The sequence below is a fragment of the Salvia hispanica genome, chromosome 1 (genome assembly GCF_029641045.1).
Source record: "Salvia hispanica isolate PSC_SH4W2 chromosome 1, Shi_PSC_v1, whole genome shotgun sequence".
Classification (NCBI taxonomy): domain Eukaryota; kingdom Viridiplantae; phylum Streptophyta; class Magnoliopsida; order Lamiales; family Lamiaceae; genus Salvia; species Salvia hispanica.
The window spans coordinates 31,968,877-32,092,888 of NC_142692.1; the positions used below are offsets into that span (position 1 = coordinate 31,968,877).

A 124,012-nucleotide genomic window follows, 5' to 3' on the forward strand; every position below is an offset into this window, starting at 1 on the left:
TTCAAAATCAAAATAGTAGTTGTAGTGTAGTAGTATGGAGTACTCCTATATTTTTGTCTATGCTGAACGATATTTGTGTAGAATTGGACATATTATTAGTTTTGATTTGAACCGTAAAGATGACATAATAATCATAATATGATAATATTTGTATTCCACATGCGTCATGCCGACATAACTTCGGACTCTGCCAAAAAAGGAAAAGAATCATAATTTTGAAAATTCCTGGTTTTCAACAAATTGAATTTACGTGGTAGATAAAAAAAATACCGTTTCGCTTTTATAATTTTTTAAATAAAAAATACTTCTTCCTCCGTCCCAATTAAATTGATATATAACTTTTGGACATGTAAATTAAGAAATTGTTGAAAAGTATGAGAGATGAATAAAGTAGGAAAGATAAAAATAGAAAGTAAAGTAGACAGTGGAATAAAATAAGAGCGTCTCCAGTGGCGCCCCTCCCACTAGGACTTCCCACAAAACTGTCTGCTATGTCATCACTAGCCCCTCCCATTCCACTGCCACATCACTAGCCCTTCCCACTGCACTAGGACTTCCCACTAGTACTTCTCGCAATTATTCAATTTACGGAATTAAAATGTCGACACGGAATACGGGAAAATTCAAAAACTTCATTAAAAAAATTACACAATTAAAAAAAAATTACATAATTTAAAGAAAATTACATAATTTAAAAAAAAATTACATAATTTAAAAATAAAATTACATAGTACCCTCGGCTCTCACTCCTCCTCGTCCTCGTCCCCGTTGCCCGTGCCACTGCCGCCTCCGACGTGCCCGCCCCCCATCTCGACGCTATAATCATCAATGGGTGGCATTCCTAAATCGCGCCGACATTGATCGACCACATCCTTGCACAGCCTCTTGAACACAGGATCGTGGGTGTTATACCACTTACTCGTGCTCTGCATCAGGGTCTTCGTTAGCTGCGCACGGGCGAGACGGTCGTTCCCTGGGCCTTCTGGGGCCTCCGATTCGACCTCGTAGGACTCGCTGCCGCTGCCGCTTCCCCTCACCATCCGCTGCGCAGCCTTTGCCCCATGGGCGACGACGACGGTGGGAGTCTGTTCGTGGTAGCGGGGCCACTTCCTCGGCTTCGGGGAGCTCGTGCGAACCAGCACTCTCACCTGAAGAGTTGATCTTCGTCCGCTTCCAGTCCGTCGACACCCACAACAAACTTTTGCGAGTCCTTGACCACGAGAAAGGCCTCCCATTGGTCAAACTCTTTGAACTTCAATTCTTTGTCGGGGTACTGGGCCAAGGCTCGTCTTCGTACATCATCTTCAGACATGTCGCTGGTTGCCATGTGCATGTTGTTGTGGTAGAGGGCGGCAAAACGACTGAGCTTAAGCCTCAACCGAAGCCACTGTTTCCGGCATTGCTCGGAAGTACGAGCCTTCGCCCCAGACGGTTTGCAGACGCGGTAGGCCTCACTAATGCGATACCACAATCGGTCAACATACTGGTTCGGCCCGACATAGGGATCCTCTACTACCCCGACCCAGGCCTTCGCAAGCGCGTCATTTTCCCACACCGTCCAGATCGTCCTGCTCTCCTCCGCCTCATCCTCACCCTCCTCCTCTGCTGTAGCCCCCGTGTTCGAGGAAGAGCTCGGCACTTTGCCCTTGCCCCTACCCCCGCCCCTACCTCCGCCCCTGGTCTTTCCCTTGCCTTTGCTCCTGCTCCTTGCAGCAGGCTCCGCCTCATCGGGAGTCTCACGGATCGGCGATAGCCCCAACTCCGCTCCCAGCTCCTCAAAAGAGAAAGTCTCGATGCCGACGTACTGAGTCTCCGGAACAGTACTAGGGGAATCGTCGGCCAACAAATTATATATGGGCGATAGACAGATTCCCTAGGCGTCCTCGGGCTCCTGTGCTGCATCGACCCACCCACCGCCATATTTGGCGGCGTACCGCCCATCCCCACTGCCCCGGGTATCATCCCACCCACCTCCGCCATATTTGACGGCATACCGCCCATCCCCGCTGCCCCTGGCATCATCCCACCGACGCCCGCCATATTTGACGGCGTACCGCCCATCCCCGCTGCCCCGGTCATCATCCCACTCATCTGACTCATCAACTAGAACATATTGTAGAACATTTGGGGATTCATCCCCCCCATCTGGGGATTCATCCCCGCCATCTGGGGAGTCATCCCCGCAAATTGGGGATTCATCCCCGCATAGTTTCCTTCTGTTCCGGTGGGAACTGGGGGTGTGTTTCCGCCGCTCGTGGTGGGGGAATTTCTATTGTACTCCATTGTAGTAGAAATGAAATTTGTAGATTAGAAAGAGAAACTTGTGAACACAAGTGGTGTGAATGAAATGAAGTTGGGGGACTTATAAAAAAATTAAAATTAAAATCTCGGACGTCCGACCGGGACGGCCGACCTTCGCCACTGTGGCGGACGTCCGGTCGGACGTGCGCGCGAGGGGCGAGCCCATGGGAGGGGCACTCGAGACGGGCGTGGGCGGACGTCCCACCCACTACGGCGGACGTCCGATCGGACGTCGGCGAGGAGCGACCGGGACGTCCGCCAGTGGTGGAGGCTAGGGGATAGGCATATCGGCTAGCCTATCCCCGATCGGCGAGCTCTAGCCGATTCAAGGGCGCTAGCCGATCCGCTAGCCGCCATTGTAGGCTCGAAATCGGCTAGCCGACCGGCTAGAATTTTTTAAAAAAAATTTAAATGAAATTATTGCATTTTTAATTTAAATGAAATTATTAGAGCACCTTAGGATGTACTTTTTTTTAATTTAAATGAAATTATTGCATTTTCCTGTATGTGTGTCGTAAATTTAATTCTGTATTTTGCGCGATCGTAATTTATTTGTTTTTTATAATCTTTTTTATTGTGGCTAGGCTATTGCTAGTTCAATTTCTTGTCCTGATGATGTGACGGGAGGGGTTTCTAGTCCTAGATGATGTGGCAGGAGGAGTTTTTGGCTAGTCTATTGCTAGCGGATGGTTGGGCAATTGCCATTGGAGATGCTCTAAGAGTGATTGGATATCTTATTTTTTGTTAAAAAAGGAAATGACTCAACTTAATTGAGACAGAGGGAGTAGTAGTCATCGTCACTCTTCTAAACTTCCATTTTTCTCATCTCTCTCTTTCACTCACCCAAATTACATACGGTCCAGGGGTGGTAATTCGAATATCGGGTATTGGGTTTACCCGTACCCAACCCGATACCCGCCGGGTATTGAATACCCAATATCCAATTTTATGGGATTGGGTATGGGATTGGATATTGAAATTTAAAATAAATCAGGTATTGGGTAACTCGAACGGGTATTGGGTATTACCCGAATATCCAATTTATTATTTAAAGAATTTTTAAAATTAGGTTTAGCCATTTTGGGCTTCAAGAGTTGAGCTAATTTATTTGCTAATTACTAGTACAACTTACTAGGTTAACTTTCTCTAAACTATAAATAAGTCAATCTCTCTTACTCTAGGTCACGGCTTCTCCAAACTCTCACCTCGCATTCATTCTTTGGAATAATTATTTTGACTTTTGAAGTATATTATTGGTTGCTTCTACAGTTTAATAAAATGTGTAACTTTTAATTATTTTACTTACATATTGCATAACCAATCCCCATAAATATAATCGTATACTTTAAAATAAAAGTAGCGCATTTTTTTTTTGTAGTTTTATACCACTAAAAAATAAATGCAACAATAAAAATATTAATCAAATTAAATATTTCTATATTTATACTAATATATAAAATTTAAATTTTTTATTACTCCCTCCGTCCCCGATTAAGAGTCACACTTGCATTTCTGCACTCGTTTTGTAAAAATGATAATAAATAGTTAAAGTGGAAAAATGATAAAGTAAGAGAGATAATAATGTAGTGAAGAGTCTTCTTTACATTATTCTCTCTCTTAATTTATCATTTTTCCACTTTAACTATTTATTATTATTTTTATAAAACGAGTGCAGAAATGCAAGTGTGACTCTTAATCGGGGACAGAGGGAGTAGTTATTAACACATGTAAAGAGTCGGGTATTTGGTTACCCGATACGTCGGGTATGGATACCCGGGGCGGGTATTGGAGTACCCGAAAATATATCGGGTCGGGTTTTTGATAGATATTTAGATGATTTTCGGGTTTGGATACCCAATTTTTTCGGGTCGGGTATCCACGGATACCCGTATTCCCACCCCCTACGTGCGGATGATTTTTTTCATTTAAAGAAAAATAAGCAAAATCCAAATTTACTTTAAAATATTTTTGAAGGAAAATTTAGAAATTTTGAAGTTTATAAATTTAACTCTTAAATTAAATATCGTTATGCCTTGGATTTATTGTTTCCAAGTTTAGATATGAGTACTCCTCCGTCGCACAATAGAATTCCACATTTGACTTGACACGTGTTTGAAGAAATATAAAGGAAAGTGGATTGAAAAAGTTAGTTAAACATGAGTCTCACTTTTATATACTCTCTCCGTTCCGCCGTAATTGAGGCGTTTCTGTTCAGCACGGAAATTAAGAAAAAGATGTTTATTGTATTAAATGGAGGCGGGAAAAGTAAGAGAGAGAGAAAAAAGTAGAGATAATAAAATAAAAAAGTGAACAAAGTAGAAAGAATAAAGTAGGAGTGAATGTGGTAGGAAAGAAAAAGTAAGGTAATTATTATTATATGGGAAAATGACTCAATTATGAAAGAGCTTCTCAAAATGAAAAAAAAAAAAACTCTTGATAGTGGAACGAATGAAGTATTAATTTTACAATGAAATATTAGTGAAATAGTTTAGTAGATTGTAAAGCCTACTTATTCTTTATAGTAAAAATGAAAGAAAACTCTTGTTGTGAGATAGACTTAAATGATAAAAGTAGATTCTTGTTCCGGGACACGAATTTGCATAGGCAAGTAGGTATTCGGCCTTTTTAAATTTAATTGTAAATGGGCTTTTATATGTAACTATTATTGGGCCTATATAATTAACAATTGGGCTCTTGATTTAAAGAGTTAATTAATGGAACTTCTTGAATACCACTCCTTCTGTTTCATATTAATAGAGTCATTTAGTAAAAGTCAATACATTTTTTCCACACACACTTTACTCTCTCTTCATCCATCTACATTTTTCATTTTTCACTTTATTCTCATTTTACTTAACTCACCAAACACAATTTTTCTTAATCTCCATCCCGAAAAGAAACGCCTCCATTACTATGAAACGGATGGAGTACTAGATTTGTTGGTTGCAATGGGGGCTCAAATGCATGAATAAATTGTATTATGCCCATCTCCTTCGACGAAATTGAGAATGACAAGAAGATTTTGTAGTTGGTTGCACACGTCATAACAGGTAGGCTTTGATGCAACTTAGAAGTTAGAAGCTAGAGTTGGAGGTGATAAATATGGAAGGGCTTGTAGTTGTAACTTGTAACCGTAGGTGACTACGAGAGTAGGGCAGGGGGCTCTCTGGTCGGGCTCAGGCGATTTGTTTTGGCGTTGCTCGGGCCTTGCTGAGGGTAAGCGACAAGCAAGAAGGCCTTCTGACTAGGGACTCGAGAGGAAAGCTAGAAAGTGCCCTCAATTCTCCAAGCGTTGAGGTCACAAATGTATCTTTGCTGGATATCATGTTTCCACTCTAATTTTGCACCAAATGTACATGCTTATTTTGAGCTTGATGCAATTGGAAACTTAATATTAAAAGTTAAAACACTAGTACTGCTATATTTATATATTCACCACACACTTTACTAAAATTATTCATTTTATCATTCACATTTTTTTAATTATATAATTGAAATAAAATAAAATTACTTGCAAATTTTAACCTGGGTTTTGTGACTTCTTGTAGGCCTACTTATTCGGCCAGTTCCGGTTCTAACCGAATCGGTTGACTGGTTAACCGGTTATAAATTTTCATAAATCCTCGAACCGGAACCGGCCTGTTAAGAATCGGTGGATTCCGGTTCCGAACCGGAACCAATGTGTAATTTTAATCCGAATTTATTTATAATTTAAATAGTTCAATACTAAAAAAAAAATTAATCCAACAGCTAGAAATATAACAAATAATGCCTAAAAATTCAAATAAATACACAAAAAATACAAACCAACAATATAATAATATTCATATATCGATAAGAGTGATGTCAAGTGTAATAGGTTGGACTAGTTTATGTTAGGAATTTTTTTATAAAAAAATAGGAGTTCTAAACTTTAGCAATTTTTTTTAAATATAAGTTTTGATATTGAATTCCATTTTACATTTTTTTTGGCTAAACTAATATTCAATGGAATTTCCAATATTAATTGATCTTATTGTGACTTTTTGGTTTATAACGGAACAGTTGATAAATTGTTCACAAACAAGTTAAAATCGTAAATTTGTTATAAAATTAAATTTCTATCATATGAAATGATATTGTATTTGTATAAAAGATAAATATATAGTTATGTCAGAAAATTGATGGTAGGAAGAGCCTGTTATTTTACTTTAATTAAACATCCTAAAGCCTAAACCCTAAAAATCACACAATGTTTCAAATTATTTTACTTTAATTAAAAATTAATTCAATTAAATTAGATTTATCAGTATATTAAATTATAAAAATAAATTAAAATTGAATTATAATCCGGTTGCGGTTAGGAACCGGTCGATTTCGATTCTAACCGGAACCGGTTTTATTTAAAAAGTTGGAACCAGAACCGATTTTTCCGGTTCCGGTTCCTCAATTAACCGGCCGATTTCGGTTAACTGAGAACCGGAGAACCGTTTAAGGCTTTAAGAGCATCCTCATCCGTGCTCTTAGCTAAGAGCACGGAGGTGGGCCCGGACCCACTTTTATTCCTTGTCCTTAGCTAAGAGCACAACACCCACATCCGTGCTCTTAGTTAAGGACAAGCTCAAGGGTCCCACCATTCTATTATTCAATTTAAATACTCCAATTATTAAAAACATTTCTACATTATAAAAATACATTATAAAATAAAAATTACATAATTAAAATCCTAAAAAATACAAATTACATAATTAAAATACTAAAAATAAAAATACATAATTAAAATAAAAAATACATAATTAAAATCCTACAAATTAAAAATTACAAACGTGGAAGACTATTCCTCTAACCCCAATTGCCTCTTGAGACCCCAGATCAATTGCTCATGTGTTGCAAGTTGTTCCGGAGTCATGTGAGACGTATCGGTCATATGAAGTTGACTCAAGATGGCCCACAACGAGTTGGTCGGGGGTGGAGGAGGCACAAAGGGAGCGGGGGCGGCGGCGGATGGAGTCGGGGCGCGGCGGCGGGTGGTCGTCGCCTTCTTCCTTCCGACCGGCCGGCGGGAACCGCTCGGGCCAGCGTCGGGGCTACCCAAGTTAGTTCCGGCAAGCTGGGTAGCCACATCATCGGAGGAGGATAGAGCTACCGACCTCGACCGTTTGCTGGAGGAGCTGGAGGAGGATGCTGCTATGCCGCCCCTATACTTCGGATGTTGGCGCCCCTCCTGCCAACAATCGAGGTACTTGAACGGTTTGTACTCCTCCCGTTGGTATGCCGCCAAGGCGGCAGTGATGATGTCGAGCTCGTTCGTGCCGCTCCCCGCCGACCGCTCTTCCTGGAGGTAAATCCCCTGGAACTTCCCGATTGCCTCGTTGCATCTGTAGATGCAATTGCGAACCATACTATCATTGCGATATATGGTTCCCTCCGGCCGGGTTTCATTGTAGAGGCGAGTGATGCGCCACCAATAAGTTTCCCCGGTTTGGTTCGTGCCGACGTCCGGATCTTCGGAGACTGCCAAGTAGGCTTTGAACATCGCCATCATCTCACCCGGAGTGTACGGGGTGCGGGTGCCACGAACAGGAGGAGTAGGACCAGAAGTAGGAGTAGGAGTAGAGCTGTTGCTCCCTCCCGATCCGGGTTCGGGTGCCCACCCGAACCCGGGGGCGTTTAGGTCGTGCAACGGGTAAGGACGGTAGCCACCCGGAGCTTGCTAACCTTGGGTTTGAGGAGGGGCCGTAAATTGGGTTTCCGGACTATATCCGGCCTCGGAGTCGAACCAATCGTGGTTCCAACCGCGATTGCCGGAGGGGTGATCCCCAAAGCCGGACATTGTGTAGTGTGGTGGGAATTTAGATGATAGAGTAGGAGGAAAAAAGATGAGAGAATGTAGATGATGATAGTATAGATAATAGATGAAAATGTGATTTTTTTTGTGTTGGAGTGGGGGTATTTATAGATGAAAATGTGAATTTTGGGGAAAAAAAATTGAAAAATTAATTATAAGTGGGTAGAAAACGGATATATTTTTTTTGGGAAGTGGGAAAATATTTTTTTTTATTTAAAAACATTTTTTAAAATAAATTTCGAATTTTAAAAAAAAAAAAAAAAGAAATTGCCAACGGCTATGCCGTTGGCCAATCAGCAGCTGCCACGTAATTGTGCTCAGCGGCACGGACGTGCTCTTAGCTAAGAGCAGCGCCGTGCCGCTGGCACGGACAAGCTCCATCGGCGGACGAACGGCTTGGTGCTCAGCGGCACGGACGGACGAGCGGTGCGTTGAGCACCGCTGCGGATGCTGTAAGCACCTCCAACTTCTTGTCCAACTATACACAAAGCCGCTAAAACTTTTAAATATGGCAGCGATTTGGTTTGCCGAGGAAAATTTTTGTATTTTATTTTATTTTAAATCTAATGCTTACCATAAAAATTAGTTTTATTTAGTAGTAGTATTATTGTATTTATTTAAAGAAAATAGAAAAATAAGCTTGGTATCTTCACAGAATCACAGTTAGTTCTAATTAAAATAAATAAAGATATCGACATTTGTAATTATAAATGGCTTTATATTAAAACAAAAATAATAATAATAGATTATTTTAAAAATAATGACGAATAAGCCCATATCTTTTACAAATTTCAGTTTGAGCCAAATGTACAAAACTACTCTTCTTCTTCGAATGGTGTACATTTTGGGTTTGCTTTGGTTGCTCCGCATCCGCTGCTACAAACCAACACCAGCCTTGATGCTGATTTGTGCATTTCCAAACTCGAATTATGACGTAGTAGATGAAGTGCAAATATGAATTTATTGGTCAATCCTAGTCTAAGCTATGCGCCGACGCCATTGAATCAAAACCCCTGTAAAACCACCCGCAAAATCCATTCTTGTCATCTCATCTCATCCCGAAGAAGGTATTTTCTTTGAATTCCACTTTCTTTTAGGCTTGTCTAAGGTTTTTGTACTAATTTATGCTTGAATATAGTTGTGATTTGTATGACTTGCACAATGAGGTGGTGCCGTACGCAGAGGCGTGGTCTTGGCAGAAGGCCATTGTGAGGGAGAGAAGTGCACTGAGTCACAGAAATGAAGATTTCTCAGACAGTTTGATTGTCTTACAACACCACCCTGTTTACACCATGGGCACCGGCAGCTGTGAGAATTACTTGAATTTTGATGTCAACAATGCTCCTTTTGATTTGTACCGCACCGAAAGAGGTGGTGAAGTTACATATCATGGCCCTGGTCAGGTATCACTCTTCCTCATTTTTCACTATGTTTACTTTGTTAGTTGTTCATATTTTTGCTACCAATGGAGAATTGGTCAAAATTTGAGGAATTTCTTATTCCTCTGCCTATCTCAGTTCTAGTTATTCGAATAATGGATCTTCGAATGTAGACTTGTGGTGACTTTGGCATAATAGGCTTGGCAGAAGTTTGGAATCATACTAAATTTTGTCAGGAATTCACTTAGGAAGCCTATGAAGAGATAAATGTGTTCCATTGTAGATATGATATGGTGAGTGATGGTTCTTTGCTCTGACCAATATGATCATTTTCTATGTAGCTAGTCATGTATCCTATCATCAATCTCCGGTATTACAAGATGGATCTCCATTGGTACCTGAGATCACTTGAAGAGGTGGTTATTCGGGCTCTTTCTTCGACATTTGCTATTAAAGCTTCAAGAGTGCAGGGCTTAACTGGCGTTTGGGTTGGTATGTATTGTGATTTCAGTATCTCAGTTTCATTGTTTTTGCTGGTCTATAAGGCGAGGTCATTTGCGTGGAAACACATAAGATTGATGTTTGCGTCCTTTCAAGTTACTATATAGTTTAAAGACATACAAGGCTCCATTTTAGATAGGATTCTCTGCGCTATTGGATAGTGCGGGATGGAATTCATGGAGTCCTTAGAACTTGAATGTGTGAGTTATTGACTTGTTGTGATTGTCTTTGCGGATTCATCTGTAATAATAGTGGGGGCGATATAGATAATACTAAAGAATTTGCTTCAGAGAGCATAAGAAAATCCTGATTTGGTTAATAGCAAAACCCATTCAAATGCACACTAAACAAAAAAAAAGATATGTGATTAGTTGATGTGATCTTTTAAAACAAGTAGAGAAAAAGGAAAATCATAAGCAGCACAGCAGAACTAAGGATCTTTATTCTTGCAGCTTCTTGAGTATTGTATGATAGAAATTCTGGTGTATTGGTTGTATAAATTTTTTATGTCAAATGACTTCTCATACTTATTTTGCTGTCAAGTCCTGGAAATCATCTAGAGATGCTTCGTTATCACAAACAAAAACTGAAAATTAAAGTAGAAAGTTCAAGGATGCAATTCATTTGTGTTTGGCAATCTTTACTTGCATCTAATATTCAAAGAAATTAGCATGGTATATGAAAGATTGGAAGATGTCTTCTCATTTCAGATTGCTGCTTCATATATTCATTCACCATTCATAATTTTGCTGCTATATCAAAGCTTTTATATAAATTATGAAAATTTTGAAATTATTGATAGGTGTTTTGACCTTTCTTTCTCTCCCTCAGTTTGGGTTATCATTCTTGAACTGAAATTAATGTCCATATGCATCTTTATTTCTTTCTTGTCCTCTTTTTGCTGCACATGCAATGATTTCCTACATGAGTTTTGGCCTGAACAATATAAAATCTTTACATCTTCAACTATTAGGTGATGCTAAATTAGCTGCCATTGGTATCAAAGTATCAAAATGGATAGCATACCATGGCTTGGCACTAAATGTAACCACAGACTTACAACCCTTTGATCAGATAATCCCATGTGGGATTAGGGATCGTCAAGTTGGAAGCATCAAGGGGCTTCTAAATGAAAATGGGCGCCCAGTCGAAGATTATGATCTCAATGATGATCAAGATTTGATGGACACTACTTGTAGGTCAATTGTTAGGGAATTCTGTGATGTTTTTCAAATCGACTTGTGCCAAAAAACTTCACAAAGACCGGCTACTGGGAATCTGTTGGCCTAACATCTTGAAAAGCCAATCGTTACAAATGATTTAGAAAAGATACAGCATTCTGTGCACTTTTGATTGTATTGTGTGCTTCATTAACATAATACAGTGAAGAAGAAAGAGTTTTTGAGCAGATTGTCTTAATAACCATAAAGTTTAGTCTAATCCATGAATCTTTAAAACATTTTTGGAATGTATGAAAGGAGGTTATGTTTCATTTTTTCTTCGATTTCAAATAATTATTTAGTGATGACGTAGTGTAATTAAGTTGATGAGTTCACATAATCACATCATCTAAAAGGAGGTATCCCCGCTTAAAAATCTCATTTTGTCATTTTGTTCGTCCTCTAACATAAGTTTATTTTACTTTTACTATTGATGTAGAAAATCCATTCTCATTTTATATAAATCTTGCATATAAAATTGGACCACATTCTACTAAAAGAGGGAGTAGAAATTTCTTAGCTAATCTGTATTTCAATGCTGCAAAATTCATAATCTCGATCTCATACGCAGAACACTACATTCTCTAAAGCAAGGAAAACGAAATACTGTATCGACATTAAGGGGATGAAAATAGATCTATCACTATATACATCAGTAGTTCTCTGCAACTGGCCTCGATGGAAATAGGCGAAGTAGAAATGTCAGGAACGACCAGAGACAGACGACCCCAATAACTCGAAAAGTGACTATCATCGAAATCAAAGCCCCAGTTCTTTCCATAACTGCAGGGGTTGCAGATGCCTCCCTCATCCCGTATACTAACCTCTCAATGAAACTCGTAGCCCTGGTCAACTGATATATCCTATAGACCTGAGGACAATGCAAATACTTTAAGCAATGACTCCATTTGAATCAAGATAAATGAAAATTCAATGCAAGCATTTTGTACCTCGAAGATAATGGGTATAAGAGGCCAACTGGATGAGCCATTCCTCTCAAGACGTTTCTCAAAGATATATTGAACTAAACAACCAGCTAATAAAGGAGCGACTGAGACTAATGCGGAAATACCAATCACTGGCCAGGTAACATAAACAGCTAGAAGCGGGGCAAATACTTTGAAGCCCATAGTAAAGTAGGTTGATGCCAGATATCCTTTAAGTCCTGTGATGAGGGACCATCTCTTTGAGCTAAACTCAAGATATGGCTTCTGTACACGTTCAGTTACAAGCAGAAAGATAGCAAGTCCAGCATAAAAGATTATCTCAGTTGAGAAGGAAGAGATTATTTCTGCGACAAACATCGAAGTTAAAAATTGTTAATGTTTTGTGATCTGAAAATGTGTCTTTCCTGCAATAAGAAAAAGAAAATCCCTGACCCTCTGACACTCATAATAAATGTATTTAAATGTTTGTGATAAATTGATGTTTTTTGATCATACGTGAGAGGAAAATGCAGACAATGAATTTATTCTAGTAAGAGCAAAATCAGAAGAACTTTCTTTCATTATGCCATTCAATCACCTGTTTGCTGAAGTTCACTTTATAAATAGGCTAAGATCACTTTTTATTAAAACAAATTCAGGTATTCTGAATCCCGGCATTTAAGCATGGTGAACCTAAATCTGCTAAGTAGCTTTACATTCCGCCTTTTTCATAGCAAACATCATAGCGGTTATACATCATACAGAATTACAGATAACAAAAATCGAGCAAATCGCCCCTAATCATGTCCAGTTCATTGAAAATAAAAGAGAGAACAATAAAATCTCACTGAAGTATCTGAACTTCAACTTGCAGGAGAACTTATCCACACTGAGTTGCACCAAGTACCATTTCCAGTAAGGCAAATATATTCAGATAAAGGATAGTAAAAACAAGTCTCAGATGGAGCGTTCCTTTCATACTCGAATATTATGACTTGGCTCACAAATTACGAATGAAGATTAATGACACTACCAGATACATTAGTTCGTCACTCAACATCTGAGATAAGCAACTTCAGACACAGTTATATTTTCAGAAAAATAAGATGACTGCATTGTAGTCTCAAGCACAATATACAAGTTAGAACCAATCCAAAAGGCAATCAAACATCACTAAGCATACTCTGCTAAAAGAATTTGCAAAATACCTGCAAAAATCTCATTCCTGAAAGCTTCCTCGACAGCGGCAGCAACAAAGAACTGGGGAACAATCAACGCCGCAATCAAAGCAGCCGGGGCCAAAGCCCACAGTAAGGAGCCAGTCCCTTCCTTAAACGGTGCCGATACCAATTTGCCCTCTTCCACCGACTGATGGCTCAACCCACCAAAAGAAACAGAGCCCGACTTCCCATGAAATCCTTCCGACCCCTTTCTTACAAAAACCCGAAAATCTAACTTCCTTGGAGAAATCAAATTAGCAGCACGTATGAAGCCCTCGCTTCTTAAAGATGAAACCACAGCTGAAATGCGGGAAAATGAGTCGGCTACGCACAATTTATTTTTAAAATAGGAACAAAATTAGGGAAACTTACATTTGAGCTGAATATGAAGGGGCCTCGGAATTATCAACCCAGATTGATTTCTGTGATGCTTGTTGACCTAGGAATAGATATATTTCTTAATTTATGGAAATTATCGTAAGGAAATGAGAGATTGAAGACAGTACACTTACAGCTTGAAATCGGCGGGGCGAAATTTGGATTGAGGGAGGACAGGTTTGAAGGAAAACAGAGGCAGATTGAAGCTTCATCTTTCCGTTGTTTGATATATTACGATTTCGGTGGGAATTTTGAAGGGTGGGGTTTTAGCAGAGATGAATTATCAAACAGGGCTCGATAACTTTATCGAACCCAGCTCAATAATGATGATGCATGGTTGGTTCAAGCCAACATTTGAGTGCCACTAACATATGATCGACCCTTTAGTCAAACCTTCATTTGAGCGATGAACACATTGATCAAAGAGCACATTTTTCGAGCATTTATTTCTAGATTCCTTTTATGAGATTTTAACAAGATTGAGCTTGATTTTGAACACGATTTTTACACTGAAACATCGTTGCATTCGAATTCAAATGTTAGTTTCGCTTCCAAAATTCGACCTCCCACACTATCAATTTTAGCCAAAATTAGATTGTAATTTGTAATAACGTTCTAAACAAAATTTATAAATTGGTGGTATGTTTAGAACCAAAAAATATTTTCATTAATAATATAACTATTTATTTAATAGTACTAGTGTTTAAGTTAGTGAATAGGTCAAAACTCATTTTGATTGTCAAATTTAAAGGCATCATCACTTTTTAAGACAAAAATGAACCAATTCGTTTTGTTTTAATACTTAAAACTTCTCCATCAAATATAATGTTCTTTGACATAAATCATAAAATGATCATACATTTAAGATTAAAAAAAAATAATAGACCTCTTTCTATTTTGCCGTCAAAATCAATCTCACGTGGTTTCGAGAAACCAGTTGATAACAAATCATAGATGGCAAGCTGTTAAAAATCTGCAATATTCTCATCTAACAAAGAATCCTTCAAAGAATTTCACAACAATCTAAGTGTACCTCTCAGTTTATGTACAAAAATATACACACATCCCACGCAGCACGGACTTACGACTCCAGACCTCTTCCTAGACCACGTCGAATAATGCTGAGCTCGCCTTACAAGCTAGTGCGGTTAAATGAGAAACAGGGGTTCGTATACATACATACATTATAGGTTGTTCATGATGGACGCAAGGTAACTGAACCAGGAGCTTTCGTTAATACCCCACCATCGGACATGTAGAAACAGTTATAGTTGATACGAGTAACTAGAGCCGCCAAATGAGGGAACTGCCCCACGTTGAGCTTCACGGAGAGAATCTGAAATTCCAAATAGATAATTAAGACAGGCAAACCATATCTGTCGTGTAAAACTAATGTCCTAATACTCGTGTTTTGTACGTGATATATTCTCGGTCACATGAAGAATGCTAGAAGTTACTGGTTCTCTTTCATTATAGTTAGTTGGTCATTCATAATTGACATTACTGATACACCTCCAAGTGCTTTGAACCAACTACTGGGAAACCAAGAAAAGATGAAGAGAAGCCAAAGAGATAACTTGGGAGATGTTTCCGCAACAAACGTGAAAAACAGAGCAATAAGAAAACAAAGATTGTGTCAGTGAGAAATTCACGGACTATATTTTATTGAACTCTTTTTTTAGACGTTTGCAAGATGAAAAATCTTAACACTCCCAGCTGACATACTCCAGATTAAGAAGTCAAGTTTTGAGTTAATTTCAGTTTAGTCTTGCCAAACTTAGGGGCTTGGAAACAGATAGAAACGACAGAAGTTGACTGTTGACATTGCTAATATTAAAATGGTGTGATTTAATTGCATAAGCAGTTAAAGGTCGTGAATTGTTTAGCGATGAACCCTACACCAAACAAACTCATGGGGTCTAAGGTTCTATAACTTTTGGAAGGAAGCTGGATTCAGCAAAAGTGGTGGAAATATAAGAAAGTAGAAATAATCCGAATAAAACTTCAGGAAAAAAAAGTTTATGACCGAGGAATATACCCTGAGAAGGAAGGCCATGCAGTCATCAAACTGTTTCTCTATTCTCTCCACTTCCTTCTCACATCTTGCTTTTACGGCAGACACTGCTCCACTGCTGTTTATAGTTTGCTGTACAGAATAGAAGTCCAGCGCTAGCCCAAGAATACTGTTTATACGGCTAGCAATCAAACCCCACTGTGGGTAAACAGGGATTCTCATCAGATGCTTACAATTTTAATGTTGGTTCTATAAAGGTTTGCATCAATAACTGCTAATACTGAAACAGAAAACGGCAAGGACAAACCAGCTTGTCTGGAACCACGAAACATTGTCTTTGAATCGACAACAAGTAGGCCTCATGTACTTCAATCACTTCATCAAGAGTTCCAGCTGCTGCCACACCCTCACAAAGTTCTCGCCATGCATTATGATATACCTGTTCATCATATCCAGGTTACAGTCTAAAAGGAGCATCTCTACAAACACTTCTTATTCACAGTAGCTATCTTTCACAAAAGTTATCAGTTCATGGTCTAAATGAAATTTATTATACATGACAGATTGTTCATAAAAACATCTCGGCACCTAGTTATTTTCAATTAAGAACAATAATAAATTAAATTGAAGTTTTTATGTTTGAGAAGTTAGGAGCCACATTACTCTGTCCATAACATATTGATGAAAGGCATCTACAAAATGAAGCAGTTTGTGCTCTAGCAACCAGTGGCGCTTGTGTTTCCTTCTTGCAGTGCTTCTTTCCTGAAAGACACAAAGTTAAAATATTAATATTCAAAATACCGTCATTAGAGGACAAAAAATGTGCAACATAGCATAGACCAATTTCATTTGCTGGAAGTCTTAAAAATGAACGTCCAGCCACTTTAGACAAAATAAAGGTTGCAAATTAGCAAGCCGTACCTTCCACATCCACTTCCGAGCCTTGTCAAGCACAAATTTTGCACGTTTAACTTTCAATAAGAAATTCATAACCTGCAGAAAATACAGTGATGATATCGCCAATTATTAGTTTATCACAAACAAGAGTTATTCCTATGAACACGTCGGAATAGTACCTGATTGTACTTTTTCATTGCTTCCAGGTTCGCTATTAATTCAAGTGGCCAAGAGACCTATTGTTTTTTATACAAAAGATGTTTCAGTTCAAATTGTAGCTGCACCACTAAATTAAAGCTGAATGAGATATAAACATGTTTGAAGGCACATACCTTATATGTGAACTTTAGAGATTCGAGGACATCCATGCCAAAGCTCAGTCCTCCGCCTTTGCGAGGCGTGGAGACAGAATTAGATGGGTTGCTTTGTTCGTCTTCACCAAGATTTCTCCCTACTGATACGACTAACGAATCAGGTGTACTCAGTAGTACATTATCAGAAGAATTCCTAATTGACTCCTGAAATAAAGTAAAATCTGGTATTAAAACACTTCTAGCTGATATTCAGAAACAAATGAAGGAAATACTACTCATAGGACTTCCAGAGCAGAAGTTAATAAAATGCCACTCATGCTTCAATAAATTATACTCATGAGCTTTTCAGTACTTCTAAACAAATAGAGTACCCCAATTTTGTCCCTGCACTATGTAGTGATCTTTTCATTTCTGAAATTAACTTGAGCCTGCAAATGCCATGGTTCGCATAACACAGATTTATTTTCCAAAGAAATTGCTGGTTTTAGTTCTCAAAAACACTATATGGGGCGTAATCTAAGAGAGAACCATATTATTTATTTGAGAAACATAGCGAGCAATATGGAATGTCATCAGCTATTGAAACCAAAGGTAGAGTAACAAGCCCAATAAAAAAAATTTGTTCTAGAACAATATCAGCAGCAAACAAAAGATTGACTTTTAAAACGTTAAAACCTACTTTAACATTAAAAGATAAGAAAACATAACTCTATACAAAAGTAAAACTCGATGAGGAATCACATAGAGAAAACCCTCATGGAAAGACAATCTACAAAATCACCAGTACAGAGGAACGAACAACTCTCAGGATGGATGTTATTATTCTGCAATCTGTCATTAACCAAACCACTGCATTTCTCTGGATGCTATTATTCTGCAATCTAGGAGAAGCATAGAGAGAAATGCAGTAGTTTGGTTAATGGACCATGCTCTCAGAAAACAACACTAGCCAAGTCTAGCTCGTTAAAGTCTCCTCGAGATGAAAATAACCATCACAAAAGGAGACTCAAGTCACTCGACAATCCAAAAGGGAAAACAAAATTGCCTAACAGGAGCCATGAAATCTGAAAATCAGTCAGCTGAATATTGTATACTCCAAAGTAGACTTAACTACGTCATGGAGAGTAGTAGGTTATGAGCATAACTATCCATTTGATTATCACAGGTCATCTTATTTTAATTTCCAGAATACTACAGTTTTGAGTTCAGAAACTAACCTGCAATATTGTGTTCAACTCAAAATCATCATCCAAGGACTCTCCTTTGTCTAGCTTATTGAAGATTACAGACAAGAAGTGTTGCAACAGATCACCTGTAAATTGCAAGATCCAGCCCAATCAATAATACGTAAATAATAGTTGATGTGTGAATATCTGGAACAGTAAGACATTGTTACCTGATCCTAATAAATATATGGCACGTAGAAAACCCAACTCATCTAGCAATCTCCAGTCATTCAGTAACTTTGACAACATAGTCCTCCCAATATAATCAGCCTGCATATGGAATCTAAAAGCTGTAGTATCATGCATCGTTGGCATTATAATTGTAAAGTAGGTAATCACTGTCATGAACCTGTTTCTTTATATAGGAGATAAGACATTCTTGAATAATAACCACAGGGAGAGGAGTTGTTTTATGTTCAGTGTTATTGATCCAGGTAAGGGTTCTTGATGGAAGAGTACAATTGTTCTGAAAAGGTAAAACCTCTGATATCTGAAGGTCCTCCTGTGAGATAAAAGAAAGCGTGTTAGACAAAATTAAAATTAGCTAATCTTACTTCAATAAAGCAAATACAGGATACAATACCTGGAAAAATGGAAGCACAGTGGGAAAAGGAAGCAAAACTTCCAGTAATTTTGTATCTTCCAGGAATCTCATATCTTGTAACTCACCAAACTGAAAAGTACTATCTATGTTCTTAAATGCCAAAGAGCCTTCACTGTTATTACTGAATATAGCCTGCCTCAGTGACTCATCATTTAGTGGGGGGAGATGAAATGCCTGAGAAATATTCAATGAGCCCCAAGAATCCTTATTTTCATGAAGAATCTCACGAAAAACAGTAATCGCTGGATTTTGCAAACAATATAATTGGGAAAGTGGGTCGGTTTTATTTGAATGACCTTCGAATGCATTCAGATTGTCGAATTTAATTGCACCTGTCCTCGAAGATGATGTCAAGCAAACATTTCTTTTCTGGGCTAAGGTGTCATCCAATAACTTCTGCCAGAATTCTTTTGGCTGCTTTTTTGCTGCTGAGATCTTATCAATAGTATCTGGCTCCTCACTGTTTCCAACAGATCCAACTAAGTGTTTGTCATCTTGCCATAAATGCTTAGCGATGTGATCACCATGACCAACAAGAGCTATTAGTGACAGGCAAAAGACTTCCGACAAAGTCAACCCAGCTATGCTATACACACTTTTAAGATCATCACCAGAAAATGCTGAAAGAGATGTCAAAGGAGCATGACGGATCAGCTGCAATGATTTACCTGCAGAAATTATAGCTTTTGCAATGTCTTTGATGAATAACGGGCAAGCTTGAAAGTCATTACTAGTATCTTCTTTTCCCATGACCGCACTTGACAAAGATACAGAAGCTCTGCCAGTCAGAACTTCTTTCAATTTAGACAAGTGAGGAAAATCTGGAGCTAAATCTGCAAATTTTAATTTCCCTGACGTAGATGATCTAGGCAGATAGCTTTTCTCCCAAAACTCAGCCTCCTCAATAGCAATTTTTTTATTTGCAACAAAAAACATCTGCAGAAAGAACACAGCACCAACATAGGAATTGCATTCATATTAAATTCATAAAGAAGGATGAACAATCAACAATACCCTATCAACAACAAGGCATGCTTCCGAATTAATGTATAACATCGAGTTTAGATCACAAAGAAAAAATAAAGAAACTACAATGAGGTTTCAGGTGCCATAGCAAACGATGAAGGCAAACAATGACATTACTCAAGCGCATAAGCAAGGCATGTTAATATCAGCAATAGATCAAAGGATGTCCAGCAACTTCAATAATGGATCATGGATGTCCAGGTACAGACTTTTAAGGAGCAGATTAAGAAAATGGAAAATCACAGAGAATGCTAGTGATCTTGCAGTCCCTCAGTAAGGTAAAAAGGTGCATGTATTATATATATGAAAAGAGATCATTAAGTAAAAGAAGAATAGGCAATCTGAATTTCTGACTTCAAATGATCAACAATATACACCTGAACAAAAAAATTGAAAAGGATTTACCTCATCGAAAGGATCATCAAGAGTTCCTTGGAAAAGCCAAGAATCAAGGGTCTCAATATATGGCAGCAAACTTCCTACGAATATATAAAGCAGCATCCGGTATGCATCCTCCTGTAACAAGCATATTTTTTATCAAATCTCAAGAGTTAAGAAGTGTATCTAAGAAGTATGAAATCTCACTAGCAGAGTTAGCTATAACCTCCCCTCCTTGCACAAGAGCAACTTCATTAAGCTTCCCATAAAGATGGTTCAGAATATGCACAGCAATATCTGCCGCAGGGAGAGAGGGATCAAGCTCAAAAAATGATTGAGGGATGGTCCCATGTACTATTTGAAACAAATATTCTGCTCCTGAGCATAGACTGCACCACAGAAACAGTTAGTAACCATAAAAGGAAGCTAAGAAAGGTAGGGAGGCTCTTAAGAAAAGCTCATCATAAAGGCCAGTTAAATTAAGTCAGAAGTTAAGATACAACAGCTTAAACTTGTAAGATGTGCACACTCTAGAACAGAAATGGAAAGGTGTAAGAGCATCTGTTGAATATAAAATGTCTTGAAAAATACAGCTAAGCCTGTTCCGAACAAATAATTCATGTCGGTCGCACTGAAATCGAAAAAGAGAAAGATTTAGTGCTGTTCTTTGATTGGATTTTGACAATATGCATTTTCTTTGTTTCTAAGAATCAAGGCAAATTATAGTTTTTGAATACCCACAATTATGGCCATCCTTATACCAATAATGAGAGATGCACCATCATTCAGTTTCTAAAACATCAACAAAAATATTTCAAGTGAGTAACTGCCATTTGATTGCCAGCACAAGCTTTTCAATTCCATTTCTGATAAGCAATATGACACACAATATTACAGCCCCAAAACCAAGTAATATGCAAACAAACCTTGATAAAGAACTCGACAACCCCAAGATAGACACAGCAGTATTAATACTTGGGTTGTTTATTTTCACCTGTTCCTGTAAAGCAATGCCCCTTATCCTCTGCAAAGAGAAGACTTAGCTGAATCAAATCATGAAAAGCATAGAAAAAATAGGCCACATAAAAATTAATACTCATAAAGAGTTCATATTAATGTGACATACTCTAAGCCAAGTGCTAACAGAGCTAGCAAATGCTCTTAAAGTTGGTGGAGTCAAGCTCTTGGTTATCTCAACTTTGTTCACCACAATATCAACCAATTTTAAGCATGTTCCAGCATATAAAAACTGTTCAAGAATGTGAAACAAACTTGTCTGGGAAAGATGAGTCACATAGATCCCACTTTTGAAGCGAAAAAACAGGCCAGTGTCATCCCAATAAAATAGCGAACCCGATAAACCTTGAAGCATCTGCAACAATCCTCGGACCTAAACCCGGGAAAAAAATTCATATACTTAATAAGAAAAATGTATTAGAAATAAAGTTCTATCCCTATTAACTGAAGCAAGTTACCAAGTCGGATTCATTTGTCCTCAAAGATGCAACTGGAGTTGCAAAATGTATTCCCCCACCAGTGAGGGAATTATGGATTGTATGGATTAGATTTGCTGATACTTCCATCTCTGCGCGAACCGTGCTAATTAATGGTCGTGAAAATCAATGGAAGGAAAACAGAATTTGGTTGGAGCAATTTGTCAAACAGTTGAGCAGCAATGGCTGAAATAATGTTCAGCCACGCACTCTCCTCAGGAGATCTTTCCGTATCATGCTCTTGAGGAGAGCGTGAAGCGCTATAACAGGATTGTAGATTCTAGGGAAGGAATTGTGAATCGTGAATTTTGGAGACACTCAGCCTTCTTTAGTGCTCTCAGTCTCTCTCAGGAGGATGGATCTAGAGTAGTTGGTGGTGTAAGAGGTAATGGTGGGGGGAACGGCAGCAGTTGTGGTGGCCAGCGGTGGGGGATGGGAGCGGCAGCGGTGGCGCGGTGGTGGCAGTGTGATTTAGATTTTGGTACTTGAAATTTTGAAATAAAATAAGCTAAAAAAGGAATAGATTTAAAATTCCCACTCAAATTAAAGAAAAGAATTTATAATTTTAAAGAGTGAACATATTTACATCCGAAAACTTGTAACGACGCAAATTTGTGATCTTTAGAAACATCACTTGTGATCTCAGTAAAGACCAAATGTTGGTCTCTAACATATGCTCGTTTTATCAATTTAATCCTTAACATTTTCTTTTTGATTATTTGGTCCTTCACAAATAAACTCGGACCCGAATCGGTCCTCACATAACAGAACCGTCAAAAAATAGACGGTCAACGTTATTTAATCATGTTTTGACCAAAATTAACCATTTTAATTAATATCTTTAATTATTTCAGAAAAATAAAAATATAATTGTGTAAAACACATAAAAAAAGAACGACGAACACGTCTTCGTTCTCTTCATTCTCATCAACTGATGTTGATGTACAAAGCATCACTTACATAGCGGATAAATCATCTTCAAGATTTCTCTCAACTCCATAATCTTGACTTGAAATCTGCCAATTTCTCTGTTTTTTTCATCCCATTAAGAAACTAGCCTGCTTAGTGATTTCAGCTCCTAAAATGCTACTGTCAAACAATACTTATTAATGATTCGGTTTCCCCTTCAAGAAACTCATTTTTTTGGATGGGTTTTTTATCAAACACTTGGTGTGCAAAGTTTGTTACTTGTTATTGCTTTTGGGTTTAGGATCTAAATGTCAATCCAATTGCAAGCAAACACATCCAATTGAAAACAAATCACTTCAACTCGAAAATACAAAAGAGCATTACAATAAAAATCAAAATTGTTCATCACCAAATCACTTTAACCGGAAAATACAAACAAGTATTACAACAAAATAACCCTAATCCATACATAAAAACACTGTGTAATTTCTTCATGGCCTGATTATTCTCTTCAATTGCTGTCAAAATCAAGTCTAAACGATTAGTTTCGGTCTCACCCGGCGACGGTGAAGAGGTCACGACATCGTCGTCGTCCTCGATTGAGTCGATTGGCTCGCACCACCTAAAAAATTCGCCAATCTTTTCTCTCACAACCAAAGTAGAGCTTCCCTTTACTCGGTTTGTCATTGCTTCTCACGATTCGGAGTGAAGAAAGTTTCTTGCAATTGCAAAACTCATACCGGAATCGGAGGTCGCGACCACCGCTACTCTCGCCGGACCGTCTATTGTACAAAGAACGCTCCATAACTTGTTCACAGTTGCAGCCGTCGCCGGAAGAGAGAAGAACGAAGAAAGGAGAATGAGAATGAAGAGAACGAAGACGTGTTCGTCGTTCTTTATTTATGTGTTTTACACAATTATATTTTTATTTTTCTGAAATAATTAAAGATATTAATTAAAATGGTCAATTTGGGTCAAAACATTATTAAATAACATTGACCTTCTATTTTTTGACGGTTCTGTTAAGTGAGGACCGATTCGGGTCCGAGTTTATTTGTGAAGGACCAAATAATCAAAAAGATAATGTTAAGGACCAAATTGATAAAACGGGCACATGTTAGGGACAACATTTGGCCTTTACTCTCTCTATATTTGTACTTATGCACGTTTTAATATTTTTTTCATTTTTTGGCCTTTTTTTACTTTGTGCCCTCTACCCCTTTGGGGGTGTTTTTATCCGGAAAAATAGTCAAGTTTTAAAAGGTCTAAAATCGAAAAAATGATGTGGATTATGGTCCAATAAAAATGAAATTGTTCCCCTTTTGATTCACCAATTGACTTGCAATTCTCATACATGGAATAGGCAACAATGTTTTTGCAAAGGGGTAGAGGCATGACATGCCCGAAACAGCTGTCGAAGAAATCAACGACTCCAGCATAACTGTCCAATATTCAGCAGGTTGACATAACGATTTTGTTAACAATCGATATTGGTTTTCAACAATAATATACTATCGTTTCATTGTCTAAAATGTGACATCATTTTCGTTGGTGTCTAATAGTGTCGCGTAAATAAGTCATCAAGTTATGTCAACACTTACATATATCAATCGGTCATAAAATCAGATCATATTAATAACTTAGTACTAATTTACTAGTAAAATTGATACACAAAATCGAAGAAAATAAGAAATTTAATTTTCATATTTTGATTTTTCACGCATTAGTCCTCATATTAGATAAAAATAAAATGGGCTTTGTGGATACACATTTCTTGTGTGCTACGGTGCACATACAGAATCCAACTGCCCAAAAAATTGATAAGAACAGTAAAAGTGGGTGAAACTGTCAATCAATGATTTTCTAACCGGACGATAATGCAATTTTGTAAAATACTTCAGCTTTGAGTAAAAAAGATTATCTTTTCCGTAGTCTGTGTAAAATAATCAAAGCCTCACCAATTCCGATAAACCCCACCAGAACTCATGATCTACTGAGTGTTTCTCCTAAAAATTTGCGGATTGATTCTCTAACAAAATTTGTCACATTTCACTTTTTTACTATTTTTAGTTCCACTAACTTATTCTCACTCACATTTTATTACTATAAAACTAGTATTCAAAATATGACTCATATTCCACTAACTTTTTCTATCTACTTTCCATTACATTTCTTAAAATCTGTGTCCGATCAAAATGTGACCAAATTTAAGGGACGATGGAGTATTCAACTCTATTAGTCTTCCTTCGTTCTTACTTCTCCGTTTTTACTCTAATTAGTATACATTTTTATCCTATTCTGTATAATGTTGGCATGGTAGATACTCTTAAGTTTCTATACGTTTCTAAATTTTTCCTCTTGTTGGGATTTTAGCATGTGAAGAGAAACAATTATGCTTAAATAAGGTTTGGAGATAGGTTTTGGGCCACTTTCTTGTTGATTAACTACACCGATTTCATTTATCTCGATAGATTCACAAAATCATGATGAAATGGAAGAGAATTTAGTATTCATGAGATTAGGTTGATGGTAAATCTCACAAGTGATAAATTTTCTTATTGGTTGTCCTTTTAAATTTTGAAGACCATAGTTCGATATTATTGAGTAAATAGATTAAAGAGAAGACATAGGCAAAGCTCAAAATTGAAAAGGGTTGTTTCATAGAATTTTAAATGGTGTTTAAGTCCGTATGACAACCGTGCGGATTTCAAGTCATTTTGACACCGTGCTAATTTCAAGTAAATATGATAGCGTGCGAATTTCAAGTTATTATGACACATAGTACGTTTTTTTGGGAGATTTTGGATATATTTGAGGATTTGTCCAAAAATGTAATAACTTTGGAGTATATTGCTATGAATATTGGAGTATATATTAACTCTACTAGATACACTAGAATTTACCATCTTCACGTGGCATTACCTCTCACTCACATCTCCGTTTTCTCCTCAGAGATTTCCACAAAAATGTTGGAGTGGGATCACTTCGGCGAAGCCTCAAATCTCATACAATTGGTGGGGCTAAACAGGGTGTCATTTTTTTAACCGAAAACTTTGATCCTTCGTAATAGAAATTAGAATTCAAAAGCTATTAATTAATGGCATTTCATGGTGCATAACACTTTTGCAGAAATTATTGTCAACGGATGAAAGTGCAATTTTGTGACAAGTCGTTGCAAATGTCCATATGCTCGAATTCGCTCTGGTCAAAGTATCAAGCACTCACGGCTTGTGCTATCGTCTTATTATTAAGAATGTTGTGTCCGGCCAATGATGAGCATGTTGAATAAACTTTTCTATATAGGTGGCCATGTACATAGCAGGTGTGTACAAAATAGCCTATTCTCAAGGAGCTATCAGCAAATGTAGTATTCATAAACGTATTTAGGAATGTGTTCCTAAAATCTTTCATAATTGTTATCTCATAACACATTTTCTAAGATCTAAAATAAGTCGAAGGCTGATTCGATTTGAAATAGTGGAGTTTTGACATCGGGGACCAAATTTTTAGGAAAGAAACACATAGTTGGATTAAATTTGGATGTGCATTAGCCAATAAATTCGTCAAACCATGTGTTGATATCACGTTGGAGAAGCGATTTTCTCTCTAATCAGCTCCAACAAAATGCTCTCCATGGATAAAAAAAATCCAGAATCTGATAGTCATTGAACCTTAAGTAGTGTTATCAAATAGTGTTTGGAACTTGTCACAATGTAAGATTGTGGCTAGTCCCCCTACTAAACTGCCTGACAATAACACATTCTTAGCATTTCCGATTATGAGCAATAGTAGCTCATCCATCATGGCGTCGTAGATTCTTGCACCCTTAAGTCACGTTATGCATCAGATCTACCTTGTCGACATCAGACTAAAAGGATGAACTGTTCTAGTAAAAAAAATATGGTGTTTCAATTTATTATAACACATATGTCGTTTTTTGGCATGTTTTTAATATATAATTTGAGTATTTATCTAAAAAGTTTAATATCTTTCGTCTCAAGGTAGTTGAAACATTTTTTAAAACAAGATTAAGAAATTGATGGGTTAAATGTTAAAGACGAGAAAGAGAGAATAAAATATGAGTATGAACAAAGTTTTTGTCGGAAAAAGAAATGAATCAATTATCTAAGAAGTGATGAAGTATATTATAAACTATAATAAGCCTGTTTGGTTTCAGGACTTACAAGAAGGAATACAAGAGCTAACTGAATCGAAATTACAAAAGAGGATTCGAAACTAATAAACTGAAAAGGAAATTAGCCGAGTCGAGGAGGCCTCTTTCCGCAAGACGAGATACGCCCCGGTAGTGCTCTTCGGATTGGCGTTTCGTCCCCAAAGATAAAACGGCTACGTCTCTGATGAAGCAGCACCGCTATCAGCAGAGCTCCAGCGAACTGGATGGAGGAGAGGGCAGAGCTTCGACAGAAGAACAATGCAGAGAGAGAGAGAGCTTTATGATGCAGAATGCAGGGGGTCAACGGCCATAATGGCCGTCATTAAAGCTAGCCACGTTGGCTTACCGCGTCATACTGACGAGGTGGCATCCCGCTTGGCTCGCTGACGTGGACACGGTGGTGGTCTAAAAAGAACTAGACCCACTAGACTTGGGCCAAGCCCGCAACTAGGCCCAAGCACCAAGCCCACGACCAGGCCCAAAGAACAGCCCAAAGACCACCCAAAGACCAATTGCCAAGATCCAAGTCCAAGTCCAAGGGCACGGGCACGGACACGGGCACGAGCACGGGCGCGGGCTCGGGCTCGGGCTCGGGCTCGAGGCTCGCGGCGGGGCGGGCGGCGCGCGCGTGTGGGCTCTTACAGCCCATCTTAGTCCACTATAATTATTACATGTAATAATCCTTCTTATTAAATACTAGTTTAATAAGGTTGAAACTTTCAATGTGGGATAATTAACTCTCTTAATTATTCCCTAATCTCCTCTCATAGCTCATTAAGTTTGCAATTTTTGCACAACTTTAAACAATTATTTCTCACTCACCGGGAATCGGATTTGAGAAAATAAATATACCACGGTCATCTACTCCGAACGTAGATCGACGCTATATCATTTAATTTTACAAAATTAAATGTCTCGTTGAAATTATAATTGGTCAAAGTCCATTGACCGGGCATAGATTCCAACAATCCCCCACATGAGTGGAAATAGCCAAATGCAAATGCATGCAGACACAAGCTCAACCCTCGAGAGGTATATAAGCATAAGGATGGGTAGCTTTTAGCTTTGAACCTTCCATAGTCAATGCCATCGGATACACAGGCGGCCTAGTAGCGCGATACTTTGAACTAGTCCCCCACGGTGTGCACCGAGACAATGGTGTTAACACTTAAACACCTCAACCTCATCCGTTCTAACGTTTTGTGTCCTTTGCGGCCTTGGACACCACTTTGGATTCATAAGTGTGTAATTTGAAGCGGCCACACTTCACACTTACATAGATGATTCCTACTCGAGTATCTTGCCCTACTCGGTCTCTTTGAGAACTCAATCTCCTTGAGATCCTTAGAAATCATTAAAAGTCATAGACTTATCCTCACCACAAGGCAAGTTTTCAAACACTCTATTGCTCTCTAGGGAATAGATGTCGATGAGTGTTTCTCACGAACTCTCATAGCTTAGTTTTCCCATTGAACCAAGTTCTTGGGATCTCCAGTCATCATGGTTGGGTTACCACTATGACAATTCTTTAGTTTGTGGATTTCAAACCCATTCCCTCTAGCAACTTATTCATTTGATCACGATTTAACCCTTTGGTTAGCGGATCCGCTAGATTATCTATTGACTTCACATAGTCAATTGTAATCACGCCTGTTGTGATCAAATGTCTCACGGTATTATGTCGTCGTCGAATATGTCGAGACTTGCCGTTATAGAAGCCATTGTTCGCCCTCCCGATAGCGGCTTGGCTATCACAGTGAATCAACACTGGAGGCACTGGCTTACACTAACCTGGAATATCCTCAAGGAAGTTCTTAAGCCATTCGGCTTCTTCCCCAGCTTTATCTAAAGCTATGAATTCTGATTTCATAGTTGAACGGGCTATACATGTCTGTTTCGTGGATTTCCACGAGACAGCACCACCCCCAATAGTAAAGACGTATCCACTTGTTGAAAGTGAGTCCTTATTGTCGGATATCCAATTCGCATCACAGTACCCTTCAAGTACCGGGGGGTATCTCGAAAAGTGTAGCCCATGATTTTGAGTATGTTTTAGATATCTCAAAACCCTTACAAGATCTCTCCAATGCTCTTTGCTCGGATTACTCATGTAGCGACTCAACTTGTTCACGGCACAAGCAATGTCCGGCCGAGTGCAATTAGTTAAGTAAATGACCCGTGCATATTCTTCTTGTGCAACAGGTTCGCCCTTGTTTTTGCTCAAGTGAACATTGAGTTCAATTGGAGTCTTAACCGGCACGCCATCATAGGCATTGAATTTCTTCAGTATCTTCTCAACATAATGAGATTGGGTTAAGATGATTCCATCGGATGTTCTTAGAATTTTCATTCCAAGAATTACATCGGCTAGACCCATGTCTTTCATGTCAAAGTTTCTCTTTAACATGGCTTTTGTCTCATTAATCACTTGAGTGGTACTCCCCATGAATAACATGTCATCAACGTAGAGACACACTATGACGTACCCATTATTAGTGCTCTTAATATAGACACATTTGTCACACTCGTTGATTTTAAACCCATTTGATAACATCACATTATCAAACTTCAAGTGCCATTGCAACGGCGCTTGTTTTAATCCATAGAGGGACTTAACCAGTTTGCATACCTTCTTTTCTTGTCCGGGCACTACAAACCCTTCGGGTTGTTCCATATAGATTTCATCATCTAGTTCACCATTTAGAAACGCAGTCTTAACATCCATTTGATGAATCTCAAGGTTGTGCAATGCAGCAATCGCGAGAAGCACTCGGATAGATGTAATCCTCGTTACAGGTGAATAGGTATCGGAGAAGTCATGTCCTTCCTATTGTTTAAAACCCTTTACTACCAATCGGGCTTTATACTTATCCACTGTTCCATCGGCCTTAAATTTTCTTTTAAGCACCCATTTGCACCCTAAAGGTTTGGCACCTTCGGGCAAATCAACCAACACCCAAGTGTGGTTTAGCAAAATTAAGTCAATTTCGCTTTGAACAGCTTCTCTCCAATGTAACCCGTCTGGGCCATCGAATGCTACTTTTATTGACGTTGGCTCTTCATCCAACATAAAAGCAATGTAGTCAGGACCAAATGTTTTTGGTGTTCTGACCCTACTACCACGTCTTAGTACTGCATCACTTGGATCATGCCTCACTCGCTTGCGCGATTTAGGCTCTTCATCCGCGGATTTAGAACAAGTGGCTTCATCCACTGTTTTAGAACTAGTGGCCTCATCTTCAATTCTTGTCTCGGAATTGATTGGGACTTCTTCTTTGTCCTTGCAAGGAAATGTATTTTCGAGAAATACGGCATTCCTTGACTCGATTGTTGTTCCTACTGTAATAGTCGATATTTCAGACTTGTGAACAACAAATCTATATGCACTTCTGTTAAGTGCATATCCAATGAAGATACAATCGACTGTTTTAGGGCCAATTGTAACTTCTTTGGGCGGGGGAACCATCACCTTGGCCAAACACCCCCACACTTTGAGGTATTTGTAGGATGGTTTCCTACCTTTCCACAATTCATAAGGAGTGATGTCTTTTCCTTTGAGTGGAATTTTGTTTAGGATATAGTTGGCTGTCAAAATAGCATCCCCCCACATGTTCTGGGGTAATCCTGAACTTAGTAGTAACGCATTCATCATCTCTTTTAGAGTTCGATTTTTGCGTTCCGCTACACCATTAGATTGTGGTGAGTATGGAGCAGTTGTTTGATGAATTATACCACTTGCGTTGCATAACTCCTCAAAAGGGGCTACATACTCGCCTCCTCTATCACTTCGAATCGCTTTGATTTTACAACCAAGTTGATTCTCAACTTCGTTCTTATAATTTTTGAACGCTTCGATTGCTTCATTTTTACTTCTTAAAAGATAAATATAGCAATATATTGTGCAATCATCTATAAAAGTGATAAAGTACTTTTTACCACCTCTAGTTTGCACCATCTTTAAATCACATACATCCGTGTGAATTAATTCAAGGGGTTTTGTTTTTCGTTCAACTGAGTGAAACGGTAACTTAGTCATTTTTGCCTCAAGACATATTTCACATTTGTCTTGGGTATCTACTTCAATTGCCTTTAGTAAATCTAAATTTACTAATCTTTTTACGGCTTTTGAATTTACATGTCCCAATCTACAATGCCACAAATTTGAAGACTCGGTCAAATAAGAGGAAGTAGATGCTTTATTATTATTGTTAGCCAAAGGCTTTGGAACAAGGCGCGTAGCCACACTAAGCTTGAAAAGTCCGTCGGTTACATAACCTTTTCCGAGGGACTTCCCAAACTTGTACAAAACAAACCTATCAGACTCGAATACAAGTTTAAACCCCTTATTAACTAGTATTGATCCTGACACTAGGTTCTTGCGGATGTCCGGGACATGTAGCACATCCTTCAAAGTGATCGTGACTCCAGATGTCATCATGAGTATCACATTGCCAATGCCGAGGACCTCGGATGATGCTTGATTCCCCATGTTGATCTTCCTCCCTTCAACAACAGTGTAGAACTTGCTCCTATCGGAGCAAACATGAGCAGTAGCGCCGATGTCGATGTACCAGCCGCCCTTGTTGTCAACAATGTTGACTTCTTCAGTGACCACGGCAACGAGGTCATCTTCATTCCAGTCCTTGAACTCTTTCTCAACGACGTGGGCTGCCGGCTTCTTCTTCTTGCTGCGGCAGTCTTTGGCAAAGTGGCCAATTTTGCCACACTTGTAGCACTCGCCTTCAAATTTCTTTGCAGGCTGCTTGCCCTTCCCTTTGTCTTTCTGATTTGGGCGGGGGCGTTTGTTGGAGGGTCCGCCCCGCTCCAACAAGTTGGCTTTGGCGTCAAGTGGGCTAAAGCCTTTAGCCTTTTGATCGTTCTTGCGCACATCCGCTTCAATGCGCAGCTTCACGATCAAGTCTTCAAGACTCATCTTCTTTCGCTTGTGCTTGAGGTAGTGCTTGAAGTCCTTCCAACTAGGAGGAAGCTTCTCAATGAGTATGCACCGCACAAAGTTGTCGGGCAAATTCATCCCTTCAGCCGCGAGTCCGTGGATGATCATTTGGAACTCTTGAACTTGTTCCATGACCGGTCTAGAGTCGACCATTTTGTAGTCCATGAATTTGGATACTACAACATGTTCCGTACCGGCGGTATTGTCGATACTATATTTTTTCTCTAGGCTTTCCCACATCTCTTTTGATGTGGTTACAAGGGAGTATACATTGTACAAACTATCATCTAATGCACTTAGAATAAAATTTTTACAAAGATAATCTCCTTTGCGCCATGCTTCATAGTCCGCCATGACCTCAACACTTGTCTCTTGATCACTTGGCGCGGGCGGCTCGTTCTCCGTGAGGAAGTTGGCGATGCCCAATGTTGTCAAGTAGAACAACATCTTTTGGTACCACCTCTTGAAGTCAGCTCCTCCAAATTTAGGTGGCTTCTCGGCGGGTGGCATCATTCTAGGTGCCAACGGTGCCGCACTTGGTCCTTGGAATGAACCATTCATGTTGCCCCCGAAGGAGCCAACAACATGGTTGGGCATAGGGCCCCCACCATTCATGTTGGGCATAGAGCTCGTCATGGTCGCATTGGTCCCGAAGGAGCCAATACCCGTGCTGAACCCGAAGGTTCCAACACTCGCATGAGACCCGAAGGCCCCAGCAGTCGCGTGAGACTCGAAGGTCCCAGCATTCGTGTGAGACCCGAAGGCCCCAACCCTTGATCCATTAAAGGATCCGAAGGAACCACTAAATGTGGAACCAACCGACCCACTCGAGGTGGATCCACCAGTGAGCCCCTGGGTAGTAGTATGCACCCAAGGGGTTGTTGATGAAGATGGATAGAGCCCGGGAGTTGGCATCATCGTGGTGGATGCCATGGTGGAGGAAATGATGGCGGCGGTGGTGGCCGAAGTGGTGGAAGCGGCAGAGTTTGATTCAGTCGACATCTCCAGCAAAGGTGATTATAGTTTCGAAAGTTTTAGTTTCAGTTTTAGGTCCAGATCCCTTCAAAAGCAAGTTATATCTCGTCTTGCGATTGTTTGGTTTCAGGACTTACAAGAAGGAATACAAGAGCTAACTGAATCGAAATTACAAAAGAGGATTCGAAACTAATAAACTGAAAAGAATATTAGCCGAGTCGAGGAGGCCTCTTTCCGCAAGACGAGATACGCCCCGGTAGTGCTCTTCGGATTGGCGTTTCGTCCCCAAAGATAAAACGGCTACGTCTCTGATGAAGGAGCACCGCTATCAGCAGAGCTCCGGCGAACTAGATGGAGGAGAGGACAGAGCTTCGACAGAAGAACAATGCAGAGAGAGAGAGAGCTTTATGATGCAGAATGCTTTCTAGTGTTTGATATGTGTAGAATGCATGGAATGGCTAGCCTATTTATAGGCTCGGTCCACTGCCATAATGGCCGTCATTAAAGCTAGACCGTAACGGTCGTCGGTTACGAGCTGTAACGTTCGGGCGTTACAAGCCGTTACGCGCTCAGAGCTAGAGAGGCTGAGTCTAGAAGCTTCTAGATTCGTTCACGACGTGGACTATCACGTGTCAGCCACGTTGGCTTACCGCGTCATACTGACGAGGTGGCATCCCGCTTGGCTCGCTGACGTGGACACGGTGGTGGTCTAAAAAAAGGCCCAAGCACCAAGCCCAAAGAACAGCCCAAAGACCAATTGCCAAGATCCAAGTCCAAGGGCAAGGGCGCGGGCTCGGGCTCGCGGCACGCGGCACGCGGCGGGGCGGGCGGCGCGCTTGCGCGCGCGTGTGGGCTCTTACAGCCCATCTTAGTCCACTATAATTATTACATGTAATAATCCTTCTTATTAAATACTAGTTTAATAAGGTTGAAACTTTCAATGTGGGATAATTAACTCTCTTAATTATTCCTTAATCTCCTCTCATAGCTCATTAAGTTTGCAATTTTTGCAAAACTTTAAACAATTATTTCTCACTCACCGGGAATCGGATTTGAGAAAATAAATATACCACGGTCATCTACTCCGAACGTAGATCGACGCTATATCATTTAATTTTACAAAATTAAATGTCTCGTTGAAATTATAATTGGTCAAAGTCCATTGACCGGGCATAGATTCCAACAAAGCCTTAGTTATTGTTTTTCAGTAAAAATATTCCAAATTTTTTTACTTGTTAACAACCGTTCATTTTTGGTAGTATACCTACGATAATTTCTTTATTTAGCTATGATATTGTAATCCATTAGCTGAAGTTGTATTCGCACGTATACCTATGAGGCTATGAGGAGAAGGGGCCTTCCTTAAATCCAATATACTAACATTTCCAAACACAATAATCATATTTCCCATGAATAATTAACAAAAATGTAACTAATAAACAACCTAAATCAAAGCAAACAATTGTGTAGTTTCAAACCAAAACACCAACGTTTCTTGTAACCAAAAAAAAATAAAACAACGTTCCACCTCAGCCCGTCGGGCAAAAAGTAATGAGATAATCTGCCCCGGCGCACGTGCACGTGCTCGACGCGTCGTCGTACGCGTAGCTATACGCCGTGGGGCACGCCGCCTTGAAAATCCTCGAGTACTGCGTTGGCGAGCACTTATCCGGAGTCGCGTGCTCGCCACTACAGCAGTATTCGGGGGTGTTGAAGGCGGCGCAGGCGCTCTTGCACGCCACCACCCCGCCGCCGGTCTCAACGCGCAGCTCATTCGGGCAGCTCGCGTTGAGGTCGGTCACACACCCGGCGTTCTGGCAGTCGCCGGTCCCGCCCGACGGCCGGACGCCGAGCCCCACGTTGTAGCCGTCGACGAGGCTCACGTCGTAGAAGTCCTTGGCGGCCGCATCGCCACCGAGGGTGAACTCCACCAGGCTGGCCGGCGGCGCGCCGCCGCCGATGCACTTGATCCCGACGCCGCAGTCTCCGGTGGCGCATTGGCCGTTTCCGGCGGCGTTGAAGTTGCATCCGGTTCTTGCCCACACGCGGCCCGACCAGCCCGGCGGCGCCGGAAGCTGGATTGTGCCTCCCGGTGGCAAGGCGAAGCCGCCGCCTCCGAGTACGGCGGCGCCGTTGCCGGAGAGAGTTCCCGGCCAGATTGTGTAGCTACAGCTATTTTGGAGAGTGAAAATCGCCCCCGAAGAAATTGATAATTTTCCTGCAAATAAAGATTGTTCAGATTAATTAAAGTAACAATACAAAAAATACCGAGCACATAAATTGCTAGTATATGTAGGCTTGTCCATAAGTTTCCGAGCACATGGGGGTCCTCAATCACAATTTTTTGACTTTTCCTATTGATTTTCTTCGTGCTCGTTATATGCTGAGGACTTTATGTGCTCGTTTGAATAAAAAACGACATACCCCATCTAAATCCATGGTTAGAGTTTGAAGTATAACCAATTCAATTAGAGAAAAATTAGCATTAGAAATCAATCTTGAAATAACTGGAAGAAATAAATTTACCTATGATTAAGAGAGAAAAAAGCTTGAGTTTGAGAATAACTGCCATGGTTGTGGAGCAAAAACTGAAGGAGAAACTGGAATAATTATAATTGGACGTGTTTGAGATTAATGGCATTGCCACTATTTATAATCGAGGCGTGGGATAGCAATTTGTGTACCTACCAAAATTAATGATTTTTTTAAAAAAAATCCTTCTTGATATTTTGTTCACAAATAAAGGTTTTAAAGGTAATCACAATTAATGCAATCCAAAGATTGTTTGTTGAGGGATTCTATACCGTGGGGAAATGATCCGATTGAAGATTTTTAAAATTTCTATATTTAATGGATTATATATTTGACTAATATAGAGTTACCATAATTCAAGAATAATGAAAGTACTGCAATTTTTATTTCCTAATTTTTCTTAGTAATAAGTAGTACACCATATGGTAAGGGGCACTCATGCCCCAATGCAAATATATCATTATTTTAAATCAAGTAATGCACTCTTGTATACTTTAATACTAATATTGAATATGGGTATTGTTTGTCTTATATTAACATATATTTTGTCTCATGAAACAGTTATTGAAGTAGAGAATATGGCAATAGGTTTACATTAACTAGATCTATATACATAATATTACAAAATATTATCCGTCGTTAAAATAAAAAATAGAATTAACCATAAAAAGGTCCGGATAGTAGATAAATCATAAATTTCACAGTAATAAATTTTAAGAACTGTTTACGTAATACTAAATACTCTATTAATACTTAAATGCAAAAAAATATAATTTATAACAATAATACATAAATAGATAGATATAATATCGCATTGCATGATTATATATATAATAACAGATGTACATACAATTTTGTAAAATAAGGCTAATTTTGTTGATATATTAATGATAAGACAACAATATATTCCGATTTTTTTAAAAAAATGGATACATTGATTAATAAATATAAGAGAGAAATGATAAAATCAAATTTAAAAATTGAGAGAAGAGAGAGGAATCATAGACAAAATAAGATGATAGAGAAATACATAATGTAAGTGTATCAAATTAACCCATAACAAAAAAAAAGTCAAGGGAAAAAAGTCCAAAAATAGTAAAGACTTTCTCAAATATAATTATGTCTTTGTTTATTATAACCTATAATGACATTTAATTTTTTGAGATGTAAAAAATATGCAAACAAAATTATTCAGAGATATTTTTATGGTTATCCTAAAAACTCTCTCTGTTTTCATTTAGTTCACTTCAGGTTCAGGTTGCAAATCATTTTCACATAATAGATTAACCCCTTAAATCTTTGTATTCATAATTATATCTATTTATTTTTTATTCAAAGATCTAGATTACATCAAAGCCTCCTGAATTTCTTAACAAATTTAGATCACGCAAAGATTTCAAACATTTTTGCAATTACTATGACAAAAAAATGTGTTTTCTGGCTGAGTAGGTTACTATCAATCTTCATGTGTTGCAACATGTTTCTTTCATTGTTTAGATCAAGAGTAATGTCTCATATAATATCGTCCATCATTATAAAGTTAATATTTTTGATACAAATGCATTACAGGAAAATGTTTGCGAAAAAATCATCAAGTTTGGTCAATTCCGTAATTAAAAAAAATGATCCATTATATTCTTAATTTAATATTTTTCTTAATTGTCTCATAATCTCACATTTTGAGAGAAATATAATATATATGATGTGGCAAACAAAATATACTATGTGGATAAAATATCCACCTATTTAAATACGTTGTTCAATACATTTAGTTAGTCATGTCTTTATTTTTTAGACACGTACGCCATCATGCCAATAAATTCAGATATATGCTAAAAAAGTTTGTCTTAACTGTCAAAGTTATAAAATAATACTCCTAATTAACTATTCACAATCATCCAGCGCAAAAGTTTTTGGAGAAATTGCGTTCATTTGGAAGCAGAGAGATGCCACCTTTAGTGAATTAAACGATGTCGTTGTACATATATAAAACAACTTTGTTTGGATGAAACATAACAAAGTCAAATATATATAGGCGATCAGATTTTTTATATTTTGCGAACATATTCAAACCATGTTGTAAAATGGAATACTTTTTCAAAATTACTGATTGCGGACAAAGAATCTATATAGCACCAAAGCTGCAACAAAATAAGGTTTGGACAAAGAAACTACAATATATAGCACCAAAGCTACAACAAAATAAGGTTGAGGTATTTATGCTATCTCTCCCTCCTCTAGTTCTTCCTCCATTAAATATTCTCCTTCCTCGATTTCCATTTGTTTGGATAATAGTATCCGATCAAAATCAAGAAACTCATCAGAGTTGGCATCTGCAGTATCCAGATTTGGGTATACATCAATAAAACCAGACTCAAAATCAATATCCAGATCAGAAATTTCAGCCAACTCCTCAATGCAGGAACGGCTGCCGCCTTTTTTATCTTCAGTCGTGATGGTGTATGTATCACGGCGAGAATCTGGATCGGCTGAACCCACTGCTTTGACAGCTCGTGGGCTGTGAACCAACTGGCTTGGTAGAGACTCAGTTCCCTTTATCTTATGACTCAACAAATCCGAGACAAGTGGATCTGGAGAGCCCCCATCTTCGATTTCTTCCTCCTTAAAAGTTACGCCTTTAGGACTTGGGTAATCACGTTGAGCAGGCTCCACTTTGCTCCGATTGGCAACTTGTATTACATCAAAATCATAGCTGTGTGAGGGTAGAAAGACATGGATAACCGGATATTCCAGAATGACTATATTGGCTAACTGCTCGCGGATTGGAGCGTTTATGTCTAGTTGGCAAAAAGGTGATTTTGGTCCCTGCATGTTAGATAAGAAAAATTAGAGGAACGATTGTGAGGAAATAAACGCACAAGTAACCACGAACATAAATACGTAAACTTTTTACCCAGATCGATACAATGTGTATCTACGTCTGGGGCAATGTCAAGCCAAGATTGCACTATAATTTTTAGATACGACTTACTATGAGAAACAGTTATATATAGGCAAAAACAGTGAACTCCAATCCTAGTAACAACATGAATCGGATTAACCCTAAAAACATATGTACGGAAGTCCACAAACGTGTGATCGTGAACTGATTCACTTCCTTTCCGATTTCATACTCAACAGTGATCACACCAAATCAAGAATGGCTAGCTATCTCTACACCATAAAATTTACTTAATATGTAAAGCCAAAATTAAGTCAGCTAGTGTTCAAGTATTTATAGAACCTCTGTGCCATGTCGGAGCATGTGGTATTGAAGGTAAATCTAAAATCTAGAATATTTCACAAGTCAACAATCCAAATGTAGAATAAGCACTAAGAAAAAGGTGCAAGAGAAACCTTTGGGTACTTGCGGATGAAAAATTTAAGAGAATCTATGCTCTCATCGCAGAATTGTTTCAACTGGTGGTTCCAAGGACCAGGCTTTAAGTGGTTCTCAATCACGGAAAAGAAAGTGGAATTTTCGTGTATTCTGAAAGCAAACAAATTTCATGTAAGGATTACAAATTAAAACATAACATGTAACTGTGAAAGGGTGTATCAGAGTAAATGAAACAATGTTGAAAAAAAGGAAATTCTCCTTGTAAATGATCCACCCAGACTTCTCACCCATGATCAAGGAGCACAACATCAGTGGAATGAAACCGCCATTCGACAGTCCAAGATATGGATTTTTTCCTGAAACAAATGTTAACAAATTAAGTAATCCATAATTCTTAATTACAAAAGGCAAAGAAGAAAACTTGGAAATCTTGAACAAGCACGAAAATAATCTCATCTCATGAGGTTGCAAATTCACCTATGGTTGTAGAAAGTCTTGTTCTTCACTCTCCTTGACATTCCACTGGAAAGAAAAAGTAATTTTATCCTACGACTTGCAGCAGCACCCCGAAGATGTTTGAGGGGGTGGGGAAGCCTAAAATGAGAACTCCCACACACCGCAACTCTGGTCCTCTGAGCACAATCAGCAATTCGCTTCACATCCTCAAGCATTTTATAATCTATCAAATAGGCAAAATAATTACAAACAAAGTCCCCTACCAATGCTGCTAAAAAGGATAAGATTCCAGCAAGAAAATTGTTACCCCCAAGGCATGAAAAAATCGCAAAATTATATAAAGACTTTTCCAAAATGATCACAAGAGTGGTCATAAATTGATGCATAAACAGTTGAGAGAGATAATGACTTCGCGAAGTGATTATTGAATACCTGAAACAAGCTGGTTATCATCGAATTGGGAAATCGGGACAAAATTAGTAAGTGGTCGTTTCCCAGTGCAGGCAGTACGCTGCTTGTGGGAATTGACACAAGAGAGGCTACATGTGCGGAGTGAGCATCCTGGACACTTGTACTTTGATGCATTAATGTTGCACTCATTACATAAATTAGGGTTCGGTTTGTTGTCTGAAGATGTCACTTGTTCTTGTTTCTCCTCCATTAAAAATCTGCTGCCGCAGGCAATCACATAAAAGACTTATGTAACAAAGCATATACGTGTAACACATCTTACAAGAAATTACACGAATATGAAATATCTTTAAATACTACACCTTCTTTTAAGAGCCTCTTGGGGATCAAAAAATCAATTGTTTTTAAACCTCAAAAAGCCATCTCATTTGGGTATAAGTATCTGCAACAACCGGCAATATGGTTATATGCAGAATGAAATATGAAGATACTTAGGCATTAGTACATGTCAAATTCCAAATACAGAAGATTGGGTCTAAACAAGCACGAAATAGATAGTATACCTTGACACTTTACACCTAGAGGTGAACTAAATAAGTAAGAGATGACAATTTATTCAGATTCAGATGTTTCGATTTTTCATACCGAATCAAGCCGAACAGTTCCTAGCTCAATTTACTGGGCTCGACACAAAATTGTAAAACTCCATTTTTTTTCAATTGAATAAGTTGAAAAACCTATTGTGAGTTCAGTTCGAGCTTGGGGATTGTCAAAAGCTTAAATGATGTTTGTGTCTAATTATGATTATAGAATCAGAAGTGCGGAAAACATAAGGACAAGTACCATTTTAACAATTCCATATCCACTGAGACATATGATGAGATTATGAATTTAGGCCAAAAACTCAAAATTAAACACAGCTTCAGCCCTAATTTTAGTAATGTGAATCCCCAAGATTGTGAATATGAAGGTAAACCATGGAAATATACGAAACTAGTATACTTTTTTGAAGGTACAGTAATCATAATCCAAGTGCTGATCACAACTCACCATTAACGGCAGCTAAAGGTATGTATCACGGCGGGGAGCGGGGCGGCGGTGGCGGGATATCAGAGAAGAAGGGTTTGTGTGTTCTTTCAATTTGAGATTTTGGGTTAGGTTATTGTGAAAGCTTTTAGATAATTTTGGATTGGGATTAATGATCGAATATATACTACTCCTTTATTAAGTTTATACATTTATTTTAAATTTATAAATGTATTAACAATTTTTCGCTAATTTTATCATTCTGTTCCAATTTTTGTTTTATTTTTCATTCTACAAAAATCTTTTCATTTTATAATAAATTATTTTGAAAAATATAATATTAATATTTATTATACGTATTTTTTCGAATAAAGAATAATAAACGTCATCGTATCATTCTTTTCTTAATAATTATTTTTATAAAAATAAATATTGATGATATTTCTTGTACAATTTGTTTTTGGAAAAAAATTAAGGCAAAACACATCCTTAGGTCCTTATACTTTAATCAAAATGTTTATTAGGTCCTTGTACAATTTTTTCATTTTAATAGGTCCTTATACTTTTCATAATATTTTTTATCAGATCCTCGTACAATTTTTCGTTTTAGTAGGTCCTTATACTTTTATCATAACTTTCATTAGGTCCTTGTACAATCTTTTGTTTTAGACACTTTTTTTACATTTATCTTGGATAATAATCTAAATTTAATTAAACTTAATGAACTTTTTAATATTCCTTTATTTAACTTAGCATAGTCTATAAATATAATATCATCTTGTTATCCAATAATCTCAATAAGTTGTAGAGAATAATAAAATGATTAACCGTGATGATTGAAGATTATAATCGAAGTTTTTTTTTAGAATAACTATCCGAATTTTCAATTGATTATTTATATTTATATTGAAAGATATATTTCCCTTAATATTTATAATCATAAGATAAGTTAAATAATAAAATTAAAAGGTTCATTAAATTTAATTAAATATAAATTATTATCTAAAATAAAATTAAAGGTATATCTTAAAATAAAAAAATTGTATAAGGACCTAATAAAAGTTATAATCAAAGTTTAAGGACCTACTAAAATGAAAAAATTGTACGATGATGTGATGAAATTTATGAGAAAGGTATAAGAACTTATTAAAACGAAAAAATTGTATGAGGACCTAATGAACATTTTGATTAAAGTATAAGGATCTAAGAATGTGTTTTGCCAAAAATTAAAGGTCATCATCAAATGTCACCTTATCTGATCTCGCCACTAGTATATTATGCCTCGAGGAATGATATGTTAATGTTACATATGTGAGCAATACTCTCGTTTCACGCATATTCAACATTGTTCGTTTTGATTTATATATAATTTAATTCTAATATATTAAAAAATATTATTAAAATTTCTAATTTCACAAAATTCATATAAATCAAACCTCGATTTGTCACGCACACATAAGGTGTACGATAGATTGCCTAAAACAGACCCTATACAATAAAAGTCCAAAACAAATCCCCTTTATCTTATAAAGTTTTACCAATTATAAGCAATATTTGTGGAAATTGGCAAAAAAATTGCAATTTACATCATTATATTTTCTACTTTTTTGAAAGACTTGATGGAGTAATTTGTTAAAACTTAAACACAACTTTTGAGTCCCAATTCATGTATCTCGGGTTAATTTATTGGGAAAGGATAGTCAAATTTACATGAAAACAATTAGTAATCAAATTATTAGCACTCTCCAACAAAAGCAATAAAGATAGAACTAATCACTAAAAAAAATCCAAAAATGAAAAAGAAAGGAATTATGTCTTTTCCACCAATAATTGAGCTTGTGAAGAAACTACAAATAAAAGGTTATTTGTATATATAATTACACGAATTTTTTTTATCATAGTAGAATACTTTATTTAGAGAAAAAAACTAATCTAAAAAATAACATTTGAAGAGTAAAATTTATATGGAGAAGTACTAAAAAATTAAAGTTTCTAGAAAAAATACGAGGCAAATAATCCTTGAATAAATAGAAGAACTTTCTCAAAAGTAGACTTGCTTTCAAGAGAGCTTTCTTAGATTCTCTCTCTCAATAATATATCCTCGCTCTCTCTCTCTCCTCTTCTGATAAGCCCTGAAATCTGAAACCCTTGATTTTCCTTTCAGGTTTTTCATCAAACAGGTATATTTTTCCCGATTATCTTTAATTGTTCCGTACACATCTGCGATTATCACGGTTGTGTGGATTTATCGTCCCCCATTTAGCGTATAGGTTTGGTTTGGTTTTCTCTCAGATCGTTATGTTTTACCCGTGATTTTAATTGTTCTTCGACCTTCAATTGCTGGAGTATTTTGTCTTAATCTATCTTTACTTTTAATCGGTTCGCTGTATCCAATTGGCTTTCCTGCTGCTGAATTCCGTAGACGAATGGCGATGATATAACTTGATTTTGGACTGGGTCGATTTTGAGCTATTGTTATGCTAGGGTTGTAGTTCATTTTGCTTGTGTAGGCTGTTGTTTCTATTTCTGGTGGCGCTTTGGAATGAATTTGAGTGTTTACATGATTATCAGCTAAGCTGTACGAGAGGAATTTTTTGTTGACTGATGCGGAATTCAATATTGGAGTTGTGTTTTTGGTTATTACTTGCTCTAACTAAGAAACTTATATGTTTCATTTCTAGGCCTATTTGGATTACTTCAGTTCATTTGGGTGTATATGTGGTCTGTAAAGGAAACTTTCATCTTGAGCAATGATGCATTCTTGAATCAAATGTTTAGTTGCAGGATCTCAATATCAATGTTTTGCTGGATCAATATTTATTATTAATGTACTCTAGAACTTGGAATCCTAATTTCTTAAGTTGCTTCCTTGGAGAATATTCTTAACATGTAGTTGTAAATCAAAGCATTGAAATTGTAACATGGTTTTCTAACTCTTGGGTTTCATACACGAATATGCATTTATTATGTTTATTGAGATTCTTCTACCATGTGGAGAAGTTCTAACTTCTAAGGGATCAATTGCTAGAAAAGAGTTGTGATTGCATGGATAATATAGAAGCTTGACGAGTCTCATAATCTTTTACAAAAGCACATTCTTTGTCTCTCTGTTCATCAATACTACATAGCGCTCATAGTCTAGATTTTGGAATATGTTTTGCATTTTCCACTTTGCAGAAAATGAAATTGCCAAGGAAATTATCTGATGTAATGCTTCTTTCAAGAGTTTATGATTTGTGAAGAATTTTTTGGACCAACTGTTCTCTGTCGATATGACTTCTTTATAAATTTATCTTGTTTTTAGTAGCAACAATTGGTCTTGGTGAAAGTGAAACTAAACCTGTAGTGTTCCTTTTGTTGTTTAACTTTGATATTCGACGGACATTAAAATCTGACTTTGTAGTTTGTACTGTACTTTTACTGGCATCATCATTCACTTTTATTCGCGTTTAATACTTCACTTTGATCGTCTTGCATCTTAACCATTGATCAGTTGACGAAAGTCATATTTCCTATCCTTGTAATCTCGTGAAGATACAGTGTCTTAGTCTACTTGACTATTTGCTGTTATCATTCCATCTCTTTTGCAGATAAACCTGTTGAAATCTGAACTCAAGCGCCAACATTTTATACTTCCCTGAATGAGCTTTTAGTATTTATAATTAGTTGATGTTTGAGTTTGTATTCAAAGTGCTTGAGCATAAACAACTGCCTGATCTGTATCATTTGAAATATGCAGTATATTTCTGCTAGAAGATTGCTATTATGTATCTTATGAAGTCTCTATGCTTAGCTTCTTTACATAGTATGTTTTCGCATTATTTTTCAGGCACCATGATTAGGTTGTTCAAAGTAAAAGAAAAACAGAGAGAGCTTGCAGAAAGTGCTAATGGGAAGCCTCCAGTGAAGAAACAAAGTGCTGGAGAACTTCGTCTTCAAAAAGGTTTGTTAATGTTTAGATTTTCTTTCTTATCAACATCTTAACAAATGCCTGTCACTGTTCTTTCCTTTTCTTTCTGTCTCTATCATTTTGAAGTTCTTTTTTTTGGCTGGACTTATGTGCAAATGATTTTAGGAAGATGGTGCAAAGCGGGAAATATTTTGATATGTGTGGACAGATTTCACATTTGGATAGTTTTATGTTAAAGAGTTATATTATGAACCACATCGATTATCTGAAGAGAGAATTACAGCAGTAGGAAGAAGCCAATACCTGATGCTCAATGAGATGGACTACATCACATGGAAGTTTGCATGACACTTTTTATGTAGCATACTTTTGGGAATATTTAGATTTTCCACTTGCTGATATTTTTCCAAGAACTAATACTTGATGTATATCCCCTGACTAGGTTAAAGATCTGATCTTTCTCTTCTTAAGAAACTTGCAGCATGTAAATTTCCTTTGGATATCTCATCTTTAGATAACTTTTTCCTTCGGTGGCTATGACGTACAGGTCTTGCACTCTTCTGCAGATCAATACGTGCTAGACCTTCATTAGTATAGCTAATAATATCTGTTTCAGTATATCAAGGGAGTAATTGGATCCCCTTCATCAAAGGAGTAACTGGACCCCCTTTCTTTCGGCTAGCCACTATTTGGAGCTTACTTTTTAAATACAAATCTTACTTACACTGATATGATATCACTATTTCAGAAAGGGCATTCTCTGGTTCCTTAAAGTATTCACTTTGGTTTTTAATTCCTTTATGAGTCTTGACTCCTTTTCACACTCTATGTAGATATCAGTGAACTGAATCTGCCAAAAACCTGTACCATTTCATTCCCTAATGGCAAGGACGAACTGATGACTTTTGAAGTTACCATTCGTCCTGATGAAGGATATTATCTGTAAGTAGTTATGTCTAAGGCTTTTAGTTAATTTCTAAGCTTTTATGGTAGTTTTCTTTTTCGTCTAAATCTGTAACATTTATTAATACTAGTGCCCTGTGTTCAGGAATGGAACATTTGTTTTCTCATTTCAAATTTCACCCATCTATCCTCACGAGGCACCAAAGGTGAAATGCAAGACAAAGGTAATTAATCTTAGTTGTGTGGGGTCTCGTATTTTCTAGATAATGTTATATCCAGAAATTGTGTTAATGTTTTAATTTGATTTTCACTGTGCAGGTCTACCATCCAAATATTGACTTAGATGGAAATGTCTGTCTAAACATTCTTCGCGAAGACTGGAAACCTGTTCTGAACATAAACACCATCATTTACGGGTTGTATCACCTTTTCACGGTATAGAAATATCAATTCTTATCAAACACTGATACTGTTGCAGCTTTGTGTTCTCTAATGAGATGTACATGCAGGAACCTAACCACGAGGATCCACTCAATCATGACGCTGCTGCTGTGCTGAGAGACAACCCAAAAATGTTTGAGTCTAATGCTAGGAGAGCAATGGCTGGTGGCTACGTTGGCCAAACATTCTTCCCGCGCTGCATATAGTATGTGAAGTTTCCAGAAGCTGCCAGACTTGGAAGCTAGTTCAAATCTGCCACTAAATTGATGTATCTAAGAAGCAGAAAAGATGTTTGTATGCGATCATAACTTTATCCTTTATGTTGGCTATTCATTATGCACTATATGAAAGTTCAAGACCTTTGTTTGGAAGAGTGATGGATTTGATTTCTGTTTCAGTTTGTTGGTTAATTTTATGTTAATATGGTAGGGTGTCATTATTGCATTTTATGGTCTCGATTGCTGCAAGATTCAATATGTGTCCAAGTCATCTTGGCATCTGTAATGTTGGCACAAATGTTTTTAGTTCTTAAAAACAAAACTGGCACAAATAATATTAGTTCTTAAAACGGAGCTGGAATAAATATTTTTAGTTGTTAAAACGAAACAGTTTGAGAAGGTCTGTTAGCATCAGAAAAAATAAATTTTTTTGAGGAACCTTTGGAGATGAAATGTTTGGCCTGAGGAAGAGGAACTATTGATTTATCATCCAATCAAGATTCTAGTGCTGATATGGTTTGATGACACTATTTCTTGTCAACCAGAACAATGTTAGTATATTGCATTGTGGGCAACAAAATGACAATATTATGCTAAATTAAATAATTTTATTTTGTTGAATAAAATTTATATAACAAAAGAATGAGATAAAATGAAATAAAACACATGAAATTATTTAATTTAATATAATTTGACGCAATTCCATTGTCTACATTATGTTGTTTTAGTTGAAGTCCGATAGAGTCACGTGAAGTCATCATTTCATGAAATCTGAAAATTTGATTGGTGGTAAAATTAGAAAAAATCAATAGTTGAATTTTTTTTAGGATTTTTAGTAGCTAATATGTCAAACTAAAATTGAGCCAAACTAAAATTTACAAGCAAATACCCACTAATAATAATAAGTGAAGGGTCAGATACAATATGTTTGTGAACACAAAACACTAACACAACACAAATGATAATCATCACATCACAATCACAAATGGTGGATATACCCCAAAAAATTAGTCTGACGCTAAATTTTTTTTACAAACAGGTGAAAAAAAATCAGTGGCAAGATTAGAATGACTAACACACAAGATCAGTGGTGAAGTTTATGCATCCCTACGCTGCTTCATCCTCAGCTGTCAGAACTTTGTCAAAATCATGGCTGCATTGGTTGTATCTGTAGCATGTCACGAGATGATCGTTTACTAGACCAGCAACTTGCATGAACGAGTACACAACTGTTGGCCCGACACAACGGAACCCTCTCTGCATCAGATCCCTGCTCATCAGATCTGATTTTGGTGTCTTACTCGGCACTTGGCGTGCATAACGGAACCCACTCTTTATAGGTTTATGGTTTACGAAGCGCCAGCAGTAGTTGCTGAAGGAGCCGAACTCTTGCTGGATCTACAACAATGAATTGGGAACATGATGGGAAAGAAATGCTCACTTTTACAATAAGCAACCTACATTTTCTTTAAAACAACACGATTCATCTACATTAAAGTAGAGAATGAGATTTTGATCAAATTTGATGATCTACAACAATAAATTGGGACCATAATCGAAAATAAATGCTAACTTTCACAGTATGCAACCTACATTTTCTTTGAATCCAGTTCAACACCTAATTTATGATTCCTCTACATTAAAGTAAAGAAAGAGATTTTATCATAGTACATATTATTTTCAAAAACATGTTTAGTGAATTTATACCAACCTTGAGCATCTGTTTAGCATTGTCAACAATTGCACGAACTTTTGGTTCCGAGAGCAATCTAACAGAGGGCAATCTCTTGTCATCGAGCCTTGCAACTGACGTTGGATCAAAGTCATTAAAAACCTTTCTGAAACACAATCCACAGATTTATCAAGAAGATGTGGGAAATGGTGTAGGAGTTCAAAGCCAAAAGGCACGTCTGATTCAACTGATACCTAAATACTGCTCTTTTGCTAAGAATCAATGGCCAGGAGAGCTCGGCTAATGCTTGCGAATAAACCAGCAGTTCGAGCAGCTTGACATCATCATGGACCGGAACTCCCCATTCCTCGTCATGAAAAGAAGTATAAAGTGGCTCTGCAATATAGGAGACTGATAAGGAAGTTTCTTCAATAAAGCTAGTGCACATGAATGTGTTCTCACTGCTCCAACATTCACCACTCCATTAGACTACAACAAAATCTACTGCTTCTCACATCTAACACAAAGAACTTCTGAAATACCTAAAATTCTCCTAGTTTTAAGCTTCTATTTGATGATATGTTGCGTTTTGCAGATCCACTAGATTCCGCCCTTCAAATTCAATTAAGCATGGCGCAATTAGTGCTCCTTTTTTCTTTTCTAAAGCTATAGCATTATGCAATTTTTTGTCTGCACCTTTTAACCAAATCTCGTCACTTACTTTCATGAAAACAAACACGGTATTATCAAACATAATTGATTAATGTCTATACCTCTGTTTTTAAATTATCAACTAAACGCAGCACTATGGATCACATTTTGCATGAAGTTACATTCTGCATCGACAACAATTGACCTCAACTTCAAATCTTCAATCATCTACTAACTTATAAGTTATGGAGTACTAATAAAAGGCAGAGAAAACAAATGAATAGCATATATCGTAAAATAAACTCGTAAAAAAACGGAAAATTCACCAGAAGTCGGTGTGATCCAATCGCAGCGCTTAACAGGAAGCGGAACCGCAGGGGAGAGCGACAGAGCTCCAACTCCTTCCGCCGCTCTAACGACGCCGTTTCCATTCTCCTTCCGTCTCGAGCTCGTAGTTTTAGCAGATTTCACAATTGAACCAGTACCGGACGACGAAGCCGAGGTAGAAGAGTCGGAGGATCTATCAGCTGAGACGTCGCACCGCATAATAACAGCAGCGGTGGCCGCAGGTTTCGCCGGTGACCGCGCAGCTACTCGCTTAGGCTTTTCCGGTGGCTTCTTCATCATCTCGTTCCTCCGCGTCTGTTCTTCGAGAATCCGAACCCTATTTCCCGTCGGAGCGAGTATACACCGGGTTCCGGCTCCGATCTTCTCCGTAGCAGCAGACATTTTTTCCGGTTTGAGAGTTTGGTGAGGGAAGAGTGAAGTTTAAACTGTGTGGAATTACAAGAGAAGTTGGAGGGCAGAATGGGAAGATAAATATTTCCTGAATTAACGAACTAATTGCATATGTATTTAAGGAACTGTTGGATATGGTGACCGGTGGTAGCCGGTCCACTTTCTTGGTGGGAGATGGCGTTTTAATAGATAAATAAATTCATTAATTCACTAAAATTACGAAAAATGTGTCATTAGCAAAGTTCTCATATTTCATTTGCCTATATTTGAGGAAATTTATTTTAGTTTTTTAGCTTTAAAATAACATTGTTTAGTCATTCATGTTAATCATATTATTGCACGCATACACTATTATTCATTGGCATTACTAAAATTTCATATTATTGCAAGCATACACTACTATTCATTCGCATTACTAAAATTTTATATTTGTGCGCCAACTCAAGATCACATTTGTTGCTAAACAAATTAAAATTGTAAAATTTAACTAAACTTCATAATTTTAATGAATGGTCTATAAAATAAATTATTACTCCGTATAATAATATTCTTTTTGACGACAACATTATTTTTCATTTTATTCAATGACTATTAATTTCAGAGCCTTGTCAAATATCTAGATTGTTTTCATCATGAATGTAATTTTTGCAATAGTTATCAAATTCATAGGCTTACTCGTCGAGTAATCTAGATTGTTATACAATTGGTCAATATTACACTTGCCAAATTATTGAAATTAAATCTACCAAGATCACTCAAGATTAATAATATCAGTAAAGAAATGCCAATAATAGTCATATATGGTACTGTCCCGATATTAAGTATCGGGTCACATATATTTAACCGAACAATATATATGCTTTAATTTATTAAAATTGAACGTCACCGAAAGACAGTGCCAAATTAGGATACCGTTATGTTAGTACAAATATAGTGAAATGAAATTGTATTTCAAACACCAACTATGATAGGTTACAGTTTACACTATCATTCAACTTAATGAAACGTTTCTATAAAAAAAGGAAAGACAAAGATATGAATTTGATTGGAAAAAGAGGAAAAAGGTAGAAAGTGGGCTTTGAATTTAGGCTGGGAGTCATATTCATAATTGGGTAGAAATAAATGTGTTGTTTGGTAGTGAGGATGTTACCGTTAAGATAAGGAGTGGAATTTGGAAGGCGGCCCATTTCAACAGCTCGAAAGTGGCCTTTCAACGGCTCTCATCACCTATTCTCGACGTGTACTGCATCACTTCTTTGTATTCCTGTTACTGTCGTTAATGGAACGAGTTTTATTGTAAGATTATTATTACATAAGAATATATATATTTTTATTTTTATATATATTTTTATATATATATTTCTCTGTTCCATAAGAATATATATATTTTTATTTTTATCTGTTCTATAAAAATACGTGTATTTCATTTTTGAAAAGTTGTCTCAATTTATTACTCTTATGCATCAACTAACACTAACACTACTTTAATTAACTACTTTTCTTTTCTTCTCTCTTACTTTATCAATTTTGTCTTCATTCTCGTGTCATATCAATTGTTTATATTTTTATAGGACAGAAGTAATAAAATTTGTAAGACTTTTTTGGTATCATAGAATTAGATATACAAATTAGAATTTAGAACCTTCAAAACCAAATTTATTAATAATTAATCAGGGATTAGTCAACTATTTTCCTTATTATATAATAAGGAAAATAGTTGACTAATAGTTGACTAATCCCTAATTAGTGTAATTAATATTTGATTTGATATTTTCTATAATTGTTTCCCTTTAATCATGTATTTTATACCTATTAATACAAGTTTCTCCAATCACCAATTCACGGTGATTCTCATATCAATTCTCACATGGTATCAGCCATTCTGATCCTCTAAACCCTATTTCTTCCGCCGTCATACTCTCCTTCTTGATCGGACTCGACCCCTCCGACCGGCTGAACTTGTCTCCTTCAGTCTCTCTCCCCACTCGCCATGGCAGCACAAACTCCAGACCCTCTACCTGTCAGTACTATGATCAATATGACTCCGGTGAAGCTCGATTCCACCACCTATCTTATTTGGCATCGTCAGATGCTGCATATGGCCGAGTGCTTTGATCTCCAAGGCTTTCTCGACGGATATGTCGTCGCTCCTCCATCTTCTCTGACGTTCGATGCTGGCGTCTCTTCTCCTAACCCCGCCTATAACTCATGGCGTATGAAAGATCGTAAGTTGCTTTCTGTTATCTGGACTTCTCTCTCTGCAGAAGCCATGTCTGAGGTCATTGAGTGCTCCTCGTCGCACTCTGCTTGGTCAACATTACAAGCTGTTTTCTCGGATTCCTCTGCCTCTCGCACGCATCAATTGCGTGAGGAACTTCTCTCCCTTCGCCGTGGTGCTCAATCCGTCGAAGAATATGGCCGAAAATTCAAAGGATTGTGCGATCAATTATCGGCGATTAATCGTCCTGTCAATGATTCTGACAAAGGGCATTGGTTCTTGCGTGGATTAGGCAGTCAATACACATCTTTTGCTGACACACGACTCGCTTTTACTCCTATGCCTATGTTTCGCGATCTCCCGCATCAAGCGAAGCAATTCGAGTCCATGCTTCGTGCCATGGATGTCCCACCTACTTCGCCCGCTGCTTTCTCAGCAGAACAGAGTCGGACGAGCAACGAGCAACACCCTAGTGGCGGTCAGAATTCCAGCTCGAGTCAGCGCTTTAGTCGCAGTCGTGGACATTATCATGGCCAAGGTCGTGGAACCTCAAATCCACATCTAAATAATGGAAATTCCAGTCAGACTTCGCAGTCAGGTGGTCGTTCAGGTCGTCGTCCTTACACACCATGCTGCCAAATATGTCGTGGGGATCACTATGCAGACAAGTGTCCCAATTCCTCAATGCTCGTAATGCTACTCCTTCTGCACATTTGGCTGAGGCATTCAAAGCATCTTGTAGTGTGACTCCTCCGGCCTCTGATTGGTATCTTGACTCGAGGGCCTCTGCTCATATGACAAACAATCTGTCCTTGACTCCTGAGCACCTTACTCTGGTAATGGGTCCGTTATTGTTGGTAATGGAAATTCTTTATCTATTTCACATATTGGCTCGAGTAAATTAACCAATGACGTACAATTATTGGATGTGTTTGTTGTGCCCCATATTACGAAAAACTTGTTATCTATCAGTAAATTGACCGCTGACTATCCTGTTGATGTTCTATTCTTTGAAAGCTAGTTTTTCTTTATGGCACTTGCGCCTGGGGCATGTCCCATTTCATGTCATTTCTTTGTTGAATAAATTAGGGCATTAGTCAATTTCTTCATTATTGTCGGATCCTAGTCTTTGTTCGTCAGGCCACTTGGCTAAGAGTAAATGTTTACCTTTTGCTCTCAATGAAAAACATGCTATTGTTGTGCTTGAACTAATTCATTGTGATTTGTGGGGTCTTGCACCCACTGTTACTTCTGATGGTTATAAGTATTATGTTTTTTTTGTTGATGATTTCTCGAGATTTTCTTGGATTTATCCATTACGAGCCAAATCAGACTTTTTTGACATATTACTACATTTCCATAAATTTGTCTGCAATCAGTTTTCTAGGACTGTCAAAGTGTTTCAGAGTGATGGAGGCACTAAATTTGTTAATGCCCGAGTTCGTGAGTTTATGTCTACAAATGGAATTCATCACCGTTTGTCTTGTCCATATACGCCACAACAGAACGGTCGTGCAGAACACAAACATCGACATGTCATTGAGACATGCCTCTCTATGATGTTTCACTCTCATGCTCCTGCATCTTTCTGGTTTGATGCGTTTGCTACAGCTGCATACATTATTAACAGGCTCCCATCATCTGTGCTGCAAAACCAATCGCCATTTGAAGTTCTGTTCGGTTATGCTCCAAATTATGCACTCTTTCGTCCTTTTGGTTGTCGTGTCTTCCCATATTTACGTTATTATGCAGCTGATAAGCTTTCCCCTCAGAGCCGCCCTTGCATATTTTTGGGTTATAGCAGCACGTATAAAGGTTTTCGCTGTTTGGATCCGGTCTCCTATCAGGTTTTCATTACTCAGCATGCTCAATTTGATGAAAATTTATTTCCTTTCTCCAATGAGTCAAGCTCTTCTTCACCTAGTAATCTAGATATAGTGAGTTTCTTGGATGGAGTATCTCTTCTGTCTGCATCAGCTAGTCCAACACCTTCGGTGCCTACTCCATCCACTTTAAGGCCTCCACCTCGGTATCCATCTGCTCTCCTCGATGATGAAGAGTCTGCTGTTCTACATCAACTTGAATTGCCCGCTCATCCTGAGCATGTTGCCGAGTTGCAACCAGATCAACCTGCTCCTCCTGCCACCGAGCCAGCAACCCAAGTTGCACATACTATCCAACATCCCATGGTTACTTGAGCAAGGGCAAGTATCCATAAACGTCGTTATCCAGTTGACTTGTCTTATACAGTTCTCCTCTCCGCTCTTGTTGCTTCTTCGCAACCTAGCGGGATAAAATCAGCTTCTAAGTCCATAGCTTGGTCATCAGCTATGCAAGAAGAACTGGATTCTATTCATACTCATGACACATGGGATCTCGTGCCTCGTCCTCCTAACACCAACATTGTTGGTTCTAAATGAGTTTTCAGAACTAAATTTTGTGCAGATGGGTCTATTGAGCGTTACAAAGCTCGGTTGGTTGCTCAGGGATTTACTCAAATTCTTGGTTCAGATTTTCACCATACTTTCAGTCCGATTGTGAAAGCTGCTACAGTTCGTGTTGTATTGGCTCTTGCTGTTCAGCGTGGATGGCACTTACACCAACTTGATGTGAAGAACGCCTTTCTCAATGGTGTTCTTGACAAACCAGTCTACATAACTCAACCCCCTGGGTTCGTTGATCCTCGGTTTCCAAACCATGTCTGTCGGCTTAAAAAGGCCATATATTGTCTACGTCAAGCCCCTCTTGCTTGGTTTCAGAGATTCAACACTTTTCTTCTTAGTATGGGCTTCTCTCAGAGTCGAGCAAACTCGTCATTATTCTACTTTCATCGGGGGACGTCAACCATCTTTCTTCTTCTTTATGTGGATGATATCATCATCACGGGTAATGATCAATCTTTGCTGCAGAGGTTCATATCTCAGACTCATAAGGAGTTTGCCATTAAAGATCTTGGTCGACTCAACTACTTTCTTGGGCTTGAAGTTTCCTACACTCACGATGGAATTTTTATCGGCCAGGCTAAATATGCTCATGATATTCTCAAGCGTGCTGAGCTATTAGACTCCAAGCATGTTGCTACACCTATGTCTGCAGGGGAGGTTCTTGTTCGTGATGGTTCCCAATTTCGGGATCCCACTCTTTATAGGTCTCTCGTTGGGGCACTTCAGTACTTAACTATCACTCGACCAGATCTCTCATATGCTGTCAATCTTGTCAGCCAGTTTCTACAGTCTCCTACAGATAATCATTTTCAAGCTTTGAAACGCATCCTCCGGTATGTCAAGGGAACAATCCATTTCGGCCTGTCCTTCACTCATCGTACTGACTCTTCCATTATTGGATACTCGGATGCCGACTGGGCTCGTTGCATTGATACTCGGCGCTCTACATATGGATATTCTATTTTTCTTGGGGGTAATCTCGTTTCTTGGAGTGCCAAGAAACAACCAACAGTTCTTGTTCTAGTTGTGAATCTGAATATCGTGCTATGGCCAATACTGCTGCTGAAATAGTTTGGCTCTCAAACCTTCTTCATGAGCTTCAGTCCTCTCCATCCTCTCGGCCTCAGCTCCTCTGCGACAATAAAAGTGCTATCTTTCTTAGCCAAAATTCTGTGGCTCATAAACGAGCTAAGCATATTGACCTGGATTATCATTTTGTTCGGGAACTTGTAGCCTCAGGGAAACTTACTACCCAGTTTGTCCCATCTCATCTTCAGCTTGCTGACATCTTCACCAAGAGTCTTCCCCGGCCAGCTTTTGAGTTTCTTCGGTCCAAGCTGTGCGTGTGCCTTCATCCCACACAACGCTTGAGGGGGGATAATAAGGAAAATAGTTGACTAATCCCTAATTAGTGTAATTAATATTTGATTTGATATTTTCTATAATTGTTTCCCTTTAATCATGTATTTTATACCTATTAATACAAGTTTCTCCAATCACCAATTCACGGTGATTCCCATATCAATTCTCACAATAATTATTCATAATTCTATAATTTGAATTCTATATTAAATTAGATAATTGAACATTTAAATATTTAACATAAAATTGAGCACCTTCGTACTATACACACATACTACAACATACACACACTGCACGCAGTTCATATCTGTGTATCATTTATTCATTTTTACCAGCACGAAAAATTTGGATTGAATTATAATTCAATTCATTTAAATTGAATTTCGTAGCTAATTCCAATTCTGTATAGTGCGTACTAAAAACAGACTTTAAGATAAAGAAAAAGGAAATCATAATTATTAGTGGAGAACCAGAGTTTGATTAGATTAGATGTACTGATCAAAATTAGAAATTAACTACTCTTTCCGTCACACAAAATTAATCGTGTTTTTAAACTCACTCTTTCTTAACTAATCTAAACAAGAGCAAGCACACTACTTATACAAACTAATTAGAGATTAGTTACAATAACATGCTAATCCTAACAAACTCCAACGACAATAAAATGCCAGATATACAATCGGCTGAATCACTTCTTGGAATGGTTTGTACTGCATATTCATCTACATAAAGAAAAACCATTGTTTAGTTCAAAAATACGAGCAGTATATCACACTTTAGTAATAAGAACTCTCAATAAATTCAAACCTTGCCGTTTAGTAACCGATTTTTAAAATTAGAGAACGAACCAAAACTAGAGTAAATTTTTACTATCTTTTTACAATTTTCTCTAAAGATAATGAAGCAAAAATACATGTAGGCCATGTTTGGTTGGCGAGAAAGTAAAGTTGGTAAGGAAAATGATTCCTGAGAAAATGAATCCCGGGAATATGATTCCTAGTAACTTTACTTACATGTGTTTGGACAATATCAGGATTTTAAAATCATATTTAATTTAAACACCAAACTAAAAATATACTTATTATTTTTTTATTTATAAAAAAAAATAATATTGTAAAATTTGTAATAAATTTTTAATTATAAATCATAATAATTATATTATTATATTTATTATTACGATGGATAGTTTAAATATGGATTATCCATCATAATATATGCTAATATAATAATTATTATACTATAATTATACTCTATCCGTCCCACAAAAGATGTCACACTTTCCTTTTTAGTTTGTCTCATAAAAGATGTCACATTTCCATTTTTGGAAAAAGTTCTCTACATGAATATAAAAATAATGTTTTCTCTCTCCCTTTAACACACAAAATAAAATCTCCTAAAATCTCGTGCCGTCCCACAAATGTGACATCTTTTGTGGGACGGAGGGAGTAATATTTACGGATGTTATAATTGAATAAATTTTAAAATTGCACTATGACTTTATTGATTAATTATTAACTTATAAAATATAATAATAATTATTTATTATATTAATTTATATTATATAATTATATTTTAATTGTTAATTATTAATAAATTATTAATTCCTACTATGAATTATTATAAAATACAGTTATAATTATGATTATTTTAATTATAGTTATTTATTATAGTGAAATTAAGTATGATTTATAATTTATTTAAAATATTGTAATTAATAATAATAATAATAATAATAATAATAATAATAGTAATAATAATAATAAAACTATACTATATGCTTAAATATGTAAGAATCCTAAAACTGGGAAAAAGAATACCTAAGAAAAGTTAGGATTCAGAATCCTGGAAAGTTGTACTAACTTTCCTTGTTCTCGGATTCTGATTACTTTCCCAGTTTGATTAAAAACCAAAACAAACAAAGAAATTTAAAATTTAAGAAATCAGATTATTTTTTCAGATAAAATCCTGGCAACCAAACATGGCTCTAATGTAGGCATTGACGGCAGTGGCGGACATATATGGAGGCATGGAGTTTCATTGCAATTTGAGTTTTCACTATATATAATATGTTAATATTTAATTCATTATAGCAGTGTCTAGTTCAGTTGATTTCTGAGTTAGGCTAATATACATGCGACTCTAGGCTCAACTCTCAGCGGTCACAAATACTTCCTCTTCTGTATATTTTTAATTTGTGGATTTTCAATTATACTTTTAAATTTTCCTATACCAGAAGCAATTTTTTTCTAATTGGCAATGTGTTTACATTTATGCATTATATGGTTTTCAGTTCGTACTTTTTAAATTTTCTCATAGTAGTAAGTTTGTATACTTTTTGTTTATTTTCTTCCACATTACTAATTTTAGTATAACTTTTGTTATTTTCTCATTTATGTATTTTTTATAATCTAAGAATAAAAAATCAATAATTTTAATTTAGCCCCACAAAAAAAATATATAGTTATATTAGTAAATTTATTTTAATTTTAAAAAGTTATGTTTTTTATTAAAAAAAATATTTAATTTTTTTTTAGTTATTTTGATGATGACTATGTTGTTGTATGTATCTTCAATTTATATTGCTTAATCTCAAATTATTTATTCATCATTATCAACATTTCTCTCAACTTTATATTGTTCATGTCGGGATTTTTTTCTTCCGACATTGATACTAAAATTAACCGTAGTTTGGACCCCCAGTATAAAATTTCTGCGTCCGCCACTGATTGACGGACACGAGAATTGAAACCCGTAGGGTCGAATTAAAAAAAGATAATAGTAAATATAATATTTAAATAATTATTTTTTTAAAAAATATTTATAATTTAAATAGTTTATTTTCTAACTTAAATATTTGTGTTTGAAGTTATGTTTAAATATTTTAAAACTAATCTTATTAATATTTATCAATAATTTTACAAAAAAATTAAATAAAAATATAATGAAATTATCATTAATAACATAAACATTATAATTATGGCTACTCTTAATTTTAACTCTCATCACTTTTTAGATAAAAAAGTAGACCAATCATTTAGCCCATTTCATACAAAAGTAAGAATTAGAACACGTCTTCTTCTCCAGTTCTTTCCACAGACGGCGACCCCTCCCTCTTCCTCTCCATCTCTCTCATCTATTTTTTTCAATTGTTATTCTCTATTTCTTATATTTCCCGCAAAGGATGAAGAATTGCAGTAGAGAAATGTCTCTTGGCGTCAAGGCGAAGCTCCGTGGGGTCGAAAGTGGAGTTACGCGGGATCTCAGAGGTCCATCAATGAAGTTTCCAGCAGCTCTCGGCAGACGACGGTGGGTCGGTCGACCCTACTCGATCCCACCTGGGTCCGTCATTGCATGTAGGCAAACCAAGTTGGTGGGTCCACTATTAATTTTTGACAAACATAATCATTATATTATTATATTGAAACTAAGTGCACCTAAAATATGAAAACTTTCCTTAATTTTATTGACCGTAATTTTAATGTTGTTAACATATTCACTTATTAATATAAATATTAATATTTTTTTATAGTATATAAAACATTAAAAGAAAATTCTAAAATATCTATACAATATATAAAAGGGAAGTTTTGGGGCATTGGGAAATAAATGTAGTTTTGGGGGTATTTAGGAAAATGCCCTTTTAAGACAGATACTATTATTTAAATATAAATATAAATGTTGAAGAGAACGTGTTTTTGATTTAGAGTTACTTATTTAGTTTCATAATTAGTGGATGAGAGTTGGTTATTTAGAGTTAGTGGATTAGTGGTATAGTTAGTGGCCTATTAACACCAAAAGATGAGTGTAGCGAGTTTCCAGATTCAAAGTAAGAGATGAAATGGTCTGTCTCATCGTAAATTAACTAAATGTGTTCATATATATTTCTTTTTTCTTCAGTTCAATCACTTATTAAATTGCTCATCATTGTCTTGATTCAGCGGTCCAGAATCATCTGAAGTAGGAACGGACGGTTAGTTATCGTTGGTTCAGATGTTTATTGTCCAATTTGAAGTACTGATTTACTATATTTTATAACAGCAGTGGAATATTGTAATTCTTTTTGGCTATCAAGTTTGAATTTTCTATAAATTGGACAAGCATATTGCTGCATGGCACATTCAATGAAATAATTTGCTAATAACATTCCTTCTGCAGTTGGTTATGCTGTTATGAAGTTATTTTTCGGTTGTCTTTACGGACCCAGGCACTGTGCCTCCAAATTGGCGACCGGCAGCGGATGAAGAAAGGGGAGATAATGGCCCATTGACTGCATCAGAATTTCCACCTGATGTGTTTTTGTTATGAAAATTTTTAGATTTCAATATTGTTTTTTCCATGACTGATGTGTTTTTGTTGGATTACCATCTTAGGTGGGAGGTGTGCACTGAAGATGGACCATCATTGTGTTTGGGTTGTCAATTTTGTAGGGGCACTAAACAACAAAAATTTCCTCCTCTTCCTGGTATGATATTTTAACATTCTGAGTGTTGTACTGGCTGACATTTTGCAAACTTGACATTTATGTTAATCTTCAAATTTATTATTCATCCAGAAACTGAATGAGATTGTCAAGAGTGTTAGGGAACAACTGCAGCAGTGCCGCAGCATTAATGAAACGACGACGCTGAATGCCACATTAAGCTTCTTAGCTGAAAGTGTTGTTGAACTTGAGCGCCAACAAATTCTAGAGGACTGAACTCAACCTCTTGACTCTTCTTTCTTTACATAATGCTTGTGTAACATTTCTTTTCTTTTCTGTGTAGGAGTTTTTCTTCAAGTCCAAAACCAAATTATTCTAAACAAAAGTAGTAGACCTCTTTTGCTGTAATAACTTTTTAAGGCAAAAGCTTGGGTGCATTAATCTGAATTATGGTTTATTAACCATAATCAAACTATAATTAGGTCATATGCATTAGAGAGTGTGTGTCGTTATTTTGAAATGTGGAACAGAAGTTTTCCATACAGACATGATTAACAATATTGATTCTAATTTTATTTAATTAATTTAAAATTTAAAATTATTATTTTAAAAGTATATTAATATGTGGGCGTGATACTAGTTAAAGCTAAAAGAAAACTGCAATTTTATAAATATAAAAAAGCAATAAAAGAAATGAAGACCAAAAAATTAAGGAAAAGTATTATATTTTAGATGCAGAAAAATGTACTATAATTGAATACACGAACTCATATCAATTTAGTCATAGTTCATAAATTTTTATTCTGATTTTTATGTGGAAAATTGCATTCATAAAATGAAATTAATATCTTTAGGCACGCAAATCAAGATGAAGATCTCTTTAGTCATCGCTTTCTCAATTTCCCACCAATCTGAAGAAGAAACAATCTTCAAATTCATAATTTCGTTTCTAAATTCCAATGGATTCAATTTCAAACCCTGATCCCAAACCCCAAAACCCCAATCCTCCCCCAAAATCCCCACCCAAAAACAACAAGGATTTCCTAATCCACCTCGAAACCTACTTAGCCAAGCGCGACGGCGTCGACAAACTCCTCAAAATCTCGCGCTACGCCGCCAAGATCGCCCTCGCCTCCTCCCTCCTCCGCCACCGCGCCCCGCTCTCTGCCCGCCTCAAATCGTTCGAATCGAGCGTCGGCGTCAGCCGTAAGGCATTCCGCCTCGGCAAATTCGTTCAGGATGTCAACGCTCTCCGCGCGATCGATGCCGCTTCCCACTCCCGCCTCAGCCTGATCCTCTCCGCCGTCGCCTACGGCGGCGAGGGTTTCTACTATTTCATCGAGCAGCTGGTGTGGCTGGGGAAGGCGGGGCTGATCGACAAGAGGCATCTAAACTTGCTGCACAAATGGAGCGCGTGGTGCGAGTTTGTTGGCTATTTCGGGAGCGTGAGCTTGAAGGTGATGGAGCTGCGGGAGATCGAGGTGCAGGAGAGGTGCGCGGCGTCGAGCGTGGACGTGGCGGTGCTGAGGGGGATTAAGTGCGGGGAGGAGCAGGGGAGGCTGAGGAAATTGAGGGAGAAGAAGGTGATGAAGCGGCTCTCGGTGGTGCAGGATTTGGCCGATGGATTGATGGCGCTGGCGGATATTAGAGACGGCGGTGGAGGAGTTCTGGCGTCACCGCTCTTGCTGTCCTCGGCTGGGATGCTCTCCGCGCTTATTAGTACTCATAAGAATTGGATTTCTTGCTGAGGTATGGCTGTTCTGGTGTTGTTGTTTGTGATCATGATTGAGGAATGTTGCAAAGATGCTTGTTGAGAATAAAATGATTCTTTATACTTAATTATGTGTAGCTTATAGAATTATTATTGCATAATGATTTATTGGGTAATATTATACTATGAGTGAAATGTGTTTCATTTTGGTGAAAGTTGGAAGCGGGGTGATTCTTTTGTGTGTACTTTAATCGGAGGGAAAGAAACAATTGTGCGTCCGGACATTCTAGTTAGATTTCATATGAAGTCCATTAACAACGAGTAGGGAGGATGCATTGGAGCATGCCTTTTAATGCAACTGGAAAAGTAGAGATAGAACTTGTATAATTTCTTCATCTATAGAAGAAGAGAATTCCTATGTCTTACATGATATCATTGTTGAATTTCGGTCGAAGGTGAAAGTAAAGTGCTTTCTTTGTCTCTACTTGAATCTCAAAGGGATAGAAACTCGTGTTCATCTGATGTAAGGTGCATCTGTTCTAGTTAGATTTCATCAGACTGTGACTCTCAATGGAATTAAAATAATAGAAGGAAGAAATAGTTAATAGTGTGTATAATATCTTGATGTATAGAAGAATTTCTATGTCTTACATGAAAGGTGAAAGTAGTGTTTTTTGTCTGTACTATAATCGAAGACTTCTGTTCATCCGGATGTAAGGTGCTTCCGTTCTAGTTCGAATTTGTAAGAATTTATTACAGTATTACTGAATTAAGTTCAGTAATCACAAGAGAGGACGCATTGGAGTGTGCCTCGTAATGGAGTTAGAAGAGGGAGAGCAAGAAATAGAGCGTGTATAGTTTTCTTGATGTATAGAAGAACTTCTATGTCTTTATATGATCACTTCGGGATTTTGGTAAAGGATTTGATTCTATTAAGTTCAAATATAGCTATTGTCCCACGACTTAGATCTAGTTGCTTCTGTGAATCCAGAAATGATTCGTGTATGTATTTCACATAAACGTGAAATCAAAGTAGGCGATAAAGTAGCCGGACTATGTGGAAATAAAGGTATCATCAACATTGAGCACTAGTAGATATTTTGTAGTGAATGATGGGCGAAGTAGATATTTATAGATGAGTGCAAATAAAATCAGTTTTGACGAATTATTTTGTTAAAGAATTATAAAATGGCTAAAATGATGCTTGGTCGCAGGAGCCAGCGTGTGTGTCACAATGGGGCGCGATGTGCGGACCGTACTGTCGATAATATGTTGGCATATGTAGCTTAACGCACTAATACCATGATAACTTGTCTAAAAACAATTAGGATAGAAATAAGAAAGTAAATAGAAAATTATTTCCAACAAACGAAATGAAAACACCGACTAATGCCGTTCAAAACTACAACGATAGACAAAAATGGCATTTTCTCCAATTTCTTGACACAATTATATGCTCAATACTCTAAGCATTGAAATAAATAGATTATGTCATAGAAGTAATGAGTTGGTATACATTAACATAAAAAAATTATCTCTCTTTAGTTTTCATGTTCTAAATTTGTTTTTGGCCGCAGACGAAAATCAAACTCAATGTTCAAACGTCGTCAAATTTAAAATTAATGAACAAAGAAAACTTTGATTAATCAGACCAATGCATTCGATCTCAAGCTATCAAGCTTGCATTAAAGGCTTTTTTATTTCGGATTATAAATTTTCGGCCCTAATTCATCTTTTTCTCAGTTGTTTGTTTCAGGCCTGCATTAGTATGCATTTAGACCTCAAGTTAAAAGGAGAAAGAATTATACTTGCACAATTTTTCGAAACAAATGTGTACACAAATACTCGTTTTTAAGAGGATGGGAATAAGTTATGTAAGATGTACACCCTCAAAATGGTAGTACAATATTTGCAGCTATTTTTTCTCCAAATATTGAAGGAAAAACCATTATACATCGTCCTTTGCAATGTTAGGTAAATGCTTGGGACGAATACAAAACAACGAATGCACCAACATCAAAATCCAGAGTACATATAATAGCCCAAGTTGTTTACCGGTCACTACGTGCAATTTGCAGGCTGTAAGAACGCATGAACCTTTACATGCCTTCCGAAATCCCTTTGCCTTAGAGATGATGAGATTTAGAGAACTACAGAACATGTTTCTGTACATGAGAATCTTGAACAACATGCACAATGCAATTTGCATTAGCTTAGAACATATGGTACCTCAAGTACATACTAAGTTTGCTCTCATACTATGAACTTGACTAGAGTCTACACAATCAAATATCGTGTACATCTGAGCACACACGACAACACTTCACACTTGACACGGAGTTAGTTGATTTACATCAATCACTATTTGATATTGACATAGAATACACACCTATAATTACGGAAAGAATTATCAAAAGGGAAATGACTGCCTTCAAGATTCGCTCATCTTTGCCTCCGAAGTCGCTATTTTGAAACCGACAGTATGTCTTTTCTATTACCTTTCCTTGAACGATCCATTAGCAGACCTTCTTAGTTCCCACGGTCGAAGACATCCTTTCAAGGGGGACTGTAGTAGCAAAGACGATGTGGAAAGCTGCTTCTGCCTTGAGGAAATCGAGGAAAGACAGCTGAAAGTACTTCTAAGCCTCGTTTTCTCACTGGTGTCATACGCTTGGTATTTTGGCTCGTGTTGCACAGCAGTAATTTTAAGGGCCTCAGGTAAGACACAGTTGAAGATCGAACCTATGTGCACAAGAAATACAATAAGCGAGAATTCTAGGAAAACTAAGGTGGTCGTCTTTCTATAAAGTTCAAGTCTTGACAACTTTTAAGGAGTTGGAAAAGCTGTGTTCATCTCCACCATCAAAATTCTCTAGTCATTTAATCTCTCTTTATAAGAATGAAGCAAAAATATACATTAACCAACAAAAAACTTACCTAATTTGGCTAGTCGGTTTACCCAGTGTGGGATTCTTTTTCCTGTTAACTTGTAACAAATGTCCTTGCAGAAATGGTTGCAGTTCTTTACAATCAAATGATATGTATCACCGTTGTAATTTGCAGCTTGACGTTCCATAAACTCCCTAACCTGAGTTGCATCCAGTGACGTCGTACCAACAGATATGGACTTTCGAAATTTAAATCCGGGGCACTGGCGAGGTTCGACCTCAAAGACACCACTAGATGAATAGTCGTGAGCTCCAAATGCATATTCTATACCGTGAACTGTGAATTACGAACAAGAAGGATCAGAGAGAATATTCTTTTGAAGTACATGCTGGTCATGCATCAAGCAACAAGGGAAAAACAACACACTGGAACAAATTCCTCACACTATAATCTTAATTGCTAGAAACCAAATGAGGATATAGAAAAACGTAGTAAAAACATTGTGAGCAAAACATACCTTCGACCCCGGAGTGAAATATACCTAGGCCAGCCCAATAGACATAACCATTCATGGGTGTCAAGTCATACACATTTAGATACACTGGAGTTCTTTTGGAACCATCATTATCTGATTTCACTTTCGAGAAGAAACAAAAGTGTCGGGCTGATTTTTCAGTCAAACGGAGTGGCACTATGGACTTCCACCCTTTCTTTGATCTTAACTTCATGCTGCTTTTACGAGTAAACACACTTGAATATAGGCCTGATAGATTGTTCTACATCTGCACAAAAAAAGAGGGGTGAGGCTAAAAATAAAATAACAAAGCAGAAGAAGCAACGACTATGAAAGGAATATAAACAATAAATTATGACATTATAATTTTTCTTTTTTTGTTCCAAACTCTTCTGTCAGAAACACACGAGTTCAGAATATATTGGAACACAGAACTTGAAACTAGGGATACATCTAACGTGCTAACAAAGGGACTCCATAGCCAGGAAAAAATACGGCAAGTTTTGTTATGCGAGAAGAACTAAGACCACCTTCAATGGTACACTAAAACCTAAAATGGAGTAGGAAATTAGCTCCAATGGTACTCCAAAACTAATCCCATTTTTGGTATTTGAGTAAAATATACCTATCTTTAGGTTTACACTAAAACAAACCCAAATCACTTTTTCAAATTTTGTGAATAGAAAAGGTAATAGAGATTATTCTTTTAAGATTGAATTTAGTGTAAATGGTTGGAGTAAAATCACAATTTAATGTGACATTTACACTAAAATAGGTTTGAGTTTAGTGTAAATGGTTGGAGATGCTCTAAAACCATCCAAGCAAACAGCTTGGCGAAGCCTTTCCGGGCAGGACTAGAAATGGTCATACGTATCAAATGATTGGTAAAATAAATTCTTTACAGAGATTCACAAGCATCACATATGGTGACGATCCCAAGAAAGCAACCAAAATTCTGCATATGGTAAGGTCATTAGTAAGACAGATGGACCTAAGTAATAAATTGATTGTTCTTCAGAATGATTATAAAAAAAATTGAAGTGTTAATGCAATTTTGAACTAAAACTAGGTTGTTTAATTGCACCGTAGCCACAACTGTGTTTCACAACACCACATAGGATCAGCATCCCTCCTCTCTCTCACCCCAGAAAACCAAAAAGGACATGCAGCTTTTACAGTGGTATTACACGACCGCATTTAACTTCAAATTGCATTAACACTTTCTTTTAATAATTTATACAGTTAACTGGTGGACAGAAGTCACAGAAGTACACAATAAACAAAGATGCAACTTGAAAGAGAAGCAAAATACGATCTGCATCAGAAACTGTGCTTGTTTGCTACCATACTACACAACAAAGTATTACAACCGGATGTTAAAGTAACTTCTAAAATTGAAACAAATTCTGCTGTTATGTAAGTCTATTCCCAGTTTACCATAACATGACATTCTTAAAATATGTATTAATCACTCAAAATCCCTACATTTAATTAAATTATGTTGCTTAGCTGATGACGGCATTTTCAATATAGACTATTCCATTCAATTGACAAATCCCACCATATTTTACTTACTTAAACTGTAAATACATATAATATCGCATGTCGAGCAAATAGAATGAGTTCAACCGGAACAAAAACACTTGGTTTATTTGAAATATAATACTAAAGAAACAATAAAAGTATTAGCAGAGCTGTTGAATAAGTATTTAAACTACAGAGATTCACACAACAGTTGGGATTCTTTAAGTAAAAGTGACATGATGAGTGGGAAGCTACTAGCTTTTACTTGCTGACTATTTAAACCATGCTTATATGCTATAGCAATGTAACTTCTTCACATCTCTTTCCTTCTGCACTTATTTTTTCGAGTTTCTACTTGTGTGATATTTAACTTTAATAGACTATCAGTTGAACAAATTAGCGAAAAATTGGTCAAGGTATTTCTATTATAGTATACTACTAATTCGCAAGTCGAAACAATAAGTAGCCAATAACACATAGCCACCAAACTGCTTGAAGGGGGTATCTCACACTTCATCTGAAAACTTGTCATCAACTCAGAGACGGTTTAAGAAAAAACGAAAGAATCCACGTTCATCGAGTAATGAGATGGGAACGAGGAAACTTTTCAAAGTTTTCATCATAGTCAAAGTAGTTATTAGGCAAAACAAAGAATAAAACTACAAGCAACCATACTGCAGATGTGCAAAGCAAAAGATATCCAAATTTTAGTCAACAACTGAAGAGCTAGCTAAATTGCCAAGTTGATAAAAGAATTGACTAAAATATGGAGTAATAAAATTATACCTCTAAATTCTAATCACTGTCATCTTTGTCAAAACACCAGATTTTGTCAGTTTCTAGCTGGAATTTTACCAATAAACAACTTTTAATTCAAAACATTTCACACATGCCCTAGATATGCAAAAGCTTCAAGAACCACAGAATTACTACTGAAATTATGGATTGAATTCTTGAAATCCCAAAATTTTAAACACAGCCACCAGATCTTGTTGCAAATTCGAAACTTGATAGCAAAAACAACGAAAGTAAGAAAGAAAATGTTGATTTCAGGACAAAAAACAGATCAGCCCTCAACCAATTCGAGGAAAATCGAAGCTCAACACGCAACCAAGAAAAGAGGCGAAGTGCAAAGCAGTGGTTGTATAATTGAAAAGGCAAGTGTTTCTTACTAGCAACAAGAATTTCAAGAAACAGGTGTGGAAAAGACTCACAGATTTGGATGGGAATAATAGCATTGGTAGATTAGCCAAGATTCGAGCTTTGAGCTGAAAACTGCAGCGGCGAATTGTTCGTGTGCAGAGAAAGAAAGGTGGGTTAATTAGCAAGCTTCTCACCCATGCTATGACTATGAGAGAGAGAGAGAGAGAGAGAGCATACACACATTCATGGGGTTTCTGACAAATTCTCAGGTAGATAAACAAGCACTGCAAAGCGTCAACATTGTTTTAAGCCAAGCAAAACAAGTACTTTTACAGAGCCTACCAATCTTAATTATTGAGATGAATGAAAGGTAAAAACTAAAAAGGGAATTAAAGTGAATTCTTATTGAACACTCCTTCACTAATTTTAATAAGTTCTGATCAAATTATTTGCAATTAATTTAAAAAAACATGTATATTATGTGGTTGGTTGTTGATTAGGAATCTTGAAGGAGTGAATTCTGTTGAGCATTTAAACAACGACGATGGAAAATTTTGTAGAAATTCAATGAAAAGTCATCGTTGCATATTATCAGTATCAATCACTTCTTCGATAATAATTGTAAAAGCGAAAGAAAATTGTTTGAAATGAACTAGAGATAAATATGGATATAATTACAATAAAGCAAATTGATTACATATTCAAATTGACTTTTACGATTTAAGATTAATAATTTATATTGCTTAAATGGAAAATCAGCTTAAGGAGGATAATCTACTACGTCTCCTACTTCACGCACAAGTGATAAAAATATAATTACTTACTATTATATTTGTGTGTTTGGTAGGAGATGTTATAGGTGATCGTAAATGCAGTCAGCCATATATTATCTGCGTGCTTGCATCATGCACAACACTCATTTACGCATTGATATATGTTACTTAGATATCTACTTAATGTAACATCGTAACACAACTAACACGCTTACTCACTATAATGATTCAATGACACCTGCATCCATATTCTCGTACCTTGAAATATTTTGATAACACTAAAAAATTCTCAAACAAATTCCAGCTTCAATGTCAAGTCAATGAATGTAACGAATATAGGATATCAAAATTAATTTGGGATTTAAATCATAGCTGTAACTTTCTTTTTTGGTTTCCTGTTTTCTTTATTATAATTATTATGAGGTTCTGAATTTAATTAAAGTGAAATTAGAGAATGGAATTAAAGTCCGTACTATATTGACCCAAAAGTTTAAGATATTTATAAGGGACAAATTGTTTGGGTCCCACAGTATAAATATAATATACATATTTTTAACCTTATGTATAGAAAAGGAGAATAAAGCGTGATCATTGCCTCTTTTTTCCTCTCTCTCTATATAATAGTACTACTATTATTAATATCTTATTGTTTGAAGATAATTTCTTCGTTAAAATATTTTGTGCAATCTACTAATGTTTTTGTTCATATCATGTTTAAAATTGTCAGTTTTATTTATACAAAGATAGTTGTAGATGTTTAAAATTTTATTCACATTTTTTGGAAATGAAATGAAAATAGTCTAACACTTTTTATACATAATGTTTTACTATCAAGTGCATATTTGTGTTCTATTCAAATCTTGAAAGAAAAAAAAAAGACATGAAATAAATTGGTATGAAGAAAATTGGATATGGATGGAATTAATACAGTAATTGAATAATGGCTAAGAATGACAATATATATGATCGGCATCTCTATAGAATCAAGAATGACATCAAATATTTTTATAAATTGGATAGATATGTTTACTTTATAAGGAGTATAGTTTAACTAAATTAAGCTGTGAATAGTTAATGTTTAAGTACAAAGGTTCCAGATTGGAGTCCATCGTGTTGAAACTTTAAAATTTTAATTTATTTATTAATAAAAAATAAAAATAACATGTCTAAACTTTTATTAATTTATTATATAGTATATAACCGGGAAATGTTATAGTACATTTTTTGTACTACAAAAGTTCACGATGATAACATAGCAATGACCAATGAGTTTCAACATACACGACATCATTTTAATTTTTACACAATCAACTAAAATGATGCTACATTATTACACAATAATTGTGTAGCAAATGTGACAACACACTCACGTGTATTTAAATGCCGCATCACTATTAACTTAGATAAGCCACATATGTCACATTATTTTAGTTCCACCATTTAAATATTTATGAAAATGTATTAAAATGATGTAGCTAGGTAGTAGTACTAGTAATAATGTATAGAGGCCATTATTGCCTAGGTTGAAAATATGTTGTGCTTTTGGAGTGATTTATAATTGACAAAAATAGGTTAATTATAATTTGTAGCCTAAGATTGAAGTTCACTTACTAGCACCCTAACAAAAGACTAGGTGCAAACAACATCCGATTAGGCCATCCGCATCCGTGTCTCTCATCTGTCTTTTAATCGTCTCATCTCTTCACTATTTATGGGCCCCATTATACTTTTCACCTCTTCTCTTAACTAAGAGACAACACCTGCATCCCTCCATCTTTTAACTATCTCTTAACCATCTCATTCCTTAACTATTCATTCAATTTCATTTTTTATTTTTATTTCCAACAAATTTAATTAATAAAAACACACTTCATTAAATAAAATAAAATTACAATTTAAATACCTAAAAAAATAAAAAAGACATAATTTAAAAAACTAGAAATTACAAAAATTGCACACTTAAATTCAAATAAAAAAAATGGAGGCAAAGAAGCAGAAGAATGAATTCTCTAGTGACGATCATCTAACGGTTGCCAAATTTTGCCCAAATGTGCTCCATTAGATCCTCCTGGAGTTGGGTGTGGGCGGTAGAATCACGTGTCTTTGCCCGAATAGACAACCGCTCTTGCAAAGACGGATGCACTCCCCTTCGAGGCGGACTACTTGCGGTTGAGCTTCCCAGGGTTTCAGGGTCGAACCAATTTCCCGCCTCAGGTCCTTCGTCGGCGACAATCATGTTGTGCAAGATTATGCACGTATACATGATGTCGACCATATTCTCCATAAACCACTGTCGAGTCGGGGCTTTGATAATGTTGAATCGAGCTTGGAGAACCCCGAACGCTCTCTCCACATCCTTGCGAGCAACCTCTTGCTTCTGCGGAAAAAGAGACTGCTTTTCGTTCGCAGGCCTGTTGAACGTCTTCACGAAGGTTGGCCACTTCGGATAAATGTCGTCGGCAAGATAGTACCCCATTTTATACTAGCGATTGTTAGCGATGAAGTTGATGGCCGGCGCTTTACCATTTAGAACTTCGCTGAAGAGGTCGGAATTGTTGAGCACGTTGACGTCGTTGTTCGAGCCGGGAATCCATAGCCGGTAGTCGGCGACGGCCTCGAGTATAACGGTGGGGTGGGTGCCTTTGTGGCCGCTCGTGTATGACCACCTCAACGCCACAGGGCAATTCTTCCATTGCCAATGCATGCAATCGACACTCTCGAGCATCCTGGGGAATCCGTGCACTTGTTCGTGAAGTTGGAGCAGAAATTGACAATCTGTGGTGGTTGGCTTCTTCAGAAATTCGTTGGTGAAGGCTGCCCGGACGCCTTTGCAGAAGTTCAACAAACAAAGTTTCTGTCACACCTCAACCCTTATAACGTATACACTTACTATAAATAAATTCAAAAATTTAAAATAGATTAACCCACGTGTCAACTACATAAAATGCGCATATTATATCATTTCAAAATCAACTTTTATCAAGTACATATTTCAAAACATTCTAAACTGTAGTGGGACCCTCTCACCACTCTATATACTATACATTTATCTATATGCAAAAAAGATGAGGAAGAGAAGTTGCCAAAATGCGTCAGCCGCCGACCCTGATAACATGTGGAATTCCTATGACCCATATCAATCAAAAACTTCACTGATATCTTATTCCTGAAAAATATTAGTGGCTTATATGAGCCACAACTCAGTGTATATAAACCTTACCTTTAATTTCACACACCAATATCAAACACATTCTTTCACCAAAATATATCACCAGAAGTAATAAATATCATGAACAATTTAATATTCATATGCATATGCCTCTATGATCCTTTTAATATTTTGTGACTGAGCGCAAGCCTGGTATCTGCCCGGGATTTCCATTGTACACGACCTGCAGGTTCCTTTTTAATTATTTGACCTTTCCACGAAGGCCCCTCTTTGATTTGACCTTTCCACGAAGGCCCCTCTTTGCATATTTTCTTTGACCCGTAGGTCCATTATCATTGTATATGACCCGTAGGTCTTTTGCCATTGTATATCAGATCCAGATCAAGACAGTCACATATCTTCTTTAATCTCATGACTCGAATAATTCCAACACCATACATCAAACAAATCCATTGCACCAATTACATATCCATATAATCCATCAATAACTTCAATAATATAGATAAACATATTCATTGCACAAATCACATATCCACATCATTCACAACATCAATATCAAATACTCCACACATAATCATTTCAGACTCACATCATATAATTCAAATATTCACTTCAATTTAACACATAGCAATCCATCACATAATATATATAAAATTAAAAATGTAATTTATACAACTGTTAGCTCACTGAGCTCACTGAGCTCCTGATTTCGCCACCTAATTTACCGCCCACGGTCATATCATGAATCTACTCTTCTCTAATCATGAATTTTATGTTTTCCTCGTTCGTCCCTTTTCTTTAATTTACACCCCTTTTTCTTTTTCTTTTTTATTTTTATTTTTATTTTTATTTTTATTTTTTTCTCTACTCTATTATATGTGTAAGTTTATATATATATGTAAGCATACTAATGTCGGCTAATTAATCCAATTGTATATGGTTTCACTAATCCACCTAGATACAAAGCATGCAGTAGTTCCCGAAACTACACGTGCCCTCCACAATACTTATATACTCCACAATAAAAAAGCTAATTCACAAGGTTACACTTATCTACCTTGCATGCACTTGAAGTTAAAAAATAGAATATTACATATATCTTTGCCATAATCAATTATACCAATAAGTGTAAACAAAAGTCATAGTAAAAGAATATTAGAACAATTACATACATAAATTTAATTAGACTATTAGTACGTACACATATATATATTTACATGCACACATTATTACTCATGCATTTAGCTTAACTATTTAGTATTTTAATATATATATATATATATATATATATATATATATATAATCACACATATAATATTTATTGTGCAAGCAATAATATAAATATGTGATAATAATTAATAAAAATGTGTAAATATGTAAAATGATGCATGTTTCCGGTTAAGGATGTCACAGTTTCCCAGTAGATTCTCCGACGTGCAGGTATTCGTCGATCGAATCCACCGTTTGTCCAGTAGCAAGTTGACGGATCGCTGCAGTACATTTCTGGAGCGTCGTGTGGCTAGGACGGCCAACAGCGTCGAACCCTTCTCTGAAGTACTCTTCCCGTCCCGCCAATGTTTCGCGATATGCAAAAATAGCGCGCGTGATATACGGAAACGACGACGGAAGTAGATATCTCCCCATACCGGGTTCCGACTGAAGTAATCACGTTCCAACCTTGCGGCGGCTTCCTCCCGATTACGATGGATGTAAGTCCGGGGTCGCCTTTGAGGAGGCGCGGCGGCTTCCTCCTCCTTACGTCGATCTTCTTCTAGCGATTCTTTCATTATTCGACGCATTTGCTCAAATGGATCCATAATGGATTAAATTTGAGAGAAGAAAAAAATAAAGGAATGATTTTATAAAAGTGATTGGAGAGGAAAGAAAGAGAGATGAGAGAATAATAGATGTGTATTTGTGTGTAAAATGGAGAATGAGAAGAGTATTTATAGAATAAAATAAAAATTAAAAAAAATAAAAAAATTTAAAATATGACCATTGAACGGTCATATTAGCGTTTTTTTTTCAATTTTTTTTTTCGAAAAATTGATTAAAAAAAAGAAGAATTATGACGTCATTATTACGACGCCGCGCGGTGGCGCCGCGCGCGTGTCTCGCCAGCTCGAGGTCGGCCTCTTTGGGACGCGTCACGCATCGAGATGGCTCGTCTCTTCGGGACGAGATGCATGCCGCATCGCCGTCTCGATGTTGTCTCGTCTCGTCGAGACGAGATAGAGACCGCATCGAGACGCGATGCGGATGCCCTTAGTATACAATATTTCTAATACAAAGTCATAATTTCTAATTCTAATTGTTTCGGTAATATAGATAAGACCAATATATATAAATTATGGTTTATTTGACCGTTTAGTACATTAGATGAGAACATGTTAGACACTTAAAAGCTCATTTTAACATGCCTAGAAGAGGATGCTAACACTTCTCAAATAGTTAAGAAGTCCTAATTTTCTTTCATGGTTGGTTGGACGCATTCATAACCGCCCATCGATCTGCACTTTTATTGAAGACGTCAAATAATGTTATTTTGAAATTTAAAAGAAACTTAAGTCAAGATTCGTGAAATTATATTTTTAAAACTCGCTTTTCCTTCCCAATTAATTCATTAAATTATTCCCACCTAATATATGAGTCAATATATATTATGAATAGGCAATGTCATCATTCTCCGGTCTTACAATTTGTCCTTGCTCGATCTCCTCTTTTCCTCCTCGTTCTCATTGATACTAAACAATAATGGTTTTGAAATAAGAAGTAACTACAAAGAAAGCTTTGTTAGCAAAGTGACTGAATAGTCTAAACATAATTAATATTGTCCAAGTAACTTACCATATTTCAGATTACATATAGGCTATAGCCAAAAGTCGAAAGGTAAATTATTTTAAAAGTTTATCTTATTCAGAATTACATTTGGGCCCAAACAGGACACCAAGCCCAAATATCTTCTGATCCCATTACAAAATCAAGTTTAGAATAACGTGTCTGTTTAGAATTGGAGCCCAATGAAATTGGGGATGCATAATTGAATTTGAAGGTTTCCGTTCATATTTCACTGTTTTATATCATAAAAATATTTAAAATTTAAACTAAATTTCATTTTCAAATCCTTAAATTTATAAGTACTGGCATATGAATTTCATAAGTAAAACAAATATTCAGAAATTTTAGTTATAAAACTATGCACCTCGTAAACACACACTACTCACCCACATTGCATGCACACACACACTATTCACATACGCATGCACACACACACACTATTCAGTCACACACATTGCAGATTGCACACACACAATGACACAATACATAAACATCAAACACTACAAGCATATACACTCACACCATATATACTCGCAATATACATTAACAATATTTTAAAAAATATAGAGATATCAGATATGTAAGATTATGGTAGAGGTATATTTTTTAAAAACAAACCAATTAGAAATTACTATCAAATTTTTGTTGATTTCTTTAACATACTAAATTAAGAATAAAGAATTTGAAAATTAGAAAAAAAAAATTGATATCAATTATTTAATTTATGAAAGAACATGGAATTGAATTAGAATTCCCTTTCGCTTTGATTCCACAGCCTCAAAAACCGACTTTAAAAATGAACCCTAAACACTAGTTTTAAATTATTATTGACAGAATTAATTTTATAAAGTACTAATTTATTATAAATTATAATTAAAATGAACAAATCGAACTTTTTTTTTGTTAATTAAATTGTAGAATCAATAAAAACAACAATAAATTTCGAAGTATCATAATTAAAATAAATATATAGAACAAATATTGCAAAACATGGAAATGACACATAAATATTACTACCACCATTAATTAGATTTTACTATTAGAGATTAACAATTTTCAATTTTAACTTAAATTTTAGTAGGGAATTATCATTCATATCAATTTGCATTTTGCAGCATTGGCATTTCCAAACTGGGTAAATATAAATGGCTAAATGCATAATACAAAATCAAAGTAACCGATCCACCGGATTTTCCTTGAAAGGCACCCTAACAAATGCACTTTCCTTCAACTTCACACAACCAAATTTCCGCAATGAAGTGGATCGGATCTCGCCTTCTTCAATCACTCCTTTACTGTTTCCGGCAGAAATTCCGAGGCTTCAAACTGCACTTGGATTATGCGGTAATGCCTTGCTTTTATTCGACTCAATTTTTAAAATTTACGTAAATGCAGTGGTTTCTTTCCGAATTGCTGTTGCTCAGCATTGATTGATTCAGGTTACATAAATCATTGAACAGTGTCTTATTATGAGCTAATCAATTTCATCATAATTAGAATTTCCCGGTCGTATTTTTGACAAAATGTTTAATTATGATTTGCTAGAATGTTGTCTGCGTCTGCTATTGAAATTTGTTGGACAGTTTTTGTTTCTGCAGCTGTACTCTTGGGGTGCACACTTGATTGTTTAAAGCTTGTACCTTTCACCACCTCCATCTATGTTTGGAGGTCTTGAGTATATCCCTAACAAGAGTCCTCACCTGCGCAAATCTGGTAGCCGGCCTGTTGTGTTTGATATTGGTAAGAGTATATGTATATCTCTGACAGTTTCCTTTCTATCTGCATGGCTATGCATACTTAAGCATGTTTATGATCATTTTGATATTATCTCGTAGACTCAAGTGAGCTGGGAAACAGCTCTGACGAAGAATTTTTACTTTCTAAAGAGTCAAATGAAATGAAAGGTGGGTCAACAGCATTAAGCAGTGTGGCGATTGTGCCTTCTCCTCTTCTGCTGTGGAGATTTAAGGTATTACTACTTGTAGTTCATCCAAGAGTGGCAGAGTAGAAACTGTTAGTTACTGCATTTGGATATGGAAAGGATTATTAGGAGGAATATATATTTGGTTTTTTTGTTTGATTTCTGTATTTGTGTTACTTTTATTGCTGCGTTTTGGAGATGATGAACAAGTATTCTCAAACAGATTCTGGCTTTGCTCCACTGCTGTCATAGAATCTGGTGTGGGTTTGGAATTTTTTTGCATTACAAAACTTACTCCTTAACATAAGTGTAAGCATCTATTTGACATCTCTGGGCAATGGATTATGTATAAGGATCGACTATGTCCAGCTATCCATCTTAAGAGTGACTAAACTTTTTGAGTGATGTTGTAAGCCTCCTTACTCTAAGTAGTTACATTGGGTCTTGTAGGCTGTAGATCTATTCCGAAGTAAGCTCATAAATTTGTAGGCATAAAATGGTCATGGAACTTTAACATGTTCACAAAGAGTTTTGTATTTGGTCTGGTCAAAAGCTATGTAAACTTGCTAAGATCTGAAAAGTAGGTTTGGTCTTCCTTTCAAGAAATAGCAGGCAAATTTATTTATCTATTTCTTTTTATGTCTCAAACATATAATTATGATGTTTTGGGAGTACCCTAACACCTCTGGAACTCAACATGCCATGCCTAGATTAGGTTTACTATATTGCTAAAGTGATAATAATGCAGTGGCCGATTCAGATGGCTTGCACTTCTTTGGGAATATTATTTTGGTGTTTATGGATTATGCTTTATGCCACAGTCATTTTGCTTAATAAGACTATGAAGTTTTACCTAAAACTCTTCTCTTTTGTATTCTTCTTGATTAGCTTGCCATCTCTAATCTATCTTTTTTTGTTAGGCACTATTGTTTTTCATCTGGGGTTTCTGTTGTTTCAAGGTTAGTGTAATATCGTATCTGCTGATGGGTTTTGGTGTCAAATGCTTTGTTCTAGGCCTGATTGTTGTCCACAGATGATTAGTGTTTGTTTCTTCTATTTTCAGATTGAATGGGATTCAGTAATGAGAATGAGTGCAGACCTGCGAGATTTATTTTTATATGAGGCTTTCTTGTATTATAATCCTCTCCTTCTCGTGGTCAGTGATTTTTACATGGTTTAGTTCTTATGCATATAGATTTAGTGATTGAATTAATATAATGCTTCGGTTATGATGCAGACTATGATGGTTTGGCTTTGGGGAATCAATTTATGGGTTTTTGCCCAGTCTAATATTGGATATGTGAAAATTTTTGACCTAGATCAGAGCCATCTAACTCACAGAGAGATATGGAAGGTAGTCATATTAAACTTTGAACTAGATATAGGAGTATTATATTTCAGGTTACCTCACTACAATTTCCTTAGCTGCTGTAAATCAGTATTCTAATTCGTCCAGGACTAAATTGTACGATTGCATTCTGTTGGTAGTTGGTAACTTTTAAACCTTGTTGCATCATACTGGACTGTTCATGGTGGCTTGAATTTCCATCAGAATATTCTCCTTCAATTTATTTTTGATCTGGTAAAGTTCAGAGTCTTAGGGTTATGTTAGATGGTATTATGAAAAATATATTTTTGGTGAAACGGTTTTGTGTGAGCATATCAGCATATTTATCCTCACCTTATTGGCTGTCATTTTTCAGTAATTGCTTATTCTACCAAAGAAATCATTACATAAGTCTTCAAAAATTTCTTAACTTTGTTTATCTGTTCTCACTAGAAAGCAGTTTTTTTCTTTATTGTTTTGATCATGATCTAGTTCTGGCCTCTTCAGCATGTAGGCGTATTTGCAACTTCTCTTATAGGGGCTTATGATTTACTGACAATAATTCCTTTCATGTGTCAGTGCGCTACATGGATGACAATCATTGTCCCAACTAGCATGACAGCATACCTGTATCTGTATTCTCACGGAGAAGTTTTGTTAGCGGCATCTCAACCAGTGTAATAGATGCTTCTTCTCCTAGAAATTATTTTGGTGCTTTATCATCTTCAGTTTCTTTGGAATGATTTTTTCATTATGCAGGATGGACTATAGTGAGCTCCTTCTTTTATTTTACGAATACATGCAATAGTATTGCAATCCCATAAATTGTTATTCTGCCTACAGTATGCTTGTATCCTTTAAATTAAATCTCATGCACGTGATTAAACAACATTTGTTGAAAATTATGCTTCTTGTTTGAGATATCTTCATATTTAGATAATGATAATACTTAGGAAAGTACTGTAATTGATGTAGATGAAAATAAGCATTGAATGCTACTTTAACGGGGAAAAGGTGGATGTTATACAAAGACAGTATTTTTGCCTTTCAGTGGTGGTGATTGTGAATATCACATGGGTTTTATTTATCTGCGGAGAAGTCAGAAGATCTTTATATTAATATTATCATGTATCTGAGTGCCGTCAGTGTCATCATTCTTGGTGGTTCTTGGCTTGTTTATTATTCTTTTTTTTTTTAACTAGCATGCTTAATGACATCAACTGAGGACTGCCTTTCTTAGGAAGACACCCTCTCTGTTCCGTGTGATGAAGTTTAGTAACATTGTTTTGGCAACTGCAGGTGCTTTTGTATGCTGCTATCTTAACGACTCTCATATTTCCCTTTGATATCTTCTGTCTTTCATCTCGATTCTTTTTCCTGAGGACAGTTTGGCGAATACTGTTTCCATTACAGGCAAGTTTTACTTCTTTGATAACTTAAGGACTTGTAATACTAACCATCCACAGGATAGAAAAAAAGATGATAAACGTCCTTTATGTCCTTTCTTAAGATATGACAAGAAAAAAATTTATGTTACATGCATTGAAAAAGGCGGAGTAAGTGTGAGAAGGCATAAAGTTAAGATTTTGAGGTGCACGTTTATTAGGCTTCACCTCATTGTTAAGTCCTAATATTTCTAACAGTTTGTGCCTATTTCTCAAAGCCAGAAATTCATACCAGCCCTGCTATCATCTTTTTATGATGCTAGCGTTTGGTTTAAAGTTTGGTATTAGATTGGTGAGCTTCAATATAAAACTCTGTGATTGATGTGTTCATTATTATCTTTCTTATTTCTAAGTCGAATAAACAAACCACCCATAAGTTCCAAGTGAAACCTATGTTATTCATTTTCCACCCTTGCTTCCCTTGTAGATGTGAAATGTCCAAGCCTGAACAAAGTTTTCATGGAAACATATGTAGAAAACTAGTATATAAATTTTAACCTTGAGCATGCTAACTGCATAAATTTCTGATCAGTTGTACTATTTTATACAGGCAATAACATTTGCTGATTTCTTTTTGGCTGACATATTTACCTCTATGTCAAAGGTATGCATCTGCTTGCTGTAATTCTTCTGATTGTTATTGTAATCCTGCAATCACGAAAAATTCTGCAGCTTGTTTATATATTCTTCTCCCAAAATCTTTCCTCATCCCAAATTGTTTTGTTTCTCCTTGAGAAATTGTTGTTTTGAAAAATGATTGTTTCAGAATGCACTCAGTTATTTCGTTTCTTATCTGTTAGTGCATTTAGTAGTAAGTTTAGACGTCCTCTTTTTGTCTTACCCTTCTGCTGAAGTAGGTGAGTATGTGATGGTTGAACATAAATGACACAATGACAATAAAATGTTTTACATCATTTCTGTCTTTTTTACTGTCTTTTTTTAAATCATTTCTCCAGAAAATACTGAAGATAAAGATTTGATTTATGATACTTGAACTCGCAGTGAATCCAACATTCCTGATTGGATAAAATTGTATTTTTTCAAATTTGTCCTGTCAAGCTTTAATTCAATCCATGACACTGGAAAATGATGAATGGCCTCACTTTCTTGGAAGAACACCATTGTATGTGCTCCTGTGAAATAACCTAAAGTGTCTATAATTTATCAAGCTGTATATGTTCCAATTGACTTACAATGGTTTCTTGAAGTAATTTATCTTTTTTGGAAAAATAAACAATAAAAAGTAACAGTCATAGGAAGCTTCTTGGAGGATTTCCATCTTCATTGCATTTCACTCTTGCCCCAAGTTAAAAGGTTACAATCATGACTAATCTAATATGTTTCTTGAACTTTGTCTTCCCGTGCAGGTTTTCTCTGATCTGGAGCGTTCAGTTTGTAGAATGGTCCATCGGCAGGTTAATATTTTAATTACATGTCCTAGTTTACTGTTTATGTCAGTTAACGGGATGCCTTCAATTTCTACTTGCTTTTGGCTTACAAGAAGTTTAATAGTACTCCCTCTGTCCCATTATTTATGGCAGATTTCTCTTGTGTACGAGTATCTAGGGCAGTGAAACGTGGTGTAAAGTGGTGTGAGGAATATATACTACTAGTATTATTTAAATTGTGTGAGACTGTGAATAATGAAGCTGCCTTTAAAAGGAAACACTCTGTGTTATGTGGGACGACCTAAAAGGGAATACGTGCCATGAATAACGGGCGGACGAAGTAAATTGCAACCAAAACTACACACTTGATGCTACCAGAAATTTGTTTTTTCCCTTCATCTTTTTCAACCATGTTGGGCATTGAGTTTATGGGAATGTTACTTTAATATCTAGGACTAGAGTTTTTTGGTGAAACCCTAAGATAAATTTTTCTTACATCTATGCAGGTTGCTACTATTGCATGGCTTGAGGCAGACTCTGTTTGTGGGAGTCACTCTGTCACAATTCCAATAGCTCTTGTTTTGCCTTATATTTTTCGTCTCTTCCAATGTCTTCGGCAGTACAAGGACACAAGAGAAAAGACATCACTTCTAAATGGTAAGTTGACATCACTTCCATTTAGTGAAAAGCCTATAGATACTAGTCAAATTTAGGCGTGTCCTAGTTGTGAAATCACAAATTATTTGATTTAGTTGTGCTAATAAGTAACTTTATTTTCCTTCTGTTCCAGCTTTAAAATATTCAACAGCAGTACCAGTTATTTTTCTTTCAGCCCTCAAATATCATGTTTCCCCTGAAAAATGGACGAATATTTATCGCTCTCTGTGGCTATCATCGAGTGTATTGAACTCTTTGTACTCATTCTACTGGGACATTACGCGGGATTGGGACTTGAGGTATGTCATGAAAAACAAATTCTGCATTTGATTCCTGACTTTCCAAGAAATGAAATTTGATAAACGGTCTCTGTTACTTTCAGCTGTTTCACACGGGTTTTCAAGTTCAGCAAATCACACCCAGTATCGGACGTATTACACGGGCAGAAGTGGGTAAGGGAACACTGTTTATACTTTATACAAGTTACTGTTTCTGTTCTCCAGTCATAATACAACCGAGTTACGCTTTTATGATTCATGCTCGGAACGTTGCAGGTGACGATTTGGGTGATTGGGAGCAATCTTGTACTACGATGCACGTGGACGTACAAGTTGTCGGCCCATCTGCGCCACAACCACCTCACCGTGTTTGCAATATCAATCCTCGAGATGCTGCGCCGTTTCCAGTGGATCTTCTTTCGCGTCGAGAAGGAGTCCAATAAAATGAACAACTCCAAATCAAATACTGCCTTGTCCATGACCATGAGTGATCTGCCTATTGAGGAACACAATTTGCTTGGTTCCGACGCTCGCAATGTATAGATTGAGTTCCGCTTCTATCATCATCAGGCAAATTCTTACCAACTATACAATTTTTTTTAGTGAAAAAGAATTAACCCTTTTTAAATATGAGTTTTGCCTTAGATGCTTCGTTTACTATTTTGGAATTAACATCTCAAAATTTGCTAACCCTATTGGTTATTTGGTTAATTGATTAACCGACTCGATTAATTGGGTCGGTTAATTGAAACCGAAACAAGAAGAATATCGTTTGAACCGGATCGCATACCGAATTGAAGACACGTATGAGTAAACTACTCCTACTAGAAAGTAGAAACTATATACTATGACGATAAATACATTAATTATTTACCCATGTCGATGTCGTTACAATGAGAGAGATGATATATATAGATACAAAAACGGACCCTATCCACAAACTGCATAAGTAGCGTCCTCTAAGAAAGATTAGTAACAGTAATTCTTCATTTATTTTTTTAATTATAGTGACCGAAAATCTCATCTTATTAATTGAACAAGAAAGATTATCCTGTGAATTTAGTTATAGAGGACCATCCACTTATTTTGGTTACCACGACAACTCACTTTCAGTTTCAAGAATGTCAAGAGTACTTGTAAAAAGAGACAACTCTGATCTGTAAAATGTCGAATCACATAATGAAATTGAAAAGTCCTTCACTTATAAGTGGTTCTCATCATTCAACCAATCAAAAATCATCACAAAATCCCCCTTAATTATGTATGTCACACAAAATTATTAATCAACAACTCCAGCAGAAATTATTCGAAACCACAATGATGGTTGATATTATTATTTTGTGGCATTTTGCCAAAAACAAATCTCTCTTATTTCCTTTCTTATCTTCATTTCCATTCAAACCAAATCTTCTTCACACCAAACCTGTGGCCTCTGTTTCTCAGTAAACATTCTTCCTATTCTCACTCTAAAACAGCTCGTGCATGCTGATTTTCCCGCCAAATTGGAAGTGTAGAAAATGGACAAGTTGATGATGCGGAGAGAGTTTGGGAGTCCGGAGACGGATGATATGGACTTCAAGGACGTGTTCGGGGGCCCACCGCGGCGATTCTCGATGCAGGAGGTGAGAGAGAGGCACAGCTTTGGGGAGCCGTCGTCGTCGGCTTGGGAGAAGCCGGTGTTCGGAGAGGAGAAGAGGCGGCAGAGGGGGCCCGATTTCTTCGACGACATATTCAAAGGCTCCCCGAGGAGGAGTGATCGTGATGGGTCGAGCCCGGCTTCGAGGATCATGAGCCCTTTCTCACCTAAACCCGACGCTTTAGCCTCTTCTCTCCCTGCCCACCTCAGGTTTTTTCTTAATTCCTCGCGTTTCATATTAATCGAGACGTTTCTTTTTGGTACGGTATTTAAGCAAATGAAGTTTAGTTAGTTAAATGGACAAAGAATAAATATGAGAAATGATAAAGTAGGATAAATTAAAAAGAGTTTACTTTTATTAAATGGTTTATTTAGCTCGGAATATCCCAAAAAGGAAAACAGTAGGTAGTTTAAAGGGTCAATACAATTTGTCAAATTGTTTCATTTTTAGTCATGAGAATTTGTTGTTAGTCAGTGCTATATTTTGATGCACATTCTTGATAAGAAAGATGGATGGATCTTGATTGAGTGTGTCACAATATTCCAGTTTGCCTCCAAAGATGGATTTGCCAACCTTTGGATCCCAGAATCATGGGCAAAACAAGGTGGATGGAGGTGGTAATGGACTCAGCTCATGGAGTCCTTTCTCTAGATTCTCAAATGAGGCAAGTGGGAGACTTGGTGACTTGATGAGAGACGAAGCTGAGCCCGCGAGTCCCCCCCAAAGGCCACTGTCCGATGATGAAGCTGAGGGTTCCCCGTTGTCTGATCAAGATCCGAAAACCGTTGACAGCATTGGCAATCAGTTTCACTTCTCTATCTACAAATGGGCAGGCAGAGGAGCTCCAGTGCTGATGCCTCTTGTCCTTCGGAATAACTTGAGATCAAAAGACAGTGTCAAATGCGAAGTCTCTGCTGCTGCAGAGCCCGAGCCCAAATCCGAACCCTTGAGATCAGAACGTGCACATGATATCAAGAGCAGAAGAGAGAAGAAACAACATGCTTTTGAAGCGTTTTATGAGCCGAAATTAAACACAAGTGTAAAGGAGGAACAGCTGAAATCAGTTGATCAAGTTGAAAAAAAAGTCCATGTGAAGATAAGTGAAGGTCTCAACTCTTTTCAAATGAATGTTTCATCAGCACGGATTGATTGATCTAGTTTATGTTTGTAACTCGATTTTCGTTTCCAGAAGTTAAGGATGAGAAAGCAAGAGCTGAGCCAGTTGCTGCAGAGCCCGAGCCCTTGAGATCAGAACACGCGCATAATGTCAAGGGCAGACGAGAGAAGAAACAAGAGCGAGATCATGTGGTTGAAGCGTTTTATGAGCCGAAATCAAACACAAGTGTAAAGGAAGAACAGCTGAAATCAGTTGATCAAGTTGAAAAGAAAGTCCATGTGAAGATGAGTGAAGGTCTCAACTCTCTTCATATGAATGTTTCATCAGCATGGATTGATTGATCTGTTTTATGTTTGTAACTCAACTTTCATTGCAGAAATTAAGGATGAGAAAGCTAGAGCTCAGCTGGTTGATGGTGGCAGCAAGAAAGCGAAGGAAAAGGGGGGGAACGGAGTGGACTCGAACAATGCAAAAGCTGAGAAAACTACAAAGTTGGGACCAGCAGCTGAAGTGAAAAGTGGTGCAGTCAAGGGAAAGGTGAAGGATTTTGTTCAGATCTTCAACCAGGATGCTGTTTTAAGACCTGAAGCTGATGCTCGAGGGAGTCGGAGATGGGGAAATGTAGGGAGTGAGGCGAGTTCGAATCAAGCAAAAGTTCAAGAAAAAGTAGATGTGGATAAGAAACCAGATGCTCCTTTCAAGGTACTTGCTTCAATCCAGTTTTTTAGTAGAAAAGATTACATTTTCTTCATGGATGCTCTGATCCTTGTTGTGATAGGAGGCTGAAAATTTAGGGAGAAATGAAGCGCAACAGTTCTCTCCACGGAGAATTTCACGTAGTGCTCGTTCTTCGAGTAGACTACGAAAATCATTTTCAGCAGGTCAGTTACTCCTCGATCATTTTCAGACTACTAATGGAAGATCAGAATCACAAATCAACCATAAATTCTTTGATCTGTTTTATCTGTTTCTGTTTTCTTTTCAAGTTTTGTGGATTTACACATATAAAAGCGTCTTGTTTTACAACTTCCTATCTCTCTAGGGTCGCTTCGCGAGGATTTAAGGATGCCACGAGAGAAACTAGACGATCCTTTGGAAGACACGTTTGAGGTACACGACATATTTGTTACTTTGTAATGGTCACTGAATGGATAACATGAAAATTTTGTTGTATAGTTTTGATCCTACGTCATTGCATGGTTCAACAGGTACAGGAATTACCAGATGACAACGAAGCTGATGCACCGGACGAAAGCTCTGAGGAAACCAAAGTAAGTAATGCACTCAACATTCATACGAATCAAGACATATTCTTTCAAAAAAATGGAATGTTAAGGCTCCCAACATGTATGCAGGCTATAGATGCCAAGATTCGGCAGTGGTCAGTCGGAAAGAAAGGAAACATCCGCTCTCTGCTCTCGACTCTGCAATACGTAATCTCCAATCTTCGTCAAGTGATTTAACTTGAAAAATATTTATGTGCTAAGATGGAGTTCTTGTAGGTTCTGTGGGCTGAGAGTGGATGGAAGCCGGTTCCCCTAGTGGATCTGATCGAGTCGACTTCTGTAAAGAGGGCGTATCAGAAAGCTCTACTCCGGCTGCATCCGGATAAGCTGCAGCAGAAAGGAGCTGCTTTTCAACACAAGTACATTGCAGAAAAGGTTTTCGACATTCTTCAGGTATTTTCAGACAAGGTTTAGTGATGTATTGAAATTAAAAATTATGTGTAATTTTGTTTTGATTGTTAATGTAGGAAGCATGGGACCATTTCAACACTTGCTCATCCTTAGGTTTATAGTGAGTCAAGATCAAGAACACAGAGAAATGAGCAGTCAGTTTCAAGAGATGTAAATATCTTTTTAACAGAGAAAAAGAGGTATACATTAAACATTGGATCTTACAGAGCAGCAATGTCACACTTCCCATTTTTATTTTTGTCCATTGAAAATATTTTGTCATTTTACTTTGATTTTTAGAAATGGTTGTAGTTAGATAAAGATTAAGAAGATTTCTTGAAAATTGTATGGATGTTGCAATGTATATATATAATATATATATTTTCATGCCATTTATAATAAAAAAAAATGCTTATATTTCATGGTTTGTTGTTTCAATGCTGGTTTTGGGAAACAAAGTCATAGCTAATTTTGGCCTAGTTGACTAGGCATTCAGGTGGTGTCGGGGTATCGACTGACCCCACCCTCAGGCCGCGGATACGAAGGTCGCAAAATTCCAATAGATTCAGTTTTAAAGTTGCGTTGATTCCATGATGACTTTCGTTCTTCATCCTGTCCATTGTCAGCGATGGTTGCTGCATTGCTTTACTTAGTGATGTTGGTGACGGTCGTTGTATTTTCCACTATATATATTAACGGTCGCCAGAGCGATTGGAACCAGCAAAATTTGGAGCACCAGCCGCGACAATATGCGAAAATAATCAGAGACAAATCTGGATGCGTCGCTCTTCACTTCATCGAAGAAGCAGGATTTCAAGGAGACGTATAGTTGCAGATCATTGCCGCTTGGTCGAAACTGAAGGCTTGGTTACTCATATCTATAGAAACTGGTATTGTGCTGTTATCTGTTGAACTTGTATTGCTTTCTTGGAGATCCCCTGCTGCTATGTAGAAATCCTTGATTTGATGGCTATCAAAGTTATGCGAAACTGGATTTTTTTGTTATGGTGTGTAACATTTGATCATATGATAGTATGATACTATGTGACTAAATTACTTGACAGCTTCAAGGCAAGAAATTTACAGAACACAGAAATACTGAAAGTTTAGGAATTCTCAACACGATTTGTGTAGCTGTCTTGTAATTCATTCCAAGTAAAGCATTGTCTTGAAACATAAAACAATCATATTGTAAAGTCGATGGTAATGAAAATCCCTCGGCACCTTCACAGGTAACATAGTCAACTTAGCCAATCATCTCAACATTCACCAATCTTATAAGCGAATTTCTCTAGATGCTCGCAAATATGTCAACATACCAAAGCCATTGCTCCAATTTTCCCTTCTGTTAACCCAATCTTGCTTCTCGTTGCAGTACCTAAAATGTAGCAAAAGATTGATTTCTTAAGCGCTACCAGTTAAACTAAAAATAATTTCCAAAATGAATGGAGAAAAGAAATGAAGCACATGTTAGAACGACATTTGTTTCTATTAAAGACAAGAAAAGGTAATGATCGATGACATAGACAACCGTGCAACCGATGTTTAGAAAAGATTTTGAACAAGCATCAATCGGGATACTACTTGTTTTTTGGACTTCACAGATACGAATGACTTTCTTATTTAGCTTATAGCCATTGCTCCACTCTTCTTTATCAGCAAATGTAACTTTATCCCTCAAAGAACAAGGAAAAAAAAGCATATGCTCACTATCAGAACAGATCCTATACCTTTGTTTCTTCAGGGACTATAAAAAGCATATTCTCTTTCTATAAAATTACTAACAGTTGGACTTGGATTTCATTCTATAGAAGAACTCAAGTACACTAATTGAAGTCTTCACACACTTAATTTGTTATATTCAGGGTCCCTGCTTAGATAGCCTTCCACATTAATTTCAATTCCACAAAGTTTTCATTGTTAGGGATGCAAGAAAGCATTACAAATTTACAATCATCAGTCCCAAAGGATGAACCTAGTCACAATATGCACAGAGCGAACATGTGTCTTAATTGGGTTGCTACCTTCAAGTCTTACTGTTAAGTATTGTCAAATCATAAATTCATGATGATAAACACCCATTAAATCAAGCGATATACAGCAGTAAAGAGATGTACTATTCACATGTTTGTTTAGGTGTTACCTCTTCAGCAAATTTAATCAAAATAGTTGTCCTGGGTCGGTGATGCCCATCCACAGGCACAAAATGAGCTGTTACAACAGCCGGAAAACCGGCATTATCCAAGACCCCCTTCAAAATGGTAAAAATCACTTAAATAACCCACTAGCATAAATTAAATATAATTTGAAAAGCTTTGTCCAATGCAGTATGTACCCTCACAATTCCAGCAACAAATGCTCCGCAGTTGAAGGCACCCATATCTTTGGGAATTGAAATAAATCTACCATACAACTTCCCAAGTCAGCAAGATATTGCAGGGAGTAAAGGAAATCTTGCATGATATAATGAAAACTAGCATAATAGAATAACCTGTTGACAAGAAGCTCCTTCTCACTGATCATGTACTCATCCTCATGCTCGGTACCTTTCTCAAGAGAGTCAGCAACCTGGTGTTGATACAATGTTAAAATCAAAGCAACTATTTGTGTTGGTTAGGGCCAAAATACTAAACTACGTTGCCCTACTCATTTGATGTAGCACCCTGGCCCTATGAGAAGCCCATTGTGCCATCATATCACAGCTGGGCCCTGCCCCCATAGGTCATGGGAGTTACATACAAGGATCAAAAGACCAAACTAAATTGCATTACTCTACATTTACGAAAAGGGAAAACAATGTCCCAGTAATTAACATGTTTGTATGGTTCAAGAGTGACACTTCACCCATCTTATACATGAAATGCTGAACCAACTTTATGCCAATGCTCATCAACAATCAACCATGTCAAAATGTTGTAGACTTGTAGTTAAGGAAGTTTAATTTTTCACGAGTCATTTAATGTAATCCATTTTAAGATAGAATTTTCTTAAAGATCCCTGTGTTAAAATCATTGTTTTTGGATACAAACTAGATATTCCCAAGAATACGACTAGCATTCATGTTAAATTGTAGTCAAACTCAAAGATGCCATATCCTTTTTCCAGTGGATATTTTGGAACCCTACTAAGGGATAAGAATAATATCTCTGACAAAAGTGTTACCAATGCAAAGGCTACTCCCATATTCCTCATCAATGATCTACCATGAGCCATGCCAATAAATATAAAAAGTATACTCATGGAAGAGTATGAGACCAAAAACAAAACATAAGACTAATAGTAAGAATGGTGTTGTCTCAACCTTTCCAAACAACACTTTCCATACTGTGCTGTGTATGAAAGACAGAATACCCAATAGCCGTGTCTCCCTCCTGTTACCCTAGAGCATTGGAAAAAAGTAAAACAATTAATACATTTGACAGATAAAAAAAATCTTATACTCTCATTTTTTTGACGAGTTAAAACTGGTTTGCAATATATGAGATGATGAAGCGCAAAAGAAATTTAAGAATTTTGTTTATCCTGGTCATCTCTAGTGAAGAACTTTAGCACATGAAAATCAAGAGATAAAGCAATGTGAGCAATAACGGGTATGCAGAAGTTGCATGTGCTTCTTGGAAGAGTATAAACATGCTTGCATGAAATTTCCAACCTTCTCCCTATGACAAAGCAATTCCAGAACCCTGGCTCCAACAGCATAGCCGGCATCCTCTAACCTGATCCAGATAGAGAAAACTAATCAAGTTTTCCATCAAATCTGGATTTGAAAGAAAAGATTTTAGCAAAGATGTTTAGTGACAATACATACTAAATTTTAAATCCTCTAAAGATTTTTAATCCATTGACATCAAAACAATAAGCAGTAGATATATTATGGTCCATAGCAATGATCATCATATTGGAGGTTAACTGAAAAAAATTGATCAACAACTACTACCTTCTTTCTAACTCTGCTATGTTGTCAACTTGAATCTGATTGTACTGAACGAGCTCCGAAAACAGGAAGGCGAACGCACTCAAACTGACCTGCAGCAAATCCTCATTCAGTTTACTCGTCGAGTCAATCGTGACCTCAGTTCTAATTCAATGAGGACTAATCCTGCCTCCCCCAATTTAACACAGCAGATTTAATAAATAGACCGTCTTCACAAAATATTCAGCCAATAGACATGAATACGTCACTCCAATCAACTACCACTATGATCGATGACCTTTATCTCAATTTCAAGAAATAGATCAAATTTATAAGCTTTACGGTGATGGCCAGTAAGGAATAGGATTACCTCTTGTTTCCCTTTACCAATGGGTCTATCTAGCACGTTTGCATATTGCTTCGCTTTGCCAACCCCTATCATTTCTCCTTCCAACTATTATGCAATTTCGCAGTAATTGATGTGTATTCGAATCATAGGAGCTAGCAATCGCCGATTTGCTCAGTGTCGACTGAGAGTTTGCGTTTCAGGCTTGCAGCAGTTGCACGACTGGCTTTAGACGACAGCGTTTCGATCTCACTTTTTTCTTTATTTTAACCGTGTAGAATATATGGGTTTGGACTTTGGCACGGATCCAGCAAATCCATCGGTTGGAACATGTGAGATTTATGGCTATTCATCAATCTATAATATATACTGGAGTAGTTGATTAACTAATTGTAAAAGTAAATAACAATACTTGAGGAAATTACATGACAGAGTTGTGATCAATGTCGAACCAATTTTAAAGACCGAACTAGAAATCAAATCTGGGCCATTGGATCTAGTTTTTTTGATGAGATGAGCTGCTTTGAAAAAAATTTCGGCTTCATTACAAGCCCATTTTACTTCATTATATAGGTTTATTACTTCATTCTGTACTTCAAATGCTTCTACACATACTTCATTCCAATAATTTATTATATTATTCCATGCGTTTAGTAAACCATATTAGCACCATGGCGGTGGTGATAGATATCGTAGAGAGAAAGAACGGCACGCGACGGCGAAACCACATTTACGTACTAGAATGAAGTAAAAACCTACTAGAATGAAGTAAAAACCTACTAGAATGAAGTAATATATTCTGGACGAAGTTAAATCTTCGTAACATGTTAGTATGACTTATTTACCTTCAGATGAATTAAAATAGACTCGTGATGAAGGCGAAAATAATTTATAAATTTTTGTATCTTATCCATAAAAAACTAGATCTAAAAGCTCTAATTTGGTAGGGTTCGATGGTTCGATCTTTAAGAGTGGATTTGTGGATAATGGGACTCTTACATGACATATGCAAAATATTTAACAAAAGTTTCAATTTAATACAAAATATTTTAAGTTAATATAAATTATACAAAATATTTTACTAATATTTTAAGTTTATACATTCCGTTACATTTTTTTAATACCGTTTTGTCTATATATTATCTTATTACATCTATTTCTATGTTATAAAAGCATAATCTTCAACGATAAAACTAGTATCAAAGAAGTAGGAAAAACAAAATTAATAAGCCTAAATCTTCGAGCTTGAATTTGGCGGATCCAATTGGATCCAATTAAATACAAGGGGTACAATTATATCCCCAAAATTGTAAGTAGCCTAGTAATAAAATGCTCAGTTTCGTAGTGCTAGACCCGAATTAGATTTCATTATATATAATAATTTATTATTTGTCTTTTCATTTGTTTTAGTTTTGTTACGTATGAATGTATTATAGGCGGTAATCATTTTCTAACTAATATTATTTGTCTTTTCATTAAATGGGGAAGAATCAGTGCTAGGTCTAGACATTTTAGATTGGGAGTGCGATAAAATTTTCACTATTGAAAATAAATATTATTATTTTTATTTTATACTATATTATTATTTTTATTTTATACTATAGAATTTATTTTAGTAGTTCAGAAAAAGTTTCTAACAATATGTATCATATTTAATATAAATAATCAAATATGATTGTAACTAAAATATATATATAAATAGTCCATAGCATAAATATTCTCCATTAGCAATCTCATTCTGCAGGCGCATTTGTAATTTATAATTTATTTTACGCCCATCCTATCTCTTCTCAACATCTTAGATTTCTCCAGCAGATCCATGAAAACAGGCTCGTCATCAACAAACAAGGCCTCCTCCTCGTTCGAATTATATGTTGCAAGATCGATCTCATGAATTTGGCACCACCTCGAGATCATGCTACCGATGGAATGATTTGTTGAAAACGTGTTAATATAAGAGGCTTTTGGCCTTTCATGTGGCTAAGTCCTTTGGTCTTTCATGTTCTTATAACCTCCTTTTGGTTTATGATGTCCCTTAATGCTAAGACCTTTGAGGTGGCCTCCCCTATCCTATAAATAGGTAGAGTTTGGAAGAGGGAAAATACACCACAACAAGCATTCTCACTTCTCTCTCTAGCTATCTACATCATACTGTAGTGTGCATTTTAAGAGCATTGCATAGCTCAATTCTCGGAACTCCATCAAGTTCGCCGATGCCTAGCGGGTTTGAGGTGCTTCTACACGCTAGGAGGAAGTCGTTTTATCTTTGGGGGCAATACGTCATTCCATGAGCACTAGCCGAGGCGTAATTTGTCTTGCGGAAAGAGGGCTTCCCTCGACTCGACTTATTGTTGGTTTGTTTTATTATTTCCGTTGTAATTTCAATTCCAGTTATTGTTGTTTTTCCTTTCGATTGTAATAGTTAGAGTACCGCTTATACACGACTTGAGAATTTTATCCCATTATTTCTAATAATCGCAAGACAAAGTAATTGGAGTTGGAGGAAACATGAGCTTCAAAGCTGGAGGAAACATGAGCTTCAAAGCTGGAATGAAGCAACGAATAGTCGCAATGTTGATGCGCAATGAATTGGTTAATTCCTTGAGATCTATTATCTTGAGAATTGTGTTTATCGTTTGTCATTTGACAAGCAAGACCAATTTAGACTTGGTAGTAATAATTAGGATGCATGTGGTGTTGAATATACCAATGCACATATGGTTCAATATAATTGTGTACTTATTGTTGGAGACAATATTGTGCAAATTATTTGAACATGTTGTTATAAACAACGAAGATCACGAGGTGGTCGCAATGGTCTCCAACGTGGACCATGGTAATAATCCAAATGAATGGTTTGTTGATACGGGTGCCACATGTCATGTGTGCTCCAAGAGAAGCGTTTTTTCTACTTACAAATCTGTTGGAGGTAGAAAAGTACGCATGAGAAAATCAAGCCTCTTCTGAGGTAGTTGGTGTGGGTAATGTGTTCCTAAAACTAGGATCTGGAAAGGTTCTTACCCTTAAGGATGTGCTGCATATCCCAAACATCCGAAATAATTTGGTGTCAGGCTCACTTCTAGTAAATCATGGATTTTCACTAGAATTTGAGTGTGAATGGGCTTTTTGAGCTGAATGTTACGGTCATTCACCGTGGAAAAGGAATATGCAATAAGGAAAATGACACATCCTCTTATTTGCTTGAGAGCTCTGATTTATGGCATAATAGATTTTGAGAGCTCTGATTTATAGCATAATAGATTGGGACATGTAAATCTAAATGCTATAAAAAGATTAGTAAATCTTAATTTACTAAAAGTTGATAAGTTTAACTCACAAGAAAGATGTGAAGTGTGTGTTGAAGCCAAAATGGCTAAGCTGCCGTTCCATTCGTAGATCGGAGCACAAAACTTCTTGAGTTGATCCATACAAACGTATGTGGTTTGAAATTTGTGCAAACAAGAGGTGGAAAAAATATATTTCATCACGTTTATAGATGATTGCACAAGATATTGTTACTTTTATTTATTAAGAAGTAAAGATGAGGCAATTGAAGCGTTTAAAGACTTCAAAAATGAAGCCGAAAATCAACTTAATTGTCGAATTAAGTGTGTTCGAAGTGATAGAGGTGGTGAATATGTGGTGTCGTTTGCAGAATTATGTCATGCAAGTGGTATAATTCACCAAACCACGGCTCCATATTCTCCTCAATCGAATGGTGTTACTGAACGCAAAAATCGAACACTGAAAGAGATGATGAATGCTCTGTTGATTAATTCAGGTTTACCCCAGAACATGTGGGGGGAGGCTGTGTTAACGGCAAATTATATCCTGAATAAGATTCCACTAAAAAGTAGGGATGTGACTCCCTATGAGTTGTGGAAAGGCAAGAAACCTTCGTACTCATACCTCAAAGTGTGGGGGTGCTTAGCGAAGGTAGAAGTGTCACCTTCGAAGCAAGTTGCAATAGGCCCTAAAACAGTTGATTGCATCTTCATTGGCCATGCACTTAATAGTAGTGCATATCGTTTCCTAGTCCATAAGTCAGTTGTGTCTGGCGTGGCTGAAGGAACAACGATTGAGTCAAGGAATGCTATATTCTTTGAGAATGTTTACCCTTGCAAGAGGCAGGAGGATCGTTCTAGTGAAAGAATGATGGATGAATCCACTAGTTCCAATCCTCTAAAAAGGACGAGGTCAAGTCCTGAGGATGTAGAACCAAGACATTTGGATGTTAAAGAGTTAAAGTTGCTAAGACATTTGGTCCCGACTTCATAACTTTTATGTTGGATGACGAACCAAAGTCGATGGTGGAAGCGTTGTCTGGCCTAGATGCACCATTCTGGCAAGAAGCAATCAATAGTGAAATTGAATTAATTATGAGAAATAACATATGAGTGTTAGTAGACTTGCCAGAAGTCTGTAAGACCTTAGGGTGCAAGTGGATCCTATGAAGGAAATATAAAACTGATGGTACTATTGAAAAGTACAAGGCTCGTCTAGTTGTGAAAGACTTTAAGCATCAAGAAGAATATGCAAGGAAGTACCTGGCCAAGAAAGGAAGGTATGCAAGCTAGTGAGGTCTCTATATGGATTAAAACAAGCGCCTTTGCAATGGCACTTGAAGTTTGACAATGTGATGTTGTCAAATGGGTTCACTATCAACGAGTGTGATAAGCAGTGTTTTAAAAACCGGATTGGACCGGCCGGTCGGACCGGTCCGGCCGCGAACCAGTGTTCCTTTCGGTCCGATTCGTCATATAAAACTGCTGTAAGGTTGGGCCGTTTTGAACCGGATAAACCGGCCGATTGGACCGGAAACCGGTTAAACCAGCTCACAGAAATTTTTTTCCTTTTTTCCTGATCTGAATAACTTTGCTTGGGTTTATTCACCTAATTCCTCGTTTTTCACTCACCTCAGGTGACTTCTCTCTTTGAAATTTGGCACCGGCAATGGTTATTTTGATTAAACATGGAGAGAAAATGATAGAGGTGAAATTGAAAAGAAGAGAGAAAAAGAATGTCGCAGAAAGAAGGGTAAAATTGAAAAGAGATTGAGATAGAAAGTAATGGAGATAGGCTGCGAAATACAAAAACAGAGAGAAATTGATAGAAGACTGGAGAGCTGTAACTAGACATTGTGTAATTTAAAAGAGAGCGAGAGAAATGTGAGATTTCCAAAGAGAGAGAGCAAGGAAACGATTAAGTTTTCTAAGAGAGGAATTGATTTTGAAATATTAGAGAGAGAAGATGTGACTTTTGAGACATCGAAGAATGGAAAATATCAGACTATAGAGGTCTAGCATGCTGGCTAGATGGCAATTTATGATTATTTTATTGTTAAAAGTTTTTCTTTAATTTTTTTCTTATTAGGCATACATTTTCAGTTATTACAAAAGTTTATTTAAGTATATATTCCTATATGGGTATCCATATAATTGTGCGATGAATTACTTTTTAATATAAAAAGAATACATATATATTTTTATATATTTGCTGCAGTATTACAGTCCGACCAATGGTTCGACCGGTCAGACCAGTTGAACCGTGAACCAGTAGCTTTGCCGGTTCGCTCGCCGGTCCGGTTTTTAAAACATTGGTGATAAGTGTGTATACATTAAGAACACAAATAATGTGTTCGTTATTGTGTGTCTTTATGTGGATGATATGTTGATTATGGGCAGCAATAGTGTCATTATCAACGAGACCAAAAATATGTTGAATAAAAATTTCGACATGAAAGACATGGGTCTAGCTGATGTGATTCTCGGAATTAAGATTAAAAGGAATCATGAGGGAACTGCACTGACACAATCTCATTACATTGAGAAAGTGCTTAAAAAGTTTCACTCCTTTGACTGTGAGCCAATAAAGAATCCATTGGAACCCAACGTGCATTTGAGTAAGCACACGGGTGAGCCTGTAGCTCAAGAAGAATATGCAAGGATCATAGGGAGTTTGATGTTTATCACAAATTGCACCCGACTAGATCTTGCATGTACGGTGAATAAGCTGAGCCGATTTACGAGCAACCCAAGCAAGGAACATTGGAAAGCTCTTCGTAGGGTTTTGAGATACTTGAAGTATACTATTAACTTTGAGCTGCAGTACACAAACTATCCCCAAGTACTTGAAGGGTACTGTGATGCAAATTGGATCTCTGATTCAAAAGACTCGTTTTCGACGAGTGGATATGTGTTCACTGTGGGGGGTGGAGCTGTTTCGTGGAAGTTAATGAAACAGACGTGTATAGCTCGATCCACCATGGAATCTGAGTTTATCGCTTTAAACAAAGTAGGAGAAGAAGCTGAGTGGCTTAGAAACTTCCTAGAAGATATTCCATGTTGGAAGAAGCCAGTGCCGGCAATAGTGATACACTGTGATAGCCAAGCGGCTATAGGGAGAGCACATAGTGGCTTATACAATGGTAAGTCTTGACACATTCGTCGACGACACAATACCGTGAGGCAGTTGATCACAAGTGGAGTTATCACAGTTGACTATGTGAGGTCAATGGATAACTTAGCGGATCCGTTAACGAAGAGTTTAAACCGTGATCAAATGCATAAATTGCTAAAAGGAATGGGACTGAAAACCACATTTTAAAAGATGATTATAGTCGTAACCCAACTATACGATTGGAGATCCCATGGGCTTGGTTCAGTGGGAAAACAAAACTATATGACTCTAGTTGTAACACTCGGAAGATTTTTTAATCTTCGCCCATTCTTTAGAAAGCATTGAGTATTGTAACCTGCATGTGGTAAGAGGCTAAGTTTTGACTTTTAATGATTCTTAGAAACCTCGAGGAGGTGGGTATTGCAAGATACCTGGAAAAGAATCATCTATGTAAGTGAAGAAGTGTGGGCCGCTTCAACATATGAATCACTTATGAATCCAAAGTGGTGTTCCATGGCCAGTAAAGGACACAAACGTGAGAACTGATGAGTTTGTAAATAGTATTGTGTCAATATTATTGTCTCGGTATACACCAAGGAGGAATGGTTCAAGGCATCACGTCCACCAGGCCGCCGGTATGCCCGATAGTGTTGACTGTGGAAAGTTCAAAGCCCCAAGCTACTATTCTAAATGCAATATTGTTTCTCGAGAATTGAGTGAAGAGTCTGCATGCATGCAAACACGTCTTATGTTGGTTTGAGCTGTCAGTGCTCTAACCAATGTGGGGGATTGTTGAAAACGTGTTAATATAAGAGGCTTTTAGCCTTTCATGTGGCTAAGTCCTTTGGCCTTTCATGTTCTTGTAACCTCCTTTTGGTTTATGATGTCCCTTAATGCTAAGACCTTTGAGGTGGCCTCCCCTATCCTATAAATAGGTGGAGTTTGGAAGAGGGAAAATACACCACAACAAGCATTCTCACTTCTCTCTCTAGCTATCTACATCATACTGTAGTGTGCATTTTAGGAGCATAGCATAGCGATTCTCAGAACTCCATCAAGTTCGCCGATGCCTAGCAGGTTTGAGGTGCTTCTACACGCTAGGAGGAAGTTGTTTTATCTTTGGGGGCAATACGTCATTCCGTGAGCACTAGCCGGGGCGTAATTTGTCTTGCGGAAAGAGGGCTTCCCTCGACTCGACTTATTGTTGGTTTGTTTTATTATTTCCGTTGTAATTTCAATTCCAGTTATTGTTGTTTTTCCTTTCGATTGTAATAGTTAGAGTACCGCTTGTACACGGCTTGAGAATTTTATCCCATTATTTCTAACATGATTTGATGGTATCAAGAAGGTTGAGTTGACGAACAAGGCTTCCTCCTCATTCGAATTATATGTTGCAAGATCGATCTCATGAATTTGGCACCACCTTCAGATCATGCTACTGATGGAATGATTTGGTGGTATCAAGAAGGTTAAGTAGTAGAATCTCAATTTTAGGACATATTTACAGAATCAATCAAGTTTTGTATATTTGCACAATCATGTGTCTGCAACATTTGAGTGATCATTTCCAATTTTATTTCTCCATGGCATCTACACCTCGAAATCTCAAAAAAAAAATTTATCATTCTAGATAATAAAACTAACGGAGTTAAAACAAATGTAACGTGATGTATAAACTTAAAACATTAGTTAAACATTTTGTATGATACTCCCTTCGTTCAACAATAGGAGTCCCGTTTTTCCATTTTTGTACGTCCGGGAATAGGAGTCCCGGTTCTACTTACTTAAAGTCGGGATTGCTCTCACGGTGCGCAGAGAAGGATATAAATAGGTTCCCTTGGTCCAGCAAATCCACTAGATCACGCGGTCTAGGAACTCGTTGGTCGTAGGAAATCCTGGTCGTCGGACACACAGAGCACTCTTTCAAAAACCCTCAACCACTTTACTAAACCTAGTATAGGGAAGTAGGGATCGATCCCACAGAGATGGATGCGTAATAATCGTGTTCAAGGATTTGGAGTTGTTTTTTGGGGTTGGCTGCTGCCACGCATTTTTCTTGGGTTGAGGGAAAAAAAAAACTTGACTTGGGAATTTTAAAATGGCTACGCTAACAACTAGACCTAGGCGAAGCAACGAAGAAAACTATGCAAGGAAAATTAACCGCACAATCACTAGATCTAAAAAAAAAAGAAAACTCTAATTACCTAGACTCGGGAAACAAACTGACTGTGGGGACCAAGTCTGCTCATTTCACTTCATTCCTTCGCTAGATTGTTTCCTTCAGCATTCCCTCGATCTAGCGATTCTATCACAGCCCTGACTTAGGAAACGTGTTAGACCCAGCAAAATGTAACGCTTTTCACCATATAACCGATGCATGAAATTAGCCTTATCAAACTGCTCACACTTAAACCATATTTGTCCTCAAGTATAAAGACAAGAAGGAAAAGAAAAAGAATAAGGCGAATTTCAAGCAAGGTTATCCCTGACCGACTCCTAGACCTAGACACAATTAAAAACTTAAAAAGTTTAAAAAAAATATACAAGCACATAAACACATATGCATGAGCTAGCTTTAACTTTTAGACAACCGTCCCCACAAGATTAAGGTCAATTCAATAGGTTGCACTCCTCCAAATAGGCCATTTCCCTTCCTCTACCTAGCCAATCTGTCAGCTTGTCAAGATAGCCTTTTACTTACCCAATTGTTGGATTCACTCGATCACTCATTCCTCACCAGGGATGTTAGGATCGATTCTCTCTTAAAGTTAATGCTACACCACTGAAGCGTCGGGTTATGAGAGTTCCTCCTTTTCCTGAGTCAGGCTATTTCTGTTCCTACCCTTTAGGCAACTTCCCCCTGGACTTCGTCCAGCTTATTCCTCCTTATATATATATTTTTTTTATCTTCTCCTCCTTTTATATATATATATATATATATATATATTTTTTTTTTCTCTTTTTCTTTTTCTCTCTGGACTTCGTCCAGCTTATTCCTCCATTTCTTCTCTCTTCTGGACTTCGTCCAGCTTATACCTTCATAACCCAATTTCCCATTTTTCTCCTTCACAGCTCTTCTCCCTAATCATTCAGTGGTGGCCCTTAAACATGTGTTAGCTCGAAGTTATTTAAGGCTTATAACTCACTATTATAGTAGGGCTTCACAACTAAGTAAGTAGAGACATCCTCCATCGTTCTCGCTTTAACTAGGCTTATTACAAGAAAAAGCTTCTAAGTTGAAATGCCTCCTATTTTCAATTACTTTCACTAAGGGGATCATGCCGTATTATATTCACTGGCTCATGCGACAAAACTTAGACCTACAGACTGTTAACATGCAGACAAAATAATGCATTGACTCCTCTTCCCCTCCCACTTCACTCAAGCTTGTCCCCAAGCCATCGTCATGAAGGGGGAAATAGAGAGATCAATGCAAAACAACAAAACAGGTTATAAAAACATAAACTTCTCACACTTAGACCAAGCCTTGGGCTAAGTGGGAGAAAAGCACAATAAAACAGAAAATACAAACTTCTCGCACTTAGACCACACAGTGGGCTAAGTGGGAGAAGACACAAATAATTATAAAATACACATAGGTAACAGAAATAAAAAAAGACTAAAAGCATGAAAATTAAAAGTTATTTGGTCATGGGATGGTGATTCACTTCTGGGGCTGGCTCCCTCGAGAGCCAGACTGGGGTGGAATTCCGGGTCAGGTCATTCTTACTTTCTTCTTTGCTGGCTGCTCCAGCTCTTCCTCCTCCTGTGCTGATTGTTCGAGTACTGGCTTCCTCACTATAGACTTTGATTTAGATGGGGCTGGAACTTGTTTAGGAACGGGCGGGGAGATCAACTGCTTGAGCGATTGCTGCGGTTGTCTGACGGAGGGACTGCTTTGAATGGGCTGCTTGACTTCACTGCTGGACCCAGGAGTTGCCTTCGACTGGGTCAAGGGGAGCGTCTGCTGCAGCCACTTTAACATTTTCATCGAAAGCTCCACTGCTTTCGTCATTCGCTCATTTTGTTTGGCGCCCTTCACCGCCAAATCTGCAATGTTGCCCCTCAGGGTCTTCACTTCCTCCCGATTCCCGTTCAATTCCTTTCTGATCCCACCAAGTTCCTTTATCATTTCCCTCCTCATTAACTGCATCTCCTTCTTCACATCATGGACTTCCTTACGTAGCTCTTCAACCTCTTCACTTGGCATGGCTTCCTCGGCTTCCTCAGGCTCTGCTTTCACCTTATCTCCCAACGAGTAGAAGAGAGTCTTGGTGCCATGAGTCTGCAGCAACCCCTTGTTGAAAAAATAATCAACACTGAACACTTCCGGGGGTTCACACTGCTGGGGTTTGGTGCCCCTTGCACAGCGGAAGACTTGTAAAAAATAAATAAATCAGATAAGGATCTATTTGACCGATTATGCGATTAATCAATTCACATGTTAAATAGATAATTGCATGCTAGAACGCAAATAATTCATGCTTAGAAAATATAAATCCTAAACATGAATACTACGGTTTAGAGTTACCGATTTGATTCTCCAAAGAATCGTCGATTGCTCGCGCCTTCTCCACGTGATGATCTTCAATACTAGACCACGGATCTTCTGACTGGTTCTCGAACTGTATCTCGATATCAGGGTGGGCTGATCTTATCAAAATACTAGGACTCGAATAAAAGGAAGACAGAAATTCCTCACGGAGGAGAGCTGAAGAATTTTCGAGCTCCTCTACTAATTAGAGAGGGGGACGAAAATTTCCTCTACTAATAATTGTGTTTCTGTCTTTCCTTTATTCTCCTATTTATATTAAGTTCATATTGGGCCCAGTCAGGGATCTATGGAAGGTTTTGGATATGGGCTCCTCCATTTAGCTTTTTACTAATTAAATTGAACCCCAATTTAATATAAGCTTTTAATTGGAATATTACGAGCAGCCACTACAGAAGTAATATTGCACTCCCCATCCAAATCCAAAATTACAAGTAATCCGGGTTTCCGTTATTTATATTATTTATTTCCCGCGCTTAAGATATAAATGTCCATTAATTAATTAATGTCTGCTATGGACTTAATTAATTAACATCTTATTAATTCCAAGAGTGGACTTAGCAAGAAACACTTATTTATTATTCATAGAGCGATAAAACTCCAACTGGCCAGTTTTCTGAATAATAAAACCTTGTTCGAGCTCCTCTTGAGGACATTATCAAACGAGACTCACCTCGAGCACGATTCAACATAATAGCAATCCTACCACCGCTAGATATTAATCACCACTACCCAATACATCAGGATTATTGGGTTGCGAAAAACCCGCACCATTTGATAAGTCAAAGTAGTGCATAATCAAATACCGTATGCTCAATGCTAACGTATGTAGATTAAGAAATAGTTATTTATCAAGACCTAGTCTTTCAGTAGATAGCATAAAGACACGTCTTGCTGTTAGATCCATTCAGTGTTATACCACACCAACGTCATCTTATTTCAGAAAGGCTTAGAAATAATCGGACTGACATTGCAACCTTTCATAATAGGTAGTCTAAGTCTATCTGGGTTGTGAAATTCTTCTTTTCCTTTTGCAAAGCATTGCATAGAACCGACTGTGTTACCTTAAAGTGGACGACGCCCACAACCAGTCTACTAAGCAAAAGACTTAGACTTTGTTTGCTTCTTATACATTTAAATGTTTATAAAACATCTTATAAATGCACAAGCAAACATAATGTAATAATATACTGATTCTATTCGTGCGAAACTGCTCGAATAATACTGAATCGGGTTAAAAGTGGATTATAGAGTTTTACGTATACAAGCAAGATTCTATTCGAGCGAAACTTGCTCGAAACGTGCTTTTCAGTATACCAAACCTAACAATCTCCCACTTATACTCAAAACATGCTTTCGAGTATACCCTCTGCCAAAAACTCTCCCACTTATACACAAAGCATGTCTTAGTACTAGATATATCGAACCACCATTCATTTCACATCATGTTTGAACATGTTGCCACAAATGCATTTTATGTGAAAAGTCTGCTTGGTTGTTCTCTGATCATATCTTTTCCACCATAATGTCTTTGCTGCGTACTTGATCTTTAATTAATTTCATCTCTCTATGTGATTGCTTAGCTTTATTAGCTCGTGTGTCCCTTGAGTTAGCCTTCACTAGAGTCATACTCCAAATGTAATACTCATAGGCATACTCAAACTTACGATTAAAGCTATTAGGAAGATACTCCTAAGGTAAACACATATTCAGATGATGACTTACTCGATCACTGATTAGTCATAAAACTAAGTCAGTGTAACCCCAGGGACATTACATGAATGACTGGTAAACTAGAATATAGCAATTAGTCTTTCTCAAGCACTATGGTATACTCTTTACCTCAATCAAAGTCCTTTGCCATGGTTAATATGATATACACTTTTCATGCATAAGCACAACTAATATCAAACTTAGTACACATTATAGCATACATGAGACAACTATCTCCAAAACTAGTCTCATAACCCTTGATCTCACCAAGCGTCAAACGACACTTCACTAGAGACATGACAATTCCATCTTGAAAGGTATTGACATTTTCATGGAATTTCTAATGCTAAAATGTTCCAAGCAATGTGTAGATATAGGATTCCTAAGAGAATCTCAACATTCTTTCTAGCAATCTTAAAAGGACTTAGATGCTAAGAATGTAATTAGTTTCTCTTAAATCCTTTATCTTAAACTGGGCAGACAACCAGTTTCCTACGCCAGATGCCAATCTTAGTTGTTTGCAACTTTTGTAGATTTCATCATCGTAGAGTACCAATAATACCATATGTAATGCACTTTCAACTTCCTTGTGCTTATAGCACTGATAAGGACACAAGTCAAATTCCAAATATTTGACAATTTGATTAAACACATATACTCTGATTTAGATGCTTGCCTAAGACCATGAAAGTCTATATAAGCTTCCAATCATGCGTTTCTTGCCCTTAATTACATATCCATTAGAATGTTCTGGTAGATGCTTTCCTCAAGACTTCTACTTATAGAAGGCTGTCTTGACAATCATAATACATACATTCTAATTTATGTAAGTTCTAATAGACAATATGATCGATTAAATCCTGGCACAACGATAGCGAGAAGATGATTCTCTTTGAGCATAACTCATTGTCATTGTCTAGCCATTTGAGATCCACATTTACACTTGCAAAGATACTTGCTCCCACTAACTGACACAGTCTGTAGGTAGTATTACAAGTCTTGTAAAATATGTTGTCTATCATAGATTGTAATATGGAATCTATCACCTTTTTAAAGATGATTATCCAAATTAACCAATACTACATTGTAGTTAAAGGGATTATGTTCAAGTTAATCTAAGACTGAGTCTTACGACACTCTTAGACCCATGAACTTGTTGTGTTCCAGCGGAACGCTCCCACTACGACATGGTTCTTACAATCTTAGGTACTGAAGTTGATTTTATTAGTGCAAAAGTTTCTAATGGTATGACTTTTTGGTAATGTGGAAAATCTGATATTTCTCTCTTTATTTTGAGAGTTATCACGCTGTTAGGCTTGTAGTTCATCTCTTGATCTTCATACAAGAATTATATCTTTGAAGATTACAGAACTTATAACCTTACATCATTTGGGACAAACCTTAAAACATGCCTCAGTACACAACTCCAATTTCTTGGACACTTTTCCAACACGTGTTGGAACAACATTACACCTTGAGATGTGCTAGACTAGAGACACTCTAGTCCACAACTCGTGTTTTGTAGAAGGTACTGATGTTGGTAGTTTCTTTAATGTTTATCCCATCAATGATAAGATTTTAATGAGTACAACTCATCACTTAATCAAACTTGTCTTAGAAAGACTTCGATTCCTTCTTACATAACTATCTCATTCATTAGATGAATGCTTGGATTCGTTAATGGAGATTAGACTCCCACTACTGATCATAACCCCTTGCTCGTCTCCTTATGGTGTAAACCCTTGAGACTTGCTAGTCTTTCTATGTTGTACTTCTATAAGTATTCCGAATCTCTTGAAAAATCAAATGATTCTAACTCATAGTGCATCAAATAGACTTTCTCAACTCTCAAGCTATTTAACGAAATGTTAAAATCTTGATAGTCTAGATCAGTTCGAACAATTGCTAAGTATTTTCTTGGCCTTAAGACTAAGAGCCATAAATACTTTATCATTCAGTGATTAAGAAGTTGATGTGTTGTTGAATACTCAATCTTGTCGCACTTATATTATTTTAATACTATGATGCCTTAAGCATCAACCATAAAACAATAGTTGAGCATTAATAGCTCCCACTGCAACAAAAACCTAACTGGATCAAGATCTCTTACTTAAAAGTTGCATTGTCATGTAAGTCATTGTCCTTCTATAAAATAGGTCAATCCAACTCACAAAGCATCTTTTCTCGCTTTAAACAAACTTTAATGACAATTCAGGTTGTCCCATTTCCATATCTAGTCTTTTGTTCAAATGAACTAGGACTTAAGAAAAATGCAGCCTTTATGAATTCGCCATCTATCATGTTACTTTCCTCTAACAGTAATATAACGACTATTAGTCTGAAGATTTTCTACTTTTCAGTTAAACCTTCTTGTAGTCATTTCTTATTACTTTAGGTGATGACTTGTGTGTCAGAAACTATTTGAGTGATCAAAAGATCCTCAAAACATTCTGTCACTCTAGGATATTCCAATCGAATCATCTTGACAGATTCTATTGATATCCATCTTTCATCGTCGTTAACCAAGACTTGTCGTGCTACTTAAAGGAAAATAGCTTGACCTTATTCCTCAAAGAACTTGTCAAGTACATGCATAATGCATTCTCGAACATTCTTCGTGGAATTATGTCGAGGAATTGGAGGACATGAATCATTGAGTATAAACTCCAAGCTTTCAGCGATGAGAATCATATCCATTTTCGTTTCCGGTCTACATAATTTAGGCATTCGAGTTTACTTTCTTTAAGGATCGCAGACAAATATTAAATGACATAATGAATATTTGGCAAATAAACTTATTATCACATACTCATGCTCAATACATAATCGCAAATAACCACAAAACAATTATGTATCTTGCAACTGTAAAATTAAAATTTTGTACCCTCAAGCAGAGGTCAATACACATTAAAATTTTAGTAATTTTACTGGTCACAACACCGACGAATAGTCCAGAGACCGCAGCACGGCATGGGCGCCAAATGTTGCCTAAGCACGACCATCAGATTTAGCATTACAGAATCTTGTTTCTACAACACACTTCCATAACAATGCTCATGTGCTGATAACAAAACCAAGCTATCTCATAAATTCTGTTTGAACTTCTGAAACTTGTAATTTCTTAGGATTATTGTCCCCACAGCTTGGGCGGCGATAATATTAGAAACTACTTTCTAGTTCATACTATTTATATTTGAGAAGTCTGCCCTTATGAACTTGCTATTTCTTAGGATTATTGTCCCCACAGCATGGGTGGCGATAATATTAGAAACTAGCTTCATAAATTTGCAAACCAACCGATGGAGACCGTATACAACGCACTTGTTGTAATCATCACTTAGATATTTTTATATGGTTTTTGCATAATTATCACATAAGCAGATAAAGCAGATAATCCACTTAAATAAGATAAACACCAAATAAACAGATAAATTCATTTAATGCATGGCATTTAAATACACTGGATAATTATCGAAAATTATTTAATCTAGTCAAGGGAGAATCAATTAAATAATTAAGTTTTATCTTGGATAATAATTATCCAAATTAATTTAGGATTTATCAAGACAGAGTCAACTATCTAAATCCACTTAGGATTATTCTAGATTTTATTTCGATAAAATCAAATCCTACAATTCAAGATAACGTTGATCTAGGATTATCATTATTTAAATCGTACAAGGATATTACTAGATAGAAACACTTCCATCATAATCCATAAGATAAAAATAAAATCCAATCAATCAAGATTTATACAAATCTTAATTCTATTTAGAATAGACATCCAGAATATATCAAACATTACTTAGGATTTCTTAGATAAATAAATTTATCTAAATCCAATTAAATAAGGATTTTCTTATATATCATTAACATCCTAATCTATCTAGGACATAAATCCAAAAGATAAGGATAAGTTGGATTAATACTTATTTTAATCTATCTAAGATTTGTCTTAATAGAATTAAATCTATTCAAATCCATAGGATAAAATAAATTAATATAAATGTTTATCCTAATTCATCTAAGATTTATCTTGGATTAAATCCATATAAATCCATAGAATACGATAATATTATATTATAATTGTTCAAATCTATCCAAGATTTATCTAGGAACAAATCCATACAAATCTATAAGATAAGAATAAAATATTATATTATCACTATCCAAATCCATCTGGAATTAATTTATGAATAAATTCATATAAACTCATAGGATAAGAATAAAATAATATTTTTATTATCTAAATCCAACTAAAATTTGTCTAGGAATAAATCCATACAAATCCATAGAATATAGATAAAAATTAGATTGTCATTATCCAAATTTAACTAGGATTCATCTAGGAATTAAATCCATACAAATCCATAAAATAAGGATAAAATCTATAATTAATCCATGATTTAATACAAAATCAAATCTTATATAATATATAAAATCCACAAAAGATATATTCAAATCTTATTTCCAAATTAATCTTGAATACTTTCCAAAAATAATTCTAAGGGTTAGGAAACCCTAATTTAAATTTGGAAAGCGAAGTCACGATATGAGACGATTCTACGCTGCACATAGGGAAAATCCTAATCTATCGCCATTGTTCTCCCACTCGAAATTCGCCGCTGCTGCCTGCGTGACGACGTCGCTGCTGCGTCGTTCTTGTCACCGCTGCACGCACCCCACCTTCGGGCTCCCACTCGAACAAAAACTGCCGTTGCTCGAAGACGTCGCTGCTGTCACAAATTCGCGCACAACGCAGCCATCTCCGTCGACATTCGAGCCCAGGAAACCCTCTCCGTCCAAGCCTGCTGCTGCGTCGTCGTCGCTGCTGCGACTCCGCCTTCACAGCAGCTGCTGTCCGGGTGATCTCCGACGCTGCTGTGTCTCCGATGCTGCTGCGTAGAACAGCCCAGCCGCCAACGAGAGTTGCCCTCGCTGCTGCGACTGCTGCCCCATATGATCCTCCAGACAAATTGACGCACAAATAAAGTGCCGATTTGAATGGAATCAAACGATTACAATATGCAACCAATACATATTTAATCATTGCGTACGTATGAAAAGAAATCCTCCCAAATATGATTTGGCCAAATCAATTCATAAGCAAAATCATTATATTGATATATTGAAACAATTCATGTAATGATTACAAAGGGATGAATTAATTATCCCAAATTGATCAAAACGCACAGCACACAAGTTCACGCAACTATCGGATTCGTCGATCATGCGTCATGTTCGTAAATTCAAAAATAATAACAACGCAACGAAGAAATCCATACATTCAAGCAATTCACGTAACATGAAATTAATCCACATTTGCTGGGGTTTGGTGCCCCTTGCACAGCGGAAGACTTGTACAAAACAAATAAATCAGATAAGGATCTATTTGACCGATTATGCGATTAATCAATTCACATGTTAAATAGATAATTGCATGCTAGAACGCAAATAATTCATGCTTAGAAAATATAAATCCTAAACATGAATACTACGGTTTAGAGTTACCGATTTGATTCTCCAAAGAATCGTCGATTGCTCGCGCCTTCTCCACGTGATGATCTTCAATACTAGACCACGGATCTTCTGACTGGTTCTCGAACTGTATCTCGATATCAGGGTGGGCTGATCTTATCAAAATACTAGGACTCGAATAAAAAGAAGACAGAAATTCCTCACGGAGGAGAGCTGAAGAATTTTCGAGCTCCTCTACTAATTAGAGAGGGGGACGAAAATTTCCTCTACTAATAATTGTGTTTCTGTCTTTCCTTTATTCTCCTATTTATATTAAGTTCATATTGGGCCCAGTCAGGGATCCATGGAAGGTTTTGGATATGGGCTCCTCCATTTAGCTTTATACTAATTAAACTGAACCCCAATTTAATATAAGCTTTTAATTGGAATATTACAAGCAGCCACTACAGAAGTAATATTGCACTCCCCATCCAAATCCAAAATTACAAGTAATCCGGGTTTCCGTTATTTATATTATTTATTTCCCGCGCTTAAGATATAAATGTCAATTAATTAATTAATGTCTGCTATGGACTTAATTAATTAACATCTTATTAATTCCAAGAGTGGACTTAGCAAGAAACACTTATTTATTATTCATAGAGCGATAAAACTCCAACTGGCCAGTTTTCTGAATAATAAAACCTTGTTCGAGCTCCTATTGAGGACATTATCAAACGAGACTCAACTCGAGCATGATTCAACATAGCCTAGGTGCTCGTCATTTGGTGGCATGCCTGAGCCAGCCAATAGCCTAGGTGCACCTTCACGCCTTTCGCCATGCACCATGTGAAGTAGAGGTCAGTAGTTGTAAGAGCTGAATTAGCGGTACCCATCAAGTTGTAACTGACAAACGTCTGAGCAAAGCGGAGAATTCGGTCTTCAATGTGAGAGGCTTTAGAGTAGCTGGACTTAAAGGTTCCCGCCTTGGGGTGCGTGATCAGTTCCCACGCCGTCTCCACTTTGAAATCGGGCGTGTTCTTCAGCACTCCAATCATCCTTTCATTCCATGCCCCCTCTTCATTCTCGGCTTGGGTAAACAACCCCATTCGCAGAGACCATTCCCGGATGCTCATCTCATATTTCTCATTAAAAAGCCTGAACGTTATAGAATCCGCGTCGAGATCAGTGGTGTTTTTCAAACGAAAGGTGGAGAAAAACTCCCTTGCTAGATCCACGGGCACCCTCTCCTGGTTGTGCTGTAATAACCACTCAAATCCTATCGAATAGATACAAGTGCGGAATTCCTTGTCACATGCAATCATTTTAAGCTCCCTTGAGCTGTACTGCTTCCCAGATTTGGCCATCTTCCCAGCACTACATCTTTCCTTGTACACTGCGGTCCTCTTCTGATCGTCGAACTGCCTCATCTCCTCTAACAACTCTTTAGTCAGCTAGACTTCCGGACGTCCTGGGATAGGCTCTTCTTCAGCTTCTTCAGATTCATAATCGGGCTCAGGGATGGGCTCATCTTGTTCCTCGACAGAGGGATCCTCGGTTATAGGGGAAAGGGTCTCCTCGACCTCCTTGACGGAGGGAGCTTTCCTTGACCGAGTAGATGAGGTCGCCACCGCCTTCCCTTTTCTCGCCCTTTCCTTGGACAAACGGTGTTCCTCTGCCTCCGCAGCATCAGGAACTAAGTCATCGACTTCATCGAGGAGACTCCTCCTAGTGCGCCTCCTTTCTGCCCTCTCATCTATCTTAGGTTCATCTTCATCCTGGTCACCCACCAGGTCCACAATCAATTTCAGCCCTCCCTCGGGCTCCGGTACTCCAGTCGTAAGTAGATCTGCTTCTTCCAACAGCTTTCCCGGGGTTTCCCCTTCACGTTCCACTATCGGGGTTGCCCCCTCAATATAAATGGGGTTCTCCCCCCAGACACCACTTGGGGCCGCCCCCTCTTCCACGAACTCAGGGGTCGCACCCCTGAAATCAATTGGGGTCCCATCCCCAGTTTCCAAAGGGGTTTCCCCCTCAGCAACATTCTTCACAATAGGGGTTTCCCCCTCAATCATACTGTCCACAATAGGGGTTACCCCCTCCACAACTTCATCTAAAACAGGGGTTTCCCCCTCACAAACTTCATCAAAAATAGGGGTTACCCCTCATAAACTTCCCTACCTTCAAAATTAGGGTTCTCATCTTCTTGCCTTTCTGTCTCCACCATGGTTTCGTCGTTCGTTGGTCTATCCTCCTCCGGTCGTTCGTGTACTGCCTCCTCTTTCTCCGTCTCCTGTGAAGTGGTTTCTGCGCGTTGAGATGTAGATTCTTGCGGTCTTTCTTCACGAAGATTCGCCGGTTGTGCAGTCGAGTCTGCCGGAGTCGTCGGTGGTGGTACGATCGGCGCGGACGTCATCAGGCTAGCGGCGAACAGGGCATATACTTCTTTTGCTTTCTCGATGCTCCCCAATTTCTGCGTCAATTCCGCCAATAGGGCTGGGTCGTACACCGTGCTTTGTGAACTTCCGGTGAGTTGGGTTGAATCCATCACTGCAGATCTGAAATTGAAAGAAAATCTGGTCGAATTTGGGTTAGGGTTTATTTTCTAGAGAGAGAGAACAAAAGTAGAGAGAAAGGAGAGTAAACTCAGATATTCGTCGATTTGGGATTATTGGAGAGAGAGAGAGACGACAGTTGCTTTTCTGATGAAAGGATGGTGCAGTTGCAGACATGATGTAAGCAACCGTACAACTTCCATAATTATCGGCAGATTTGAAATTCAAATTTTCTCCGTCCCTCCTTGACCTCTTCCTCCAAGCTTCCCTTGATTTCTCTCTTCAGGTTTTCCTCCAGACGACTCCCTAGATCATGACCCTATACAAAAAAAAAATTGAAGGTTCCAGACTCCCAGGTCAAGGTTAGAGTATAAAGCATCGGTTTCCTTCTGAGTCTGGTGCTTCGAAAATATTTTTGGATTTTCTAAGTTTGAAAAGTAATTAAACTATTTACACACTTCTTTAGAGTATTCCCGAGATTCCCTGGTTCAGTTTGTGTTTTTTTTTTCTTTTTTTTAAAAAAAATTGTTAACCTACTACTTGACCCAGGAATTTATCGAGAATATCCCCTCGTCCGTCTAGGCGATAGTAGGGAGTGCATGTAGTGGAACTTCGTCCACCACACACAACTCGGAATTATCCCTATAGACTTTTACTCTATGACCATTGACAAGGAAAGGAACAGAGTTAGGAGCACTTCCCTGGATCTCCACTGCTCCGTTTGTGCGGATGCCGACGATGGTATATGGGCCGATCCATTTAGACTTCAATTTTCCTGGCATTAGCTTGAGCCGGGACTGGAAAAGGAACACCTTCTGTCCCACATGAAGTTCCTTGACCCGGAGATTCTTATCATGCCATAACTTCATCCTTTCTTTGTACCACATGGCAGACTCAAATGACTCCAGCCGAAGTTCCTCCAATTCTTGCAATTGTAATTTCCTCTCTTCTTCGCAAGCTATCGGCTTCATGTTCAGTTCTTTCACTGCCCAGTACGCCTTGTGCTCAATACCAACAGGTAAGTGACACATCTTGCCAAACACAAGCCTGTAAGGCGACATTCCAATAGGCGTTTTGAAAGCAGTTCTGTAAGCCCACAATGCGTCTCCGAGCCTCTTGCTCCAGTCCATCCTTGACGGATTAACTGTTTTCTCCAATATCGCCTTGATCTCGCGATTAGAAATCTCTGCCTGGCCATTAGACTGGGGATGGTATGGAGTCGACACTCTATGGTGAACACCATATTTCTTTATCAAAGCCTCGATGGTGCGTTTACAGAAATGAGTTCCCTGATCCGAGACGATGGCCCGAGGAACTCCATATCTGTTGAAAATATTGGCCTTTAAAAATTTTGCCACCTCCTTCGATTCGCATGTTGTGGTGGCCTTAGCTTCTATCCACTTAGACACATAATCCACTGCAACCAATTTATACGTGTTCCCACAAGATGATGGGAACGGTCCCATAAAGTCCATTCCCCACACATCAAAAATTTCACACACGATCACCGGGACCTGAGGCATCTCATCCCTTCTTGAAATTCCCCCTGTCTGCTGGCACCTCTCGCAACATTGGCAGAACTCAAAGGCATCCCTATTTAGCGTCGCCCAATAAAAACCGCTGTCCAAAACTTTCCTCGTTGTCTTCCTCGGTCCAAAATGGCCTCCACATGCTAAGGTGTGGCAATGAATTAACACATCTCTTTGTTCCCATTCGGGAATGCAGCGTCTAATCACTTGATTTGAGCACATTTTCCACAGATAAGGGTCGTCCCAAAAGTAATATTTAGCTTCACTTCTAATTTTCATCCTCTGGGCCCGGGAAACTTCGTCCGAACTTGGCATCTCTCCTGTGACCAAGTAATTGGCTAAATCAGCAAACCACGGTTCTGCGTTTAGTGTGCGCTTCCCCTTATCTGATTCCCCTAGACCGGTTAGAGCCAAAACTGCTTCCCAGTTAAGTGGTCTAGGAAATTTCTCCAGAAGGTACAAATGCTCCTCGGGGAAGGCATCGGGTATGGCCTCTTCTGTTTCCCCCTGATGTATTCTGCTCAAGTGATCGGCTACTCTATTCTCCGTCCCTCTTTTGTCTCTTACTTCCCAGTCAAACTCCTGCAAGAGTAACACCCAACGGATTAATCTCGGCTTAGACTCTTTTTTAGCCAGCAAGTACTTAATCGCCGCGTGATCTGTGAAGACTATAACCCTCGACCCAAGGAGGTAAGGTCGGAATTTTTCAAACGAGTATACGACAGCCAACATTTCCTTCTCCGTGGTGTCATAATTTTTCTGAGCCTGATTCAGCGTCTTGGAAGCATAGAAGATCACAAAGCTTTTTCCATCAATTTTCTGTCCTAGCACAGCTCCCACAGCAAAATCACTCGCATCACACATTATTTCGAAAGGATGGTTCCAGTCTGGTGCCCTGATAATTGGTGCTGATACTAACCTGTCCTTAAGCAACTGGAACGCCCTTTCGCATCCTTCGTCAAAGATGAATTCCACATCATTATGTAATAACCGAGTGAGTGGTTGCGCGATTTTTGCGAAATCCTTGATAAACCTCCTATAGAACCCTGCATGACCTAGGAAGCCTCTCACCTCTTTTTGGTTCGTAGGGTATGGTAATTTTGATATCACATCCACCTTTGCTTTGTCTACTTGAATACCTCTCTCAGAAACCACGTGACCCAGGACAATGCCTTCAGTCACCATGAAATGGCATTTCTCGAAATTCAACACTAAATGCTTCTCTTGGCATCACTGTAACACTAGATGAAGGCTGGCTAAACAAGTATCAAATGAGTTCCCATATACGGTGAAATCGTCCATGAATATCTCAATGCATACTTCCAACAGATCCGAGAAGATGCTCATCATACACCGTTGGAAAGTTCCCGGTGCATTACACAATCCAAACGGCATTCTTCGATATGCATAGGTACCAAAGGGGCATGTGAATGTGGTTTTCCCTTGGTCCTCTGGATTAACGTAGATTTGGAAATAGCCGTTGTATCCATCAAGGAACAAAAGTACTGTTTACCAGCCAGTCTTTCCAGCATCTGATCAATAAAAGGTAGGGGAAAATGATCCTTCTTTGTGGCTTCGTTCAACTTCCTGTAGTCGATGCACATCCTCCATCCTGTCACTAGTCTGGTGGGTACCAGCTCATTTTTTTCATTCTTAACAACCTGTATTCCAGATTTTTTTGGTACCATATGGACAGGACTGACCCACTCGCTATCTGGAATGGAGTAGATGATCCCTAGGGCAAGCAATTTTAACACCTCCTTTAGGACCTCCTCTCGCATGTTCGGATTCAGTTTCCGTTGTGCATCTCGATGAGCCTTCGCACCTTCTTCTAAACGAATGTGGTGCATACAAAGATCAGGACTTATTCCTACCAAATCTGAGAGAGTCCATTCTATTGCTTTCTTGTTTCTTTTGATGACTTCTAATAACTCCTTCTCTTGCTCCTTGGTCAGGTTGCTGTTGACTATTACCGGAAATGTCTCATCCTCCTCCAAGTAAGCGTACTTGAGGCCTGGTGGAAGTGTCTTCAGCTCCTTTTTTGTTCCATTCGTCTCCTGGGGCAAGGGATTTTTGTCCGCAATTTCTGGTAATGCCTCCTTCCCAGACCCAGGAGATTTTTCCAGACTAGCCACGTGAGCTAATCCCTTAGATATAGCTGACTCGGGACTTCTGCATAATTCCATAATGGCCTCCGTGAGTTCCTCATCTGTCAATTCTGCTATGTTCATTGCTGCACACCATCCCACAACTTCTCTGTCAATCGAATGACTCAACTCCGAGTTGTCGATTTGTTCCTGCATCAATTCCGTCTCAAGATACTCTTGGACCAAGGGGTTAATAACATCAATAGCATAGAGATTCTCAACATCTAAAGGCCTTTTCATCCCCTCATCTATGCTAAAAGTATACTTCTCCCCGTTATAATCCAAGCAAATTGTTCCATCAAAGACATCGATAATGGTCTTAGCGGTACGCAAAAATGGTCTCCCTGAAAGTACCCCACTGGACTCAGCAGACTCATTATCATTCATCTTGATCACATAAAAATCAGCAGGATATAGAAAATCATGCACTTTGACTATAACATTTTCCAACACTCCTTCAGGGCAGATGCAAATTCTATCTGCTAACTGGATCACTACCTTGGTAGCAACCATCCTCACTCCAGTCAATTTCTTATAGATCGAAAGCGGTAAATCATTTATTGACGCCCCTAGATCACACATAGCATGCTCGACCTTGATATCCCCCAGAGAGATGGGTAATGTGAACATACCTGGGTCGGTGCATTTTGAGGGCATCCTTCTCTTTTGTATCACAGCAGACACATTCTCCCCGATCACAATCTTCCCATCTGGCTTGGTCTTTCCTGCAATGAACTCCTTGATGAACTTGCTGAAAGCAGACATTTTTAGGGCTTGCAAGAATGGCAGGTTGATTTCCAACTTGCTAAAAATCTCCATGAGATCCTCTGTATCATCCTTTTTCTTCTTCGCTTCCCCGCGGTATGGAAATGGCTTTGGTCGCTTTACTGCATTGGTGGAAGTCCCAACCTGGGTTCCATCAACTCCACTGTTTCCTTCCTTACTCACTTCTTCAGGTTTGGGGTCTAGGAAGAACGGGTCCCTTGGTCGAGGTAGGGATCCCCCTAAATCTCCCTTCTGGAGGTCTTCCTGAATAAGGATTTCCCTGGGTCTAGCGCTTTCCTCTTGATGCAGCTGATTCTGTTTTCCTTCACTAGCCTGCATGGGCACTTCCTCATCAATTTCCAACGTCGGCCCTTCATAACCCCGCCCAGATCTCAAGGTGATTTGACTAATGTTTGCTCGGTCTGGCGGTTTGACGGTGGCAGTAAGTTTCCCTTCATTTCCTCGCATCTCATTCAAGGAGACTGCAATCTGGGACAGTTGCTTTGCCATCATATCCATGGCGGCTTTATGTTCAGACTGAGCATCTTGTAACTTGTGCACCACGTCATTGTTGGAGTGTAGGTTACTATGCATGAACTGCTGTGAATTCACTAGATCGTGGACCATGTCATCCAAACTCCTCTGTGGTCTGGAGTTGAATTGACCAGAATTCGGTCCTTGACCTTGATTCTGACGATAGTTACCTTGATGATTATTATATTGGTTATTAGACCCTTGATTTCCCTGATGGTTGTTGTACTGGCTACCAGACCCTTGATTCCCTTAATGATTTGGTTGGGAATTCTGGTAGTTCCCTTGGTTATTTCTCTGATGAGGTGGCACATAGGAGCTCCCTGGACTGTTCTGATTCCTATTTCCCCAATTAGTATGGTCCTGATTCCTGTACCCCAGCTGCAATTGCCCCTCTTGACCTTTTCCTGACCAGTTGGACTGCCTCTCCGGAGGATGTGCATAATTCGTGAGCTGAAGTGGGGTTGATTGGCCTTGCTCATGGTCAGTCCACCTGAAGTTTGGGTGAGTCCTCCATGGAGCGTCCCTCTGTCTTCCTTGGTTCCAACTTCCGTCGGGATTCCAACTTCCCATCGAATTTGCCTGAGCTTGGCACTCCCCTTCGCAGGGCTGACTGTAGCACGATTGAAGTTGCCTTTCCTCTTGACCAGGGGGTTTCTCAATTTCCACAGGAGCATGCGGATTATATTTCTCAATTGCATTTAGCAAGGCTTTTTCCAGTTTATCGATCCTATCTTCCATCTTCTTGTCTTCGTGTTCCATTACTACATTGGTTGATCATCTCCTCAATATGCTTCGCGGGTTATCATAGGCCTTCTTCGCCTCGATCAACCTTCCCAAAGTTTCCCGAGCTTCACTTGCTTTATTCTTGGTAAAATTTCCCCCGCTCGAGGAGTTCATCAAGTCCTTGGATTCAGGGTTTGCACCTTCGTAGAACAGATAATAAGTCTCCACTTCTATCATCCTGTGGTTCGGACAAGCATCCAGCAGCCCCTTGAAACGGGACCAATAAGAACTCAAAGACTCATCGTATTCCTGCTTGCACTCCTGAATCTCCTTCTTCAAGGCATTCGTCTTGTTGGATGGAAAAAAGTAATCCAAAAACTCTAGTTTAAAGTCCTTCCACGTGTTGATCGAGTCCGGTGAGAGCCTTAGCAGCCAAGTGTTTGCCTCCCCCTCTGAGAGCAAACGGGATTGCTCGAAGACGGTAGTCCTCCTCTGTTGCCTCGTTGGGTCACTTTTGAATGCTGCATAGTTTACTGAACTCGTTCAAAAATTCATAGGGGCATTCGTTCCTCCGTCCAGAGAAAGTGGGTAAAACTCTGAGTACATTCGTCTTGATATCGATCGCCCTCCGTCGTGGGTTCGAGACTATAGCATGAGCGGGTTCACTGTCGAGATGTGCGGTGAGCGACCCTATTTCCGGATCAGGATCTACTAGATGAGCCATATTCGGGTCTTCCTCCTCCTCGGTCTCGGAATGGTTCTGTTGACGACTCCGGGTTCTCCTCTGTCGACGAATTCCACTCTTTTTCACTCTCTGACTCGAACGGGAATGGATCCTCCGTCCTCAATCCTAATCTGGTGGTGATGGTAGATGTAGATTCCTTGACTCGCCACTTGTATTGGCCACTCCCCGACCCAGATAAGCTCGCCTAACTTCCAGAAAGGAAGCCTGCGTTCATAAACTGTCAATGATAAAGAAAATAACAGATATTAAAATATTTACACCAAATCCTTAAACGCAAATACAATAAACGCCATCCTTCCCTGGCAACGGTGCCATTTGAAAGTCGGGATTGCTCTCACGATGCGCACAGAAGGAAATAAACAGGTTCCCTTGGTCCAGCAAATCCACTAGATCACGCGGTCTAGGAACTCGTTGGTCGTAGGAAATCCTGGTCGTCGGACACATAGAGCACTCTTTCAAAAACCCTCAACCACTTTACTAAACCTAGTATAGGGAAGTAGGGATCGATCCCACAGAGATGGATGCGTAATAATCGTGTTCAAGGATTTGGAGTTGTTTTTTGGGGTTGGCTGCTGCCACGCATTTTTCTTGGGTTGAGGAAAAATAAATAAATAAACTTGACTTGGGAATTTTAAAACGGCTACGCTAACAACTAGACCTAGGCGAAGCAACGAAGAAAACTATGCAAGGAAAATTAACCGCACAATCACTAGATCTAAAAAAAAAAAGAAAACTCTAATTACCTAGACTCGGGAAACAAACTGACTGTGGGGACCATGAATGAAAAAGCAGAGTACGGACGAAAAGCTGGCAGAATAACTAACTCTGGTACTAACTAACAGCGACATCATCTTCTTCAACCAAATTGCGCCAAAAAAACTCATAAGAAAAACAACATGAACGAAATCAGAACAGTGCAAACTAAATCTAAACCAATTTGATGCATAACAATGAAGAACTAAACAGATCTACAGATGCTAGACGAAGTAAAACAAGAAACAAGCGGAAAACTCAAATCCATCCAACAACTCCCCTTTCTCACTTTGGATCCAACCTCAGACGCTAAATCCACTCCCGATCCAAGCGTCTGACACAAACTCCAACCAACATAAACATTTCATAACTTCAGATTTTTAACGACAACCTCCAATAAATCAACAAACCACAGATCTATCACCAAATTCCCAGATCGAGTACCACAGCATCAAAATAAAAACAGAGATCGACATAAAACTTGTTAAAATAAACTCTCAACAGCAAGATCTACGTAAATCAACTTGAAATATCACAAATAAACGCAAACCAACAGAAGCGAAAGGATAACAAGTAACATCAACAGCCAAGTCGACTCCCAAAAGTGAAGTTCGACCGCAAAAGTGCAAAAACAACTGAAATTTAAAGAGATTGTATCTTCGCCCACACGCGGACGGTGTTGCAACTGAAACTTCTGAAGAAATGAACCCCTTCGTAACCCAAACTACCCCAAATCTCCCATTCCCAAGTGTGTGTTATGTGTGTGAGCTAAGAGTGAGCAAAAAAGTGATAGAGTCCTCTTTCGTGTGTTGCATGCTCTTCTATTTATAGGCGTCGGAGTGGGGCCCAGCGAGGTATAGATAGACTTTGTTGCCCTCAGCTACTGACTCCCTCCGTCACGCCTTTTTTTCCTTTGAAGTCTGCTCATTTCACTTCATTCCTTCGCTAGATTGTTTCCTTCGGCATTCCCTCGATCTAGCGATTCTATCACATACCTGGCTTAGGAAACGTGTTGGACCCAGCAAAATGTAACGCTTTTCACCATATAACCGATGCATGAAATTAGCCTTATCACTTACCATATTTGGAAAATATCCCTCTTTTCACTTTTTTAAACCAAAACCATTAAAATTATACACTCACTCACTCCATTTACTCTCTCACTTCTCTCACTCTCTCAATTACTCCATCTCTCTCGTTCACTCTCTAGAACCCTAATCTACCGCCGCCGCCTCCTCCGACAAAATCCCTCCTAACCACCGCCTCCTCCGACGATATCCCTCCTATCTCACATGGATCTCAGCCCATCTGAAACTCTAAGCCCCATCTATGGGATAAAATCCTTGGGAGAGCATATTCAACTCCCACGGTTTCGTCGTCCGTCTCCGACGCCGGAGGCGTGTGATTCGATGTCCACCGTGGTTCCTGAAACTCCGATGGTCGAAGACTCTTCGTGGACTGAATCCCAGCCGTCTATGCTCCTTGAAACCCCAGATCTCGAAGATCCATTGTCGATGGTGACTGATTCTGAGCTGCTCATTCTTCCTGTTTTGCCGGATTTGGAGCTTGATTCTGAGCTCATTGTTCCTGTTTTGCCGGATTCCCAGCTTGATTCTGAGCTCAGTTTCCCCGACACGCCAGATTCCCAGATTGATCCCGATCTCTATGTCCCTGATACGCCGAGTTATGAAAGCCCTCCGGCTACTGTTGTCCCTGAAACTCCGAGGGTCAAACGTCGGAGGTGTCCGGTTGAGGAGATGGAGTGGTTCAAGGAGTTCCTCATTATCCTCTTGCCCGGCATGGCGGATCTGGTCTGAGAACCACCCTCTATCTAGGGTTCGGAGGTTCTTGGTTTTTGAGTATTTAGGGTTTGAAATTTAATGTGATTAAGCCACACCCAATTTGGGTTAGGAGGTTTAAGGATTTATTGCTATCTACTGCCGTATGATGAAATTGGTGTTCTTGATCAGATTTTATTTATGGAATGTTTTGCTGGTTGGCTTATTTGTGTTGTTGGCTGCCTAAATTTGTGTAATTGGCTGCCTGAATTTGTCCCTGATGTGGTAGTCCTATGTGATTAAGCCACCCCTACTATGGTTTGGAGGCTTATGCTGCTGCCCTATGATGAAATTGTTTGCTCTTTGTCATGTCTTATGCTGATATTATAATCTGAGGTCCTTGAAGCTCTTGTATTGTTGACATTGATGCTGGTTTGTGTTGTTGGCTGCCTGATTTTGTCCCTAATGTGTTTGTCCTATGTGATTAAGCCACCCCTAATATGGTTTAGAGGCTTATGCTTCTGCCCTATGATGAAATTGTTTGAATTTGTCATATGTTATGTTGTTATTATTATCTGAGGGCCTTAAAGATGTTGAATTGTTGCATAAGATGTTGGTTTGTGTTCTTGGCTGGATGATGTGTCCCTGAAATTGGCTGAGGTGTTTGTCTTATGTGTATAAGCCACCCCTACTATGGTTTGGAGGCTTATGTTGTTGCCCTATGATGAAATTGTTTGCTCTTTGTCACGTCTTATGTTGTTATAATTATCTGAGGGCCTTGAAGATGAACTATTGTTGCATATGTTGTTGGTTTGTGTTCCTGGCAGGCTGATATGTCCCTGAATTTTGTTGTCTTGGTTGTCCTATGTTTATAAGCCACCCCTAATCAGGTTTAGAGGCTTATGCTGCTGCCCATGATGAAATTTTTGAGGGCCTGATATCATTAGATAAGTTTGTGCATTTACATCATCTTTGCACTATTCTATACACCAAAAAACAAAAACACTAGACACCCCTTAGCCTAAATATTCTAGGGCCTGACCAACACACCAAAAAGATCAGGCCACCCCATTCCATATACAGTAGGGACTGACCAACACACCAAAAAGATCAGACCATGCTACTTCATATACAATAGGGACTGACAAAAACACCAAAAACCTCAGTGCCAAACCTATAAGCCAAATGCATTTGATAGAGGACCAATGTCATACATTGATCCATCATTGTTTTCTGGCATTTGCAAGTATTCCAGCACTTCTCTCACCACATTCTCCTCCACTTCCACCACATTAGGGAGTCCCACAGTTCTTTCCAGCCTATCCTTGTTGATGTGTGGAACTTTGTAACCATTTCCACCTCTGCATTTGTAGGATTTCTCTGAGGCAAGCTTGCAAACTGAGGAATACTCTATTAAGGGTTTGTGGTGACAGCTCTGCAAAAGAGCTACACACATTTCCCACCAGTTCATCAACAGTCTTGCATGGTTTCTCATGCTGCAATGACTGAATTGCTCTAAAAAAACCAAGGTCTAGTATGTTAGTATCAGGAGAATTAGCTGGTTGACAAATCAGATGGATTTTAAATCCATCTGAATTGGCAATAGCCTGAAACTCTGGATCCATGGCAGTTATGTGTGGTGTGGCATTGTCTTGCTGAATGTAAATCTCTTTACTTGCCCAAACAGGCCACTTGGCCTTAATTGCAGGTATAATCTGGCATGAATCAAAGACAACATAGCTAAATGATGATCTAGATTGAGTTTTAAAGATCTGATAGTATGGAAAAGTTGCATACCTTGTGGAGAAGGCAGTCCCTCATAACTGGCTTTGTCACTGAATGGATTGCCTTGGTTTCCATGGTTCCTCTTGGCCTATTCTTTGACTTTCTTTGTGCTGGCACAACTTCAGTGAAGGGAAATATTCCCGCCTTACCATCATAAAGGGTCTGACCCTCACTTCCAAAAAGTGGCCTACTGACAGCACACATAAACATCACTTTGGTGATGTATCTTTTGGATTTGCATGACCTATATGGCTCCTCCTCACCTGACAAGAGGTAGTATCTGTCTGATGACTTGGTCATATAGAACCACTTCTCATCTATGTGCACTATATTCTGCATGCTTTGATATGGAACTTTACCATCAGCTATTTGTGGCTGGAGTTGACTAAGGCTCCATCTCACTCTTGCTAGCTTATTCATATCAGTGAGGGCAGGTTTAATTGCATTTGTATGTGGCCTTAGTTTACCTTGCTTCACCCATGAACCTATTGTGCTCTTGCTCACATTCAATTTGACAGCCATTTTTCTAAGGGAAGATCTTTCAAGAATGTATAAGTTTCTAACCTTTTCTTCATCGAGGTCTAATCTGTCAGCATGTTGGTACCCTCTAATCTTTCCTTCCATGATTGCAGGTTCTCCCCTTTGCATCTGCTCCTTGGCTGACTTCCAGAGTCTGTACACAGTCTTTCTACTGATGTTAAAAGTGTCTGCTGCCTCCATTACAGCCCCTCTTGCAAGCACTCCATCCTGGCTGTGCTTGAGTAGAAACTGCACCACATTGTTCTTGATGTTGCTGTTGATGTGTAGGGTATGCCTTTGCCCATTTTCCATCCCTATGATGAATTTTTTCTGAGGGATTTAAATTTACATAAGTGTTCTTGAGTTTTTTTTGGGAGATGTTCAGATTTGGAGTTGGTAGGAGGTGTATTAAATGAAAGTTGGTGATGTATTTATAGCAGCTTAGTAGTTGTATTTTTTTAAGTTAAAATTTCCCTCAAATTCTTTGTAGAGGGAAATTTGAAAATTTCACTTCCCCCTTTGTATTTTGAGCTCATTTCAAACTCATTTCCACCATGAAGAAATCGAATGCAATTGGTTTTTGTTGATGTTTCATTTTTTTTTTTTTTTGAGTTTGTATTTTAAATCCATGAACTTATTGAAAACAAGAAATGAAAAGGAAACAAGTTCTATTCCATGATGAAAAGGAAAAATTTAACACAATTGAGGTTGGTCCCAAATTCCACTATCACACATCATTTATTACATACTCTAAAAGTTTCTTAAAACCCGTGCCCTTTAGAAATGGGACTGCTATTGTTGGACGGAGGAAGTATATATTAGCTTGAAATATTTTGTACTAAATTGAAACATTGGTAAAACGTATATTTTTCCCCAATATTTGATAGTACTATTTTAGGGCATAATTTGTTTAATACCGAACTTTTGACGGCAATGAATATTTTACTATATATTATTCTACAATTGTAGTTTAATAGTTATGATGGAATAATTTTGCTTGAACGGTAATGGCCAAACAAACTAAGAAACACTACATTGATACTACACATCCATATAAAGACACTTACATTGTATTATAGAATTTTTTACTTTATTATTTTATATTCTGTATTTTTCTAAATTTATAATCTAGATTTTATTGTAACATGGAGTAATATCAAATTTAATAAAATTCAGGTACAATTTTATATCTAGATAATTCTGTTACAAATTATTTAAAGTAAAAACCAAAATTGGTCATGAACATTTTATGATTTTGGTGCTAGACTTTATCGTTTGAATTTTTTGGTCCTTTACATTTCAAATCGGATCACAATTGATCCTCCGTTAACAATTCTGTTAATATTTAACAGTCAACGATTTTAATCACAATTTTGACCAACTTAAGCAATTTTTAATTATTTAATAATCAAATTATTTTTTTAAATAAAATCATACTCCCTCCGTCCCTGATTAAGAGTCACACTTTTCCATTTCGGTCCGTCCCTAATTAAGAGTCACACATCATTTTTACCATAAATAGTAAGTAGGTCTCACATTCCACTAACTCAATCCACTCACATTTTGTTATAAAATTAATATAAAAAATGGGTCCCACATTCCACTAACTTTTTCAACCAACTTTTCTTTACATTTTTTAAAACCCGTGTCCGGTCAAAGTGTGACTCCTAATGGGGGACGGAGGGAGTAAGTTATTCATTCCAAATCATAAATTATTTATTCCAATTTTTAACAGTCGATTCATTCAGTAGGGTTCAAAACTCCGCCACTTTTATCTTCTTCCTCCGCTGAAAAACGAAGAACCCTAGTGGCTCAACTTCGTAATGCTAGAGCGGTCGTCCTGCAGCAAAGGTTCCACGACCAAGTCCGGCGAGAGTGGTGGCCGACGTGAGATGGTGGTTGCGGTCGATTCTCAGTCGGATTCGATTTTGAGAGGCAGATGCTCTTCCCATTCCCCTCCCCCTTCTCGTTCTCCTTCTCCGTCGACTTATCGTTCTCCTTCTCCATCTAGAATTTCTTCCTTCTGCCGATAAACTAGCTTAACTCTCGTCCCGTCGCTCGCCGCTCGGAGAACAACAGCGCCGTCGAAGTGAGAGAGAGTGACCTTTCATTTTTGTTTAAAAATTGTCTGAGTCTTGTAAATTTATTTCTTACTCTTTATTTTCTTTTTTAATACTCTTATTTTGGTATTTTAATGATATATCCTTAAAATAATTAAAAATTGCTTAAGTTGGTCAAAATTACTATTAAAATCGTTGACTGTTTAATATTAACATAATTGTTAACGAATGACCAATTGTGATCCGATTTGAAATGTACAGGACCAAAAAGTTC

General features: G+C 37.6%; 13 protein-coding genes, 1 long non-coding RNA gene and 1 pseudogene across 26 annotated transcripts; 6 read left to right on the forward strand and 9 right to left on the reverse strand.

The window, feature by feature from the left end:
- Positions 1-8,954: 8,954 nt before the first annotated feature.
- On the forward strand, positions 8,955-11,416 carry LOC125222467 (octanoyltransferase LIP2p2, chloroplastic-like). The gene is made up of 4 exons (XM_048125104.2): positions 8,955-9,195; positions 9,267-9,531; positions 9,849-9,999; positions 10,982-11,416. Exons 1-4 carry the CDS (start codon positions 9,083-9,085, stop codon positions 11,296-11,298), a joined length of 846 nt encoding a protein of 281 aa, XP_047981061.1. The 5' UTR covers positions 8,955-9,082; the 3' UTR covers positions 11,299-11,416.
- Positions 11,417-11,731: 315 nt separating this feature from the next.
- Positions 11,732-14,154, reverse strand: LOC125222466 (tRNA-processing ribonuclease BN). Its single transcript, XM_048125102.2, has 5 exons — positions 13,887-14,154; positions 13,747-13,813; positions 13,363-13,674; positions 12,179-12,519; positions 11,732-12,099 (listed from the first exon to the last, which is right to left on the reverse strand). The coding sequence occupies exons 1-5, from the start codon at positions 13,962-13,964 to the stop codon at positions 11,881-11,883; spliced, it is 1,017 nt and encodes a 338-aa protein (XP_047981059.1). The 5' UTR covers positions 13,965-14,154; the 3' UTR covers positions 11,732-11,880.
- Positions 14,155-14,619: 465 nt separating this feature from the next.
- On the reverse strand, positions 14,620-22,197 carry EMB1427 (Spc97 / Spc98 family of spindle pole body (SBP) component). The gene is made up of 16 exons (XM_048127096.2): positions 21,687-22,197; positions 21,338-21,601; positions 21,138-21,235; positions 20,438-20,600; positions 20,239-20,349; positions 18,787-19,743; positions 18,553-18,705; positions 18,374-18,473; positions 18,195-18,289; positions 16,996-17,181; positions 16,843-16,899; positions 16,688-16,759; positions 16,430-16,528; positions 16,074-16,205; positions 15,791-15,964; positions 14,620-15,088 (listed from the first exon to the last, which is right to left on the reverse strand). Exons 1-16 carry the CDS (start codon positions 21,792-21,794, stop codon positions 14,948-14,950), a joined length of 2,910 nt encoding a protein of 969 aa, XP_047983053.2. The 5' UTR covers positions 21,795-22,197; the 3' UTR covers positions 14,620-14,947.
- Positions 22,198-25,751: 3,554 nt separating this feature from the next.
- On the reverse strand, positions 25,752-26,502 carry LOC148933622 (pectin acetylesterase 11-like; annotated as a pseudogene).
- Positions 26,503-34,074: 7,572 nt separating this feature from the next.
- On the reverse strand, positions 34,075-35,321 carry LOC125223641 (pathogenesis-related thaumatin-like protein 3.5). The gene is made up of 2 exons (XM_048126880.2): positions 35,243-35,321; positions 34,075-34,934 (listed from the first exon to the last, which is right to left on the reverse strand). Exons 1-2 carry the CDS (start codon positions 35,286-35,288, stop codon positions 34,246-34,248), a joined length of 735 nt encoding a protein of 244 aa, XP_047982837.2. The 5' UTR covers positions 35,289-35,321; the 3' UTR covers positions 34,075-34,245.
- Positions 35,322-37,358: 2,037 nt separating this feature from the next.
- Positions 37,359-40,625, reverse strand: LOC125218312 (HIT-type Zinc finger family protein). Of its 6 annotated transcripts, none has more exons than XM_089062765.1 (7): positions 40,506-40,625; positions 39,818-39,897; positions 39,477-39,712; positions 39,066-39,220; positions 38,876-38,944; positions 38,606-38,738; positions 37,359-38,074 (listed from the first exon to the last, which is right to left on the reverse strand). In XM_089062765.1, exons 3-7 carry the CDS (start codon positions 39,642-39,644, stop codon positions 37,466-37,468), a joined length of 1,134 nt encoding a protein of 377 aa, XP_088918891.1. In that variant the 5' UTR covers positions 39,645-39,712; positions 39,818-39,897; positions 40,506-40,625; the 3' UTR covers positions 37,359-37,465. The 6 variants fall into 6 exon arrangements, with proteins under 6 accessions (XP_088918891.1, XP_047975911.2, XP_088918892.1 ...); XM_048119954.2 differs by having other exon boundaries at positions 39,066-39,267; XM_089062766.1 differs by having other exon boundaries at positions 39,477-39,715.
- A 1,890-nt stretch (positions 40,626-42,515) lies between these two features.
- On the forward strand, positions 42,516-46,132 carry LOC125223455 (NEDD8-conjugating enzyme Ubc12). The gene is made up of 6 exons (XM_048126615.2): positions 42,516-42,661; positions 44,311-44,424; positions 45,225-45,333; positions 45,440-45,518; positions 45,613-45,729; positions 45,804-46,132. Exons 2-6 carry the CDS (start codon positions 44,316-44,318, stop codon positions 45,939-45,941), a joined length of 552 nt encoding a protein of 183 aa, XP_047982572.1. The 5' UTR covers positions 42,516-42,661; positions 44,311-44,315; the 3' UTR covers positions 45,942-46,132.
- A 695-nt stretch (positions 46,133-46,827) lies between these two features.
- LOC125220070 (DNA glycosylase superfamily protein) lies at positions 46,828-49,107 on the reverse strand. The gene is made up of 4 exons (XM_048122192.2): positions 48,603-49,107; positions 47,880-48,021; positions 47,665-47,791; positions 46,828-47,351 (listed from the first exon to the last, which is right to left on the reverse strand). Exons 1-4 carry the CDS (start codon positions 49,003-49,005, stop codon positions 47,061-47,063), a joined length of 963 nt encoding a protein of 320 aa, XP_047978149.2. The 5' UTR covers positions 49,006-49,107; the 3' UTR covers positions 46,828-47,060.
- A 9,481-nt stretch (positions 49,108-58,588) lies between these two features.
- Positions 58,589-59,895, forward strand: LOC148933623 (uncharacterized). The gene is made up of 3 exons (XR_016134646.1): positions 58,589-59,008; positions 59,194-59,500; positions 59,591-59,895. It is a non-coding gene; the product is annotated as an uncharacterized LOC148933623 (long non-coding RNA).
- A 419-nt stretch (positions 59,896-60,314) lies between these two features.
- Positions 60,315-65,998, forward strand: PEX11A (peroxin 11A). 3 transcript variants are annotated; one of them, XM_089062768.1, is made up of 2 exons: positions 60,315-61,207; positions 65,815-65,998. In XM_089062768.1, the coding sequence occupies exon 1, from the start codon at positions 60,418-60,420 to the stop codon at positions 61,204-61,206; it is 789 nt and encodes a 262-aa protein (XP_088918894.1). In that variant the 5' UTR covers positions 60,315-60,417; the 3' UTR covers position 61,207; positions 65,815-65,998. The 3 variants fall into 3 exon arrangements, with proteins under 3 accessions (XP_088918894.1, XP_047976606.1, XP_088918895.1); XM_048120649.2 differs by lacking the exon at positions 65,815-65,998 and adding an exon at positions 62,384-62,605; XM_089062769.1 differs by lacking the exon at positions 65,815-65,998 and adding an exon at positions 61,386-61,786.
- On the reverse strand, positions 63,350-67,614 carry LOC125224254 (deSI-like protein At4g17486). Of its 2 annotated transcripts, none has more exons than XM_048127624.2 (5): positions 67,481-67,614; positions 67,311-67,371; positions 64,576-64,840; positions 64,107-64,394; positions 63,350-63,911 (listed from the first exon to the last, which is right to left on the reverse strand). In XM_048127624.2, exons 3-5 carry the CDS (start codon positions 64,784-64,786, stop codon positions 63,664-63,666), a joined length of 747 nt encoding a protein of 248 aa, XP_047983581.1. In that variant the 5' UTR covers positions 64,787-64,840; positions 67,311-67,371; positions 67,481-67,614; the 3' UTR covers positions 63,350-63,663. The 2 variants fall into 2 exon arrangements, with proteins under 2 accessions (XP_047983581.1, XP_047983582.1); XM_048127625.2 differs by having other exon boundaries at positions 67,477-67,567.
- Positions 67,615-75,202: 7,588 nt separating this feature from the next.
- LOC125223950 (uncharacterized) lies at positions 75,203-81,665 on the forward strand. Of its 2 annotated transcripts, none has more exons than XM_048127272.2 (14): positions 75,203-75,363; positions 75,603-75,759; positions 75,855-75,988; positions 76,861-76,899; positions 77,004-77,096; positions 77,178-77,294; positions 77,847-77,942; positions 78,567-78,680; positions 79,263-79,316; positions 80,080-80,127; positions 80,607-80,757; positions 80,891-81,056; positions 81,140-81,209; positions 81,312-81,665. In XM_048127272.2, exons 2-14 carry the CDS (start codon positions 75,678-75,680, stop codon positions 81,576-81,578), a joined length of 1,431 nt encoding a protein of 476 aa, XP_047983229.1. In that variant the 5' UTR covers positions 75,203-75,363; positions 75,603-75,677; the 3' UTR covers positions 81,579-81,665. The 2 variants fall into 2 exon arrangements, with proteins under 2 accessions (XP_047983229.1, XP_047983228.1); XM_048127271.2 differs by having other exon boundaries at positions 75,618-75,759.
- Positions 81,666-82,352: 687 nt separating this feature from the next.
- Positions 82,353-86,470, forward strand: JAC1 (J-domain protein required for chloroplast accumulation response 1). Of its 4 annotated transcripts, none has more exons than XR_007176523.2 (11): positions 82,353-82,881; positions 83,219-83,778; positions 83,862-84,083; positions 84,166-84,491; positions 84,568-84,670; positions 84,832-84,899; positions 84,998-85,060; positions 85,145-85,222; positions 85,292-85,468; positions 85,543-85,665; positions 85,946-86,470. XR_007176523.2 is itself a non-coding variant. In XM_048124838.2 (10 exons), the coding sequence occupies exons 1-10, from the start codon at positions 82,553-82,555 to the stop codon at positions 85,585-85,587; spliced, it is 1,971 nt and encodes a 656-aa protein (XP_047980795.1). In that variant the 5' UTR covers positions 82,353-82,552; the 3' UTR covers positions 85,588-85,887. The 4 variants fall into 4 exon arrangements, 1 of the variants encoding a protein (XP_047980795.1); XR_007176524.2 differs by having other exon boundaries at positions 85,954-86,470; XR_007176525.2 differs by having other exon boundaries at positions 85,962-86,470.
- Positions 86,471-86,544: 74 nt separating this feature from the next.
- LOC125220886 (uncharacterized) lies at positions 86,545-90,028 on the reverse strand. Its single transcript, XM_089062770.1, has 8 exons — positions 89,749-90,028; positions 89,403-89,491; positions 89,118-89,181; positions 88,767-88,844; positions 87,957-88,033; positions 87,801-87,867; positions 87,609-87,716; positions 86,545-86,843 (listed from the first exon to the last, which is right to left on the reverse strand). The coding sequence occupies exons 1-8, from the start codon at positions 89,818-89,820 to the stop codon at positions 86,814-86,816; spliced, it is 585 nt and encodes a 194-aa protein (XP_088918896.1). The 5' UTR covers positions 89,821-90,028; the 3' UTR covers positions 86,545-86,813.
- Positions 90,029-120,548: 30,520 nt separating this feature from the next.
- Positions 120,549-121,990, reverse strand: LOC125220885 (uncharacterized). The gene is made up of 3 exons (XM_048123018.1): positions 121,172-121,990; positions 120,900-121,089; positions 120,549-120,820 (listed from the first exon to the last, which is right to left on the reverse strand). Exons 1-3 carry the CDS (start codon positions 121,988-121,990, stop codon positions 120,549-120,551), a joined length of 1,281 nt encoding a protein of 426 aa, XP_047978975.1.
- Positions 121,991-124,012: the final 2,022 nt, after the last annotated feature.

Bases quoted from the DNA above. Each gene is read 5' to 3' on its own strand.
- LOC125222467 (XM_048125104.2), top strand. From the start codon at position 9,083: ATGAATTTATTGGTCAATCCTAGTCTAAGCTATGCGCCGACGCCATTG. The intron at 9,532-9,848 runs GTATCACTCTTC...TTTTCTATGTAG, and splicing joins CATATCATGGCCCTGGTCAG to CTAGTCATGTATCCTATCAT. The intron at 10,000-10,981 runs GTATGTATTGTG...TTCAACTATTAG, and splicing joins CTTAACTGGCGTTTGGGTTG to GTGATGCTAAATTAGCTGCC.
- LOC125222466 (XM_048125102.2), bottom strand. From the start codon at position 13,964: ATGAAGCTTCAATCTGCCTCTGTTTTCCTTCAAACCTGTCCTCCCTCA. The intron at 13,814-13,886 runs GTAAGTGTACTG...ATCTATTCCTAG, and splicing joins CGCCCCGCCGATTTCAAGCT to GTCAACAAGCATCACAGAAA. The intron at 13,675-13,746 runs GTAAGTTTCCCT...CCCGCATTTCAG, and splicing joins CCTTCATATTCAGCTCAAAT to CTGTGGTTTCATCTTTAAGA.
- EMB1427 (XM_048127096.2), bottom strand. From the start codon at position 21,794: ATGGAAGTATCAGCAAATCTAATCCATACAATCCATAATTCCCTCACT. The intron at 21,602-21,686 runs GTAACTTGCTTC...TCCCGGGTTTAG, and splicing joins GGACAAATGAATCCGACTTG to GTCCGAGGATTGTTGCAGAT. The intron at 15,089-15,790 runs GTATATTCCTCG...TTGGAATTTCAG, and splicing joins GCATGGCCTTCCTTCTCAGG to ATTCTCTCCGTGAAGCTCAA.
- LOC125223641 (XM_048126880.2), bottom strand. From the start codon at position 35,288: ATGGCAGTTATTCTCAAACTCAAGCTTTTTTCTCTCTTAATCATAG. The intron at 34,935-35,242 runs GTAAATTTATTT...CTTTATTTGCAG, and splicing joins TTTTTCTCTCTTAATCATAG to GAAAATTATCAATTTCTTCG.
- LOC125218312 (XM_048119956.2), bottom strand. From the start codon at position 39,705: ATGGAGGAGAAACAAGAACAAGTGACATCTTCAGACAACAAACCGAAC. The intron at 38,945-39,065 runs GTGAATTTGCAA...CATTTGTTTCAG, and splicing joins AAGACTTTCTACAACCATAG to GAAAAAATCCATATCTTGGA. The intron at 38,739-38,875 runs GTGAGAAGTCTG...GTTTGCTTTCAG, and splicing joins GTTGTGCTCCTTGATCATGG to AATACACGAAAATTCCACTT.
- LOC125223455 (XM_048126615.2), top strand. From the start codon at position 44,316: ATGATTAGGTTGTTCAAAGTAAAAGAAAAACAGAGAGAGCTTGCAGAA. The intron at 45,334-45,439 runs GTAAGTAGTTAT...CCCTGTGTTCAG, and splicing joins CCTGATGAAGGATATTATCT to GAATGGAACATTTGTTTTCT. The intron at 45,519-45,612 runs GTAATTAATCTT...TTCACTGTGCAG, and splicing joins AGGTGAAATGCAAGACAAAG to GTCTACCATCCAAATATTGA.
- LOC125220070 (XM_048122192.2), bottom strand. From the start codon at position 49,005: ATGTCTGCTGCTACGGAGAAGATCGGAGCCGGAACCCGGTGTATACTC. The intron at 48,022-48,602 runs GTGAATTTTCCG...CCTATATTGCAG, and splicing joins TTGGATCACACCGACTTCTG to AGCCACTTTATACTTCTTTT. The intron at 47,792-47,879 runs GTATCAGTTGAA...ATTGTGTTTCAG, and splicing joins AGCAAAAGAGCAGTATTTAG to AAAGGTTTTTAATGACTTTG.
- PEX11A (XM_089062768.1), top strand. From the start codon at position 60,418: ATGGATTCAATTTCAAACCCTGATCCCAAACCCCAAAACCCCAATCCT.
- LOC125224254 (XM_048127624.2), bottom strand. From the start codon at position 64,786: ATGAAGTTAAGATCAAAGAAAGGGTGGAAGTCCATAGTGCCACTCCGT. The intron at 64,395-64,575 runs GTATGTTTTGCT...CGTAATTCACAG, and splicing joins ATTTCACTCCGGGGTCGAAG to TTCACGGTATAGAATATGCA. The intron at 63,912-64,106 runs GTAAGTTTTTTG...TTGTGCACATAG, and splicing joins AAACCGACTAGCCAAATTAG to GTTCGATCTTCAACTGTGTC.
- LOC125223950 (XM_048127272.2), top strand. From the start codon at position 75,678: ATGTTTGGAGGTCTTGAGTATATCCCTAACAAGAGTCCTCACCTGCGC. The intron at 75,989-76,860 runs GTATTACTACTT...TTTTTTTGTTAG, and splicing joins TTCTGCTGTGGAGATTTAAG to GCACTATTGTTTTTCATCTG. The intron at 77,295-77,846 runs GTAGTCATATTA...TTCATGTGTCAG, and splicing joins CTCACAGAGAGATATGGAAG to TGCGCTACATGGATGACAAT.
- JAC1 (XM_048124838.2), top strand. From the start codon at position 82,553: ATGGACAAGTTGATGATGCGGAGAGAGTTTGGGAGTCCGGAGACGGAT. The intron at 83,779-83,861 runs GTCTCAACTCTT...TTTCGTTTCCAG, and splicing joins CCATGTGAAGATAAGTGAAG to AAGTTAAGGATGAGAAAGCA. The intron at 84,671-84,831 runs GTCAGTTACTCC...CTATCTCTCTAG, and splicing joins ACGAAAATCATTTTCAGCAG to GGTCGCTTCGCGAGGATTTA.
- LOC125220886 (XM_089062770.1), bottom strand. From the start codon at position 89,820: ATGATAGGGGTTGGCAAAGCGAAGCAATATGCAAACGTGCTAGATAGA. The intron at 89,182-89,402 runs GTAGTAGTTGTT...TATCTGGATCAG, and splicing joins ATAGCAGAGTTAGAAAGAAG to GTTAGAGGATGCCGGCTATG. The intron at 86,844-87,608 runs GTAACACCTAAA...GCTACATTTTAG, and splicing joins TGATTAAATTTGCTGAAGAG to GTACTGCAACGAGAAGCAAG.
- LOC125220885 (XM_048123018.1), bottom strand. From the start codon at position 121,990: ATGGAAAATGGGCAAAGGCATACCCTACACATCAACAGCAACATCAAG. The intron at 121,090-121,171 runs GTATGCAACTTT...GATTCATGCCAG, and splicing joins GGGACTGCCTTCTCCACAAG to ATTATACCTGCAATTAAGGC. The intron at 120,821-120,899 runs GTTTTTTTAGAG...AAATGTGTGTAG, and splicing joins TACTAACATACTAGACCTTG to CTCTTTTGCAGAGCTGTCAC.